General features: G+C 43.6%; 1 protein-coding gene and 1 long non-coding RNA gene across 4 annotated transcripts; one reads left to right on the forward strand and one right to left on the reverse strand.

Moving 5' to 3' along the window:
• Positions 1 to 57,932: 57,932 nt before the first annotated feature.
• LOC148538607 (uncharacterized) lies at positions 57,933 to 60,828 on the reverse strand. The gene is made up of 3 exons (XR_015871807.1): positions 60,780 to 60,828; positions 59,527 to 59,686; positions 57,933 to 58,115 (listed from the first exon to the last, which is right to left on the reverse strand). It is a non-coding gene; the product is annotated as an uncharacterized LOC148538607 (long non-coding RNA).
• LPAR4 (lysophosphatidic acid receptor 4) lies at positions 60,598 to 113,875 on the forward strand. Of its 3 annotated transcripts, none has more exons than XM_088452675.1 (2): positions 60,598 to 60,892; positions 112,381 to 113,875. In XM_088452675.1, exon 2 carries the CDS (start codon positions 112,532 to 112,534, stop codon positions 113,579 to 113,581), a length of 1,050 nt encoding a protein of 349 aa, XP_088308801.1. In that variant the 5' UTR covers positions 60,598 to 60,892; positions 112,381 to 112,531; the 3' UTR covers positions 113,582 to 113,875. The 3 variants fall into 3 exon arrangements, with proteins under 3 accessions (XP_088308801.1, XP_088308820.1, XP_088308811.1); XM_088452694.1 differs by having other exon boundaries at positions 60,598 to 60,763; XM_088452685.1 differs by lacking the exon at positions 60,598 to 60,892 and adding an exon at positions 62,737 to 62,999.
• Positions 113,876 to 144,179: the final 30,304 nt, after the last annotated feature.

A 144,179-nucleotide genomic window follows, 5' to 3' on the forward strand; every position in this document is an offset into this window, starting at 1 on the left:
GCATGTAATAGTGAGAAAACGTCTATGAAGCTCTGTCTTTAATACTTGGAAGAAAGTCACCGGTGAGCATGACTGCAGAATAAGAGGCCATTGCATTTAGTAGCGAGAAAACGTCTCTGAAGCTCTGTCTTTAATACTTGGAAGAAAGTCACTGGTGAGCATGCATATAAAACACAGGTGTAGCTGCAGAATAACAGGCCATTGCATTTAGTAGCAGGAAAACGTCTATGAAGCTCTGTCTTTAATACTTGGAAGAAAGTCACTGGTGAGCATGCATATAAAACACAGGAGTAGCTGCAGAATAACAGGCCATTGCATTTAATAGTGAGAAAACGTCTCTGAAGCTCTGTCTTTAATACTTGGAAGAAAGTCACCGGTGAGCATGACTGCAGAATAAGAGGCCATTGCATTTAGTAGCGAGAGAACGTCTATGAAGCTCTGTCTTTAATACTTGGAAGAAAGTGACTGGTGAGCATGCATATAAAATACAGTTGCAGCTGCAGAAAAAGAAGCCATTGCATTTAGTAGCGAAAAAACGTCTCTGAAGCTCTGTCTTTAATACTTGGAAGAAAGTCACCGGTGAGCATGCATATAAAACATAGGTGTAGCTGCAGAATAACAGGCCATTGCATTTAGTAGTGAGAAAACGTCTCTGAAGCTCTGTCTTTAATACTTGGAAGAAAGTGACTGGTGAGCATGCATATAAAACACAGGTGTAGCTGCAGAATAACAGGCCATTGCATTTAGTAGCGAGAAAACGTCTAGGAAGCTCTGTCTTTAATACTTGGAAGAAAGTGACTGGTGAGCATGTATATAAAACACAGGAGTAGCTGCAGAATAACAGGCCATTGCATTTAGTAGCGAGAAAATGTCTATGAAGCTCTGTCTTTAATACTTGGAAGAAAGTCACTGGTGAGCATGCATATAAAACACAGGAGTAGCTGCAGAATAACAGGCCATTGCATTTAGTAGCGAGAAAATGTCTATGAAGCTCTGTCTTTAATACTTGGAAGAAAGTCACCGGTGAGCATGCATATAAAACACAGGTCTAGATGCAGAATAACAGGCCATTGCATTTAGTAGTGAAAAAACGTCTATGAAACTCCGTCTTTAATACTTAGAAGAAAGTGACTGGTGAGCATGTATATAAAATACAGGTGTAGCTGCAGAATAACAGGCCATTGAATTTATAGCGAGAAAACGTCTATGAAGCTCTGTCTTTAATATTTGGAAGAAAGTCACTGGTGAGCATGTATATAAAACACAGGTAGAGCTGCAGAATAACAGGCCATTGAATTTATAGCGAGAAAACGTCTATGAAGCTCTGTCTTTAATACTTGTAAGAAAGTCACTGGTGAGCATGCATATAAAACACAGGTGTAGCTGCAGAATAACAGGCCATTGCATTTAGTAGCAAATAAACGTCTCTGAAGCTCTGTCTTTAATACTTGGAAGAAAGTCACCGGTGAGCATGCATATAAAACACAGGTGTAGTTGCAGAATAACAGGCCATTGCATTTAGTAGCGAGAAAATGTCTATGAAGCTCTGTCTTTAATACTTGGAAGAAAGTCACTGGTGAGCATGCCTATAAAATACAGGTGTAGCTGCAGAATAACAGGCCTTTGCATTTAGCAGTGAGAAAACGTCTATGAAGCTCTGTCTTTAATACTCGGAAGAAAGTGACTGGTGAGCATGCATATAGAACACAGGAGTAGCTGCAGAATAACAGGCCATTGCATTTAGTAGCGAGAAAACGTCTATGAAGCTCTGTCTTTGATACTTGGAAGAAAGTGACTGGTGAGCATGCATATAAAATACAGTTGTAGCTGCAGAAAAAGAAGCCATTGCATTTAGTAGCGAGAGAACGTCTATGAAACTCTGTCTTTAATACTTGGAAGAAAGTGACTGGTGAGCATGCATATAAAACACAGGAGTAGCTGCAGAATAACAGGCCATTGCATTTAGTAGCGAGAAAACGTCTATGAAGCTCTGTCTTTAATACTTGGAAGAAAGTCACTGGTGAGCATGCATATAAAACACAGGTGTAGCTGCAGAATAACAGGCCATTGCATTTAGTAGCGAGAAAACTTCTATGAAGCTCTGTCTTTGATACTTGGAAGAAAGTGACTGGTGAGCATGCATATAAAATACAGTTGTAGCTGCAGAAAAAGAAGCCATTGCATTTAGTAGCGAGAGAACGTCTATGAAGCTCTGTCTTTAATACTTGGAAGAAAGTGACTGGTGAGCATGCATATAAAACACAGGTGTAGCTGCAGAATAACAGGCCATTGCATTTAGTAGCGAGAAAACGTCTCTGAAGCTCTGTCTTTAATACTTGGAAGAAAGTCACTGGTGAGCATGCATATAAAACACAGGAGTAGCTGCAGAATAACAGGCCATTGCATTTAGTAGCGAGAAAATGTCTATGAAGCTCTGTCTTTAATACTTGGAAGAAAGTCACCAGTGAGCATGCATATAAAACACAGGTCTAGCTGCAGAATAACAGGCCATTGCATTTAGTAGTGAAAAAACGTCTATGAAACTCCGTCTTTAATACTTAGAAGAAAGTGACTGGTGAGCATGTATATAAAACACAGGTCTAGCTGCAGAATAACAGGCCATTGAATTTATAGCGAGAAAACGTCTATGAAGCTCTGCCTATAATACTTGGAAGAAAGTGACTGGTGAGCATGTATATAAAACACAGGTATAGCTGCAGAATAACAGGCCATTGCACTTAATAGTGAGAAAACGTCTATGAAGCTCTGTCTTTAATACTCGGAAGAAAGTCACTGGTGAGCATGCATATAAAACATAGGTGTAGCTGCAGAATAACAGGCCATTGCATTTAGTAGCGAGTAAATGTCTATGAAGCTCTGTCTTTAATACTTTGAAAAAAGTCACCAGTGAGCATGCATATAAAACACAGGTCTAGCTGCAGAATAACAGGCCATTGCATTTAGTAGTGAAAAAACGTCTATGAAGCTCTGTCTTTAATACTTGGAAGAAAGTCACTGGTGAGCATGCATATAAAACACAGGTGGAGCTGCAGAATAACAGGCCATTGCACTTAATAGTGAGAAAACGTCTATGAACCTCTGTCTTTAATACTTGGAAGAAAGTGACTGGTGAGCATGCATATAGAACACAGGTATAGCTGCAGAATAAGAGGCCATTGCATTTAGTAGCGAGAGAACGTCTATGAAGCTCTGTCTTTAATACTTGGAAGAAAGTCACTGGTGAGCATGTATATAAAACACAGGAGTAGCTGCAGAATAACAGGCCATTGCATTTAGTAGCGAGAAAATGTCTATGAAGCTCTGTCTTTAATACTTGGAAGAAAGTCACTGGTGAGCATGCATATAAAACACAGGTGTAGCTGCAGAATAACAGGCCATTGCATTTAGTAGCGAGAAAATGTCTATGAAGCTCTGTCTTTAATACTCGGAAGAAAGTCACTGGTGAGCATGCATATAAAACACAGGTGTAGCTGCAGAATAACAGGCCATTGCATTTAGTAGCGAGTAAATGTCTATGAAGCTCTGTCTTTAATACTTTGAAAAAAGTCACCAGTGAGCATGCATATAAAACACAGGTCTAGCTGCAGAATAACAGGCCATTGCACTTAATAGTGAGAAAACGTCTATGAACCTCTGTCTTTAATACTTGGAAGAAAGTGACTGGTGAGCATGCATATAGAACACAGGTATAGCTGCAGAATAACAGGCCATTGCATTTAGTAGCGAGTAAATGTCTATGAAGCTCTGTCTTTAATACTTTGAAAAAAGTCACCAGTGAGCATGCATATAAAACACAGGTAGAGCTGCAGAATAACAGGCCATTGCACTTAATAGTGAGAAAACGTCTATGAACCTCTGTCTTTAATACTTGGAAGAAAGTGACTGGTGAGCATGCATATAGAACACAGGTATAGCTGCAGAATAAGAGGCCATTGCATTTAGTAGCGAGAGAACGTCTATGAAGCTCTGTTTTTAATACTTGGAAGAAAGTGACTGGTGAGCATGCATATAGAACACAGGTATAGCTGCAGAATAATAGGCCATTGCACTTAATAGTGAGAAAACGTCTATTAAGCTCTGTCTTTAATACTTGGAAGAAAGTCACTGGGGAGCATGCATATAAAACACAGGTGTAGCTGCAGAATAACAGGCCATTGCATTTAGTAGTGAGAGAACGTCTATGAAGCTCTGTCTTTAATAGTTGGAAGAAAGTCAGTGGTGAGCATGCATATAAAACACAGGTGTAGCTGCAGAATAACAGGCCATTGCATTTAGTAGAGGGAAAACGTCTATGAAGCTCTGTCTTTAATACTTGGAAGAAAGTGACTGGTGAGCATGCATATAAAACACAGGAGTAGCTGCAGAATAACAGGCCATTGCATTTAGTAGCGAGAAAACGTCTATGAAGCTCTGTCTTTAATACTTGGAAGAAAGTCACTGGTGAGCATGCATATAAAACACAGGTGTAGCTGCAGAATAACAGGCCATTGCATTTAGTAGCAAGAAAACTTCTATGAAGCTCTGTCTTTGATACTTGGAAGAAAGTGACTGGTGAGCATGCATATAAAACACAGGTGTAGCTGCAGAATAACAGGCCATTGCATTTAGTAGCGAAAAAACGTCTCTGAAGCTCTGTCTTTAATACTTGGAAGAAAGTCACTGCTGAGCATGCATATAAAACACAGGAATAGCTGCCAAATAACAGGCCATTGCATTTAATAGTGAGAAAACATCTCTTAAGCTCTGTCTTTAATACTTGGAAGAAAGTCACCGGTGAGCATGACTGCAGAATAAGAGGCCATTGCATTTAGTAGCGAGAAAACGTCTATGAAGTTCTGTCTTTAATACTTGGAAGAAAGTCACTGGTGAGCATGCATATAAAACACAGGTGTAGCTGCAGAATAACAGGCTATTGCATTTAGTAGCGGGAAAACGTCTATGAAGCTCTGTCTTTAATACTTGGAAGAAAGTGACTGGTGAGCATGCATATAAAACACAGGAGTAGCTGCAGAATAACAGGCCATTGCATTTAGTAGCGAGAAAACGTCTCTGAAGCTCTGTCTTTAATACTTGGAAGAAAGTGACTGGTGAGCACGCATATAAAACACAGGTGTAGCTGCAGAATAACAGGCCATTGCATTTAGTAGCGAAAAAACGTCTCTGAAGCTCTGTCTTTAATATTTGGAAGAAAGTCACTGGTGAGCATGCATATAAAACACAGGTGTAGCTGCAGAATAACAGGCCATTGAATTTAGTAGCGAGAAAACGTCTCTGAAGCTCTGTCTTTAATACTTGGAAGAAAGTCACTGGTGAGCATGCATATAAAACACAGGTGTAGCTGCAGAATAACAGGCCATTGCATTTAGTAGCAGGAAAACGTCTATGAAGCTCTGTCTTTAATACTTGGAAGAAAGTCACTGGTGAGCATGCATATAAAACACAGGAGTAGCTGCAGAATAACAGGCCATTGCATTTAATAGTGAGAAAACGTCTCTGAAGCTCTGTCTTTAATACTTGGAAGAAAGTCACCGGTGAGCATGACTGCAGAATAAGAGGCCATTGCATTTAGTAGCGAGAGAACGTCTATGAAGCTCTGTCTTTAATACTTGGAAGAAAGTGACTGGTGAGCATGCATATAAAATACAGTTGCAGCTGCAGAAAAAGAAGCCATTGCATTTAGTAGCGAAAAAACGTCTCTGAAGCTCTGTCTTTAATACTTGGAAGAAAGTCACCGGTGAGCATGCATATAAAACATAGGTGTAGCTGCAGAATAACAGGCCATTGCATTTAGTAGTGAGAAAACGTCTCTGAAGCTCTGTCTTTAATACTTGGAAGAAAGTGACTGGTGAGCATGTATATAAAACACAGGAGTAGCTGCAGAATAACAGGCCATTGCATTTAGTAGCGAGAAAATGTCTATGAAGCTCTGTCTTTAATACTTGGAAGAAAGTCACTGGTGAGCATGCATATAAAACACAGGAGTAGCTGCAGAATAACAGGCCATTGCATTTAGTAGCGAGAAAATGTCTATGAAGCTCTGTCTTTAATACTTGGAAGAAAGTCACCGGTGAGCATGCATATAAAACACAGGTCTAGCTGCAGAATAACAGGCCATTGCATTTAGTAGTGAAAAAACGTCTATGAAACTCCGTCTTTAATACTTAGAAGAAAGTGACTGGTGAGCATGTATATAAAATACAGGTGTAGCTGCAGAATAACAGGCCATTGAATTTATAGCGAGAAAACGTCTATGAAGCTCTGCCTATAATACTTGGAAGAAAGTGACTGGTGAGCATGTATATAAAACACAGGTAGAGCTGCAGAATAACAGGCCATTGAATTTATAGCGAGAAAACGTCTATGAAGCTCTGTCTTTAATACTTGGAAGAAAGTCACTGCTGAGCATGCATATAAAACACAGGAATAGCTGCCAAATAACAGGCCATTGCATTTAATAGTGAGAAAACATCTCTTAAGCTCTGTCTTTAATACTTGGAAGAAAGTCACCGGTGAGCATGACTGCAGAATAAGAGGCCATTGCATTTAGTAGCGAGAAAACGTCTATGAAGTTCTGTCTTTAATACTTGGAAGAAAGTCACTGGTGAGCAAGCATATAAAACACAGGTGTAGCTGCAGAATAACAGGCCATTGCATTTAGTAGCGGGAAAACGTCTATGAAGCTCTGTCTTTAATACTTGGAAGAAAGTGACTGGTGAGCATGCATATAAAACACAGGAGTAGCTGCAGAATAACAGGCCATTGCATTTAGTAGCGAGAAAACGTCTCTGAAGCTCTGTCTTTAATACTTGGAAGAAAGTGACTGGTGAGCACGCATATAAAACACAGGTGTAGCTGCAGAATAACAGGCCATTGCATTTAGTAGCGAAAAAACGTCTCTGAAGCTCTGTCTTTAATATTTGGAAGAAAGTCACTGGTGAGCATGCATATAAAACACAGGTGTAGCTGCAGAATAACAGGCCATTGCATTTAGTAGCGAGAAAACGCCTCTGAAGCTCTGTCTTTAATACTTGGAAGAAAGTTACTGGTGAGCATGCATATAAAACACAGGTGTAGCTGCAGAATAACAGGCCATTGCATTTAGTAGCAGGAAAACGTCTATGAAGCTCTGTCTTTAATACTTGGAAGAAAGTCACTGGTGAGCATGCATATAAAACACAGGAGTAGCTGCAGAATAACAGGCCATTGCATTTAATAGTGAGAAAACGTCTCTGAAGCTCTGTCTTTAATACTTGGAAGAAAGTCACCGGTGAGCATGACTGCAGAATAAGAGGCCATTGCATTTAGTAGCGAGAGAACGTCTATGAAGCTCTGTCTTTAATACTTGGAAGAAAGTGACTGGTGAGCATGCATATAAAATACAGTTGCAGCTGCAGAAAAAGAAGCCATTGCATTTAGTAGCGAGAAAATGTCTATGAAGCTCTGTCTTTAATACTTGGAAGAAAGTCACTGGTGAGCATGCATATAAAACACAGGAGTAGCTGCAGAATAACAGGCCATTGCATTTAGTAGCGAGAAAATGTCTATGAAGCTCTGTCTTTAATACTTGGAAGAAAGTCACCGGTGAGCATGCATATAAAACACAGGTCTAGATGCAGAATAACAGGCCATTGCATTTAGTAGTGAAAAAACGTCTATGAAACTCCGTCTTTAATACTTAGAAGAAAGTGACTGGTGAGCATGTATATAAAATACAGGTGTAGCTGCAGAATAACAGGCCATTGAATTTATAGCGAGAAAACGTCTATGAAGCTCTGTCTTTAATATTTGGAAGAAAGTCACTGGTGAGCATGTATATAAAACACAGGTAGAGCTGCAGAATAACAGGCCATTGAATTTATAGCGAGAAAACGTCTATGAAGCTCTGTCTTTAATACTTGTAAGAAAGTCACTGGTGAGCATGCATATAAAACACAGGTGTAGCTGCAGAATAACAGGCCATTGCATTTAGTAGCAAATAAACGTCTCTGAAGCTCTGTCTTTAATACTTGGAAGAAAGTCACCGGTGAGCATGCATATAAAACACAGGTGTAGCTGCAGAATAACAGGCCATTGCATTTAGTAGCGAGAAAATGTCTATGAAGCTCTGTCTTTAATACTTGGAAGAAAGTCACTGGTGAGCATGCCTATAAAATACAGGTGTAGCTGCAGAATAACAGGCCTTTGCATTTAGCAGTGAGAAAACGTCTATGAAGCTCTGTCTTTAATACTCGGAAGAAAGTGACTGGTGAGCATGCATATAGAACACAGGAGTAGCTGCAGAATAACAGGCCATTGCATTTAGTAGCGAGAAAACGTCTATGAAGCTCTGTCTTTGATACTTGGAAGAAAGTGACTGGTGAGCATGCATATAAAATACAGTTGTAGCTGCAGAAAAAGAAGCCATTGCATTTAGTAGCGAGAGAACGTCTATGAAACTCTGTCTTTAATACTTGGAAGAAAGTGACTGGTGAGCATGCATATAAAACACAGGAGTAGCTGCAGAATAACAGGCCATTGCATTTAGTAGCGAGAAAACGTCTATGAAGCTCTGTCTTTAATACTTGGAAGAAAGTCACTGGTGAGCATGCATATAAAACACAGGTGTAGCTGCAGAATAACAGGCCATTGCATTTAGTAGCGAGAAAACTTCTATGAAGCTCTGTCTTTGATACTTGGAAGAAAGTGACTGGTGAGCATGCATATAAAATACAGTTGTAGCTGCAGAAAAAGAAGCCATTGCATTTAGTAGCGAGAGAACGTCTATGAAGCTCTGTCTTTAATACTTGGAAGAAAGTGACTGGTGAGCATGCATATAAAACACAGGTGTAGCTGCAGAATAACAGGCCATTGCATTTAGTAGCGAGAAAACGTCTCTGAAGCTCTGTCTTTAATACTTGGAAGAAAGTCACTGGTGAGCATGCATATAAAACACAGGAGTAGCTGCAGAATAACAGGCCATTGCATTTAGTAGCGAGAAAATGTCTATGAAGCTCTGTCTTTAATACTTGGAAGAAAGTCACCAGTGAGCATGCATATAAAACACAGGTCTAGCTGCAGAATAACAGGCCATTGCATTTAGTAGTGAAAAAACGTCTATGAAACTCCGTCTTTAATACTTAGAAGAAAGTGACTGGTGAGCATGTATATAAAACACAGGTCTAGCTGCAGAATAACAGGCCATTGAATTTATAGCGAGAAAACGTCTATGAAGCTCTGCCTATAATACTTGGAAGAAAGTGACTGGTGAGCATGTATATAAAACACAGGTATAGCTGCAGAATAACAGGCCATTGCATTTAATAGTGAGAAAACGTCTATGAAGCTCTGTCTTTAATACTCGGAAGAAAGTCACTGGTGAGCATGCATATAAAACATAGGTGTAGCTGCAGAATAACAGGCCATTGCATTTAGTAGCGAGTAAATGTCTATGAAGCTCTGTCTTTAATACTTTGAAAAAAGTCACCAGTGAGCATGCATATAAAACACAGGTCTAGCTGCAGAATAACAGGCCATTGCATTTAGTAGTGAAAAAACGTCTATGAAGCTCTGTCTTTAATACTTGGAAGAAAGTCACTGGTGAGCATGCATATAAAACACAGGTGGAGCTGCAGAATAACAGGCCATTGCACTTAATAGTGAGAAAACGTCTATGAACCTCTGTCTTTAATACTTGGAAGAAAGTGACTGGTGAGCATGCATATAGAACACAGGTATAGCTGCAGAATAAGAGGCCATTGCATTTAGTAGCGAGAGAACGTCTATGAAGCTCTGTCTTTAATACTTGGAAGAAAGTCACTGGTGAGCATGTATATAAAACACAGGAGTAGCTGCAGAATAACAGGCCATTGCATTTAGTAGCGAGAAAATGTCTATGAAGCTCTGTCTTTAATACTTGGAAGAAAGTCACTGGTGAGCATGCATATAAAACACAGGTGTAGCTGCAGAATAACAGGCCATTGCATTTAGTAGCGAGAAAATGTCTATGAAGCTCTGTCTTTAATACTTGGAAGAAAGTCACTGGTGAGCATGCATATAAAACACAGGAGTAGCTGCAGAATAACAGGCCATTGCATTTAGTAGCGAGAAAATGTCTATGAAGCTCTGTCTTTAATACTTGGAAGAAAGTCACCGGTGAGCATGCATATAAAACACAGGTCTAGCTGCAGAATAACAGGCCATTGCATTTAGTAGTGAAAAAACGTCTATGAAGCTCTGTCTTTAATACTTGGAAGAAAGTGACTGGTGAGCATGTATATAAAATACAGGTGTAGCTGCAGAATAACAGGCCATTGAATTTATAGCGAGAAAACGTCTATGAAGCTCTGTCTTTAATACTTGGAAGAAAGTGACGGTGGGCATGCATATAGAACACAGGTATAGCTGCAGAATAATAGGCCATTGCACTTAATAGTGAGAAAACGTCTATGAAGCTCTGTCTTTAATACTTGGAAGAAAGTCACTGGTGAGCATGCATATAAAACACAGGTATAGCTGCAGAATAACAGGCCTTTGCACTTAAAAGTGAGAAAACGTCTATGAAGCTCTGTCTTTAATACTTGGAAGAAAGTGACTGGTGAGCATGCATATAAAACACAGGAGTAGCTGCAGAATAACAGGCCATTGCATTTAGAAGTGAGAAAACGTCTATGAAGCTCTGTCTTTAATACTTGGAAGAAAGTCACTGGTGAGCATGCATATAAAACACAGGTGTAGCTGCAGAATAACAGGCCATTGCATTTAGTAGCGAGAAAACTTCTATGAAGCTCTGTCTTTGATACTTGGAAGAAAGTGACTGGTGAGCATGCATATAAAATACAGTTGTAGCTGCAGAATAACAGGCCATTGCATTTAGTAGCGAAAAAACGTCTCTCAAGCTCTGTCTTTAATACTTGGAAGAAAGTCACTGGTGAGCATGCATATAAAACACAGGAATAGCTGCCAAATAACAGGCCATTGCATTTAATAGTGAGAAAATATCTCTTAAGCTCTGTCTTTAATACTTGGAAGAAAGTCACCGGTGAGCATGACTGCAGAATAAGAGGCCATTGCATTTAGTAGCGAGAAAACGTCTATGAAGCTCTGTCTTTAATACTTGGAAGAAAGTCACTGGTGAGCATGCATATAAAACACAGGTGTAGCTGCAGAATAACAGGCCATTGCATTTAGTAGCGGGAAAACGTCTATGAAGCTCTGTCTTTAATACTTGGAAGAAAGTGACTGGTGAGCATGCATATAAAACACAGGTATAGCTGCAGAATAACAGGCCATTGCATGTAATAGTGAGAAAACGTCTCTGAAGCTCTGTCTTTAATACTTGGAAGAAAGTCACCGGTGAGCATGACTGCAGAATAAGAGGCCATTGCATTTAGTAGCGAGAAAACGTCTCTGAAGCTCTGTCTTTAATACTTGGAAGAAAGTCACTGGTGAGCATGCATATAAAACACAGGTGTAGCTGCAGAATAACAGGCCATTGCATTTAGTAGCAGGAAAACGTCTATGAAGCTCTGTCTTTAAGACTTGGAAGAAAGTCACTGGTGAGCATGCATATAAAACACAGGAGTAGCTGCAGAATAACAGGCCATTGCATTTAATAGTGAGAAAACGTCTCTGAAGCTCTGTCTTTAATACTTGGAAGAAAGTCAACGGTGAGCATGGCTGCAGAATAAGAGGCCATTGCATTTAGTAGCGAGAGAACGTCTATAAAGCTCTGTCTTTAATACTTGGAAGAAAGTGACTGGTGAGCATGCATATAAAATACAGTTGCAGCTGCAGAAAAAGAAGCCATTGCATTTAGTAGCGAAAAAACGTCTCTGAAGCTCTGTCTTTAATACGTGGAAGAAAGTCACCGGTGAGCATGCATATAAAACATAGGTGTAGCTGCAGAATAACAGGCCATTGCATTTAGTAGTGAGAAAACGTCTCTGAAGCTCTGTCTTTAATACTTGGAAGAAAGTGACTGGTGAGCATGCATATAAAACACAGGTGTAGCTGCAGAATAACAGGCCATTGCATTTAGTAGTGAGAAAACGTCTCTGAAGCTCTGTCATTAATACTTGGAAGAAAGTCACTGGTGAGCATGCATATAAAACACAGGTGTAGCTGCAGAATAACAGGCCATTGCATTTAATAGTGAAAAATCGTCTATGAAGCTCTGTCTTTAAAACTTGGAAGAAAGCGACAGGTGAGCATGTATGTAAAACACAGGAGTAGCTGCAGAATAACAGGCCATTGCATTTAGTAGCGAGAAAATGTCTATGAAGCTCTGTCTTTAATACTTGGAAGAAAGTCACCGGTGAGCATGCATATAAAACACAGGTCTAGCTGCAGAATAACAGGCCATTGCATTTAGTAGTGAAAAAACGTCTATGAAGCTCTGTCTTTAATACTTGGAAGAAAGTGACTGGTGAGCATGTATATAAAATACAGGTGTAGCTGCAGAATAACAGGCCATTGAATTTATAGCGAGAAAACGTCTATGAAGCTCTGTCTTTAATACTTGGAAGAAAGTGACGGTGGGCATGCATATAGAACACAGGTATAGCTGCAGAATAATAGGCCATTGCACTTAATAGTGAGAAAACGTCTATGAAGCTCTGTCTTTAATACTTGGAAGAAAGTCACTTGTGAGCATGCATATAAAACACAGGTATAGCTGCAGAATAACAGGCCTTTGCACTTAAAAGTGAGAAAACGTCTATGAAGCTCTGTCTTTAATACTTGGAAGAAAGTGACTGGTGAGCATGCATATAAAACACAGGAGTAGCTGCAGAATAACAGGCCATTGCATTTAGAAGTGAGAAAACGTCTATGAAGCTCTGTCTTTAATACTTGGAAGAAAGTCACTGGTGAGCATGCATATAAAACACAGGTGTAGCTGCAGAATAACAGGCCATTGCATTTAATAGCGAGAAAACTTCTATGAAGCTCTGTCTTTGATACTTGGAAGAAAGTGACTGGTGAGCATGCATATAAAATACAGTTGTAGCTGCAGAATAACAGGCCATTGCATTTAGTAGCGAAAAAACGTCTCTGAAGCTCTGTCTTTAATACTTGGAAGAAAGTCACTGGTGAGCATGCATATAAAACACAGGAATAGCTGCCAAATAACAGGCCATTGCATTTAATAGTGAGAAAATATCTCTTAAGCTCTGTCTTTAATACTTGGAAGAAAGTCACCGGTGAGCATGACTGCAGAATAAGAGGCCATTGCATTTAGTAGCGAGAAAACGTCTATGAAGCTCTGTCTTTAATACTTGGAAGAAAGTCACTGGTGAGCATGCATATAAAACACAGGTGTAGCTGCAGAATAACAGGCCATTGCATTTAGTAGCGGGAAAACGTCTATGAAGCTCTGTCTTTAATACTTGGAAGAAAGTGACTGGTGAGCATGCATATAAAACACAGGTATAGCTGCAGAATAACAGGCCATTGCATGTAATAGTGAGAAAACGTCTCTGAAGCTCTGTCTTTAATACTTGGAAGAAAGTCACCGGTGAGCATGACTGCAGAATAAGAGGCCATTGCATTTAGTAGCGAGAAAACGTCTCTGAAGCTCTGTCTTTAATACTTGGAAGAAAGTCACTGGTGAGCATGCATATAAAACACAGGTGTAGCTGCAGAATAACAGGCCATTGCATTTAGTAGCAGGAAAACGTCTATGAAGCTCTGTCTTTAAGACTTGGAAGAAAGTCACTGGTGAGCATGCATATAAAACACAGGAGTAGCTGCAGAATAACAGGCCATTGCAATTAATAGTGAGAAAACGTCTCTGAAGCTCTGTCTTTAATACTTGGAAGAAAGTCAACGGTGAGCATGGCTGCAGAATAAGAGGCCATTGCATTTAGTAGCGAGAGAACGTCTATGAAGCTCTGTCTTTAATACTTGGAAGAAAGTGACTGGTGAGCATGCATATAAAATACAGTTGCAGCTGCAGAAAAAGAAGCCATTGCATTTAGTAGCGAAAAAACGTCTCTGAAGCTCTGTCTTTAATACTTGGAAGAAAGTCACCGGTGAGCATGCATATAAAACATAGGTGTAGCTGCAGAATAACAGGCCATTGCATTTAGTAGTGAGAAAACGTCTCTGAAGCTCTGTCTTTAATACTTGGAAGAAAGTGACTGGTGAGCATGCATATAAAACACAGGTGTAGCTGCAGAATAACAGGCCATTGCATTTAGTAGTGAGAAAACGTCTCTGAAGCTCTGTCATTAATACTTGGAAGAAAGTCACTGGTGAGCATGCATATAAAACACAGGTGTAGCTGCAGAATAACAGGCCATTGCATTTAATAGTGAAAAATCGTCTATGAAGCTCTGTCTTTAAAACTTGGAAGAAAGCGACAGGTGAGCATGTATGTAAAACACAGGAGTAGCTGCAGAATAACAGGCCATTGCATTTAGTGGCGAGAAAACGTCTATGAAGCTCTGTCTTTAATACTTGGAAGAAAGTCACTGGTGAGCATGCATATAAAACACAGGTGTAGCTGCAGAATAACAGGCCATTGCATTTAGTGGCGAGAAAACGTCTATGAAGCTCTGTCTTTAATACTTGGAAGAAAGTCACTGGTGAGCATGCATATAAAACACAGGTGTAGCTGCAGAATAACAGGCCATTGCATTTAGTAGCGAGAAAACGTCTAGGAAGCTCTGTCTTTAATACTTGGAAGAAAGTCACTGGTGAGCATGCATATAAAACACAGGAGTAGCTGCAGAATAACAGGCCATTGCATTTAGTAGCGAGAAAATGTCTATGAAGCTCTGTCTTTAATACTTGGAAGAAAGTCACCAGTGAGCATGCATATAAAACACAGGTCTAGCTGCAGAATAACAGGCCATTGCATTTAGTAGTGAAAAAACGTCTATGAAACTCCGTCTTTAATACTTAGAAGAAAGTGACTGGTGAGCATGTATATAAAATACAGGTGTAGCTGCAGAATAACAGGCCATTGAATTTATAGCGAGAAAACGTCTATGAAGCTCTGTCTTTAATACTTGTAAGAAAGTCACTGGTGAGCATGCATATAAAACACAGGTGTAGCTGCAGAATAACAGGCCATTGCATTTAGTAGCAAATAAACGTCTCTGAAGCTCTGTCTTTAATACTTGGAAGAAAGTCACCGGTGAGCATGCATATAAAACACAGGTGTAGCTGCAGAATAACAGGCCATTGCATTTAGTAGCGAGAAAATGTCTATGAAGCTCTGTCTTTAATACTTGGAAGAAAGTCACTGGTGAGCATGCCTATAAAATACAGGTGTAGCTGCAGAATAACAGGCCTTTGCATTTAGCAGTGAGAAAACGTCTATGAAGCTCTGTCTTTAATACTCGGAAGAAAGTGACTGGTGAGCATGCATATAGAACACAGGTATAGCTGTAGAATAAGAGGCCATTGCATTTAGTAGCGAGAGAACGTCTATGAAGCTCTGTCTTTAATACTTGGAAGAAAGTGACTGGTGAGCATGCATATAGAACACAGGTATAGCTGCAGAATAATAGGCCATTGCACTTAATAGTGAGAAAACGTCTATGAAGCTCTGTCTTTAATACTTGGAAGAAAGTCACTGGTGAGCATGCATATAAAACACAGGTGTAGCTGCAGAATAACAGGCCATTGCATTTAGTAGCGAGAGAACGTCTATGAAGCTCTGTCTTTAATAGTTGGAAGAAAGTCAGTGGTGAGCATGCATATAAAACACAGGTGTAGCTGCAGAATAACAGGCCATTGCATTTAGTAGCGGGAAAACGTCTATGAAGCTCTGTCTTTAATACTTGGAAGAAAGTGACTGGTGAGCATGCATATAAAACACAGGTGTAGCTGCAGAATAACAGGCCATTGCATTTAGTAGCGAGAAAACGTCTCTGAAGCTCTGTCTTTAATACTTGGAAGAAAGTGACTGGTGAGCATGCATATAAAACACAGGTGTAGCTGCAGAATAACAGGCCATTGCATTTAGTAGTGAAAAAACGTCTATGAAACTCCGTCTTTAATACTTAGAAGAAAGTGACTGGTGAGCATGTATATAAAATACAGGTGTAGCTGCAGAATAACAGGCCATTGAATTTATAGCGAGAAAACGTCTATGAAGCTCTGCCTATAATACTTGGAAGAAAGTGACTGGTGAGCATGTATATAAAACACAGGTAGAGCTGCAGAATAACAGGCCATTGCACTTAATAGTGAGAAAACGTCTATGAAGCTCTGTCTTTAATACTCGGAAGAAAGTCACTGGTGAGCATGCATATAAAACACAGGTGTAGCTGCAGAATAACAGGCCATTGCATTTAGTAGCGAGTAAATGTCTATGAAGCTCTGTCTTTAATACTTTGAAAAAAGTCACCAGTGAGCATGCATATAAAACACAGGTCTAGCTGCAGAATAACAGGCCATTGCACTTAATAGTGAGAAAACGTCTATGAACCTCTGTCTTTAATACTTGGAAGAAAGTGACTGGTGAGCATGCATATAGAACACAGGTATAGCTGCAGAATAACAGGCCATTGCATTTAGTAGCGAGTAAATGTCTATGAAGCTCTGTCTTTAATACTTTGAAAAAAGTCACCAGTGAGCATGCATATAAAACACAGGTAGAGCTGCAGAATAACAGGCCATTGCACTTAATAGTGAGAAAACGTCTATGAACCTCTGTCTTTAATACTTGGAAGAAAGTGACTGGTGAGCATGCATATAGAACACAGGTATAGCTGCAGAATAAGAGGCCATTGCATTTAGTAGCGAGAGAACGTCTATGAAGCTCTGTCTTTAATACTTGGAAGAAAGTGACTGGTGAGCATGCATATAGAACACAGGTATAGCTGCAGAATAATAGGCCATTGCACTTAATAGTGAGAAAACGTCTATTAAGCTCTGTCTTTAATACTTGGAAGAAAGTCACTGGGGAGCATGCATATAAAACACAGGTGTAGCTGCAGAATAACAGGCCATTGCATTTAGTAGTGAGAGAACGTCTATGAAGCTCTGTCTTTAATAGTTGGAAGAAAGTCAGTGGTGAGCATGCATATAAAACACAGGTGTAGCTGCAGAATAACAGGCCATTGCATTTAGTAGAGGGAAAACGTCTATGAAGCTCTGTCTTTAATACTTGGAAGAAAGTGACTGGTGAGCATGCATATAAAACACAGGAGTAGCTGCAGAATAACAGGCCATTGCATTTAGTAGCGAGAAAACGTCTATGAAGCTCTGTCTTTAATACTTGGAAGAAAGTCACTGGTGAGCATGCATATAAAACACAGGTGTAGCTGCAGAATAACAGGCCATTGCATTTAGTAGCGGGAAAACGTCTATGAAGCTCTGTCTTTAATACTTGGAAGAAAGTGACTGGTGAGCATGCATATAAAACACAGGAGTAGCTGCAGAATAACAGGCCATTGCATTTAGTAGCGAGAAAACGTCTCTGAAGCTCTGTCTTTAATACTTGGAAGAAAGTGACTGGTGAGCATGCATATAAAACACAGGTGTAGCTGCAGAATAACAGGCCATTGCATTTAGTAGCGAAAAAACGTCTCTGAAGCTCTGTCTTTAATATTTGGAAGAAAGTCACTGGTGAGCATGCATATAAAACACAGGTGTAGCTGCAGAATAACAGGCCATTGCATTTAGTAGCGAGAAAACGTCTCTGAAGCTCTGTCTTTAATACTTGGAAGAAAGTCACTGGTGAGCATGCATATAAAACACAGGTATAGCTGCAGAATAACAGGCCATTGCATGTAATAGTGAGAAAACGTCTCTGAAGCTCTGTCTTTAATACTTGGAAGAAAGTCACCGGTGAGCATGACTGCAGAATAAGAGGCCAATGCATTTAGTAGCGAGAAAACGTCTCTGAAGCTCTGTCTTTAATACTTGGAAGAAAGTCACTGGTGAGCATGCATATAAAACACAGGTGTAGCTGCAGAATAACAGGCCATTGCATTTAGTAGCAGGAAAACGTCTATGAAGCTCTGTCTTTAATACTTGGAAGAAAGTCACTGGTGAGCATGCATATAAAACACAGGAGTAGCTGCAGAATAACAGGCAATTGCATTTAATAGTGAGAAAACGTCTCTGAAGCTCTGTCTTTAATACTTGGAAGAAAGTCACCGGTGAGCATGACTGCAGAATAGGAGGCCATTGCATTTAGTAGCGAGAGAACGTCTATGAAGCTCTGTCTTTAATACTTGGAAGAAAGTGACTGGTGAGCATGCATATAAAATACAGTTGCAGCTGCAGAAAAAGAAGCCATTGCATTTAGTAGCGAAAAAACGGCTCTGAAGCTCTGTCTTTAATACTTGGAAGAAAGTCACCGGTGAGCATGCATATAAAACATAGGTGTAGCTGCAGAATAACAGGCCATTGCATTTAGTAGTGAGAAAACGTCTCTGAAGCTCTGTCTTTAATACTTGGAAGAAAGTGACTGGTGAGCATGCATATAAAACACAGGTGTAGCTGCAGAATAACAGGCCATTGCATTTAGTAGTGAGAAAACGTCTCTGAAGCTCTGTCATTAATACTTGGAAGAAAGTCACTGGTGAGCATGCATATAAAACACAGGTGTAGCTGCAGAATAACAGGCCATTGCATTTAGTAGTGAGAAAACGTCTATGAAGCTTTGTCTTTAATACTTGGAAGAAAGTGACTGGTGAGCATGCATATAAAACACAGGTGTAGCTGCAGAATAACAGGCCATTGCATTTAATAGCGAGAAAACGTCTATGAAGCTCTGTCTTTAATACTTGGAAGAAAGTCACCGGTGAGCATGCATATAAAACACAGGTCTAGCTGCAGAATAACAGGCCATTGCATTTAGTAGTGAAAAAACGTCTATGAAGCTCTGTCTTTAATACTTGGAAGAAAGTGACTGGTGAGCATGTATATAAAATACAGGTGTAGCTGCAGAATAACAGGCCATTGAATTTATAGCGAGAAAACGTCTATGAAGCTCTGTCTTTAATACTTGGAAGAAAGTGACGGTGGGCATGCATATAGAACACAGGTATAGCTGCAGAATAATAGGCCATTGCACTTAATAGTGAGAAAACGTCTATGAAGCTCTGTCTTTAATACTTGGAAGAAAGTCACTTGTGAGCATGCATATAAAACACAGGTATAGCTGCAGAATAACAGGCCTTTGCACTTAAAAGTGAGAAAACGTCTATGAAGCTCTGTCTTTAATACTTGGAAGAAAGTGACTGGTGAGCATGCATATAAAACACAGGAGTAGCTGCAGAATAACAGGCCATTGCATTTAGAAGTGAGAAAACGTCTATGAAGCTCTGTCTTTAATACTTGGAAGAAAGTCACTGGTGAGCATGCATATAAAACACAGGTGTAGCTGCAGAATAACAGGCCATTGCATTTAGTAGCGAGAAAACTTCTATGAAGCTCTGTCTTTGATACTTGGAAGAAAGTGACTGGTGAGCATGCATATAAAATACAGTTGTAGCTGCAGAATAACAGGCCATTGCATTTAGTAGCGAAAAAACGTCTCTGAAGCTCTGTCTTTAATACTTGGAAGAAAGTCACTGGTGAGCATGCATATAAAACACAGGAATAGCTGCCAAATAACAGGCCATTGCATTTAATAGTGAGAAAATATCTCTTAAGCTCTGTCTTTAATACTTGGAAGAAAGTCACTGGTGAGCATGCATATAAAACACAGGTGTAGCTGCAGAATAACAGGCCATTGCATTTAGTAGCGGGAAAACGTCTATGAAGCTCTGTCTTTAATACTTGGAAGAAAGTGACTGGTGAGCATGCATATAAAACACAGGTATAGCTGCAGAATAACAGGCCATTGCATGTAATAGTGAGAAAACGTCTCTGAAGCTCTGTCTTTAATACTTGGAAGAAAGTCACCGGTGAGCATGACTGCAGAATAAGAGGCCATTGCATTTAGTAGCGAGAAAACGTCTCTGAAGCTCTGTCTTTAATACTTGGAAGAAAGTCACTGGTGAGCATGCATATAAAACACAGGTGTAGCTGCAGAATAACAGGCCATTGCATTTAGTAGCAGGAAAACGTCTATGAAGCTCTGTCTTTAAGACTTGGAAGAAAGTCACTGGTGAGCATGCATATAAAACACAGGAGTAGCTGCAGAATAACAGGCCATTGCATTTAATAGTGAGAAAACGTCTCTGAAGCTCTGTCTTTAATACTTGGAAGAAAGTCAACGGTGAGCATGGCTGCAGAATAAGAGGCCATTGCATTTAGTAGCGAGAGAACGTCTATGAAGCTCTGTCTTTAATACTTGGAAGAAAGTGACTGGTGAGCATGCATATAAAATACAGTTGCAGCTGCAGAAAAAGAAGCCATTGCATTTAGTAGCGAAAAAACGTCTATGAAGCTCTGTCTTTAATACTTGGAAGAAAGTGACTGGTGAGCATGCATATAAAACACAGGTGTAGCTGCAGAATAACAGGCCATTGCATTTAGTAGTGAGAAAACGTCTCTGAAGCTCTGTCATTAATACTTGGAAGAAAGTCACTGGTGAGCATGCATATAAAACACAGGTGTAGCTGCAGAATAACAGGCCATTGCATTTAATAGTGAAAAATCGTCTATGAAGCTCTGTCTTTAAAACTTGGAAGAAAGCGACAGGTGAGCATGTATGTAAAACACAGGAGTAGCTGCAGAATAACAGGCCATTGCATTTAGTGGCGAGAAAACGTCTATGAAGCTCTGTCTTTAATACTTGGAAGAAAGTCACTGGTGAGCATGCATATAAAACACAGGTGTAGCTGCAGAATAACAGGCCATTGCATTTAGTGGCGAGAAAACGTCTATGAAGCTCTGTCTTTAATACTCGGAAGAAAGTGACTGGTGAGCATGCATATAGAACACAGGTATAGCTGTAGAATAAGAGGCCATTGCATTTAGTAGCGAGAGAACGTCTATGAAGCTCTGTCTTTAATACTTGGAAGAAAGTGACTGGTGAGCATGCATATAGAACACAGGTATAGCTGCAGAATAATAGGCCATTGCACTTAATAGTGAGAAAACGTCTATGAAGCTCTGTCTTTAATACTTGGAAGAAAGTCACTGGTGAGCATGCATATAAAACACAGGTGTAGCTGCAGAATAACAGGCCATTGCATTTAGTAGCGAGAGAACGTCTATGAAGCTCTGTCTTTAATAGTTGGAAGAAAGTCAGTGGTGAGCATGCATATAAAACACAGGTGTAGCTGCAGAATAACAGGCCATTGCATTTAGTAGCGGGAAAACGTCTATGAAGCTCTGTCTTTAATACTTGGAAGAAAGTGACTGGTGAGCATGCATATAAAACACAGGTGTAGCTGCAGAATAACAGGCCATTGCATTTAGTAGCGAGAAAACGTCTATGAAGCTCTGTCTTTAATACTTGGAAGAAAGTCACTGGTGAGCATGCATATAAAACACAGGTGTAGCTGCAGAATAACAGGCCATTGCATTTAGTAGCGAGAAAACTTCTATGAAGCTCTGTCTTTGATACTTGGAAGAAAGTGACTGGTGAGCATGCATATAAAATACAGTTGTAGCTGCAGAAAAAGAAGCCATTGCATTTAGTAGCGAGAGAACGTCTATGAAGCTCTGTCTTTAATACTTGGAAGAAAGTGACTGGTGAGCATGCATATAAAACACAGGTGTAGCTGCAGAATAACAGGCCATTGCATTTAGTAGCGAGAAAACGTCTCTGAAGCTCTGTCTTTAATACTTGGAAGAAAGTGACTGGTGAGCATGCATATAAAACACAGGTGTAGCTGCAGAATAACAGGCCATTGCATTTAGTAGTGAAAAAACGTCTATGAAACTCCGTCTTTAATACTTAGAAGAAAGTGACTGGTGAGCATGTATATAAAATACAGGTGTAGCTGCAGAATAACAGGCCATTGAATTTATAGCGAGAAAACGTCTATGAAGCTCTGCCTATAATACTTGGAAGAAAGTGACTGGTGAGCATGTATATAAAACACAGGTAGAGCTGCAGAATAACAGGCCATTGCACTTAATAGTGAGAAAACGTCTATGAAGCTCTGTCTTTAATACTCGGAAGAAAGTCACTGGTGAGCATGCATATAAAACACAGGTGTAGCTGCAGAATAACAGGCCATTGCATTTAGTAGCGAGTAAATGTCTATGAAGCTCTGTCTTTAATACTTTGAAAAAAGTCACCAGTGAGCATGCATATAAAACACAGGTCTAGCTGCAGAATAACAGGCCATTGCACTTAATAGTGAGAAAACGTCTATGAACCTCTGTCTTTAATACTTGGAAGAAAGTGACTGGTGAGCATGCATATAGAACACAGGTATAGCTGCAGAATAACAGGCCATTGCATTTAGTAGCGAGTAAATGTCTATGAAGCTCTGTCTTTAATACTTTGAAAACAGTCACCAGTGAGCATGCATATAAAACACAGGTAGAGCTGCAGAATAACAGGCCATTGCACTTAATAGTGAGAAAACGTCTATGAACCTCTGTCTTTAATACTTGGAAGAAAGTGACTGGTGAGCATGCATATAGAACACAGGTATAGCTGCAGAATAAGAGGCCATTGCATTTAGTAGCGAGAGAACGTCTATGAAGCTCTGTCTTTAATACTTGGAAGAAAGTGACTGGTGAGCATGCATATAGAACACAGGTATAGCTGCAGAATAATAGGCCATTGCACTTAATAGTGAGAAAACGTCTATTAAGCTCTGTCTTTAATACTTGGAAGAAAGTCACTGGGGAGCATGCATATAAAACACAGGTGTAGCTGCAGAATAACAGGCCATTGCATTTAGTAGTGAGAGAACGTCTATGAAGCTCTGTCTTTAATAGTTGGAAGAAAGTCAGTGGTGAGCATGCATATAAAACACAGGTGTAGCTGCAGAATAACAGGCCATTGCATTTAGTAGAGGGAAAACGTCTATGAAGCTCTGTCTTTAATACTTGGAAGAAAGTGACTGGTGAGCATGCATATAAAACACAGGAGTAGCTGCAGAATAACAGGCCATTGCATTTAGTAGCGAGAAAACGTCTATGAAGCTCTGTCTTTAATACTTGGAAGAAAGTCACTGGTGAGCATGCATATAAAACACAGGTGTAGCTGCAGAATAACAGGCCATTGCATTTAGTAGCGGGAAAACGTCTATGAAGCTCTGTCTTTAATACTTGGAAGAAAGTGACTGGTGAGCATGCATATAAAACACAGGAGTAGCTGCAGAATAACAGGCCATTGCATTTAGTAGCGAGAAAACGTCTCTGAAGCTCTGTCTTTAATACTTGGAAGAAAGTGACTGGTGAGCATGCATATAAAACACAGGTGTAGCTGCAGAATAACAGGCCATTGCATTTAGTAGCGAAAAAACGTCTCTGAAGCTCTGTCTTTAATATTTGGAAGAAAGTCACTGGTAAGCATGCATATAAAACACAGGTGTAGCTGCAGAATAACAGGCCATTGCATTTAGTAGCGAGAAAACGTCTCTGAAGCTCTGTCTTTAATACTTGGAAGAAAGTCACTGGTGAGCATGCATATAAAACACAGGTATAGCTGCAGAATAACAGGCCATTGCATGTAATAGTGAGAAAACGTCTCTGAAGCTCTGTCTTTAATACTTGGAAGAAAGTCACCGGTGAGCATGACTGCAGAATAAGAGGCCAATGCATTTAGTAGCGAGAAAACGTCTCTGAAGCTCTGTCTTTAATACTTGGAAGAAAGTCACTGGTGAGCATGCATATAAAACACAGGTGTAGCTGCAGAATAACAGGCCATTGCATTTAGTAGCAGGAAAACGTCTATGAAGCTCTGTCTTTAATACTTGGAAGAAAGTCACTGGTGAGCATGCATATAAAACACAGGAGTAGCTGCAGAATAACAGGCCATTGCATTTAATAGTGAGAAAACGTCTCTGAAGCTCTGTCTTTAATACTTGGAAGAAAGTCACCGGTGAGCATGACTGCAGAATAGGAGGCCATTGCATTTAGTAGCGAGAGAACGTCTATGAAGCTCTGTCTTTAATACTTGGAAGAAAGTGACTGGTGAGCATGCATATAAAATACAGTTGCAGCTGCAGAAAAAGAAGCCATTGCATTTAGTAGCGAAAAAACGGCTCTGAAGCTCTGTCTTTAATACTTGGAAGAAAGTCACCGGTGAGCATGCATATAAAACATAGGTGTAGCTGCAGAATAACAGGCCATTGCATTTAGTAGTGAGAAAACGTCTCTGAAGCTCTGTCTTTAATACTTGGAAGAAAGTGACTGGTGAGCATGCATATAAAACACAGGTGTAGCTGCAGAATAACAGGCCATTGCATTTAGTAGTGAGAAAACGTCTATGAAGCTTTGTCTTTAATACTTGGAAGAAAGTGACTGGTGAGCATGCATATAAAACACAGGTGTAGCTGCAGAATAACAGGCCATTGCATTTAATAGCGAGAAAACGTCTATGAAGCTCTGTCTTTAATACTTGGAAGAAAGTCACCGGTGAGCATGTATATAAAACACAGGTGTAGCTGCAGAATAAGAGGCCATTGCACTTAATAGTGAGAAAATGTCTATGAAGGTCTGTCTTTAATACTTGGAAGAAAGTCACTGGTGAACATGCATATAAAATACAGGTGTAGCTGCAGAATAAGAGGCCATTACATTTAGTAGCGAGAAAACGTCTATGAAGCTCTGTCTTTAATACTTGGAAGAAAGTCACCGGTGAGCATGCATATAAAACACAGGTGTAGCTGCAGAATAACAGGCCATTGCATTTAGTAGCGAGAAAACGTCTATGAAGCTCTGTCTTTAATACTTGGAAGAAAGTCACCGGTGAGCATGCATATAAAACACAGGTGTAGCTGCAGAATAACAGGCCATTGCATTTAGTAGTGAGAAAACGTCTATGAAGCTTTGTCTTTAATACTTGGAAGAAAGTCACTGGTGAGCATGCATATAAAACACAGGTGTAGCTGCAGAATAACAGGCCATTGCATTTAGTAGCGAGAAAACGTCTATGAAGCTCTGTCTTTAATAATTGGAAGAAAATAACTGGTGAGCATGCAAATAAAATACAGGTGTAGCTGCAGAATAACAGGACATTGCATTTAGTAGCGACAAAACGTCTATGAAGCTCTGTCTTTAATACTTGGAAGAAAGTCACTGGTGAGCATGCATATAAAACACAGGTATAGCTGCAGAATAACAGGCCATTGCATTTAGTAGTGAGAAAACGTCAATGAAGCTCTGGGCCTGATTCAGACTCTGGGCCTAATTCAGCGCCGCTCGTAAGCGGCCACTCGTTCGCTCCGAGCGATGTTCGCACAACTGCACATGCGTATGGGTCATAATTAGGGATGTGCAGGCTCGGATAGGTTCGAGTTTGCACGTGGAGTTCGGATTTTTCCCTCCAAAAAAACGGAACGGAACGTCATCTTACATGGACGAACATCATCATTCCTGGACAAAAGTCCAGGAATGATGATGTTCGTCCATGTAAGATGACGTTTTGCCTCTTTCTGAGTTCCGTTTTTTTGGAGGGAAAAATCCGAACTCCACGTGCAAACTCGAACCCATCCGAGCCTGCACATCCCTAGTCATAATGCGCATGCGCCAACGTCATTGCGGTCGTAAATCGAGCGCTCGCAAAACAGCGAGTGCCTGCTAATTTGAGTGACAGGATGAGGCATTTGTGGGTGGTAACAGGGGAAGGTGCTTGAAAACGGGGAGTGGTGATCCAAATGCAGGCGTGCTAAACGTTCAAAACGGGCGTTTTAAGGGTGTGCATAATTAACAAAGCAGCTTCATCGACCACGACAGTTGGTTGTTTCGTAGCCTGAACTGTTCGCATGATTGCAGTAGGAAAATCCAACCACAAGCACTGCGAGCAGTTCAGACGCCTTTCGATGTACTCGATTAATCTAATAAATAGCAGAGATGACGTAGGATGCGAGCGGCCAGGGGGCGTCTTTACTAAATAGCGAACGCATGTTTCGTTCGTTCGGTCAGACATAGAGGCGTCAGCAGGCCGCAAAGAGCAAGCGCTCAATTTAAATATCCGGCCCCTTTTTCTGAACGAGCAAGCGCAAATAGCGTCCGGCTCTGAATCATGCCCTCTGTCGCAAGCGATGAGCGCTTGCAACCGGGTCGATGGTGGAGAGAGCATGCGTACGTCGGATCCGGCTCCGTTGTGCGCATGCGCGAGACCAGGATAGCGACGGGCAATCAGTCGCTCCGGGTCTCGCACCAAAGGGGGCGTGCTGTCGATGTTGAGTGACAGCACACCCCCTTTGGTGGGCGGGATGGGGGGTGGCTGCCCAGACGGAGGCGTTCCCATGGGAACGCCTACCATTTGGGGGCGGCCCCACAGACTTCACAAGTGATGTCAGTGGGAGAGCTTTCGACTCTGAGCCGAAAGCTGTCTGGGGCTTGCGGCCACGAGACCCTACCACAAGGGTCTCGTCGCAAGCCCGCTGGTCTTGACCATCGCGACCATCATCATGGCAGCTCGCATTAGCTGTGTGTGGCAACCCACAGCAATGCGAGCAGCCAGGAGGCCGCTCCATAAAAAAAGAAAGACGCCCTGATTCAGAGCGAGCGCTCTGTCAGAACGTCCGGCTCTGAATCAGGGCCTCTGTCTTTAATACTTGGAAGAAAGTGACTGGTGAGCATGCATATAAAATACAGCTGTAGCTCCAGAATAACAGGCCCTTGCATTTAGTAGCGAGAAAATGTCTATAAGGCACAGGTTTTAAGCAGCAGCAAGATATGGTTAACTATGTAAATCCAGCTAAGAAATACAGTAAGTGCACAAACCACTATCAGAGAAATTTGCCAGATGAGATCACGCAGGGGTGGGGTATCCTACTATAGAAATAATTAAACATTTAAGCAATCAGAACATGATGATGGCAGAAAATGGGTTGGGTATGAAATGCCAACAGTCGTCTGACTAAATCCTGATTCCGCAAGCCCGAACGCTGAAGATCCCGACTGACGCTGGTAAGTACACTAACCCTCCTCCCCCCCCCCCCAAACCCTCCCTTAGTGGTGCCTAACCCTTATCCTCCCCCTGGTGGTTCCTAAACCTAACCTTCCTCCAGGGGTGCATAAACCTAACCCCCCTTCCCGCATCCTAAACCTAACCCTCCCGGGGTGGTGCCTAACCCTAAGTACCCGCGGGGGTCCCTAAACCTAACCCTCACCCCCCCTCGCAGCTAAGTGCTATGCAGCCGATGTCTCGGCTCGGTGGTACCGTGATGTCCCGGCTTGGCAGACATTAGCATACCAGTCGCGATTGAAGACAGGATTACTGACGTGTTTCGCTTCTATTGGGAGGCTTTATTAAAGAGGCCTCTTTGATAAAGCCTCCAATAGAAGTAAAATGCATTCATATTTCGAATTCTAATCTTGTGTCGGCACAGACTTGGATCCATATCAGTATTTCTATTTTTATGAAAGATAGATGATAACAAAAACTTAATTTTTTATATATGCAAATATAATTCTTCTAATATGTGTGATTTTTTTTTATTAATATAAAGTTTTATAATATGTAAATGGTGTCTTAAGTTATTTTCTGCCTTCATAAGAGGTGATAAGCGCAACATCGTTTGTTCTGTTTAGTTTTGTTGCCTTCCTTCGAAAAGGCTTTAGTGAGTATGCACAACTGGCTTTATGGTTGCTGCTATTTAGTAATATATTTTTTAGCAATAGTGCCTAATACATGTTCTAGTGTACTGTTTTCAATTTAAGCAATCAGTACATGAACCAATAAATATTCATGCAATGCATTTAGAGGAAACACTGTCTAGCTATATACTGGCAAATGAACATGTAATGCTTTTGCAAGGCACAAGGCATGCAATTGTAGAATACAGTATAAAACAATTAACACAAGACATGAGCTTGTGTGATACAGCATTAAACATCAACATTGTGGGGTCTATTCAGCATTGATTTTTTTACATAAAAAATACGGAAACTATGATTTCCATATTTTTTATGTAAATGCCCTATTCAGCAATGGGATAATGGAGAAGATAACAAAATTATCTTCTCCGTTGATTCCCATCTCGCTGAATACCGCACTATAGGGATCAGGCCATTGATCTCTACAGTGCTTTAACACTTTTTGCTATTCAGCAAAGCAAAAAGTGTTAAATCACTCAATAAATATTTCCTTTATATAACACCATTTCAGAATGGCGTTACATGAAGAAAATACTTATATTTCCTGAAAACTGCAGGGACAGAGGGAAATTTTCCCATACGTCCCTGCTTCCCAGTGATCGGTGGCAGGTAAGTCACTCTAGAGGCTTTTAAACCCCCCGAAATTGATTTGATATGTGTATACAGGCTTTATACATGTATATTCATGTGCGATTATATTTAACAATTATATATAAATGTTAAATATAAAAGCACATAAATATACATGTATACAGGCTAGTATAAAGCCTGTATACACATATCAATCAATTTCGGGAGGCTGGAGCTGTACTTACCCCTCCGCAGTCACCGGGAATCCAGGACGGAGACTGTTCCCGAGCGCATGACTGAGCATGCGCAGGGAACAAACAGAAGGGATTGTTTTCGGGATCCCGATAACAATCCCTTCTGTGATATCGCAGGGACAGCGTGTTACTGCAACCGCTGTCCCTGAACAAAATAATGCTGAATAGCTTACATATTTATCATAGTTGATAAAATATTGTGACGATGTTGCTCGATAATATTCTGGGGAACATCGTCACTGGTGCTGAATAGACCCCTGTATAACATGACAGCTGAGTACAGGGGACATCAATTATCTAATCATAACAGGTAACCAACCCAGATCGCTAACTGTACTGCTGGGTGGCTCGGCAGACCTGCAGGGAATGAAAAAGAGGGGTAACCAACCCTAACTTCCACCTTGTATCAACACTTTGCACCCACAGGCGAAGGCGCCAGACAAGTCTATCTTTATACAGGTCACCTTAAGGCCCAATACATCAGCAATTGATTGCAGCAATCGTGCAATTTGCAATCAATTGTGTATAAAAAATCTTTCCCCTTTTCAATCGATTGCAGATTGCCACAATCCGTTGAAAAAGGGAAAGATTTTTATACACAATCGATTGCAAATTGCACGATTGCTGCAATCAATTGCTGATGTATGGGGGCCTTAAGACTAGAAGTCTCCTGGACAAAAGGTGGCCATACATCAGACACCGGATTATGCGATCCGGCGATGCAGTGGGAAGTGCCGGCGTTTCCGGGTGGAAATGCCGATCTCTCACCATTGCTGTTCTGCGATCCGTCGCCGGATCGCAGGCATTTTCCATGTTAAATATCGGCGATTTGACGATTGCAATCATTTTTTGATCGTGATCGTCAAATCGGGAAAATCCAACATGTTGGATGTCTGCGATCCCGCAATACCGGGTTGCTGCATCGCGGGATCGCGGCAATCCATCGCTGAGGGATGGGCCCCAAAACACCACTTCCCAGCGGCTGCATGGAGACAGCTTTTAACCCCTAATGTGACAACCCTGCTATAACACAACATAATTAGGTACCCACACAATTTCTCACCCTCAGCAGTGGCACTTGTGCCTCCTCCAAGCTCCAGCACCGCACCGGGCTGCGCTCACTCTCCTCCTCCCCGACCGGCTCCTGCATGCGGTTGGTGGCTTCTGCACAAATGGGGACCGGTCTGTGGGCAATCCTTCCCCAGCCCAGCCTCCTCTGCGGAGTCCTCTTCTCCCCAACGGCAAGTCCTCCTCAGCGGCTGTAAGAAGGCCCAAGGCAGCACAGCGGTCCCAGGCTCTCCTCTTCACCAGCTGCGCAGCTCTATTCCCGGGCAGCGCTCTTCTCCCAGCGGCAGCCAGCGGGGTCCTCAAGTGATTCACAGCTGCGGAGTCTTCTCCCCTTCAGCGACCGGCCCTTCTTCCATCTGGCTCCTGTCAGCAGGTGCAGAGTCCACTCAGCCTGCAGCAAGGTCCTCTTCCTCCTGTCTGGGTTCTGTCCTCTACGTCCCACGGAAATCTTAGCTGGGTCTCCCGTCTCTCTCCTCCCAGTGCTCAGCGGCAGAGCAGAAATAGTCAACCAGGTCCTCGGGTGCCGGCAACAGCAGGCAGGTGAGTAATCCTCCAGGAGCAGAGCAGTCAGCAGGTGGGCGCTTCTCATAAGGGCCGGGTTGTGACGTCACAGTTCTCCTGCAGCCCTCTATGCTAGACCTAAGGGGGAGATGTAATAACGGGGAAAATGCGGGGACACTTTTGGCCCCCGTTTTCAGCCTTGCTCCTCCCCCCTTTCAGCGCGGGTCACGTGTGTGAGACGCCACAGGACCCCTACAGTCCTCTATTCTTGACCTAAGGGGTAGATGTACTAATGGGGAAAATGTGGTAAAACCCCCGAAAATGCAGTTTTCAGGGGTTTTACCAGATTCCACGTATGTACTAAGCAGCTTCGCTTCGGTAGGTAACGCCACCTTCAGGTGGCATTACCCAATGGAAGCCTATGGGCTTCTTAGCACGACGCTCCTGGCTTGGAGGGATCCGAACGGACCCTCCCAGGAGCCCCCGCAGCCCACGTCCTTCTGTTGGGTGTTCATCCTGGAAGTCCCTCTGCCCGGCAGCATCGCAAAGGACAGCTCTTATCGGGAGAGCCGTCCTTTGCAAAATCCGTAGTACATACCACGGTAATGAACCGCGGTAAGGACGCAAAGTCAGGGGGGATGTACCGCATCGCGGAAGCGATGCTTAGTACATCTCCGGGTAGGGTAACCATGTACTAATATTGCGGTGGTGATCACGGTCTCTTCGTCATAGTTACGTCACGCTGTTACCGCGCCTCTCGCTATCGCACGTGGTATGTACTAAAATTAATTTTGTAAGCAGCCGCTGCGGCCATAGCTGCTGTTGGCGATCCCTCCACAGTGTTTATTTTAGGTTACTGCGTATGCATGCTCAGCCGGAGGCTGTCATGCACAGTAGGCTCTGCAAGACGTCGCCGTATACTTGTGTTGCCGCTATCTTGGCTTGAGAGGCACTCTCCTCTCCCTTGCTGCACCACTGTGTTGAGAGGAGCAGAGAAGTTGCAACTTAGCTGCCTTCCAGAGAGGATAAAAAATATATAAATATATATATATATGTGTATTTATGAAAAAAGTGTATGGAACAGCGCCAATCAATAATTGCCCAATAAGAAATTGGGGAATTTTCCCAGCACCACGCAGACAGAAAAAAGCAATGCCTTCTCAACCAGACGTCAGCTAAACACCACTATTCTATCCTCTTGCCACTTGAATTGAATTCTCCTGAATGAAAGCTAAGCTTTTTTATATATTTATTCTCTATTTTTGGTGCTTCAAAAATTTTTTTTTTTTTAATTTTTTAGATCTACTGTAGCACTTTATAGCTGCTGATTAACTATTAGGGTATCGTCTATATATATTTCTCATGTTTGTATATCACTTGCATATTGTTATTTTTAATAAATTGTACCCCCCCTTATTTAATTTATTACATATGGTTGTTTGCATAATTCTTTCCACTAGCACTTTATATGAATCTCCACATTAGCACTTTATTTGAGTAAACACGCAGGTCGCTATACCTATCAATTTTTGCATATATATATATATATATATATATATATAATGTGTATGTTTAAAAATTTTAGACACACACACACGCATATTTATTTATATATACAGTCAGGTGCATAAATATTGGGACATTGACAGAATTTTCATATTTTGGCCTCTATTCACCACCACAATGGCTTTGAAATGAAACAAACAAGATGTGCTTTAACTGCAGAGTTTCAGATTTAATTTGAGGGTAATTACATCCAAATCAGGTGAACGGTGTAGGAATTACAACAGTTTCTGTATGTGCCTCCCACTGTTTAAGGGGCCAAAAGTAATGGGACAAACTAAACAATCCTAAATCTAACTTTCACTTTTTAATACTTTGTTGCAAATCCTTTGCAGGCATTTACAGCCTGAAGTCTGGAACGCATAGACATCACCAGACGCTGGGTTTCATCCCTGGTGATGCTCTGCCAGGCCTCTACTGCAAATGTCTTCAGTTCCTGCTTGTTCTTGGGGCATTTTCCCTTCAGTTTTGTCTTCATCAAATGAAATACATGCTCAATCGGATTCAGGTCAGGGGATTGACTTGGCCATTGCATAACATTCCACTTTTTAGCCTTAAAAAACTCTTTGGTTGCTTTTGCAGTATGCTTTGGGTCATTGTCCATCTGCACTGTGAAGCGCCGTCCAATTAGTTCTGAAGCATTTGACTGAATATGAGCATATAATATTGCCCGAAACACTTCAGAATTCATTCTGCTGCTTTTGTCAGCAGTCACATCATCAATAAATACAAGGGAACCAGTTCCATTGGCAGCCATACATGCCCACGCCATGACACTACCACCACCATGCTTTACTGATGAGGTGGTATGTTTTGGATCATGAGCAGTTCCTTTCCTTCTCCATACTCTTCTCTTCCCATCACTCTGGTACAAGTTGATCTTTGTCTCATCTATCCATAGGATGTTGTTCCAGAACTGTAATGGCTTTTTTAGATGTTGTTTGGCAAACTCTAATCTGGTCTTCCTGTTTTTGAGGCTCACCAATGGTTTACATCTTGTGGTGAACCCTCTATATTCACTCTTGTGAAGTCTTCTCTTGATTGTTGACCTTGACACATGTACACCTACCTCCTGGAGAGTGTTCTTGATTTGGCCAAATGTTGTGAAAGGGTTTTTCTTCACCAGGGAAATAATTCTTCTGTCATCCACCACAGTTGTTTTCCGTGGTCTTCCGGGTCTTTTGGTGTTGCTGAGCTCTCCGATGCATTCTTTCTTTTTAAGAATGTTTGAAACAGTTGATTTGGCCACACCTAATGTTTTTGCTATCTCTCTGTTGGGTTTGTTTTGATTTTTCAGCCTAATGATGGCTTGCTTCACTGATAGTGACAGCTCTTTGGATCTCATATTGAGAGTCTACAGCAACTGTTTCCAAATGCAAATGTCACACCTAGAATCAACTCCAGACCTTTTACCTGCTTAATTGATAATGAAATAACGAGGGAATAGCCCACAACTGTCCATGAAATAGCTTTTGAGTTGATAGTCCCATTACTTTTGGTCCCTTAAAAAGTGGGAGGCACATATAGAAACCGTTGTAATTCCTACACCGTTCACCTGATTTGGATGTAATTACCCTCAAAGTAAATCTGAAAGGCTGACTGTATATATATATATATATTTATTTATTTTTTTTAAAACAAAATCTTTATTAGTACATATGCGATCGCGTGATCGCGGCGGTCAGAGGACACAGATCATTGCGGTAGGATTTAGTACATCCCGGCCAAGGTCTGGCAGCACTTTCCGATATCACTGGATAAAGAAATGATGTAGTGTTATCAGCAGCAACAGCTATGACAGCCATGGGGGAGGAAAGAGGGGGGGGGTGCGCCGGCTATCGCAGCTGGGATACTAATACACTGTGGCAGCTCCCCGTGCCCTCAGCCCCTTCTCCCCCATTTAGGGCCAAATGTAACAAGGTGAGAGTATAGAAAATTTGGGAGTTTTCTCACATATTTTTTAAACTCTGTCAATGTAATAGAGTCCAAGGGGCATATGTATCAAAGCTTGATGTGAGATTAAATTGTGAGATATATATCACCAACCAATCAGCTCCTAACTATCATTTTTTAAACACAGCCTGCAAAATGTAAGTTAGAAGCTGATTGGTTGGTCAGATATATCTCACATCAAGCTTTGATACATATGCCCCCAAGAACAGGCAAACTCGCATTTTTTTAGACTAAAAAAACTGTCACAATATAAACTCTCATCCAGATGTTTTCCCATTTTGAAGATATATAACGACCAATGTGAGAGATTACTGCTAAACTTTCCCATTTTCTAATCTCTCACCCTATTAAATTTGGCCCTTAGTCTCCCATGTGTGTGTGTGTGTGTTCCCTTTCTGTCTAAGCTGCCCTCCTTCTTGCTGGCTGTCTCGCCTTTGCTGCCAGGGAGCAAGTCGGGAGACTTGCCCACTTTTCCAGGTGGCCGGGACCGCCACCCAATTTTCGGGCCCCTCCTGGCCGCTCTGAGAGAGTAGGTAAGTATGACATACAGGAACTTCTAAATTTGCACTGTCCCTGAAGTTTGGAGGTGGACTGCATAGAAATCTATACTGTAGACCTGTTACCCACAACTACAGTGTAGATTGCTGCTCACTGCTGAGTCTGGGTAGCGGATAGATCCTTTTCCTGTGATCAGACAATGTGACCACTCTCATTACATTCAAAGTTTCCTCAGAATACTGCAGCTGCTGCACGGACTCAGGCTGCTTGTACATTGCATCACACACAGTGGACAGTTGAACACAGTAAAGTAAGAGGTAGTCCTAGTGTATGGTGTATGTCAGGGAGATGCTGGGGGCACACAGTGTGCATGCGGGGAAGCAGGCTGCTGGTGATGGTGTATATCAGGGAGGGAATTGGTATGATTTAACGCCGGAATCCCGACAGCGGCTGCCCGACATGGGTGAAAATTCTGATTGTCCCTAAGGTAAGTATTGACTAACCTAATTCCCTCCCCTAACCCTAACCCTCCCTTAGGGGTGCCTAACCCTAACCCCCCTTCCCCTAGCCTAAACCTCACCTCCCGGGGGGGTGCCTAACCCTAAGTCGTCGTCGCCCCCCCGGGAACCCTAAACCTAACCCTCCCCCTCCCCCCCGCGCAGCTATCCGCGCTCGGTCTCCCGGCGTCGGTAAAATGACAGGCGTCTAGATTTAGACGCCTATCGTTTAACCCTCACCGGGATTAAGCAGTCGGGAAGCCGGCTGTCGGGATTAGGTCCGCCGGCTTCCTGACTGCATACCATCAGGGAGACAGTGGGGGCACACAAGGCATGTGGGGGAGCAGGCTGCTGGTGATGGTGTATGTCATGGATACGGTGGGGGCACACAAGGCATGTGGGGGAGCAGGCTGCTGGTGATGGTGTATGTCATGGATACGGTGGGGGCACACAAGGCATGTGGGGGAGCAGGCTGCTGGTGATGGTGTATGTCAGGGAGATGGTGGAGGCACACAAGGCATGTGGGGGAGCAGGCTGCTGGTGATGGTGTATGGCAGGAAGATGCTGGGGGCACACAAGGCATGTGGGGGAGCAGGCTGCTGGTGATGGTGTATGTCAGGGAGATGGTGGAGGCACACAAGGCATGTGGGGGAGCAGGCTGCTGGTGATGGTGTATGTCAGGGAGACGGTGGGGGCACACAAGGCATGTGGGGGAGCAGGCTGCTGGTGATGGTGTACGTCAGGGAGATGGTGGGGGCACACAAGGCATGTGGGGGAGCAGGCTGCTGGTGATGGTGTTTGTCAGGAAGATGCTGGGGACATATTGGGAGAAATGTTGGTTAGCAGGCTGCCGGTGATGAAGTATGTCAGGAAGACGCTGGAGGTACACAGGGGCATGTGGGGAAGCAGGCTGCCAGTGATGTGACAGGGCTAAAAGTTTGGCAGGGTTCAAATGGTCAACACAAAAATTGTTGACTCGGAAATGTTGACACAAAATGGACGACATGTTTTTATTATTTTTTTTCAACATTTTTAGGGTTAGGGGTGAGTGTTAGGGTTAGGCACTTGGGGGATGGTTAGGGTTAGGCTGCTGGAGGGGATGGTTAATGTTAGGCTACGGTTGGTTTATACCTATTTTTCAACAAAATCCCAGGTCAAACCCGGTATTTTGAAGACTGGTCCAACCTGGGTCGGACCCAGCTTCAGACACTGTTTCCACTGCACTTTAATACGGGTTATTCCCGGCACTGCCTCATTTCCACTAAACCTTGGTCAGCCCTGTAAAACCCTATAGATGTAATTAAAAATTTACTTTTTTCAGGCACACAAATATGAGGTCACAAAGGGCCTCAGAAGCTCCAATCACCGTCTAGAAGTGTTAACCGGTTCGCCTAACTCGGGTATGGTGGTTCGTTTCCACTACAATGTAACCCGACAGGGAGCTGTTTCCACTGCATATGTGGAAAGGGGGCCCTAGACTGCACACCCTGAAAATATATATAATGGGAGGTACTACCTGTGGAGACTATTGTTGCAAACATACAAAAAAGAATTACATGCACAACTCCAACATTACTCATTATATATAATAATACATTTTGCAATAGAATTTAGCAAATAATAAAAGAGGTTTTGGCATAATCATGGCCATGGTTATGGGCCTACCCACCACGCCCAGGTAACCTCTGGGGGTAGGTCCCTAACATACTGGGGTTGAAATCCAGAGCTCAGGACACCCCCAAACCAGCACAGCTGTTTCCACTGCAGCCTGACCTGGGTAGACCAGGCAATAACAAAGGTTTTTTGGGCAGTGGAAAAGGGGGAGGGTTACAATTAGGCACCAGGGGGAGGGTTAGTGTTAGGCTCTAGGGGGAGGGTTACAATCAGTGGCGGTTACAGAGGTGAGGCTGCAGCGCAGTCCAAAATTCAAATAGGGGAGCCACACCAACTGTCACCCCAAACACAGCCTGGACTCACTGACGGTGTGGCTTTGCTATTTGAATTTTGGACTGCGCTGCAACCCCACCTCTGCAGCCGCCACTGCTTACAGTACAAAAAAATTGTATCAACCATTTTTGTGTCGACCATATGTGTGTCAACCATTGAACCTGTCGACCTTTTGTCAGTCTACATTTTGTTCCTGTCAACCTAATGCATGTCGACCATTTGGTGTTGACTTATTCATTGTTGACTTTCTTACTGTCGATCCTTTATACCAAACCCGGCACACAGGGGACATGTGGGGAAGCAGGGAGATGCTGCGGGCACACGGGGCATGTGGGAAGCAGGTTTATGATGATTGGGCATGTCAGGGAGACGCTGGGGGCACACGGGGACAGGTGGGAAGCAAGTTTATGGTGATTGGGCATGGCAGGGAGATGCTGGGGACACACCTGGAGGGGTGCATGTCAGGGAGACGCTGGGGGAACACGGGGACATGTGAGGAAGGAGGTTTATGGTGATGGGGCATGTCAGGGAGACACTGGGGGCAATTGGAGCACACACACTACGTACATCACACATAAAAAGCTAAGTAGCGGTGAGGCAGCTAAGAAAGGATCAGAGTGTAAGTGTGAGATGGGAAGCAGGGAGTGAGAGGTGCAGGGGTGAAAGAGGGAAGCAGGGGCTGAGAGGTGAAGAGCGTGATAGATGGAATTGGTGATCGGCACGGGGGGTAGAAAGGTAGCAGGGAGTGGGAGGTACAGGGGGTAAGTAAAGGAGAGGAGATGCAGGTGATCAGACACAGAGAGCATGTGTGGAGTGAGAGAGAGGGTTACATGGGATGAGAGATATTCTGTTGGAATATGTGAGACATTAAGAAAAGGTGAACACATGGCGACTAGCCTTACATCATATAATAATACATATTATAAAACAATATTGTGACAGTGTAAGTGGTAGCGCAGTGTAATATTCATAAAAAATATTGTGACACTAAATGGTAGCGCAGTGTAAACAATAAAAACACTTAAGCTGGCCACACATCTAAAGATTATCTGTCCAACCAGCCAACTAGTTGATTGGTTGGAATGAAAATCTGGTAACGTATGGGAGTAACTGATGATCAGCAATTTGCTCCTAAATGGCAGAAAACAGATGAAAATGGTCGTTCAGACAAGTTAGTTAAATGTTTGATCTAAATAATTCGTTCAAACAACAGTTTTTGTCCATTTTCCAGCGTTTGGGAGCAAATTGCTGATTGTCATTTGCTTTCAATCCTTCAATTCCTACCAATCAACTAGTTGGCTGGTTGGACAGATAATCTTTAGATGTGTGGCCAGCTTAACACTACCGTTCAATAGTTTATGGTCACTTCGAAATTTCCTTATTTTTAAAAGAAAAGCACTGTTTTTTACAATGAATATAACATTCAATTAATCAGAAATCCACTCTATACATTGTTAATGTGGCAAATGACTATACTAGCTGCAAATGTCTGTTTTTTAAAGGAATATCTACATAGGTGTATAGAGGTCCATTTCCAGCAACCATCACTCCAGTGTTCTAATGGTACATTATGTTTGCTAAGCGTGTTAGAAGACTAATGGATGATTAGAAAACCCTTAAAAACCCTTGTGCAATTATGTTAGCACAGCTGAAAACGTGTTTGCCCGTTAGAGAAGCTATAAAACTGGCCTTCCTTTAAGCTAGTTGAGTATCTGGAGCATCACATTTGTGGGTTCGATTATACTCTCCAAATGGCCAGAAAAAAAGAGAACTTTTATGTGAAACTCAACAGTCTATTCTTGTTGTTAGAAATGAAGGCTATTCCATGCGAGAAATTGCCAAGGAACTGAACATTTCCTACAACAGTGTGTACTACTCCCTTCAGAGAACTGCACAAACAGGCTCTAACCAGTGTAGAAAGTGAAGTGGGAGGCCCCGGTGCAGAACTGTGCAAGAAGACAAGTTCATTAGAGTCTCTAGTTTGAGAAATAGACGCCTCACAAGTCCACAACTGGCAGCTTCATTAAATGGTACCCGCAAAGCGCCAGTGTCAACGTCTATAGTGAAGAGGCGACTCCAGGATGCTGGCCTTCTAGACAGAGTGGCAAAGAAAAAGCCAAATCTGAGACTGGCCAATAAAAGAGAGGAAGATTGAAAAAAAGTGTTATGGACAGACGAATTGAAGTTTGAGGATCACACAGAAGAACATTTGTGAGACGCAGAACAAGTGAAAAGATGCTGGAAGAGTGCCTGACGCCATCTGTCAAGCATGGTGGAGGTAATGTCTGGGGCTGCTTTTGTGTTGGTAAAGTGGGAGATTTGTACAAGGTAAACGGGATTTTGAATAAGGAAGGCTATCACTCCATTTTGCAACGCCATGCCATACCCTGCGGACAGTGCTTGATTGGAGCCAATTTCCACCTCCAACAGGACAATGACCCAAAGCACACCTCCAAATTATGCAAGAACTATTTAGGGAAGAAGCAGGCAGCTGGTATTCTGTCTGTCTGGCCAGTGCAGTCACCAGATCTCAACCCCATTGAGCTGTTGTGGGAGCAGCTTGACCGTATGGTACGCAAGAAGTGCCCATCAAGCCAATCCAACTTGTGGGAGGTGCTTCAGGAAGCATGGGGTGAAATTTCTTCAGATTATCTCAACAAATTAACAGAATGCCAAAGGTCTGCAATGCTGCAATTGCTGCAAAAGGAGCATTCTTTGACGAAAGCAATGTTTGCAGGACAAAATTATTATTTCAAATAAAAATCATTATTTCTAACCTTGCCAATGTCTTGACTATATGTTCTATTAATTTTGCAACTCATTTGATAAATAAAAGTCAGTTTTCATGTAAAACACAAAATTGTCTGGGTGACCCCAAACTTTTGAACAGTAGTGTACTGTATGTGTGGAATTATTTATTCCCAAATCTAGACAACAATTGTCAAGCCATCTGTACCAATTGTCATGCCAGAGTAAGTAGCAGTAGGGACCTTATCCATCTAGGAACCTCCTCCCTTTTACATCATCTACAGCGCATCCATCAAAAGTGTTTGCTAAACTTAGAAACTTTGGCTAAAATAGTAAAAAGCAGTCCAGTGTCAGCTTCCTTCTAGATCCAAGCACCTGGCATCTTCACCACCAACACCTTCATCAACAATATCCTCATTCATGATCAGAACTAGTCATGCATCCAATTTGATAAGGCTAACTCAGTCCTCCCCTATCCTGGATTCCTCAAAAGAATCCTTGAATGCTACGTTTGCTGCTGTGAGTGGATCTTCATCCCAGAAGGGGACCAGGAAGACTACTAGTAGTAGTTCAAAAAAACAATTGACTGTCAAGCAATCCTTTACAAGGGGGAGCAAGAATGACAGCAGTCACCCAGTTGCACAGCGGATCACTGATGCCATAACATCTATGCTGATATTAGATGTGCCTTCGATCTCCGCCATTAGTGCAGTAGGTTTTAGACAGTTAATTGAGGTCCCAGCCACTTACCTGGGTGACACCCGATGCGGCTGGACTGAGTAATTTTGCGTGCCACGGCCCACAAAGCCATGCCCCTTCTGTGTGCCGATCTTGGGGGTGTTACCGCCTCCCGTTCTCGGCACACAATGGGCTTTCCCAGCTCTCCTGCAGCTGCTGGGGCAGCCCACAGTCTCTCCCCTGCTTCTCTCCGTGTCCTGGCTTCACGGTGACACCATCCGACAGGGTGACGCCAAAATAGCAGAGCTACTCTGCTATTTTGCTGTCACCCCCTCGGATGGTGTCTCCCGGCCCGCACCCCCCTAGTGACGCCAGTGGTCCCAGCTACCAAATCCCATCTAGATTCCACTTCACTAGAAAAGCCATTCCCAGCCTGTACAAGGACGTTAAAAAAAAAAACTTAATTAGTATCCTCCAAAATGTTGTTGTACCCAGTGTCCAATTAACCACAAATATGTGGACAAATGGAACAGGACAAATGCAAGATTACAGGACTGTAACAGCCCACTGGGTGGGTGTATTGCCTTCAGCGGCACCAATAGCAGCAACTTCTAAGAAAAAGCAGCTCATTCAAAGGAAGGCTACTCTGTGTATCTCTGGTTTCACTAAGATGCATACTGCAGACAACCTCTTAGAAAAACTCAGGAAAGTCATTGCAAAATTGCTTACTCCGCTTAGACTCTCCTCGGGACCTGTGATTTCTGACAACGCCACCAATATTGCGAGAGCATTACAGCTGGGTGGATTCCAACATGTCCCATGTTTTGCTTACACTACTGCAGTGTTTCCCAACCTCAGTCCTCAAAGCACACTAACAGTCCAGGTTTTAGTGATATCCATGCTTGTGCACAGATGGTTAAATTAAAATAACTGAGGCACTAATTAAGACACCTGTGCTCAAGTATGGCTATCCTTAAAGCCTGGACTGTTAGTGTGCCTTGAGGACCGTGGTTGGGAACCCCTGCACTACTGTATTAACTTGGTGGTGCAAATCTTTTTTTTTAAATGACAGGGCTGTGCAGGAGATGCTCTCTGTGGCCCGCAAATTTCTGGCCATTTTCGACATTCAGCAGGTGCATGTAGAAGATTGCAGCACCTGCAAGAAATGTTGAATTTGCACTGTCACCAGTTGAAGCAAGAGGTAGTTACGAGGTGGAACTCCACCGTTTATGTGCTTCAGCAGATGGAGGAACAGCCATCCAAAGCTACACAATGAAGTATGACATAGGAAGAGGAGGGGGAATGTACCTTACTCAAGCTCAGTGGAAAATACTTTCTGTGTTGTGCAAAGTGCTGAAACCCTTCAAAGTAGTCACATGTGAACTGAGTTCAGACACTGGCAGCTTGAGTCAGGTCATTCCCCTCATTAGACTGTTAGAAAAGCAGCTTGAGCAACTGAAGGAGGATCTGAAACGAAGTGATTCCGCTAAGTACGTTGGACTTGTAGATCAAGTTCTTTATTCGCTTCGCCAGCATCCAAGAGTTGAAAGGATCTTCCAATCGGAGCAATACATTTTGTCAGCCGTGCTGGATCCTAGGTTTAAGTCATACATCGTGTCTTTCTTCCAAACGGACACAGATCTGAAGAGATGCAAAGAGTTGTTGGTAAGCAAATTGTTATCACAAGCGTCACGTGATGCAGCGGTGGCACCTCCTTCAGTTTCTCCAGCAAGTGCGGCTGCCAGAAAAAAGAGAAACTTTCCCAAAAGACCCGCTGGTGATGATTGATGAGTCAACACAAATAAGTTTTGACATCTGATAGGGTCTAAAAGAATTTCCTAAAATTAACAAGACCTCAACTGTGACTCCATCTCATATGGTCACCAGTCAAAGAACGATTGAGGACTATTTTAATGATAGCGGCCAAATAGGCAAGTCAGACAGTCTGTTTCACTACTGGCAGGAAAAAAAACAATCTGAAGGCCCTTGCACAAACTGGCTTTACTTGAGCTGCCCACCCTCCAGTGTGTACTCCAAAAGAGTTTCAGAAAATGCGGAAACCTTGTCAGCGATCGGCGTAGCTTACTTCCTCAAAATGTGGAAAAGATGATGTTCATCAAAATGAACTACAAATTCTACGAGGGAGACCTTTGCCGTCAATTACGTCCAAAAATTACAGAGGCAGCTGAGGCTGTAATGGCGGATTCCAGCGGGAACGAATTAATATCGTGTGAAGATGATGTACACAATGATGAGGAATCGGCTGATGATGGCGACAACATCTTGCCTCTGTAAAGCCAGAGAGATGGTAGCTTGCTTTGTGGGGGCCCAAACAAACCAATCACTTCAGCCACAAATGACAGTCCTTGTCGCTGAAGTGATTGGTTTGTTAAACTGTGCATGTCCTATTTAATATATACAACATAAGGGTGAGTGGAAGGGCCCAAGGACAATTCCATCTTACAGTGTGGATTGTCGATTGTCCTCATAACGTTGAGACAGGACTGCTCCCACAGCTTCAGATGATGCGTCTACTTCCAACAAAAAAGGCCTGTCCAGATCTGGTTGTCGAAGAACAGGTGCTGAGATAAAGGCCTGTTTTAGAAGATGAAAAGCAGACTCTGCCACAGGTGACCATTGGGCAGGATTAGCACCTTTGCGGGTCAAGGCTGTAATGGGAGCCAACAATGTAGAAAATCCCTTAATGAAGCGTCTATAATAATTGGCGAAGCCCAACAATCTCTGGATGGCTTTCAGTGTCTGAGGTCGGGTCCAATCCAGAATTGCTTGTACCTTCTTGGGGTCCATTTCCAAACTGGAGCCAGAAATTACATAGCCGAGAAAAGGTACACTGGGCACTCCAAAGACACACTTCTCCAGTTTGCAGTAAAGGTGGTTCTCTCTCAAACGGGTCAAAACTTCTTTAACATGTTCATGATGTTTAGCTACAGAGGATGAAAAAATCAGTAGATCATCCAGATAAACAACAACTGAAACATATAACAGTTCCCGGAAAATCTCATTAATGAAACTCTGAAAGACAGCAGGGGCGTTGCACAATCCAAAAGGCATTACTAAATATTCGAAATTTCCATCTCTGGTATTAAAAGCGGTCTTCCATTCATCGCCAGCTCGAATACTAATGAGATTGTAAGCCCTTCTCAGATCTAATTTAGAAAAAATGACAGAACCCTTGACCCTATCAAACAACTCAATAATCAGGGGAAGAGGGTATCGATTCTTTACAGTAATGTCATTAAGGCCTCGATAATCGATACATGGTCTTAAACCACCGTCCTTCTTGCCAACGAAGAAAAACCCAGCTCCGGCATGTGAAGTAGAGGGGCGAATTAACCCCTTTTGCCAGGTTGTCCCGGATGTACTCGGTCATGGCTTGAGTCTCAGGTAAGGACAGCGGATAGGTACGACCACGAGGTGGTATCTTATCAGGTATCAAATCAATTGGACAGTCCCATTTCCTATGAGGAGGTAGGATATTTGCTTGCTGCTCAGAGAATACGTCGGCGACCATCTGATATTCCTTGGGAATGGCAGAAGAAACTAATGGAACTGTCGTTCTTACAGGTCGAATTTTTGGAAGACAGGATTTCTGACAGTCCATACCCCATGACAGAATCTGCATAGAACTCCAGTCTATCCTGGGATTATGTTGACGCAACCAGGGTAGACCAAGAACAATTTCTTGAGAGGCCTCTGATATCACCAGGAATTTTAAGGACTCAGAATGAAGTGCCCCAATTTGACCCAATACTGGTTGAGTCTCCTTGGTGACTAAACCGTTAGTTAGAGGGCGTCCTTCTATAGAGGTCAGAGAGATGGCATGGTTGAGAGACAAACAAGGAATCTGAAATTTATCTATGAAACTAGATGCTATGAAATTTCCGGCTGCTCCCGAGTCAAGTAGAGCAGTAGCAAAGACAGGTTTGGGTTTAAGACCCAAAGCTAGGGTAATCGTGAAATCTTAAATTTTTGGAGACGGGCTCATAACTCCTCACTTGATGTCTCCAGAGTCAGTTAGGATTTGGCATTTCCCGGTTTACGGGGGCAGGAGATCAGCAGGTGACCTGGCTCTCCGCACTACAGACAGAGGTTCTTTTGCATTCTTCTCTGACATTCTTCTTTGGAGAGGTGAGTATGATTCACCTGCATAGGCTCCTCTTCAGTAGGAGAAGGAATGGGATGGGTAGAAATGAAGGGGGCAAATTACCTTTGCCGGTCAGTTCTGTGTTTTTCAGCCTGACGTTCCCTGAAGCGTAGGTCAACTTTGATACACAACGAAATCATGTTGTTCAGATTAGTAGGAAGCTCTCGAGTGACTAGATCATCCTTTAGTCTGTCTGACAACCCATGCCAGAAGGCCGAGGTGAGGGCTTCCTCATTCCATTTGAGCTCTGATGCTAAAATTTTAAATTGCACGGCATATTGACTGACAGGACGGACCCCTTGTCTCAGTGTCATGATGTTTGATGATGCTGATACAGTACGCCCAGGTTCATCGAAAATCCTCCTGAAGGATGACACAAAGCCTGCGTAATTATCCAGCAGCGGATCTGAGCGCTCCCAGAGTGGGGAAGCCCATTTCAAGGCCTGGCCGGATAACAGAGAGACTATATAGGCCACTTTAGTTCTTGCAGTTAGAAAGTTGTCAGGCTGCAGGGTAAAATGTATGTCACACTGATTTAGGAATCCTCGGCAGAGTTTAGGGTTGCCATCAAATTTACTTGGTAAAGGAAGATGTAAGCGGGGAGATGATCTGCCTCCTGTATTCCCAGACGCTGATGTGGATGTAGTTGCTGGTACTCCAGGGGTAGAAAAGGAAGTTTGCAAACTATCCTGTCGCTTAGACATCTCTTGCAGGAATTGAGCCATCTGATGCTGCATGTTTTCCAGATTTTCTAAACGACCAGAAATGCACCGGAACAAATCCACTCCTGACTCCTGATCCGTGGCCGGCTCCATGGGGCCAGTGCAAACTGTTATGTTCTGGATTGTTTGTGGACCCAGGGTTGTAGCAGGAGCGATCACAGAAGCAGGTTTGAATATAAAACTAGGTTTTTTAATACGTGCTTGAGTAGAAATAAAATATGGCAGTAAATAAAAGTCCATGTATATATAAACGTGCACTAAAGTTCTGTGGTGGGAGTAGTGGGTTAATGTCCAAGTAGAAACAATTAGAACTGTCCAGGTGTGCAGGTAGTGAACTAAGGCAAATGAGCAGGATGTCAGCAGGCTCAGGCACTCAGGTATGGGTAAGGGTGGTGGAGGAAGCGGTGTAGTCCAGCGGAAGCTAGTAGCTGACTGGCAGACAGCGAATTTCACAGGATAAGCACAGAGAACTCCCTCTCAGCTAGGCTGACATACACGTTGCACTGGCAAAGAAGGAAGGCACTGAACCTTCCTAAATACCCCATGACGTGCTGTTACTGGCCGGAGGGAACATGTGACTCATCAGGATTGGCCAGCTGCATCCCATGGCCAGAAGGCAAAATGGCGGCGCCCATGCTAAACGGAACGGAGACGCCACCAGGCCTTACCAGCGCAGAGTGACAACAGGCCCGCACAACAACGCGCGCAGCCAAAGCCCCCCGCCAGACACCAGCTCCACAACCAGACAGCCCGCGCCACAACGACCTCACAGGTAACACCCGCCTAGTGCCATGCTGAAATACCCTGGCCGTGACATGCAGGCTGCTATGAGTCAATTACTTAGATATACTTTGGCTTTAAACAGTTTGTACTAACACACACTGTATGGCATCAACATGATTACACATTAATTTCAATTAGACAAATGTAATGAGATATATGCTGTATATTCTTTATTATGCATGAACCTTGTCTTCATACGACAAATGTGCTATATTGCCATTTGTTAGGGACTGTTCACAGGAGTATTTCCTTGCGTGGCTTTCTGCAAGGGAAGTAATGCAACATAAAGGTCCACTGATTTTGGTTCTGTGCTGCCGATGCTCCTGCCCACTGGATCTAGTCGGCACCCTGAACAGGTCGGGATCCTGGCACCTGTATCCCGATCGTCGTCCATCCCAAAGGTAAGTATCGAGGTGTTAGGGTTAGGTAGTGGGGTTAGGCATTAGGGGGAGGGTCAGGGTTAGGCATCGGGTAGCAGGGCCGGCTCTAGGGGTGTTCAACCAGTGCGGTCGCACTGGGGCGCCACCCGTAGAGGGCGGCACCCCTCCCCAGCATCCCGATTTCAGCGGAAGTGGCCCGCGGGTGGTCAAATCGGGAGGCTGGAGACCCCCACCGCCGCAGCTGTGCGGCGGTGCCAGACCGCCAGAGAGTGAATGGATGCCATGCGCATGTGCGCGGCAACCATTCCCTGACGGGAGAGGGCTGGGGGAAGCCCAACCAGTGACGGAGTGCTGGGCTTTACCCCCAACCTGACGTTATTTGGAGGCGTGCCATGCGGCACGCCTCCAAATAACGTCACACAGGGGTGTGGCCTATGGTAATTAGACCACGCCCCCAAATTCGGTCGCGCTGTATCAAGAGCCGGCACATTGTGCTCAGAACCCTGGAGCCGGCCCTGCCGGGTAGAGAGTGTTAGGATTGGAATGCGGGGAGGGGGAGGTTAGGTTTAGGCACTAAGGGGGAGCTTAGATTTAGGCACTAGGGGCGTGTTAGGTTTTGGGTGCGGGGAGGGGGAGTTTAGGTATAGGCAAAAGGGAGGGAAGTTAGGGTTAGGTACCGGGGAGGCGAGGGTTAGGGTAGGGGTTAGAAAAATACTTACCTGTCTTCCATATGGGTGTCGGGATTCTGGCTGTCGGGTTGCTGCTGTCGGTACTCTGACTAGCGGCATCCTGACAGCGGGGATTTCATACCCAACCCCCTGCCCACACGCACAGCAGTAATATATATGCAGGTGAATGACTATTTTTGTTGCCACTGGATACAACCATAAAAACTGCAGGTGGGTATGGACATGTTGTAGTTAATTTACCGGCGTCTGGAAGCCAGATGATTTTACACCCAACCCTGGACAAGCAGGGGCGTAGGGAGGGCGGTTCCAGCGGAGCGCAAGCTCCAGGCGCCGAAGGTGTCTGGAGGCGCCGTGCGCTGTGCCTGCTGGTTTGCAGGAGGGCGGGTTGGGACAGCGGGAGAGTCCCCGCTGGTCCGGCCCTCTCCTGGGCCGCCTTGAACTGGCTGGCCGACCGCGGATCTAACAGCTGCTACCACAATCAGAGCTCAGCTCCAATCGGGCAGCGTTCATGACTGAGCTTCTGCGAATGCGCAGAAGCTTGTTCAACAGTGAAATGGCCGCGGGAGGATGGCTGAGCATCCGTAGCAGCTCCTCCCATGGGCCATTGCGGAGCACATGAGTGACACCTCACTGCTCCACCCCCAGCAGCAGGACTCAGTCAGGAGCCGAAAAGGGGAGAAATTTCAGTGAAGGGACAGAGCAGCCACGGGAGTCGGGACTCAGGTAGGACCAACTGCTTCTGTCACCCACCCTCTGTACCTCACACTGCTTTTCTCACCCACCCCCTGTACCTCACACTTCCTACTACTACCTCTTATCCACCCCAGCACCTCACACTACCTACTACAACCTCTCACCCAGCACCTCACACTACCTACTACTACCTCTCTCACCCACCACAGCACCTCACACTACCTGCTTCTCTCACCCACCCCCTGCACCTCACACTACCTGCTTCTCTCACCCACCCCCTGCACCTCACACTACCTGCTTCTCTCACCCACCGACTGTACCTCACACTACCTGCTTCTCTCACCCACCCCCTGTACCTCATACTACCTGCTTCTCTCACCCACCCCCTGCTCCTCTCACTACCTGCTTCCCTCACCCACAACCATCATCTGCTTACCCACAAAACTCACCCACAAAACTATCTGCTTTCCTCTCTCCCACCCACACCCATCACCTCACACTATCTGCTTCTCTCACCCACCCTCTGTACCTCACACTACCTGCTTCTCTCACCCACCCCCTGCACCTCACACTACCTGCTTCCCTCACCCACCCCCTGTACCTCACACTACCTGCTTCTCCCACGCACCCCCTGCCCCTCTCACTACCTGCTTCTCTCACCCACACCCATCCCTACACACTACCTGCTTCCCTCTCTCCCATCCACACCCATCACCTCACACTACCTGCTTCTCTCACCCACCCTCTGTACCTCACACTACCTGCTTCTCTCACCCACACCCATCACCTCACACTACCTGCTTCTCTCTCCCACCCTCTGTACCTCACACTACCTGCTTCTCTCACCCACGCCCATCACCTCGCACTACCTGCTTCTCCCACCCCCCCTGCACCTCACACTATCTGCTTCTCTCACCCACCCACTGCACCTCACACTACCTGCTTCTCTCACCCACCCACTGCACCTCACACTACCTGCTTCCCTCACCCACTCCCTGTACCTCACACTAACTGCTTCTCTCACCCACGCCCATCACCTCACACTACCTGCTTCTCCCACCCCCTCTGTACCTCACACTACCTGCTTCTCTCACCCACACCCATCACCTCACACTACCTGCTTCTCTCCCCCACCCTCTGTACCTCACACTACCTGCTTCTCTCACCCACGCCCATCACCTCGCACTACCTGCTTCTCCCACCCCCCCTGCACCTCACACTACCTGCTTCCCTCACCCACTCCCTGTACCTCACACTAACTGCTTCACCCACCCCCCGTACCTCACACTACCTGCTTCTCCCACCCACCCCCTGCTCCTCTCACTACCTGCTTCTCTCACCCACACCCATCACCTCACACTACCTGCTTCTCTCACCCACCCTCTGTACCTCACACTACCTGCTTCTCTCACCCACACCCATCACCTCACACCACCTGCTTCTCTCACCCACCCTCTGTACCTCACACTACCTGCTTCTCTCACCCACACCCATCACCTCACACTACCTGCTTCTCCCACCCCCCCTGCACCTCACACTACCTGCTCCTCTCACCCACACCCATCACCTCACACTACCTGCTTCCCTCCCACCCCCTGCACCTTATACTACCTGCTTCCCTCTCTCACTCCCTGTACCTCACACTACATCCATGATGTGACATAGGACTATATATATATTTCAGAGACAAAAAACCTTACAGTTTCACATGTCCCATTAAGGCTACTTCAAAAAGCAATGAAATTACGATCACTAAGGCTGACGCCTTAATGGATGTGTTCCTTGCACAATACAGATATGGTATGCCATCACACCCTGTGGTTAACTGCAGATTCAGCACTCTCACAGAATGAGATTGCTGTCACTCACAAAATAGTGGAGCTGCTAATTCACAGCATCACCCCTGACCGCTAGTCACCCTAGGCCCAGGCTGATGGCCCGGGGCTATCCCCAGCACCCCTGGGTGGTGGGTGCTGGGTTGATTTGTGTTGTGTATGAATGTATAAATATTGTCTTTTTCAGTAGTACTACAGATCCCAGCAGGTATCCCCCGCATATTGGCACTTGGAGAACCACAAGTACCAGCAGGCGGGGCACTAAGGGCCTGCTGGTACCTATAGTACCCCTGCAAAAGAAATATTAAAATAAAACAGACACCATTTTTTAAAATATTTTATTTAGCCACACCTTCACCTGGGGGCGGCAGCCTTGAGCTCTTTTTACATGGCTGCCGCTCCCCCAGGACTTCTATGGCGTGTTCACCTGAAGGGCGACGGCCTTTAAGCTCTTTTTCCTGGCCGTCGCCCATCCAGGGCTTCCGCAGCGTCTTCTATCTTCTCTCTTTGGCAACTCTTCTCTGCTGCCTCCACCGCCGACTGAGTGCATGGCAACTCGCGCTGGCAGTATTTAAGGGAGCCGAGGAGGCACCTCCCTGCATGCTGGTACTTGGAAAACCACAAGTACCAGCATGCTGGGCATTAGGGCCCACTGCCACCTGTAAAAAAAAATATTAAAATAACACAACACACTTTAATATTGTAATATTTTATTTTACAGGTCTTCACCTGGGGGGCGGCGGCCTTTAAGCTCTTTTACATGGCCGCCACCACCCCAGGGCTTAGGCCTCTTCGCCTGGCGGGCGCCAACCCAACAGGTCTTCGGTGACTTTGCCTTGCGGGCACCAACCCGCCAGGTCTTCGATGTCGTCACCTAGTGGGTGGAAGCCTGTTTCAGCTCTTTTTCATGGCTGCCTCCCACTAGGTCTTCCGGCGTCGCCTGGCGGGCGCCAACCCGCCAGAGCTTCGGTGTTTTCACCTAGTGGGCGGCAGCCTGTGTTAGCTCTTTTTCGTGGCTGCCTCCAACTAGGACTTCTGGTGTCCTCGACTGGCGGGTGCCAACCTGCCAGGGCTTCAGCGTCTTCACCTGGCGGGCGCCAACCCGCCAGGGCTTCGACGTCTTCACCGTTTTAGGGGGCGACAGCCTGTGTCAGCTCTTTTTCATGGCTGCCGCCCACTAGGACTTATGGCGTCTTCGCCTGGCGGTTGCCAACCCACCAGGGCTTTGGCATCTTCACCTGGTAGGCACCAACCCGCTAGGGCTTCAGCGTCTTCGCCTGGCAGGCGCCAACCCACCAGGGCTTTGGCGTCTTCACCTAGTGGGCGGCAGCTTGTTAGCTCTTTTTCGTGGCTGCATCCCACTAGGACTTCTGGTGTCTTCGCCTGGCGGGCGCCAACCCGCCAGGGCTTCGACGTCTTCACCTAGTGAGCGCCCACCCGCCAGGGCTTCTGGTGTCTTCACCTGGTGGGTGGCTGCCACCTCCCCAGGGCTTCTGTGGTCCTCTTCAGGTGCCGCCGCCTCCAATGACGTCACGAGTTTTGATTGGCTCGCGGCGACCAATCACGGCTTGTGACATCATTGGCGGTGGCAGCTGTGGGACCAGCGCCTGTTCGGGTGTCGGCGGGACCCTCTGCCACTGCTGGTTCCCACCTACACCTGCGACTCACCGCCGACACCCGTGCTACTGCCGCTGATGTCCCCGCCGCTGCTACCATTGTTTTTTTCCAGCGCCGCTATCGCCCGCAAACGACGCCCATCTTGCTGCACCCTAGTGAAGCCACTATGACTACACCTGCTGGAGGCTCCTACTGAGGCTGCACAACAAGTTGAAAAGTCCTATCTCTACAATGGTGCATTCTTGAGGTAATAGTTTAAAAACTGTAACTTTCTAATTTACCTGAACCACAAAATCACGTACCCTGGCACAATAGCTACCTAATAAAACAAACCCCAAGTCTAAATTCCACCCCTACCCTGATTTATGCCTTCCCAAAAAAAAAACATAGACTATAGCAGAAAAGGGTTCCTAAATGAGAATGTCAGGAAAAAGTGACAGTTGGAGCTTTAGATTACTGCCATGTCCTCATTTTTTATATTTTGCCCTGAAATTTGGCATGCAGCACCATGCGACAGTTCTATCCACCCCTACCAAATTTGAACTCGATACCTCCTTCGGAATTCTCTATGGAGAAATCTTTTTTTTTAGATGCAGCCTTAATATAAGGGCACGACTGTGCCCTTATAATATATTTATATAATGGTGTCATTTTTGTTTGTGTTACATACATATATATCGGGCATGGCAAGCCGTTGTGAAGTATCTGTCCTGAGAAGCCTGGGGAATTGCCAGTAGTATTTCTGTATGAAATGGCATTTTTAATTGTTTTATGTCTGCAATAAATAGCTACTGGGGACATTGCATATGGGCACAACTACAGGGGGCAATGCATATGGGCACAACTACAGGGGGCAATGCATATTGGCACCACTACAGGGGGCACTGCATATGGGCACTACTACAGGGGTGATACGAAAGGAGGCTGGAAAGCTGGGGCAGGAGGATGGAGAGACGGGGAAGAAGGAGGAACATATTTATCCCTCCATGCCCCACTTTGATGCTGCCCCTAATATTTTTTTTTTTTAGTTCTCTTTACTTTAATCCCATATGGACCTGCCTCCTCCCTGGAACACTTGAGGGGGGGGCGCCATAGTACGTACGTGCTCCGGGCGCCCTGGCTACACGCTACTCCTCTGTGGTCGGGATGAAGTTAATTTACCGACAGCTGGGATGCCAGCCGTCAGAATCCCAACATTGAAAGTCCGGCTCAGGATTAAAGATAGGCATCAAAATCCTGACAGCCACCATCCCGAATGAAGGTAAGCGGGGCATGTTTGGTGTTATCTGCGGTGGGGGGGGTTAGGTTTAGGGAACCCTGGGGGGAGATTAGTGTTAGGTACCCCCAGGGGAGGGTTAGGTTTAGGCTACGGGAGGGGGGGGGTCAGGGTTAGGCACCACCGGGAGGAGGTTAGGCGCCCCCCCAGGAGACTTAGGTTCAGGGTGCGGGAAGGGGGGGTTAGGATTAGGCACCACAAGGTGGAGGTTAGGGTTAGGCACCACTAAAGGAGGGTTGGGGGGGAGGGGGAGGGTTAGACACCACTAAAGGAGGTTTGGGGGGGAGAGTGGGAGGGTTAGGGTACTCACCACCCATCAGGATCTTCATCCATCGGAATGCCGCTGTCAGGATTTGAACCGGCGACTATGGACAAATCTATACAGTTAGTCATGCAGAGGTGAAAAACAACAATATTATTTAAAATGAATTAGTTTAGGTATGTGGGAAGAGCCTGTTCTTTGGGTACAAATGGACATACAGAGGGACAATCCTATGTCAATTCAGTATTTATTGAACCAACAAATAACTTGTTAAACGGTACTGTTTCCTAAATTCTGTATAGGCCACTTTTAATCTATCTTTTCCTTATGCCTGTTACGGACCGTGACTGTCTGACCTGGCCATTCTGCAACTGAAAAGGCTTCTTCTCATCTCTTACACAGGCAGGAGAAAAGATGTGCAAAATCTATATTTTGTGCTAAAAAAGTGGGGACTTGGGACCTCATTCAGAGCAGCTCGCTCTGAATGAGGGCGGCCGCATTTTTTTTTTTCAGCCGGCCTCCTGGCTGCTCACTAAGCTGTGAGTGACCACCCACAGCTTTTGAGAGCGACCAAGTGATGGTTGCGACCATCGCAACCATCGGGCTTGCGACAAGACCCTTGTGTTAGGGTCTCGTCTGCTGCAAGCACCAGTGAGCTTCCTGCTCTAATAGAGCAAGAAGCTCATTATTGACATCACGAGTGATGTCAGTAGGGCCGCCCACAAACGGCAGGTGTTCCTGCCTCCGTTTGTCCAGCGACCCCCCCCTCCCCGCCTACAAAACAGAACGAGCTGTCGATCAACATCAACAGCCGCCCCGTTTGTAGCGAGCCCAGGAGCGAGTGAATTTCTCACTCGCTACGGGGCTTGCGCTGCACGCACGGCGCGTGCACAGTGCCCCACCATCGACCCACTTGCGAGCTAGTCTGAATGAGGGCCTTGGTTCAGAACCCTTTGGACACCCCCCTAATGACTATTAAAACAAAAAAAACTTTAAAAAATATCAGAATACTCCCTAAAAATGTAATGTAAATTTTGAGGCGAAAATGTAAAAAGTGATGTAAAATGTGTCTAAGGTACTGGGTCAGGTACTTTGGGGGGCCGTATGGGTGGGACAGGTGTTTTTAGGATTGCAGGGGGCTGCAGAAGGTGTATCTTTTAGTATTTCAAAATGCACTTTATCAACACAAAAATATACTAGTACCCATTTTAATGTACCCTTAATTTAACTCCAACATTTTTTTTTAACACCCAAAAAATTGCTTTCTCATTTCCACACTAAAGCAAAAATGCATTGACTCACTTTAGGTACACAAGATACTTTTATTAGAACTATTCATAATACACTTCTATATTGATTACCAGGGTCACTTTGGCTTTATTTGGGGTATAGACTGATTTCCCCCAAAAAAGCAGTCCTTTTCGTTAGGCTCGACATTCGCACATCTGCTTTTTCATCTGTTTTGCAGTTGAATAGGGCAAAAAGGCGAATGAGGCGAAAACTTGGCATCGACAAAACTTTTTTGCCGAACGCAGTTTTTCGCTGCGTTTTGAATACGGGCCATAGTCTAAATACCCAGACCATGGCCCTGATTCAGAGCCTCTCGCAAAGCGCTGTGCGCTCGCAAGCGGCCCAATGTTTCTGCACTGCGCATGCGCCGCATCCGGCGTGCGCGAGCCCCGCCGAGCAACTGAAATTCAGTCGCTACGGGGCTCGCAACAAAACGGGGCAGCTGTCGATGGTGAGTGACAGCTCGCCCCATTTTGTGGGCGGTAGGGGGGTGGTGGAACAAACGCAGGCGTTCCCTTAGGAACGCCTGGTGTTTGTTGGGAGGTCTTACTGACATCACTACTGATGTCAGTAGTGGGCTTCCTGCTCTATTAGAGCAGGGAGTCCACTAGGCCTTGCGGCAGCCTAGACCCTACCGTAGAGTCTTGTTGCAAGGCCGATGGTCACGATTATCGCGATGGTCTCCTGGCCGCTCGCACAAGCGCCCACAATCCCAGCGAGCGGGCAACTGCAGCGACCGGGTCTGAATCAGGCCCCATGTGTGAAAGGTGTCGACCCGGGTCGGAGTCTACATTCCACGACACTGCTACTTACCAGGGTCGGGCTGAGAGACCCGGAAATTTGCCGGATTGGTAGACCCGGCAATTTCATAGGTTGCATGTGTGAAAATTAAGAATTTGATTTAAGTGTGATAGCTAATAATAGCCATACAAGAAACGTACATCAAATATTTTTTGGTTATGTTCTGTTTCAGTCTGGCGATTAGTGAATGTTAATTGGCAAGTTGAGGTCATTTGTAACTGTCGCTCAGTAGTTACAGCAGTCATTAAGGGTTATGTTTGAATTAGTAACCAAACAGAGTTTTGCTTTGATCAGTTTGATGCATGTCAGGCTAAAACCCAAATTACAACATATGAGTTTTTCATTAGCCCCGGTAACACTGTGCAATAGTAATACAATGTCTGCAATCTGTCTATCACACAGTGGATGCAGAAACAGGACTGGATTCTAAAGACTTTTTATTCATCTTTTGCAATAGATGAGAATATATTAGTACTTCATTCAGCCATGACTGCAGAAGGCCAAAATCATTTACTACTAAAATAAATGAGCCTCTCATAGCTTTGTAGATCTATTTTTGACAAACCAATTATATATACCAGTGATTCCCAACCTCGGTCCTCAAGGCACACTAACAGTCCTGGTTTTAGGGATATCCATGATTGTGCACAGATGGATAAATCAAAATTACTGAGGTACTAATTAAGTCACTTGTGCTCAAGTATGGGTATCCTTAAAACCTGGACTGTTAGTGTGCCATGAGGACCATGGTTGTATGTATACAAATGTCCTGACTGACTCATCATCGCCCAGCCCAGCCCAAACCCATGGATCTAGACACGTGTAATTCGGAGAGTATATGCCTTCCATAACGTAGGCACCCGCTAAGCAGGGATTTTTCAAAATCAGACTCCTAAGGGGGTGAAAAGGGCTAAAAGGTTTCCCCCCCCTGTGCAATGTCCTGTCTGACTGACTCATCAATGCCCTTCCCAAACCCCTTGACCTAGAAACATGAAATTTGGGGAGAATATTCCTTCCATGACATGAGCACCCACTAAGCAGAGATTTTTCAAAATTCGACCCCTTAAGTGGATGATAAATGGTAAAATGTTTCCTCTCGACCAAGGCGATTGGGTGACAAATCAACAAGTCCCAAGGGCTATGGGAGTATAATCTCATTGTGTGGGTTGAGTGGTGGCTCCAGAGGTGGCGCTGCAGACACACCAACTGTCAGTGATGTTTGGCAGCAGTTGGGGTGACAGTTGGTGCAGCTCCCCTATATGAACATTGGACTGTGTTGCAGCCTCACCTCTGGAGCCACCACTACTAAGGACACTTTAACTAGTTTTTTTTCCCATTTGGATACTTCACTTGCTTTGTATTTGGATTTTTCATTTCTTGAATATGGCAATTGAGTTTTTGAATGTTAAAGGGGAGATGGTACCTCACACCATTATCCCCATTACAGGGGACACAGCCTGCGTATTCCAGTCCCTCTCCTATCTCACTCAGTTATTGGCTAGGGAGGTGAGTGAACTAATTGTGAGGCACGTGGTGGACAACTTGGAGGAGTTCTCCATAGTGTCCCAGGACAGCAAGGGGGACAACTACACCAGCTCTGCTGAGTGCCTCCTTGACATGTCCCAACCCTTTACTTATGGTGGCTTATGCAAACTGACTGTGGCTGGGCAACTGTTTCTGTTTGTCTTTTGAGGCTTACTACACTTACAGGGGTATTCAATATGGGAGCGACATTGAAGAAGTGATGCAGATGAGCACTTATGTTTTTTTTTTCGTTTTTTTAAGTGGTCCCATCAAATTTGGGGTACATGAAAATGGGTAGTATTTTTAAGTCACTAAAGTCTTTATTTAAAAATTCTGTAAATATGCATCTGCCGTTAATAACCTAATCTAGAAAACACCTGCCGCAAACTGAATAGCCCTGAACCTATTTCCCTATTTTTAAACACTTTTTTCCCATTTTTTTTTTTTTCACCCCAAATTTTAAATAATTTTTTGGGGTGTCCCTATTTTTTAAAAAAACTTTTTTTGACACAGTTTATTTTAAAATGACATTCCCAGGGATGCAGACTATTTTTTTAAGCCTGCACCCCTAAACCCCAATTCTGCACTTTTTTTCGCCACCTATTCAGTTGTGAAAAGTTATCCCCGTTTTTTTTTTTTTCGAACCTGCGACAAGTCTTTGAAATTGAATACGGTGTAAAAGTCAAACCGGCGAAAATGACGTCATCCGAGCGAAAACCTCACAGAAACTGAGTTTTCGCTCCATATTGTTAGGGGTTTATGTATCAAGCAGTGAAAAGCGTGGCGAAGTGTACCAATGGAGAAGTTGCCCATAGCAACCAATCAGCTTTCATCCCGTACAGTCTATAAACTAATAGGTAGAAGTTGAATGGTTGCCATAGGCAACTTCTCCACTGGTGCACTTCTCCACACTTTTCACTGCTTGATATATAAACCCCTTAATCTTGATACTATCGTTAGGGGCGGTCGTCCTGGGGCCCCCACACTGTTCCCAGACATGCCACTGCTACAAACATGGAGAACAGCATTTAGCTGTCTCCACTCTGGTCCTCTTCGGCGGCTTAGCTGTCCGCGGCCACCGACGAGCTTCACTAGTCAGAGTCACTGAAAATTTCTCTATGCTGAAGCCTCGGCAGCTGGGCTCTGACAGTCAAAGTCTTGCGAGATGATGATGTCAAGTCTATATAATATATAAGCTATATAATACATATTCATATATATATATATATATATATATATGTGTGTTTATATATATATATGTGTGTGTGTAAAAGAAATATAAGTCGAATCCTGGCGCAAGGAAAAATCTGTGTCAGCCCAATCCTGATCTCCAAATAACCTTCCCAATAAGGTAGCAATAATAAATAATACAAAATGGGTGATCAGATCAAAGGCGATACAGGAAAAACAGAAAAATAATGGTAAATGATGATAAATTCAAACCACCATGCTGTCAGTAAAATTCTTCCTCATATGGGATAAACTCCAAATGGACAGGATATGAAAAATAAACAAAAAGAAAAAAACAAATGTGAAGCACAATAACAATTATGGGTAAAAAACTAAAATAATTGTAAGTCCCGTGTAGAAATGGAGTTGTGTGTCAGCTGGAGATGATAAAACAAGGGATAGAACCTCGCCACCCATCTGTGGGAGACTGAACGTACCAAAGACTCACATAGAAAGTGGGTAGGAAAATTATATAAAGGTATATTTCACCCTAAACCAAATGGTATCACAAATACTGGATGGGCGTACCCCAACTCACGTGTTCAGGAGGTGGGGATCCACATGTAGCAGTAACTTTAAACTTCTTAGTTTTTTAATCCAAAAGATTTCCACAGGATAAATCAAATGAAGAATACTTTATTTAAATAAAATGGGGAAAATAGAGCAGGATCTTGAATGACCAAACAGAGTCCAAAAATTGTCCATGCAAGGTAGGACAGCAATTAGTCCAATCACAGGTAACAAGATCCGGACTTAATACAAGTGGAACTCACTGCATACCTCCAAGCATAGCAGTCGTGGTCTGTATAAATATTCTTAAAGCCCACTGGTCTCAGCACCAACGCCGTTTTGATCTCTAAAGGATCTTTGTCAAGGTGTGACCGCACGCCCTGCACCCATTATAGTTACGCCCCTGGTCCCATCTGTAATGCATAGAGAAGAAGACACGAGGTGCACAATGGTGAAGTACGTTTAAATGTTTAATTTTTACACTCGCATAGACAGTAGTGATATGTACAACTCAAGCTTTAAAACACAAGGCGCTCCATTCCATCAGCTCAAATGCCGGTAACCACGGAAGTCTGTAGTGCTCCTTCCTGAACCAATGACCTCACCGCATGGAAAGGTATATTTCCCCTTCAGTTTCTGTAGCTGGAAGTGACGTGGAGTGAGGGCGGAAGTGCTGTTCCCTGCCCATACAGTCCACCCAAAAAAATAAAGTCATTCGCTTGCCACGCTTCAGGCATGGTGGTTTGCTGCGCTCGCCACAAAATTATATTCCCACTCTGTGCCCACGTGGATGGTAGGGAATGACGTTGGACAGTAGCTGATGACATCAGGATACAAAAACTGAAGGGGATCTATCCACTTCCCTCACTGCATCTCCGCTAGTCCCGCCCAAAAGCTTTTGCAGTGTAAATGCAGTGACCCTCTGACAGCTACTGTGTGGCTATAATGAAGCCTTGCAAACAGAGAATCCACTCTAATCACCCTTTATATAGGAAAGGTAACAGAGGGAGGAAGACATGGGTGTGACACATGTCAATCAGGCTAGAGCTGTGGAGGGAGCTTAAAGTTTAGAAGGGTTGTGTTTCCATTGGGTGTGGCAATCAGTGCTTGCATACATTTTTTTTTTTGTGAAACATAAATATTGTACTATTGTTCAATTACATTCCTGTAGTTTTATTGGGTTTGTTTTTAAAATAAAATGTTAAAATCCTATACTATTACAGGCTGACATTTTATTCACTAAATTCTGATTTGTTTATTATTGCCAGTGTGCCCTTTGCATCTGATATTTGTAACATATGTATCTATAGCACAATGACTCATTTGCTACAGTAAATGTTTTCACAGTCTTCATTTGTGAATTAGGTTAATCTCCGTTGTATACATAGTTTGGAAGAAGTGACGAACAGCATGCGCTTCAAATAAATTACACTGCTGGCTCTCACCCTGTTTATTGAACTTTCCTCTCGTGGCAATTTTGAAGGGTTTTGTATAAGGATAACTGTACCTTATCACAGATCCGTAACTAGACTTTTTGGTGCCCTGTGCCAGAAAGAGCATTGGCGCCCCCCTCATTTTTCAAAGGGACATAATGCACCCAAAAAAGGGCCATGGCTTCATGGGGAAGGGTCAGGGAAGAGATAGGAGAGGCCAGGAGATGCTGGGGATGAAATAAGAGGAAGCTACAAGCAAGAATGATAATAAACAGAAATTTGACAGGCCAAACAGCGCCCCCTGACCTGTGGTGCCCTGTGCGATGGCACCAGCTGCACTACCCTAGCTACGACCCTGCCTTAACAAGGGAGACCCAAGCAATATACTCACAATATCGGCAACTTAGGACATAAAGATCTCTTTATCTGTGCTTGAAGGGTGTTAGGAAGGATATCAGAAAAGCTCTCAGGTGACATTCTTAGTCCAGCACTGCCCACGTGGTCTCATGTGCTTCAAGAGTCATATAGGGAGCTATATATTGTACATTAACCTAAAAGAACAATGATTCATATTACAGTATTTAATAATATTGTTTATATTTTTAAAATTTTCTTCATATTCAGTAAAACTGTTCACATTGAATTAATCAATTAACATGAAAGGGCGCTCACATATTGAAATAAAATTTATCCCATAGACATTAATGGAAGAGTGCTCTCTAGTGGCCAATATAGCATGAAAAATACTGAGACACCTTTTAGCATTGCCACTTGGCAACATTTAAACAACTCTGATACATGAACATACATGTCTGATGGTGCATGCACACGGTCAGATAAACTTGACAATTTAAACGATAATGATATCGTTATTATTCAAATCGTCCAGTTATGGCCCCCTCAAACGACAAAACAATGGTCGATGCGCGGGCACGAATGGTCGATATCGCCCATGCATGCAGGCCACCATGGTCGATATCGACCATGTTTGCCTGCTTACTATAGGGACTCGCGATTGCGGGTCGTTATAGTCGTTGGGGGGTTTGCTGCATGTGCTGGATGTTCGATCCAGCACGTGCAGGACGATCACATAACAATCGTTATTGTTATCTGACCGTCGAGCAGTCTGACCGTTTGCACCCTCCATTATTCCACAACACAAATCTTCACAAGGTTTTTTCTCCATTGCATATTGAAGATGGAGGGCTATACAACAGGAAACAAAGCCATATACTTCAGTAAAGCACTTAAAAAAGTTTGTGCATTCTAAACATGACGTATGAAGGTTCCACAATTATTATGTGTCACTTTTGTGGAAAGTGTGCATACTTCAACCAGAAAAGATTGCTAATACTTAAGTCCTCCTTTACCGCAGTGCTTTGAGGTCTAACTGGCACAACTACGGTTAACGAAACAGCTTGGAGTTCCTCACATATGCTGTGGTTCTAGAGGCGGGCCAGTGTTTGCTGTTACTCTGCAGACCATCAGTTAGGAAGGGGAACACTCTCTCTCTCTCTCTCTCTATATATATATATATATATATACACTGTATATATGAAAACTACTTTTCAGCTATAGTCTATAATTTTGTATTATTATTCACAGAAGAGAAACATGAAGACAGTAAAGTAAGTAAGGAAATACTTGGTTTCAGGATCAAATTGTTCAACCATTCAAGCTTTCAATAGTTTGGGCTAGCTCTGAAAGAGGGCAGCTGGCTAAAGACCAGATGAATTAATATTCCAGTCCAGACTAAGGTAAGGCAGACAATTAACCAGGCCTGCTTCAGCAATGCTACAATGCCTCTCATTATACTGTTTGGCACTGAATTTGTTTTGCAAGTTACAGGGGGGAAAAAAGGCATAATACTTACCGTAACTCTATTTTTATTCTATATAGTGCAGAGGTAGTCAGTCTGTGAGTCTCCTTGGCATGCTGAGACTTGTAGTTGTAAGACAGCTAATGAGCTAGAGATTGACTAAAACTATTATAACAGAATAGCAATCTAATGGGAACATAATTAGCAATCAAATTTTGTTGCAAATGTTTACATGTAGAACGAGATACTTAATGAAACTTGCCAAAACTGACTAAAATAATATTAATTTGTAGAGCCAAATAAAAAAACTGCAATAGTATCTGTCCAAGATTAAAAATGTTTTGATGTTCTTGCCTGCGAGTATTTTGAGATATGTGCCTAGTAATATTAAAATATATATATGTAGAAAAAGGCAGCACTTCCACAGATTAAAGACACCGGAGAACTAGCTTCACGTGCAATATTCCAGATGATTTATTTCATCTTTAGAATGTAAGCTCTCACAAGCAGGGACCTCTTCCCTCATGTGCTTCTCTTTACATTTTCTTCTACTCCTTACTTCCAATAAGGGCACCTAACACGTGACTGCCAACTCCCGGCTGCTTATTGTGAGTGCTTTAATCGCTATTGCAGCAATGTATATAATCCTGTCCTTGTCCTGCACTGTAATGTACTGTAAGTTACTTGTTTCTTGTTCACTTATTAGTTCTATGTACTATGTAAGGTGCTGCGGAACACTTGTGGCGCCATATAAATAAAGGATAATAATAATTTTTCATCAAGGCATAAACAGCATATCAACAATCTTACCTTTATTCCCCTGTGATAACTCACACCAAGCAGACAAACCTGCGCCGCCGGGAGACACGTGCCACGATGTCACGCGGCGACGTGCGTGATGTCGTCACACGTCAGCACACGTGACAGCACAACACACACCCACCCAGAAGCATCCAACCAATGGTAATGTATCCCCAGTTATGTCGTGGCGTGCGCCTCCCGGCGGTGCAGGTTTGTCTGCTTGGTGTGAGTTATCACAGGGGAATAAAGGTAAGATTGTTGTTATGCTGTTTATGCCTTGATGAAATACATCATGTGAAACGTTGCACGTGAAGCTAGTTCTCCCGTGTCTTTAATCCGTGGGAGTGCTGCCTTTCTACATTTTTTATGGAGTCTTGGCTGTACAGTAGGTCTGACTCTTTGGAATTTGCACCCCGATTGCTGGATTGATTATATGGAGTGCCAATCTCATGTGTGTGTGTGTGTATGTATGTATGTATATGTATACAGTATATGTATATGTATATATATATATATATATATATAGATAGATATTCTAGATATATATCAGCAACAGCATAAAGTGACACAAGAGACATGTTTTATATGTTCTTTTGTCTTTTCACAATACATCAGGCAGCACATTACTTAAGGTAAATTTATATATATATAAAATAAAATTGCTTGCACTTTGTATAACATCTAAAGTCTTTTTAGGATGATGCCCCATTTGCATACTCTTCCTGCAAACTAATTGTCCAGGAAACAGGGCTTTATTAATTAAAAAGCTGAACATATGATGGCAATTCCTTTGTGGGGGAGCTGTTTTCCCTGGCAGAATGTAAACCCTATACGGATTGTGATTGGCTTTTCAGAGAATGGTAAAACACAGGGAACTGGGAGGGATCGCCTGGTCTAATAATATTCCTCATCCAATGGAAAACATTTCCTATTGAGACCCCCCATGGGTCCCCTGGCTTTCAGATCCAGCCCAGACATTCAGCCTATTCTTCTCTCCAGATTTTTTTTCTTTCCTCTGAGGCATGCTGCTTGTAAGACTCAGCATTGGCCGTGCCTAACAAAGGAGTGGGGATAACAGCTGCTCACATTGGGAGGATTAACTAGATTCTGGAGAATGAGAAACTGGACAACTGTCCCATAGGTTCTGTCTATTTTATTTCCTCTAAGGATGGATGCGCACATGGGGTTATTATAATCATTGTCATCTGTGCCTCAGTTACTGGAAACCCTGCTTTCGGTCTGTGGTGAGTGTTGTGGGTTATTTAACTTATTCCCGTTACTTTAATAGAGCTGTTATACTCTTGCTGTTGGTTTTGTTTTAGTGGATCAGATCCAATAATCGCATATCAGTGTGTGTATATATAATTAGTAGTGAGGTAAGGTGACTTTAGTTACTGCACATGGCTGGTTAGTGTTACATTGTAGCAAATTGCTAAATAAAGTGCAGCTTTAAAAGTTGACATTGCTCGCTGTGAGCTTTGTGCATACATGTTGTGGATACTGTGTGCTGGCTGTTAGTGGCACACGTCCAGTACTGAGGGTCTTGTAATGTACTGCTTGTATGTAGATGAATTGTTTTGCTAGTTATTTATAAGCTTATGAGGATTGATAGTCTGTTCATGTGCTGCTAGTTCCCACGGGAAATAGGCAAAGGTCTTTAAAAGGATTTCTGTTATTTCTAGTGGTGAATGCATCTAATTATATGGTTAAGACCACGCACACAAATATATACTGACTGTACTATGTCTGTTGTCCTGAAAGGTGCAATGTATACATGAAAGGTGTAAAGTAGATGATCATGTCAGTGCATTAAATACACAATATATTAAGTTATTTATATAGTGCACACATCTGTTGGAGCACTTTACAGAAAACATTTGGGCATTCACACCAGTCCCTGCCTCAGTGGAGCTTACACTCTACATCCCCTACCTTTTGTACTTACCACCAGACTTATAGGAAAAGGCATGTTTTTAAGTTTCTTTTACAATGCAATAGTTTAGTAGAAAGCATTGTGCTTTCTGGTGTTAGTTTGGGTACAGCATTTGCAGATGTATAGGGTTGGGTGTGACCTTGGTGTTTTGAATTGAACTGTGAACTTTGATGCAGATGTTGGGTGGATGGAGCAGAGTGCTGTAGTGTAAACATCAGGAGGGATGAGAAATGTTGTGAGATGGGGGAAGGGGAGAAAGCAGAGGGGTGGGGGGGAGTGGAATTTACACATTTTAATGAGTGTGTCAGACATAATAGGAGTAGGGGGATTTTACTCAGTGCGGATAGAAGAAATTCTGTGGACATTTGTAAACTGAGATTTAAATATGCTAATATATCTGTGTGTGGGAGCATAGTGACTAAGGGATCATATTATTAATCTGGTGTTACTGTATGCAATGTGGTGGAGGTAAGGAGCTATCAGCCTGCTTTCTGGTTATTTAGCAATAGACATAGGAGGAGTTCAGTAGGTTCACCCAGTTCATCAAAATGATTGCGATGGGGGAATGTGATGTTCATTATTAAATATTTAATGAATCATTCTGAATAGGCTAGCACATTTTAATAAAATGCATTGATTGCAATGGACTGACTGTGACCAAGTCATTGATTTCTCCACTTGTCAGTCTGGTATTAAAGATAATATATGGAAGTGCTGTTAGTATAAATTCTATTGCTGGAATATCTACTGTATAAAAATCTAATGTTTTATTGTAAAATACCAATATCAGTAGGACTGATGAACCGCAAAACGTGTACTTACACTGTATTCGCAACTGGAAATGTAATTATTTTTTTTTAGAAATTGTGCTATACCATTTACTTTGCTTAAGACACGCTGGAGGATATTTATGAAAACTGGTACAAAGGAAAGGGTGTGCCATAGCAACCTATCCGATTATAATAATTATAATTTTTCTACAGTAGCTAGTGCCCAAAGATGTAACTACCATAGTAAAGGGTGCAGCTCTTATGGGTAGAAAAGGGAGGGGGGTTTATCCCCCTATTGTTCCTCAGCACACTGAATTATACTTGCAACAATATATGAACACTATATGGTAATAGAACTTCAGAGATATTGGTTGCATGTATTTGCAAATACATGGGAAGCTGCTAGGCCACATCACAGCTTCTCTGTCACTAGCAGTCCCTTGTACTAAGGGGTTCACGTCCGGGGCGCAGAGCACCCCAAAAAACGTCCAGCCCAGGACATCACAACTTATGGGGTCTGCATCTGGGGGCTTTCAGCATTGACCCATTACAATATGTGGCTATTGGACTCACAAATGTCTAGTTATGCCTCTGCTTCTATATGTTTGCTATAGGTGATGCCGCTGTCAACTTTGGGCCAGTTTTCATAAATGTCACCCAGTTGTACTAATATGATGTAGAGTACAAACCATTCAGGGTAACACATTTCTGATGATGTTATGCTTTTTGTACACTGCAAAATATACACGCAGGTCATTGACCGTAGTTGTTATTAGTTATGATTTGCAAACAAAAAGTAAATGAGCTCCCCTTTATTCAGGGGTCTAGTCAGCAACAGTGACGATGTTATCGGGCAACATCGTAATGAGATTTTATCAATTATGATAAAACATGGAAGCTATTCAGCAACATTTTCAGCAGGGACAGCGGTAATGGTAACGCACTGTCCCTGCGATGTCACAGAAGGTATTGTTTTCAGGTTTCCGAAAACAATCCCTTCTGTTTGTACCTCTGCGCATGCTCAGTCATGCGCTCGGGAACAGTCTCTGTCCCTGCTTGCTGTGACCGCCGACGGGGTAAGTACAGCTCCAGCCTCCCGAAATTGATTGATATGTGTATACAGGCTTTATACTAGCCTGTATACATGTATATTTATGTGCGATTTATATATAAATGTTAAATCTAATCGCACATAAATATACATGTATAAAGCCTGTATACACATATCAATCAATTTCGGGGGGTTTAAAAGCCTCTAGAGTGACTTACCTGCCGCCGATCACCTGGAAGGCAGGGACGCAGACTGGGCGGGCTTACAAGATGCTGCAGGGACTTATGGGAAAATTTCCCTCTGTCCCTGCAGTTTTCGGGAAATATAAGTATTTTCTTCATGTAACGCCATTCTGAAATAGCATTATATAAGGGAAATATTTATCAAGTGCTTTAACACTTTTTGCTCTGCTGAATAGCAAAAAGTGTTAAAGCACTGTAGAGATCAATGGCTGATCCCTATAGTGCGGTATTCAGTGAGATGTGAATCAATGGAGAAGATAATTGCGTTATCTTCTCCATTATCCCATTGCTGAATAGGGGAACTACATAAAAAATACGGAAATCATAGTTTCAGTATTTTTTATGTAAAAAAAAATCAATGCTGAATAGACCCCTCAGAGAGAAAAGGTAATTTTTAAACTCAGAGGCATGCTGGGTCACAGTGCTATTCGGGTACAATATGAATGGATGTTTGACTGGATGGTAATGTTTATAGAACACGGAGGTACGGCATATATTCTTTCACTCACCATTATACCTACTGTTGCAATGTGCGGACACATGTCCCACTCAGTTACATGTGGAGGCATATTTTGGTTAACTAATTAAGCTATCAACAGCCCCCTCTTTTGTAGTGTTTATCGACCATATGCATTCCTTTCATTGTTCCTAAAGCTGGGTACACACTACCCGATAATTGGCACTGATCTGATAAACGCTCCGATATGATGTAGTGATTATATGATTGGTGCGCACCCATACACACGGAACAATTTCTTGCTCAGTGTGTACTTTCTTTTGATCTCTACAACAGGATTGAACAGTCGGGAACAATATAGCTTGTGCAGCAGATGCTATAATGAAGTCCTGATCTGACCACTGCAGGAGCATTTGAAGCCGTTTATCGCCTTACACTTTTGCATACACACTATACAATTATCGACCGATCAGCCAATTATCGAGTTATTGGGTGATTGGCCCTTTAATTAGAAAGTATACCTGGCTTAACACATGTTTTCACAGTTTGAAACACAAACATTTGGCCACACTTGCCCAATCTCCTGGAACTTCTGGGAGACTGCCAGGTTTGTGTGAGAGGGTCCTGGAGAAGTGAAGTGGGCGGAGCAAGGAGAAATAATAATAATATTTTCTTATATAAGGCCGCATATTCCAATGTGCTTTGCAATTGGAAACAACAGTAATAGAACATAACTGGATAATAGCAGACAGACATAGAGGTAGAAAGGCCCTGCTCACAAGTTACAATCCTATAGGGAAATGGGCATTGATACACAAGGTTAGGTGCTACCTATTGCATATTGGTCCAGCCAGATTGCAAAGGTTCTTAATGGGCTGTATGAACACAAGAATGTTGGCCAAGGGTCAGGAGGATGTGAAAGTGAAGAAAGAGAAAATATGTGAGTTTGTGTGCACTGTAAGAGGGGATGTAGTTGGAAAGGGAAGGTTATATGCTTTTTTTCCTGAATCTGATAAGCTTGTCTGACTGAAGAGGTGATTTTTCAGGGAACGCTTGAAGGTTTGGAGACTAGAGGAGAGTCTTATTGTGCGCGGGAGGGCATTCCACAGTGTGGGCGCAGCCTGAAAAAAGTCTTGTAACCATGCATGGGAACAACTGATGCGTGTGGATGAGAGACGCAGATCTTGTGCAGAGCGGCGAGGAAGGATTGGGAGATTTTGAGATGAACGAAGAGATATATATGTTGGTGTGGTTTGGTTTAATAGCCTCATCTGTAAGTATTTTATATTGAATATGTTAGAAAACCAGTACCCAATGAAGGAACTTAGAGTGGATCAACGGATGATGAACGTTTGGCGGGGAAGATCAGCCTCGTAGCTACTTTAAAACTGTATTGTAGTGGTAAGAGTCTGTTTTTGGCAAGACCAGTAAGGAGACTATTGCAATAATCCAGACGGGAATTGAGTGCATGGAAACGTTTTTGCAGTGTCTTGTGTAAGATATGGTTGTATTCTGGGTAGGTTTTTTTTTTTTAGATGTAACATTATTTTGAGGCAGATTGAATGTGGGGACACGTTTCAGAGTCAAGGATGATACCTAGGCAGCGAGGTTGTGATGTAGTTTTGATCGTCGAGTTATCAACGGTTATAGAGATATCAGGTTGGTAACTACTATTGACCGGTGGAAATCGAATTAATTCTGTTTTGGAAATATTAAGTTTGAGGTGGTGATGAAATGGCAGAAAGACATTCAGTGACACGGACCAATTCAGATGGTGACAAATCTGGGGAGGATAGGTAGATTTGAGTATCATTCATGTACAGATAATACTGAAATCCAAAAGAGCTGATTAGTCTGCCAAGTGGTATAGGTAGAGAAAAGCAGAGGACGTGAGACTGAGCTTTGCGGTACTCTAACTGATAGAGATAGCGAAGAGGAGGTGGATTCAGAAAAACAAACAGTGAAAGAGCAACAAACAGTGAAAGAGAACCAAGAAGGGGGCGAAGTCCTGAAGACTGTAGTGTTTGTATTAGAAGACTGATTAAGAATTATGACGTCATTCGCTATCGCGGCCTTGACTCCAGATACGCAAAGACAGGAAATATGCCAAAATATCATAGGGGTGGGGTCTCCCTCTTCACACCGCTTGTGCTGAGTCTCATGTGAATGACTGTCTAATTTGGTCACATATATAAGTGGTCAAGCTACATGACATCTGGGTCACTGGTAGACAAGTGAAAAAGTAATTCATGCACAGTGAAGAAACAGTCACCAGAATCCAGGTTAAAAGATAACAGCCAATATTGTGATTATAAGATGGATCCTGCTGAAACATCAAGTCTCCAGTATTGATCTGAAAATCACAATGTATTAGGGATGGCCATTGACCATCGTTTGAAACCATCGACAATTGCACATTGATGACCGATTGGTTTTGTCATTGTTGGCGAAGATACCAATGGTTTCCTGCAATTGATGGTAACTGTGGGCCCCAATGGTTTTCTTTTTGATGCTTGCATGGCAGCATAGAGCTACTAGGCTGTCAGCCAGTAGCCCTGCACTGCGGCGCCAACACCAGCAGCTCTACAGTTTAATTCAACAGTAGAATGACAGTAAGTGAAAGTGTTTGCCGGGATGGGTGGGGCGGGCTGTGGACTGGCCTGCCTTGCTGACTGGACACTGGCTGAGATAATCTGTCAATTAACAGCCCCAACTGCGTACTCTATCTTGATAGGTGGGCAAGGCGGCTACTTGCGTCTTGCCTCTGTGGGCATGTGTGGTCAGTCTCAGGGAGGAGGAGATGCTGAGTCTGTCTCTCCTGACTCCTCCTCTGCTCCTCTCAGCTGCTCAGTCATGTCAGCTGTGGCTGCGCATGCACGAACCTTCAATGGTATAAACAGTATATGGTACGACATTACATAGTTTCATGCCATTGATGGTTCTTTCTGTTTTTACAATTGATGGCAACCATCGATGGAGGTGTCACCGATGGCATGAAATGATGGCATGATGACAATATATTTTCCATGCAAATGGATGTTTATGAAAGATCACATATCGATACCCTTCAGTAGTCATTGGCTTCTGTAGGTGAGGTTGGAAGGTGACAGAACAGTCAGGCTGATAGCTGCCACCTTCCAAAAACATTTAGCTGCATACCTGATCTACTTCAGTCTTTTGTAGGAGTTGCACTGTCTCTGTGTGTGACCAGCTTTAGATATATGGGATGTAGTTAAAATGCCGACCATCGGCATGCTGGCCTGGGTGGTGACGAAATCCCACTGCTGGAATCCCGAACCGGGGACAAGACACTGGCGCCAGAATCCCGACAAGAGGGGAGATGCTGACACCGGGACCTCAACACCCGGCATACTGATGGTAAGTACAGTGGGAGCCCTTAGGTCTTAGCCTCTGGGGGGAGGAGGGTATGGTTTAGGCACCCCAGGGGGTTTAGGTTTAGGCTACAGACAGGGGCGGTTAGGTTTAGGCACTAACTGAGAGGGTTAGGGTACTTGCCTCTAATGTGGGGATTCTCGGCATTGGGATGCCGCTGTTGGTCTTTTGACTACAGGGATCCCGAGTGCCGGGCTTTCATACGCAACCCAGATATACATGTCTCAAAATATTCTACTGTTGCTTTGTGCTTTCCCAATTTATTTCCCTACTTGCTGACTCTGGGTTGTCTGTGACATATTTGACATTTTGTGGTTTTCTTTATTCCTATTCATGTATTCCAAAGCTGCTAATTCACTTCCTGTGGTTTGTAAGAAATTACATTCACAAGCTTGGGCTTTGCTATACTTAAAAAACCTATTGTGTTTTTTCGTTTACTTCTGCTATCATGTTACATTTGTATTTATTATTTTACATAAATTCATTTTCAATAGCATGTACAATTACAATTCAATGTATACTGTAAATCCTCAAATATTATGCCTTCAAAATTGTCAGTAAAGTTGAGTTACATAAGGTATTGGTTTTAAGTATTTAAAGGGGTAACAGGTTTTTTGTTTTAAATGATTTATAAAATGCTGCATTGCCATGCTCATGGTGATACACAGTCGAGAACTGATTTAGGAGCCTAATTTTGCTGAAGCTGACAGTCAGGAGAAACTGCAGCTTCCACATGCTTTAAATATCCTGCCTCTTTAAGAAGAGCCTCATGCAGGAGATATCAGATCTCATATGTAATGGAGCGTACACACGGTCAGATTTGTCAGACTTGTCAGATTTGTCAGATGAACGATTAAACGATTTGGACGATTTGGACGATTTGACCAAAGTTTTGAACGATTTGAACGATTTGAACGATTGAACGATTTTTGACTGCATTAAAATGAATGGAATCGTCCAAGTCTGACTGCAAACCCATCAGATGTCAGATATCATTATCTGACAAACGGGAACGCGCATCGTTGATCGTCCATCGTTCAGGCATGTCAGATATGAACGATTTTCCATCAGATATGAACGACTGAACGATTTTTAAATCGTTATCGTCCATATCTGAAGAAAAAATCTGATCGTGTGTATGCACCATTAAGCTGGGTACACACTGATAGATATATCGGCCGCTTCATTGAGTGTCCGATATATCTATAGTACATCGGCGGGTTTGTACTCCCGACATGTTTGTGAACGTCGTCATTTAGACACATCAAATCGGCCCTGCAACACAGTAGATGACCGATATATCTGAAATATATAGACAGCCTTTATTCAAATATTACTATTGCAGTCATAATATACATTTTATTTAGATTATTCTTTCCATCTTACATTTTTTTCTTTGTGTTGTCCTCCTTTGATATGTCTGATTGTACCCCTCTAGGCCTGTATGTCCTGTAGTGTTTACTCCCTCCCCCCATAACTACTGTATGTGGTGCACTAAGCGTCAAACCTCATCTGTATGTTCTGTGTTGTTCTACCCCCCCTCATCTGTATGTTCTGTGTTGTTCTACCCCCCCTCATCTGTATGTTCTGTGTTGTTCTACCCCCCTCATCTGTATGTTCTGTGTTGTGCTCCCCCCCTCATCTGTATGTTCTGTGTTGTGCTACCCCCCTCATCTGTATGTTCTGTGTTGTGTTGTTCTACCCTCCCTGTATCCATTATGGTGTTCCTCCCCTTCCTCTCTCTGCACACCTCCCCCCTTCATGTATTTCACTTACCACCTTCTCTATTGTCTGTTCCTCTGCCTCTGCTACGGTCTTCGACCGACTGGTACTGACAGGAAGTTCAGGTCAGGTGCTGTCGGTGTCAGGTGCGTCTAAGTCCACCATTGTGTCAATGATGGCACCCACCCACGAGAGCCCAGCGTGGCGGCACCTATGTGATGTCACGCAGCTTGACCTCACAAAGTATAGAGGAGGAGCTGAGGCACTCTACGTGGCACAGGGAGGGTTTGTGAAGCGAAGTCTTCCACTGCGCCGCTCTTTAAATTAATGTAAGGCGGCCAGGACTTGGAGGAGGTTCTCCCGGGTGGGCGGGATTTGGTTTAGGTGTGGACTGGAGGTAGTGGTTGGAGGTGCAGTTTGAAAGGGCAGGACCTAGGACGGCCATTTGTTCTGACAGGAAAAATAATTGTTCCTGTCTCCAGTGGATCCTCCTTGGTGGTGTGGGCCTATTTCATGGAGGGCGTGGAGCTGCAGCTCCACCCGCCTCATTGTTAATCCAGCCCTGGCCAAGTGTTATAAATAAGATGATCAGGTGGTGGAAAGAAGCATCTAGAAAGCGGAAGATAAAGGACACTTGAAAAAATAAGCACATATACTGTAAGAAACAAAAACAGAAAAAATTCCTTCAGCACACTTCAATAGGCCGGAAATAGAGACTTACAGCTTACAGGATAATAGCAATTGCAGAGATCTCAGATACATTTGCAAACATATGGTAAGCCACCAGCCACAGCAAGGCGTCTCTGTTCTCGTGGTCCTACACTACATGATAATAGCACCACTTTGGGTCATACAAATATGTTATTTCTCAATTGAGAGCTTACTCACCTGGAGGCAACCCAAGAACCTCCAATATGGCACTACAAGGATCAGCAGACACTACAGCTACTGACCCCATACATGCCTATCCGAACATGCACCTGTGATGGGCTAAGAAATTGATTGCGTAACCATCATTCTGTTAAAATAAGCACGTATGACAGATTGTGAAATGTACGCTTAATACAATTTGTTTTGCCTATTGACCATACAGACACTGCATGCTCCTTCTTGGTGTTTTGTCTTGTATGTTAGTTATCCTAGGCGTGGAATAACAGAGACCTACTAAGAGGTGCAGCAAAATGTGGACTTGCTGAGTGGAGAATATTACAGTCATGTACAGTGCAGGATAAGGGTTTGTATATATACAGTGCATCCGGAAAGTATTCACAGCGCTTCACTTTTTCCACAGTTTGTTACAGCCTTATTCCAAAATGGAATAAATTCATTTTTGTTCTCAAAATTCTACACACAATACCCCATAATGACAATGTGTAAAAAGTTTTTTTGAGATTTTTGCTAATTTAATAAAAAAAAAAAAAACTTAAGAAATCGCATGTACATAAGTATTCACAGCCTTTGCCATCAAGCTCAAAATTTAGCTCAGGTGCATCCTGTTTCCACTGATCATCCTTGAGATGTTCCTTCAGTTGATTGGACATGATTTTGAAAGGCATACACCTGTCTATATAAGGTCCCAAACTTGGCAGTGCATGTCAGAGCACAAACCAAGCATGAAGTCCAAGGAATTGTCGGTAGACCTCCTAGACAGGATTGTCTCGAGGCACAAATCTAGGGAAAGGTACAGAAAAATATCTGCTGCTTTGAAGGGCACAGTGGCCTCCATCATCCGTAAATGGAAGAAGTTCGGAACCACCAGGACTCTTCCTAGACTTCCTAGAGTTGGCCGGCCGTCTAAACTGAGCGATCGTGGGAGAAGGGCCCTAGTCAGGGAGGTGACCAAGAACCCGATGGTCACTCTGTCAGCGCTAGAGCATTCCTCTGTGGGGAGAAGAGAACCTTCCAGAAGGACAACCATCTCTGCAGCAATCCACCAATCAGTCCTGTATGGTAGAGTAGCCAGACGGAAGCCAATCCTTAGTAAAAAGCACATGGCAGCCCACTTGGAGTTTGCCAAAATGCACCTGAAGGACACTCAGACCATGAGAGATAAACATTGAACTCTTTGGTGTGAATGCCAGGCGTTATTTTTGGAGGAAACCAGGCACCGCTCATCACCAGGCCAATACCATCCCTACAGTGAAGCATGGTGGTGGCAGCATCATGCTGTGGGGATGTTTTTCAGCGTCAGGAACTGGGAGACTAGTCGGGATAGAGGGAAAGATGAATGCAGCAATGTACAGAGACATCCTGGATGAAAACCTGCTCCAGAGCGCTCTTGACCTCAGACTGGGGCGACGGTTCATCTTTCAACAGGACAACGACCCTAAGCACACAGCCAAGATATCAAAGGAGTGGCTTCAGGACAACTCTGTGAATGTCCTTGAGTGGCCCAGACTTGAATCCAATTGAACATCTCTGGAGAGATCTGAAAATGTCTGTGCACAGATGCTTCCCATCCAATCTGATAGAGCTTGAGAGGTGATGCAAAGAGGAATGGGCAAAACTGCCCAAAGATAGGTGTGCCAAGCTTGTGGCATCATATTATAAAAGACTTGAGGCTGTAATTGCTGCCAAAGGTGCATCAACAAAGTATTGAGCAAAGGCTGTGAATACTTATATACATGTGATCTCTTAGTTTTTTTTCTTATGAAATTTGCAAAAATCTCAGAACTTTTTACACGTAATTATGGGGTATTGTGTGTAGAATTTTGAGGACAAAAATTAATTTATTCCATTTTGGAATAAGGCTGCAACATAACATGTCGAAAAAGTGAAACGCTGTGAATACTTTTCGGATGCACTGTGTGTGTGTGTGTATTATATATATATATATATATATATATATATATATATATATTATATAATGCACACTGTATATAGGGGATATAGTTAAGATGCCGGCGGTCAAAATAGTTGCAGTGGAATACTGACATCACTTGAGATGCTGACGCCGGAGTCCAGACAGCCAGCATCCTGAATTTAAGTATAGTGGGGCTGGTTAGGTTTACACTGCGGGGGGGGTGTTGGGTTTAGGCACCACTGGGGCGTGGGGTTAAGGTTAGGCAGCACTGCGGGGGAGGGGGGGTTGAGGTTAGGCACTAACGGGGAGGGTTATTGTTAGGCTGCAGGGGGGGAGGGTTAGGATGCAGGAAGGGAGGGTTAGTATACTTTAGGAGCCCCTGTCGGGATTCTGAGCATCAGAATGCCGCTGTCTGTCTTTTGACCGCCAGCATCCCGACTGCCGGTCTCGCGTATATATATTCCGTATATAGCACATTCTCTGGTAATATATAATGTGTGTTCTGTGTTTAGAGTTGATGCAACCATTAGAAAAAGAGAGTGATAATTCCCTAAAGCATTTTAAGAATCGTATTGAGGTACTTTTAGTTTTAAAATGAAAATGAACCCCCTTCAAGACAGATTCCTCCCCATATTTGCTCATATTCAAATTAACAAAAACAAAATAAGTAAAACCCTGAAAAGCAGCCATGTTATACAGACAAAAGCAAGTCAGAGATGTGTAACTAAAATGTGCTGCCTATGTCTTTGTGTATCACCTCTCCTCACCTTCTTTCATTCTCTGTGTGTCGTCCCAACGTGTTGTCACCCCTTCCTTGTCTGTACTCTGCATTACTTATCTTTCCCATGTCTCTTATATGCTTCCTCATGTTTGCTCCACATCTGATCTCACATCTGCCCCACATCATGCAGAAGTTTTACTTGCTTGTCTCCTGTGTATGCTTCCTATGTCTCCTGTGTGCTTTCCAAAGTCTGTTTCCTTATTTCCCTGTTTGATCCGTCATTCCTGTGTGTATGTTCCACATGTTATATTCGCCTGCTTGTCCATGCTGCCTGTCCTACCTTCTCCTCTTCTCCATTGGCTGGCTTTAACCACATGTTATATTCGCCTGCTTGTCCATGCTGCCTGTCCTACCTTCTCCTCTTCTCCATTGGCTGGCTTTAACCATTCTATTGGCAGCACAGCCTGCTCTGAGTATAGACTGTTTCAGATGGGAAATTATACAGGAGCTCTGTGAGTTGGTGACCCCATCATACAGCGTCCTATGCACAAATCCCCTCTGACCATTTCTGTATTCAGAGAGTAGGCTACTCTGCTATTTGAATGGGAGAAGAAAGTGCTTCGCAGGGAAACCAGGTCTTGAACACCATTGAAATTTAGATTTAGATGACATGTAGGTGGCACGTGAGCCATCTCCTCCACTTGCACCTTAAGCAGCAGTGCCACAAGATAAAACTAATATGGAGCTATAAAAAACTGTATTGCATGCCTATTGGTGCACTTGGTAAAAAAATTGTAGGTGAACAATAAATGATAAATATTAAAGGAAATCAGTGATCTAGATTGTTACCAGAGTTCAGACTGAAGTCTTGCAGGGCAATTCAATTTGGAGCGAAAAGTCAGTTTTTGCGATGTTTTCGCACCGATGATGTAATTTTCGCTGGTTTTGGTTTTACAATTTCAAAGACTTTTCGCAGGGTCGAAAAGTCTTTGAAAAAAAACGGGGATAACTTTTCACCACTGAATAGGTGGCGAAAAAAAGTGCAGAATTGGGGTTTAGGGGTGCAGGCTTAAAAAAAATAGCCTGCATCCCTGGGAATGTCATTTTAAAATAAACTGTGTAAAAAAAAAGTAAAAAAAAAAAAAAAATGGGGACACCCCAAAAAAATGATTGAAAATTTGGGGTGAAAAAAAAAAAAATGGGGAAAAAAAGTGTTTAAAAATAGGGAAATTGGTTCAGGGCTATTCTGCAAGTATGCGGCAGGTGTATTCTAGAATAGGCTATTAGCGGCAGGTGCATATTTGCAGAATATTTAAATAAAGACTTTAGGGACTTAAAAATATGCTAGTACCCATTTTCATGTACCCCAAATTTGATGGGACCACTTAAAAAAACAAGAAGAAAAACCTAAGTGCTCTTCTGCATAACTTCTTCAATGTCGGGAAAAAAACACCTGCAGCCGCTATTTAAATCCCCGACTTTCATTTGCAGGCTAAAACGGGGGTACCCATAGTGATCCCCCATATTTTTACAGTTTTAGGGGGGCCCTACAATTTATTCCAGGTAAATTTCGTTTTTTTTGCCGGGTCCCGTTTTCGTAGCTTTCAAATTTGAATACGGGGATAAAGCGGGCGCGCGCCCGATACTTTATCCCAGGAAAATCTCTGATGTGGAACGAAAAGTCCAGCACGGACTTTCCGCTCCCATATTGAATACCCCTGCTGGTTTGGTAATACATAAGGGCCAAACCAGTTCTATGGAAGAGAATTACTAGGCATAGGAATAACAGTTAGCAAGACGTGTAAAATAGAACAATTTATGTTTGTAAAAGCAGTAATTTATTTACATTTAGTATATAGAAATGTCCATCCTTTTGGCACAAGATTAATTTGAGGTTTAGAACCCAATACAAATGTGAAACTGTTCCCCAATGTTCTAGACAGAGGAAGGAGAATTGTATGCATCATTGATGTTACAGTAATATGGTAGATATTCTCTAGGAATGGTTGGAGTGCAGTCTGGGACACTGATGAGAGCTGGTTGGGGTTCGTACAAAGTGACCTGGTCTCTCTTGGGGGCCCCGTGGTGGTGATCATGGTGGCCGTGGATTATAGGCTTGGTAAAGTGACTGTGATAACCAATAACTTGCTATTGGTCCTTGTGGTTGCGCTCCTTCTAGGCCGCAATTCCCATTCATTTGTTGCTTTATTTTTTGTATCCTAAACCCGCAATTAAGTAACTAGTAGAGTTCTATCAAAAAATCTTAAGGTGCGTATCCACTAGGCGATAGAGGAACAACCGTACGATTACAACATTGTAATCATAGTCATTTCTCATCTGCGTAGTGCCTGCACCACTGAACGATATGTCGTTCAGTGCAGACACCCTCCCTCATCCCTGAACATGCACAATCTGTCGTTATCGGCAGATTAACTAGCATGTTCAGGCGATGATTGAGGTCGAAAACGACCAGCAGGAGCGCGCATCGCTGGTCGTTTTCAACATTTTCATGCCCGATTTGTGAATGATAACGGATGTAGTTTTCGTTCAATCGCTAATTTTAATCACCTAGTGGATACGCCTCTTTGCAGGGGATGCAGACAGGAAGCTGACGGTCGAAATGCCGACCGCCGGCTTCCCGACTGTCAAATTCTGTCAGGGTACTAATGACAGGCGTCGAAATCCTGACGCCTGTCGACATACCTATGCCAGGAGCCCGACGCCCCGCACATCGATCGAACGTAAGCCGGGCGGCGGGCACGGTCAGACGCGGGGGGGTGTTAGGGTTAGGCACCCCCCTGGGAGACTTAGGTTTAGGCTGCGGAGAAAGGGGGGTTAAGTTTAGGCACTTAGGGGAGGTTAGGGTTAGGCACCCCTAAGGGAGGGTTTATGGGAGGGGGGGTAGGTTTAGTTAGACTCCCCTAAATCCCCTGTCGGGATTTCCACTGCTGCCTTACAGCCGGCGGTCATTCATACTGATTCCCTTTGCAGTGATAATGAAAATAAAAAGTTGTAAGACATGAAACTAGTTCCCTTATTTGCTGCCTTATTAAACATCATCATTCTAATAGCATTGATGTTTCATGAAAGTCATTTGAACTTTCAGTACTGAACCTTTAATAATTGCTCTCTGTGGAGCAGAGAATTTTTTTTTTCCTATCTTGTGTATGCTCCCTCACCTGATCACACTAATTGACGTGAACTTGTACCAGAAACATATGATGTGTTGTCACATTGACAGGGCCGTAACGAGGGGTCATGTGTGGTGGGGACAGGAGGTGGCGACTCTGCGCCCTGCTACAGCACTGCATGTTGGAATCCTATTGTGCTGTGGTGTCTAGTTTCTTGATCAAATGATCCGATGCTGCGTCCTTGGACGCAGCTCAGATCAGTAATTGATACAGGTAGCATGACTCCTCTTGCTGCATTATCTTATTACAGCTATCTCAGCTGCAATAGCATACAGGGCCTGCTCAATGCACGTTCGACCAGTGTGGTCGAACAGGGGCGCCACCCCATAGAGGGCACGCCCCCAAGTACTGTCTTTTAGGGTGTGCGGCCTATGGTAATTGGGCCGTGTCCCCATTTTCGGTTGAGCACAGGTAACTGGTGCCTCAGTCCCGTTCTGCACAGGGCATGGCTCCCCCTGGAGACGGCCCTGATGGCATATCCGTCCGCAGCTGAATCACCCCCTCTGTTTTGCAGTGATTCCTGAAACTCGTGTGACTTTGGAACCTTTACTAATTTCTGGGCCTGATTCAGATTTGGAAATAGAGTAACGGTGCATACACACATAAAGATTTTCTGTTCAACCATCCAACTAGTTCATTGGTTGGAATGAAAATCTGGTAAGGTACGAAAGCAAATGACAATCAGCAATTTGCTCCCAATTGCCGGAAAATGGACAAAAACTGTTGTTTGAACAAATTTGTATAGAACAAACATTTAACAAACATGTCTGATGACCATTTTCATCTGTTTTCTGGCATTTAGAAGCAAATTGCTGATCATCAGTTACTCCCTTACGTTACCAGATTTTCATTCCAACCAATCAGCTAGTTGGATGGTTGGACAGAAAATCTTTACGTGTGTATGCAGCTTTAGATATAGCAAGTAACTGTTCATCTTGGTGAAACCATGCTGCACTGCAGGTGGGACAGATTTAAAATGTGGAGGGAGGTGTCCAAACTGACATCTAAATTGCAGTGTAAAAATAAAGCTGTGCAGTATTTGTGGGCTAGATGGAAAAGCAGCCGGTATTGACCCTGCTTGCACAAAAAATATATATGTATTTGCACCCCTTGCATTGCAACATGGTTTGTCCATATCCACAGTTACTTGCTCTATCTCACAGGTTCTCAAATTCTGTCCTCAGGACCCCACACAGTGCATGTTTTCCAGGTCTCTTTACAGAATCAAAAGTGAAATAATTATAACCACCTGTGGACCTTTTAAAATGTGTCAGTGAGTAATGATTACATCTGTGCACCTGCTGAGTGACCTGGAAAACGTGACCTGTGTGGGTTCCTGAGGACCGAGTTTGAGAACCTCTGCCCTATCTTAAGCTGGCCACACATCTAAAGATTATCTGTCCAACCAGCCAACTAGTAGACTGGTTGGAATGAAAATCTGGTAAGGAATGGGAGTAAATGATGATCAGTAATTTGCTCCTAAATGCCAGAAAACAGATGAAAATGGTCGTTCAGACAAGTTTGAACAAATTGTTTAAATCAAACATTAAACAAACAGTTTTTGTCCATTTTCTGGCATTTGGGAGCAAATTGCTGATTGTCATTTGCTTTCGTACCTTACCAGATTTTCATTCCAACCAATGAACTAGTTGGCTGGTTGGACAGATAATCTTTAGATGTGTGGCCAGCTTCACTCTATTGCCAAATCTGAATCAGGCCCTCTGTTCTGTAAATCAGTCTGCTCCTGATATACCCCATTCCAAACGGTATGAGATTACGCCTGTCTGCACTGTCATTTACTCCTAATTTGCATAGTTGTCCAGGTTATAGATGAGGACAATGTAAAAAAATAAAGGCTGCAGGTGTATTTCAGGGTTCAGTCTTCAAACTGGGCAACGCCGGGTATCCCAGCTAGTTCAAAATAATTGAATGTGTATTTGTTGATTGTAGTTTAAGATATAAATTGTGTAATTCTGGGTACACACTGGCCAATATATTGGCCGATCAATTGATCGGCCAATATATCGTGCCTCCGTCGGCCAGTGTGTACAAACGATATGTCTGTGAACAACGTCGTTCACAGACATATTGCATTGGCTGTGCCGCACAGCCAATGAACAGATGTGTGTGTGCAGACATATCTGTCCATCGGCACGTGTGTACGGGCGATCAGCTGATTGCCTGTACACAGGGGTGCAGAGAGGGGGGGGAGGCACGAGCTGCTGTGTCCTGGGCGGCACTGGGAGACTGTCCGGGGCTGCTAAAGCAGCAGCCCGAGCAGTCTCCTATGCCAAAGGGGGGGAGCGATCATGCTGATTGCGCCCCCCATTGGCTGTGCGCCGGGTTGAGGGGCACACAGAGCCCCCCTCCCCAGTGCAAACGCCGCGTCGTAGATGTGGGTCCCCCCCCGAAGGGGCGTGGTCACGCCTCCCGTGATTAGGCCACGCCCCCTACCTGCCCCCAGTCCGGCCCGAGCTGCTGCAGCATGCAGATGATGGTCGTTCAGTGTGTATTAACAACCATCATCTGCAGATATATCTGTCAGGTGTGTACCCACCTTAAGGCAGGGCTCGACAAATTTTTGTAAAATCTAGAAGCTATCTTAAAAGTTTAGGAGCCAGACCATCGTCCATTACCAAAATATATGAAAGCTTGTATAGACCACCACACATGCCCTTTCAGTGCCCCTCAACCTCCCCACATACAATCAAATCACCAAACATGCCTCTTTAATGGTCATCAGATTCTGCAACATGGCCGTAAAAGTGCCCCCCAGTAGTAAGCCCCCTGTAAATGTGCCCCCCAGTAGTAAGCCCCATGTAAATGTGCCCCCAGTGGTAAGCCCCTTGTAAAAGTGCCCCCAGTGGTAAGCTCTTTGGAACTATGGGAGAGACGTCATGACGTCTCTCCCATAGTGCCCGTGGGGGGAGCTGGATGACGGAGCTCAGGAGTGAGCTGCCACTGCGGGAAGTCGGGTGCCCGCTGGTAAAATTTCAGCGGGCGCCCGGCAAATGAAGCCTCCCTGCGGCGGGGGGGGACCCTTGGAAAACTCGGTTGCCGGGACTACAGTCTTCGTCGCCCCGGCGACCGGGATTTGTCGAGCCCTGGTGTAAGGGAGTATGAAGTATTGTAGACTATGCACAGTTAATTTCTCAATGCCCTTCATGAAATAAAGACTTATGGTGCATACACACGGTCAGACTTGTCAGGTGAACGATTTTACAAACTATTTGAACGATTTTAGACTGTAGTAAAATGAATGGAATCGCCCAAATCTGACTGCAAACACATCAGATGTCCGATAACAATATCTGACAAGCGGGAATGCGCATTGTTCACCAGAGCCGTAACTAGAATTTTTGGTGCCCTGTGCCAGAGAGAGCGTTGGTGCCCCCCTCCATTCCCAGTTTTTAAATAGGGACATAAGAGAGTGTGGGGGAGATGTATTAACGGCGACATCGCCGTTGCGGTACATCCCCCCCGACTTCGAGTACATACCGCGGTTCATTACCGCGGTATGTACCAAGGATTTCGCAAAGGACAGCTCTCTCGATGAGAGCTGTCCTTTGCGATGCTGCCGGGGAGAGGGACTTCCGGGTTGAACACCCAGAAGTCCTTCTGCGCATGCGCAGAAGGACGCGGGCCGCGGGGGCTCATGGGAGGGATCCGATCGGATCCCTCCCGGCCCCGAGCGTCGTGCTAAGAAGCCCATAGGCTTCTATTGGGTAACGCCTCCTGAAGGTGGCGTTACCTAGCGACGCGAAGCAGCAGAAATGCGGTAAAACCCCCGAAAACTGCATTTTCGGGGGTTTTACCACATTTTGCCGTTAATACATCTCCCCCTGTACCTGAAAAAGGGCCATGGCTCCATGGGGAAGGGTCAGGGAAGAGATAGGGGAGACCAGGAGATGCTGGGGATAAAAGAAGAGGAAGCTACAAGTGAAAATGATAATAAAAATTAACATTCCTGAACAGCGCCCAGTGCCCTGTGCCATGGCACAGGTCGCACTACCCAAGTTACGGCCATGCCGTTCATGGTTGCAGGCTCACATGTCAGATTTTCTTTCAGATATGAACAATTGAACGATTTTTAAAATGGTAATCGTTCAGATCTGACAGAAAATCTGACTGTGTGTATGCACCAATAATTTTAGAAACCTTATTCTCTACATAAGAGACTATGAAAAACAAAACATTTACTTCTAGAATTACCTGTCTATCCACTGAGACCCTGACAACTTAATTTTAGGACTTGAGAACAGAAGTAACTTTCCTTTGGTCCTCTCTTTGCTCTATTTTCCTGCAGAGAAGGAACATTTTTTTTTTTAGGTTTTTATAATTTTGTTCCTATTAAAAAAAACTAAAAAACCTGTCTGTGTATTTTGTATCCGTTTTGCCATTAGGATGAGGATGGACTGCAAAATCCTCAGCTCATTCTGCATATGGCCATTCTATTTTACATTTCACTGGCACAGTTTGACTCTGTGTTACCAGTCCTACCTCGGCCATACCACTTAGCCGAATGATTTAATTGCTGTCACCTCTTCTCTCTTCATAGAAATACAGTGCGTAATGGAAAAGCAAAAATGAAACCTTATCACATTAAAGCCAGACATGTTCCACTGCAACACTTAAATTGGCCAGTATTTCCCTACAGCTTTGCTAATTTATTGGTATTTATATAGCGCACGTGTATTCTGCAGTGCTGTACAGAAAATATGCAGCCATGTCATTCCCATATGTTCCTGTTCCAATGGAGCTTACAATCTATATTCCCTAACACATGTACAAACACACATACTGTCTACACTAGGGTATACTTGCCTACGCTCCTGGGACGACCAGGAGGCTCACAAAAATCGGGTAGTGCTCTCGACCACCTAGAGGAGTGGGCAAGTCTCCCGGCAGGCCGCCACTGCCTGCACCACCCCCTCCGCCATCCATGTGCTGTGTTTTACGCAAGAACAGTATGGAAAATACAGGGAATATGGTCACGGTGGCCATTTTCCCGGTGACCTACGCATGCGCTGTAGACTCTGGGCACACTCTACTACCCAGAGTCTATCAGTGCTGCGCTCAGTGCGCTGCTGGACTGAAAGGAGCGGGCCCCCTCCTCTCTTGAAACGCTACTTCTACCTGCCAAACATTCCCAATTGGAGCAAATAAAGCCATGCCCTTGAACTACTTAATTCAGAACATGAAGATTGCACTCGCTTTCTGTCCTTTGGCACACCTTTGAGGTGCCTACACACTTGGCAATATTTTACCCGATCTGGCCAATTCCGACGCATCGAAACGACAGATTGTGTAACATATGCTCCAATAGTGAGTCCCCACTCACGATCACGATGCAATGTGCGTCCCCGCTGGTCGCACATCGCATTGTCGGCAGATCTGACAATCTGGAACACGATGAACTGAAAAGAAAGAAAGGATGCACGATGTATTGATTGTACATACACCAAAGCATGTGCCAAATCGTGAGCAGGACTGCCGGGGAGCTGCCGGGGGAGTTTCAAGGGAAATCGTACACATCGTTGGATTGGCAGGACATTGCCAAGTGTGTAGGCACCATTAGGTTGTACTAAATCATATTTGCCTACGTTTCAAAAGGCATTTCAGGGAGATTGTGAGAGCAACATTTATGAGCGCACGTTAAAGTGGGTGTGTAATGCTACAACGGAGAGGAGTCTTTTTGCATCCAAAAGTAAACAAACCTAAAAGCAGTAAGATCTATTTATTCATGAAAACACATTAACACTTTTCAGAAAAGGCATGCAGCCATAGGGATCATGGTGCCTTATAAGCAATGCTGGGAAATTATACTAATGATCACATTAGAATGTGTGTGTATATGTATGTAATATATATACTCGTATATGTCAGCTTCATAATGGGGTAAGGTGCAATCAGGGAGACTGCTACTATTTCAGGGAGTCTGCCTGACAATGAGGGAGAATTAGCAAGTATGTACTAAATTCTGGTATGTTATACACAGAATCTGCACCAATGGCAGGTATGACCCACAGGCCCACTCTAGAGCCTAGGATATGCAGATCACACCAAGGAATAAAGAGGCCATGGTAATCTGGGGTGAGGAAAAAGGGGTGACCAATTCTGCTGGAGGTACAGCTATGTACCAAAGAGAGCAGGGCCTCTTTATAGCCACGTATCCACTGGCCGATTAAACAGAGCAATTGAACGATAACGACATTGTTATCGTTCAATCGCTCATTCATCGTTCACGAATCGGGCATTAAAATGTTGAGAATGACCAGCAATGCGTGCTCCCGCTGGTCGTTTTCTACATCAATCATCACCTGAACATGCTGGTCAATCTGCCGATAATGACAGATTGGGCTTGTTCAGGGATGAGGGAGGGTGTCTGCACTGAACGACATATCATTCAGTGTAGGCACTACAGCGATGAGGAACGACTGTACGATTACAACGTTGTAATCGTACAGTCTTGTTTTAATTACTGTTTGTTCCCAATTGTAAAGCACAACAGAATATGGGATTTAGTGGGTTGGTAGCACTATAGGGGAGAGAAGGGGGTCACAGAAAGAAAAAACACTATCAAGTACTAACCCATAACGCTATTTTATGAATTAAAATATGGCTAAGACACAAGGCTCTACTATGCTAGTAATATACTGTAGTAATCTTGTATACTGTGAGAGATTAGCAAAACTTTCAAACCTGTTTAGCAGAATATTTGCCACATTACACATTTGTTTGCAAAATTTTACACATTTCTTCTTTAGAATAAGCAATAAGTATTTGTGCAGAATAGATCGACTGTCGACTTTCATGTAAAGAATATAAATTCCGCAAAATATAATTTACAAACACTGTGTGGAATGGTGAAACAAAGCCGATTTCAAAGATTGTATCACTGGAACGCTGCACCTCTACAAAATGGCCCATTCTTCAGTGACGTTCTGTTTGCGTGAAATTGCACCACAACTTTCATTCCTCCCTATTAAAGTATATGAATGAGGTTTCAGGGATGGTTTTAAGGAAATAGGCATCAAAGGTCAATACTAGAGATATTCAGGGGTCTATTTACTAAGCAGTGTTAGGAGACAGCGTGAAAAGTGATAAGGTGCCAGCCAATCCGCTCCCATCACTTTTCACTCTGTCTCCTAACACTGCTTAGTAAATGGACCCCCATATTTTCTAATGCTCTGAAGAATATGTGCGTTTGGCTGTGGAATAATGCATGTTTCTCCAGTACAATTTGACCTTAAGTAATGTAGGTGGATTTTTTGTTCCACTCAGATTTTCCAGCCCTATCACAGCCAGCCTTGTTGCGCCAGTTACATTAATAGATTATTAGGTCTGTTTATGAAACTACAACTTTATGTTCACAGGACATGGGGCATTAGCCATAACTCTTTGTCCTTAGCACTTCTGCTCACCATTTAAGGATTGTAATAGCTCTCTGGGCGGAATTCAATTGATTTCGCGGCCCGCATCTCCCGTCTAAAGTGACAGGAGATCGCGGGCCGCTATTCAATTGTGCCAGAATTTCACACTGATCGCGCCCATAGAGGTCAGGTTTAGCCGCGTAAAGCAGCTAAACCCGACCAAAGTGCTGGGCGCGATCGCGAAAGGTGATGTTTGGGCACCCAAACATGTCACTTTTCGCACATTTCAGCTCTCATCCCCCAGGGGCTGCGAGCTGAAATGTAGCGCTTGGCAGCTGATCGCGCCCGACAGGAGCAAGAATAGAATAGCTCCGTCGGGCGCGATAGGGTCTGGAGAGAATTGAATTCCGCCCTCTAGGTGTAAAAAAATTATTTATTTAAATAAATAAAAATCCTAGTGCAAAATTGTGATTTTTTTTTTTTAAATAACTTTTGAATTCATTTTTGACAAAAGTGGAACTGAAAGCCCAAGTCTGGTATTCCATTTCTACTGCGCATGAGCAAGCCAGCCTGAGTCCCTTTACAGCTGCTAACCAGTATTGCCGGGAAGCTGAGCATAGCTTGGCTGCCCTGGTGATCATTTCTTGTTATCAATGCATAATGATAAAAAAGCATCTAATTTCCACGAAATGCAACTTTGTTCCTCACTGTATGCATTGCAGTCTGCTCTATAACAAAATTCAGTTGCAGTTTCACTTATTCTTAGTCGCAACCTGGAAAGATATAATTTGCAAGTATAGAAGAGGACGAAAAACTATCTGTATACCCATCTGCATTGTTCTCTAAATATTGGAGCGGTTCCTATTCATTTCAATGGGTTGTTCATATAAAGTTTCCAGTATTGTCACTATGAAATCCCATTGAAATGAATGGGAACATTTAAATTAATAGTCTACCAACAATTGCTTATTTCCCAAACCAATGAGGTATATTTACTAAAGTGCAGGTTTTTAGAAGTGGAGATGATGCCCATAGAAACCAATCGGATTCTAGCTATTATCTTCTAGAAGGTGCTAGAAAAGATTATCACCAAAAGAGATTCAATTAGTCTCTCAATGTGGGTCAAAACAGGGGCTCGCTACCCTGCCAATCACAAGTGGCCAGTGTGGGTTAGAGCTTGTGATTTTGGCTGTAGGAAAAAAATTTATTTCTGATTTTGGAAATCAGCAGGGACTGGTGTTTTGACTTAATAATAAAAAAAAAACATACAGTGGTGCTTGAAAGTTTGTGAACCCTTCAGAATTTTCTATATTTCTCCTGAAATTTGGCATAAAACTACATAAGATTTTCACACAAGTCCTAAAAGTAGATAAAGGAACCACATTAAATAAATGAGACAATAAAATTAGACTTGCTCTTTTTTGTGTATAGGAAAATGATCCAATATCACACATCTGTGAGTGGCAAAACTATGCGAACCTTTAGGCTTCGCAGATATTTTAACGGTGATCTTAAAATCAGGAATTTTCAATCTATGGGATGACAATCAGGTGTGAGTGGACAACCTGTCTTTTTAAAGAACAGAGATCTATAAAAGTCTGATGTTCACAACAGTTTGTGGAAGTGTATCATGCCACGAACAAAGATTTCTAATGACTTCAGAAGAAGAGTTGTTGATGCTCATCAGGCTGGATAAGGTTACAAAACCATCTCTAAATAATTTGGACTCCACCAATCAACAGTCAGACAGATTGTGTACAAATGGAGGAAATTCCAGACCATTATTACCCTGCCCAGGAGTGGTCGACCAACAAAGATCACGCCAAGCGCAAGGCGTCTAATAGTTTGCAAAGGAACCCAAGGTACCCTTTAAGCAACTGCTGCTCTCCAAAAAGCACATTGTTGCCAGTCTGCAGTTTGCTAAAGGTCACCTGGACAAGCCAGAAGACTTTTGGAACAATGTTTTGTGGACAGATGAGTCCAAAATAGAACTTTTTGGTTTACATGAGAAGTGTTATGTTTGGAGAAAGGAGAACACTGCATTCCAGCATAAAAATACCATCTTTGAAATACGGTGGTGGTGGTATCATGGTTTGGGCCTGTTTTGCTGCATTTAGCCCAGAATGACTTGCCATCATTGATGGGACAATGAAGTCTGAATTATACCAGAACATTCTAAAGGAAAGTGTCAGGACATCTGTCTATGAGCTGCATCTCAAGAGAACGTGGGTCATGCAGCAAGACAACGACCCACAGCACATAAGTCATTACACCAAAGAATGGTTAAAGAAGAATAAGTACTGACCTTAATCCAATCTAAATGTTGTGGAAGGAACTGAAGCGAGCAGTTCATGGGAGGAAACCCACCAACATAACAGAGTTGAAGCTGTTTTGTACGGAGGAATGGGGTAAAATTCCTCCAAGCCGATGTTCAAGACTAATCAACAATTACCGGGAAATGTTTAGAAGCAGTTATTGCTGCACAAGGGGGTCACACCAGATACTGAAAGCATACTTTTGCCATGCACAATATGTGATATTGGATCATTTTCCTCAATAAAAAAATGAGCACATCTAATTTTTTTTGTCTCATTTATTTGATTTTTGGTTTTCTTTATCTACTTTTAGGACTTGTGTGAAAATCTGAGGTAGTTTTAGTCCAAATTTCAGCAGAAATATAGAAAATTCTGTAGTGTTCACAAACTTTAAAGCACTACTGCAATTGAACTATAACAGATTAAAAAAATATATGGGGAAAATTTATAAGATCTTAATTTCCTAATGAACTATGGCTGATCAAGAAAGTTTGTTGTAGGACAGGGGCCATATGGGGGAGGTAAATAATACTGGGATCACTGGATTGACAAAGGGATCACAAAAAAGGGGGGTTTGGGAAGAGCACCAGCAATTTTCAGTACAATTTTTAATGTCCTAATTTATCCTGATATCTGAATTTACTTTAGCCAACTTTGTGTCTAGCAAATCGCTGTGTAAGCCATCAAGGGCTTAATATATTTTGATGAAACAAACATTCAGAGCCTAGTTCTGTAACCTTACCCTGATTATTTACTCATAAATATTCCACTAATGCAGAGGTACAGTGAATTATTTTTGTCTAATTAAGCGTTCCAAGGACCCTAAAAGTTTGGCTAAAATTCCTTCGGATAGAATTTGAGTGCTTCAGTTAATACAGCTGTATACACCTAACCTTTTTAAGCAAAAACAAACAAATCACACCAATGATCTGTACAGGCCCCATAAGGAACCTATAGGGATGACCTATCTCACCTAAAATATAACTAAATCATGTTCCTAGGAGCATGTGCGTAATATTTCACCATGATTAATGAAATTACTGCCATATCTCTTCTATGTTCCAGAATGGAGCTTTGGTAGGTTATTAAGGTCTGTTTTAAGTAGGCTAATTGTTAATCAACAAGAGAGCAAAAACTCAGATTAATGTACTGGAACTCCTTTCAGTGATACCACAAAGCTGGTGGGTTTGGCCACAGAAGAAAGTTCATTTTTAGAAATTGACAGTTTTATGGAAGAAATTGTCCAATCTCTAGAATTCCCCAAGATGGCAGCTTACGTGAAAAAAAGGGGATCAGTATGTGCGTCCGGCGGTTTGAATCCCGACGCTGGAAGACCGTCAGTGAAGATCTCGACAGGTGTGTATTTTAACTATTTACTACCCTAACCTCCCCCCCAAGTGCCTAAACCAAACATCCCTTCCCCGCAGCTGTCAGCGCCCGGCTTACCTTCGATCGGGATGACGGACATCTGGCTCCAAGCGTAGGTAAAATGACAGGTGTCGAGATTTTGGCGCCTTTAGACCATTGCCGGGATTAGACAGTCGGGATGCTGACGGTCGGCATTTAGACCGTCGGCATCCCAACCGCATACTAAAAAAAAGGGCATACAGTATCTACAGTATACCCTTCAGGTACAGAGGCTCTTCTCTTAATCCGCCCACGATGAAAAACTATATACTGTAATCAATGGTTGTGCGACAGGTGAATGATTATCAATGATTTTGTGATATCTGGTGATTTTATTCACCCATTACGATTTTTTTCCTACAAGGTTTGGAATAAAAAAAAGGCGATTACTCTCAATATAAATTGTGCTTTAACAAATAAGCCGCAAAGCTAGCAATGCAGTTTCCTTGGCATCTCCGTGACATGATGGAAATCATCAGTAATAAGTGTGTGTTGGTTCAGTGTAGCAATGAACATCGTGAGTAATGGGTCAGAAAGTCCCACCATTCATTTGTCGTGAATTTGACATCCATTCACGACGAAGCTAACATGATCATTCACTGCTAGCTGGGAGAATTGTGTTTGTGGAGTAAGAAGTTTCAATGCTGTCATTGTGTATCACGCTGGCTACAGTAAAGGAAAATGCTGGGGCCTGCCGGAGTGCAGTGACTGATCCAAGGCTAAAACATACTTGAAAACTTATAAGGGAGTACATTTTTTTTTTTTTAATGCTAAAACAATTCCAGCATATCTGCTTCCGTACAAGAGAGGAGGAGGCCCGTTTGCAGTGTCCGTCCGAGCCCCCTCCTCTCTAGCCATCAGGCACTAGGAGCACAGAGTCTCTATTGTGCATGCACAGATCTCCGGGGAAATGGTGCGGCGGCCATTTTCCTGGTGATTTACCTACTGCGCATGAACAGAACGTAGGGGAAATGGCCACCGTGATTTGTAGAGGGTTGCTGCCACCAATGGGGGACTCCGTAGAGGTGAGTACTGAAGAAATGGGTGCAGCGTGTACAGTGTTGGCCCCCCTAGACTCAGCTGCACCCATTTTAGATAAACCACTGGCTACAGACAAGGCTGACGCAGGATGTCCAAATCTGTATAAGAACGAAAGACGAAGGTATGCAGAGACTAATGACGTGTATCACTCATTAAATAATGGTTAACAAACACAATTTTACAAACTTTGAGCATGGAATGGTTATCGTTGGTGCTTTCAGCAGCGGTACCAGCATTTCCACTGGTTCAAGGATGGCAGTTGTCAAAGGGTATCCAGAGTGGACCAGCAGAGAGAAACTTGCGTCTGAGCACAAGGCCTGTGGTCGTAAACTGCTACTGAAATGGCCTAACAGGAACGCTAGATATATATCATCCCTCAGAAGGCAGGGCATCGTCTCCCTCTATCACATTGTTATGCAGCCATGCCCCTACAAATGCCCTCTACTGTAAACCTTGTTTATGGGCAAATCCGTGTCACTTTTAGTTTGTTTTTTTTGCAATTTTATTTCCTGTCAATCTAAAAATGTTGCAAAATTATGAAATTTTGAAATTTTTGTACTCCTTTTTAACAAACCGGTTTGAGAAACAATATGCAGCCTTTCTAGAAATAATAATTAAATAATGAATATCGTACATGCACACGGAAAGTTATAAATCTAGTGAGTACATATTTTGCAGCACTTTACAGAAAATATTTGCACATTCACATCAGTCCCTGCCTCCGTGGAGCTATGCATTATCACACCATCCATGCTGTCCGTCTTATTGGCTACACTAAAAACAGTGGGGTTGATGAATCCAGCAGTGAAAGACTGGAGAAGTGTACTAATGGAGAAGTTGCCCATAGCAACCATTCAGCATTTACCTATCATTTTATATAATATACTTGATAAATACTTCCCCAAAGCTGATTGGTTGCTAGGGGCAGCATCTCCACTGGTCCGCTTCACTCCTTTCACGGCTTGATAAATCAACCCCAGTATCCTTTCTTTAACTGCCCATCTGCTAGGTCCATGACTCACAAAATGTACCTCCACTAATACCAACCTCCTAACCTACACTTTGAATCGACAGCCCGACTAATGAATTCTGCAGCGACTGGTCAGCAAGGTTATCTTGATGGGATGATTGGGAGTAACATGAATGTTCAATAAGTGCCCTGTGCTTATATCAAATAAGTGTCTGCCTGCTCTGAGATGCACAAGATATGAGTCAGAATGGGGGAGGAGACCACAGCCAGCTGGCACTCCTGCTGGTTGCTTGATTAATATGCAAGATGGGTAGACTGGGAAAATGCAGGGAAAAAAAAAAACAGTTAAGTACAAAGTTCTGCAGAATTATGAATACACTTCAACACCTTTTGTAGAACTTCACAAACCTCCTAAAATCATCTTTAAAATACTGTCATAGTAGATTTTATTTGACCCAAATGACGACTTAGTTAATGTTAACATTAAATACATTCCAAGCATTATCCATTATTTATACAACCCTGGCACAAGTGACTGTTCTATGTGGAATAAGTCGGTCAGAATACTGTGGTATTTTATAGACTATAAAATGTTATAAAAATGCACCCGGCATACACTGCAGGAGAGAGAGTCAGAAATGGCAGAACATATGGCAGCAGATTTTCGGACCTTCCCCTTTTTTTGTTTGAATGCTGGAATACATGGTGGTGGGTTGGCTGATGTTATCTATAGTGAAGAGAACATGTGTCCCCAACCCCCAGGCAAGGATCTGGTTAATACATCTCTGTGAAGATAATTAGCTGAATCCAAAACAGATCCTTCAGCTCAGTCGGTGTACACTAAGCCAGGAAATGCTTTATGCCTCACAGGATATACAGTACATGGCTAAGGAACGTTGATTGGGCATTCACCCAATCAGCCAAAAAAGTAAATGAGTCAGAAAAGTATTTATCTATTTTTTTTACGTTAATGTTTGTGCAAGATGTACTGTGTGTGTTCACACAAGTGTGCTAGAAGTGTACTGGAAGTTATGAATAATAAGTGAGGATATATAATTTTGGGCCTGCTGCAGAGTTGACCCCAAGTCGTCCAGAAATGCTTCAGCATTGCGTGCACAGATCTAAGTCATACTTGCCTACCCTCCCGATTTGGTTGGGAGCCTCCCGAAAATCGGGTGCCACTCCCGACCTCCCGGGAAGGCAGGCAAGTCTCCCGGCAGCTGCCGACCCCTCCTGCCCCCCACCGCAATGACAGGGAAATCCTCGGCAGCGGGGGGCCTGTGACGCGATTCACGTCGAATCGCGTCATTTTGGCCCCGCCCCCTGCTTCATGTTGCCTGTAATATCGGCAGCGTGTAGCGGGGCCAAAATGATGCGATCGCGTGGCTCCGCCCCCCGCTCCACCCACAAACTTTTGTAGTCTGGCCCGTTTGTTGGCCACGCCCCCCCCCCCCCCCAGTCAAGCCGATCTGGCTGCTCCCTCCCGGAAGGAGCAGCCAGATAGTCGGCAAGCATGATCTAAGTGCATATATTCAATGGTATGCATCGTTGTACGTATCTCTGACAAGTTAAAAAGACCAGATTTGAGTAACTGCTTGTACAGACCTATACCGTACTGCCTATATTTTTGTTATTTTCTTGTCTAGATTAACTCCTCCCTTGCAAGCACTTGTGATGAGGCAATACACCGATTGACTGAGCAGCTTTCATTTTGTGTATTACTATTTTGAGAGGCAAGTATGGGATCAGTTGCTGGAGGGATTGCTTATCCTTGTAATGCCATATGGGAGAGTCTTTGGGGTAACTTGGCTTTCCATTTAGAAATGCATTAATGTATGACATATAGTGGGGATAATATTATGTAGGACCACCTGAGCAGAGACACCATCATGTGGCCGATGGCTTATCATGTAAATACATGATAGTTGTGTAACTGAGTCCTCTGTATTTTGTTATGTAGGATGCTGGCCCATTGCAGTGTGCTGGGGGAATTTTTGTCCTTTTTTATTGGTTTTTCTGGTCTAGATTTACCCCTCCCTTGCGAGCACCTGAGATGATCCATTACATTGATTGATCAGCTTCCATTCTGAGTGCCTGTCCTCTTTGCCACATGAATTGATACTTCTGCAGCGCTTGTATGAGCTCACCCCCATGTCATACAATAATGCTGATCTAAAGATGCCTAAATCCTGTAGTACCCGTATCATTCATGATGCTTATCAGTGCTCACTACGTGTACATGCAAATCTGTATAGCCCTCAATTCCGCCAACTCGCCCTGGCCTACGTACATACATACGCCCTGTTACCGCTCATTCAGCCACAAACGGAGATATCACAGAGTTGTGCGTGACTCTGCAGCACACCTAGTTGGGGACTCTTTGTTATGGAGCATGTGCCGTGAACAAATATGCAGGTTACATGCGCAAACAGACTTTCTTTCAGGTCTGCGTTGGACAGTTTGTGTGTTCTATGCCTTTAATTAGGGGGCCATTTGTTGAAATCAATGATAGAAAAATGGGGTTTATGATTCTCGTTTTGTTTTATCGGAGCAGCAGACTGTAAAATGTAGTTATTTGCGTCCTGTTTCAGTTTTCAAAATAGAAAATGAAGCCTCCAAAAATTGGTGTGTGTGTATATATGTGTGTATATATATTTTTTTTTTCACTTGTTATAATGCATTGATTATATTAGATGTGTTTTGGCTTTGCAGAAATCCGAAAATACCAGAACATGTTTCAGAGTAGAAGAGTGCCTGGCTCGGGTCTTCCCACCAAGTTCAGATCTTAAAGCGAGGCAATACGTAATTTTCCCAGAAATCTCGGATCTCGCGTGTTTTGGATTGCATATAAGAGTCCCTCCTTTGTGATCAGGTGCTAGGGATGTAACTAGGGGTGTGCGAGCGGTGACAGTGCACAGAGCCCTGTGGCTGGCACCACCACAGCCCTATGGTCCCTGCATCTGGCTAGCAGGGTGCATGAAACAGAAGCCTGCAGCCGATATCGTTACACCAGTGCTACCCAGAGCATCCATAGGACAAGCACACCGCTGCCCTTGAACATTCCCAGCAATGGTGGGCCGGCCACCCACCCCACACCTTGCATGACCTAATGCCCTCAGGTGGCATGTCCAGCACAGGCGCAATGTCACACAGGAGAGTGTATGTAGAGGGTGTGGGCTGCAGTTGTGCTTCAATAGACGCCATTAGAGAGTTGTAGGCATGATTACCTACTCTCTCGGTTATTGCAGGAGGCTCCCAAATTTTCGGTTAGACCCCCGGGAGAGTATCCGGATCTCCCACTTCCTAGGGAAGTGGGCAGGATGGGGAGATAATTGACGGAAATTGCAGCTCCATATGGAGGGGGCAAGGCTAAATGACTCAAAGGCATCATTTAGCCCCACCCTCTCATCCTGGTCCCGCGACTTGCCATGATGGGGCGGGTCCTAATGACATGGGAACCAGGCCCCGTCCATCGAAGTGTCCAGCTGTGTCACCTCTCCGTGCATCTCCTGGAGAGGAGATATTTAAAAGTCTAAGTATAGTTGTAGGTAGATGGAGTAGGGGGGAAGGGTGTTAAAGACACAAGGCATCTGTGTCACTGGTATGTGTTTGCTAGCTAGAAACTGCAATCCAGTGCAAAAAGAAAACGGGCTACTCACTGTATTTATTTGTAACACCTGCAATCCAGTGCAAACAGTCTCTTGTGCACACTTCCCAACCATCCTGATTTTGATGGGACAGTGACACTTTTTAGACACTGTCCTGCTGTCCCACCCATGTGCCCAGTGTTCTGCGGTGGGGGAGGAGGTTGGGAGGCCCCCTCTCACATGCTCTTCTGCTTAGCAGAGCAGCAGTGAATAGGTGCCGTGCGCATGTCTGGTGTCTATTCAGTGCAGAGGAGGACTGTGAGCATGTCCTGATTGGAGGTATTATTGTGTATTGTTTGTTAAAAGAAAACTTGAATTGTGCTGAACATACTGTACAATTGTTATTCACAAGGATATCTATCAACGCTGCAGTATATATGGTCACTTGTGTATGAGGGCAGATACAGCGTGATTTCAAGATTAGCTGTCCAAAAAATACTGTGCACCCCAAAGAAGATGATGTTTTCCTGTTGTTTTTTTTAAATCCTCAATTCTAATTTAATTTAAATCATATTTCAATAGTGTGTGTTTTGGAGAGGCAGCATATATTACTGTACTTACTTGGTGTAATTGTTGCAGCTTCATCAACTGCACCTCAAAATTATAAAGTTGAAAAAAGTTTTTTTTCTTCTTGGTTTAAAAAAATTCAGCCTGGTAAAGGTCCCTTATGTCCCTATCTCATTGGAAGTTCACTTGGTGTAGTGGCAGTTACAAGTTCAAGTACAGTAGCTTTACTCCTGACTAAGGAGATTTATGCCACACAGTAGAGACCCAGCCACTCACCAGGGGCTCAGGCTATTGGCTGCCTACCATAGGGCATATAAAGTGACCTGGACCTAATGCCCAGAGTCCCTTATACCAGTGGTACAAGCCCTCTGCTCACTTAACATGCCCCACAGGCCAGAGGCCTGATTGCACTCACGGGCCTAATGTCCAACACCTGGTCGTCTAGGGAGGGGGCAGGTACATTACCGGTGGCCAAGGCTGCCTACCCATAAGCTGGGAGAGGCTACAGTGGGGAGCTTCATTTAGTTCTTTCCTTCCCTCCACCTGCCACACTCTCCGGGCCTCATCTTCTTTCTTCTGCCACTGGGCAGAAGACTGGCAAGTCTTCCTTCTTCATTTGCCATTTTCTTTGCTTGACCATCACTGCAGAACTGAAGGTTTCGCTTGGTGCCATCTGACGTCAAACGCTGAGAGCGGGCGGAACTATGATGCAGCAAGTTGTGATTGGGTCGTCGCGTTGCTTCTCATTGGCTGCCCGCATGCGCCTGGTGCTTCATTTAAACTAATGCCACCGCTCGACACCCGCTTGCCTGCTGCCATCCGACCAGCTGCCCTCCTTGCGAAACAGGGACAACTGGGCATCCCAAAGAATGTCTTTGGTAAGCCAGGACACTGAGTTCAATTCCAGGACGTTCCCGGGAAAACTGGGAGGTATAGCAAGCCTTCCTAGAATGCCTATTGCGAAAGCCTGGGCCAGTCAGGCATCATCAGTAACCTCACACGCACTGACTATAGATGTGTCCCCTTCTAAAACAGGCAAATCAGTGCACAAAAAGAACACGAAGGCTGATGAACAAATTGTATGTTCACAAACTTCAGAGATTCCTAAGGAGAGTCTAAAGATGTCCACGAGTACTATGTGTGAGTCTCACATTTCTGATTATGACACTGTAATCCAAGATAAGCCTCCTTCCATCATTTCCAAACTCTCTGCAAATGTGGGGATGAGTATTCGTAAATCTAATGATTTTGATGGTTTAAACATAGAAATTGAGGATGCTACTTTGGAAGCGCAACAGGATGAGAGGTATAATTGTGTATCTGACACTAATAAGGATGATGATCAAACATCAGGAGGATGATGTTTGTGTCATTGTAAGTCTGCCACTGGTGGCAGCACTTCATGCCAGTGATAAGAAGTGCATTGTCATACCTGGGCAAAATACCAAAAAAGTCACACCTTTCATGTGGAAACTTTTTACTCAAATCCTGACATTTGCCAAGTCATCTGTATCAGTAGGGACGTTAACCATCTAAGCACCTCTTCCATATTATGTCATTTGCAGCAAGTTTTCAAAATCTGGAAAATCGTATCTAATAACAAGCAGTCCAGCATCTGCTATTAGCAGCATGGATAGATACCAGCACATGCAATCTCAATCGCCAACACCTTCATCATCAAGCACTTCATTAGTGATTAGAGGTAGTCCTGCATCCGATTTGCAAAGGAAAATAGACTCTCCTATCCACTGTTCTCAAGTAGAATACTAGTACGCAAGGGCTGCTACTGCTGGTAGGGTTGAATCTTCTTCACAGTAGTGGACCAAGAAGACTAGTAGTTTCAAACAACAATTGTCTGTGAAACAATCATTTGCAAGAGGAACAAAGTAGGACAGCCGCCTTTCTGTTGTACAGCAGATCATTGAAGCCATGATGGCTTTGTTAGCATTACATCTGCGTTCAATATCCGCCATCTCAGTATCTGGTTTTAGCCGATTAGTTGAGATCCTATGTCTATGCTACCAAAATCTATCTTGGTTCTGTATTACCAGAACAGCAATTCCTTACTTGTACGGGGATGTTAAACAAAAAGTTGTTTGCCTAGAAATTGTCATTGTTCCAACTATCCACTTAACTACAGATATGTGGACAAGCGGTCCTCATCAAACTAAAGATTTACATGACTGACAACCTCCTGGGTGGGTGTATCACATTCAGCAGCAGTATCTAACACACAACACCAACTAATTCACAGGTAGGCGACTCTCTGTATCACTGGCTTCAAATTATACTGTGTAAATCTGTTGGAAAAACTCAGGGATATGATCACAAAATGATCTGTGTAGGAGATGCTGGCTATGGCCTGTAAAATTTCTGGGCATTTTCAGCATTCAGCAACCTCATGTAGAATACTGCAGCAGTGTCATGAAAAGTAAAATTTGCCATGCCACCAACCAAAGGAATAGGCAGTTACCAGGAAGAATTCTGCTCTTCATATGCTTCAGCAACTGGAGGAACCGCAACAAGCGGTGTGTTTCAGTGTGTTTGGAAACTCCAATTTTGATGCTTGTATTTTAAATGTTTTTATCATGTTTCCAATTTACTTTTCCTTATATCAGTGTTTTACCTTCCAGTAATACTTAATACACTTCCAATCTTTAGTATGAGGCCTGTGATTTGCTGTTTGGAGGCGCAGGTTTTTACTTCTAAGCTAAATTAAAAATTCTAAATGTTCGAATGTTCGATAGGGTCATATAGTTTATTAAACTGCTGTCCTGTTTGCCACAGCTGTGCCACTATGTTTCATAGATGTGCTCTATTCTTTTTAACTGCCATGTGTTAGAGCACAATCGCTTAACATAGCTAGCCAGCTTGCAGCAGCTTTTGGCCAATAATGGTGTAAAACAATATTATGAGGTGGCCAAAATTGACTGGAAATCAATTTTATTAATGTTAGTAATACTTTACGAACAAAAAAATGTCCATATTACACATTTTAGCTGTTTTTATCAATTTTTAAAGAAATCCAGGTGTAAAACCAAAACACAATGACTAGAATCAAAACATGGGGGTCTGCGCACATCTTTAATTTATATAGTGCTAACCTATTACACCCTGCCGTATAAAGAATGTATTCATTCACAATCATCCCTGCCTCAGTGGAGCTTACAGTCTAAATTCCTTACCACACAAATGCACACCCCCACACAGAGAGGCCAAGTTCATATGAAGCCAATTAACCTTCAGCATGCATTTAGTAAACTGGAGCACTTGAAGAAGTCACACAGGAGTGGTGCTAACACATTTAATTACACACTTCATGCTGATGGTTCTCAGTGCAGTAAGGTAGCAATGAGAACTTTTAAAAAACAAAAGTTGAAATTTTGCATATTCCATAAAGTGACATTTTAATGTGGCTCTTAACTGTGACTGTTATGGATCACATGATATTAGGCAACATGTAAGCCTTTTGTGTTAAGGGTATTTCTTTTAAGTACCTGCATGGTGACCTACGAATGACCCTTGACGTGGATATCCACCTACAGGGGTATTATTTATCTGAGAAGACGCCATGTAAGGAGATGGCTGGCAGATTTATGTATAGTCCATTAGAACTGCCAGCAAATTATCCAACAGACATAACGGTAAAATTATGGGGTCTTATAAATTCCAGGCTTGCCCGTCTCACCAACATGAGGTTGGACTGGGGAGTTTCACCCCCCACCCCACCCCCCAGCAAAAGAATGTTGTGTTGACCAGCAGAATATTGGCTAATGTGCATTTACACAGAAAGCCAAGGAAAGGATAGGGATCCCACATGCAGAACTTTGTACAATTCTTGGGAGCCAATCTGATATTGAGAATTTCTCCCTCATTTTGCGTCTCCCTCAAACAGATTCATGTAAGTGAGACTGTTCTGTTAATTTTCTTATAAACAAAAAGGAAAAAAAATATTGCCTAAGACAATCTTTGTATGTCAGTTTTATTCATTGTTTTTGTATATGCTTTAAGTATTGTGTCTTTTTTATATTAACTTCATTTAATGGGATTGGTCACTGTGATTCTTACCGGATCCATTTTGCTTGTGGATTTGGCTTATCCATGCTACAGATCTGTACTACAGGTTATTATTTGAGGGATGATAACTGACACTTAATTGAGAAGAGAGATGAGAAACTTCTTGCTTCATGTTTGTTCCTCCTGAACCAACTTCTGTGGTGGAAGTATTGGGAAATTAATAGTTAGTGGGAGAGAGATTGGAGAATGTAATCATTTCTGTAGACAGGCCAGTATACCCAGTAATATATATTACAAACTGCATGTACAACCTAAAATATGTCACAGGAATCCATAGCGCACACATTCCTCTGATCCTCAAAACACAGTGACAGCCCATATAGTTATCCGTGCAGGACAGTGGCATATCTATAATGGGTGCAGTGTGTGCGGGGCACACGGGCCCCGCACCGCACACCCTGCACCCATTTTATTTTAAACGTACCTGTCCGTGGTCCCGCGCCTGGTGTCAGCACTGCTCAGAACACCGGAAAATGGCTGCCGCGGCCATTTTTCCAGTGTTCTGCGCATGCGCAGTAGACTCCGGGCACACTCTAGTGCCCAGAATTTACTGTGCATGCACAAAACACCAGAAAATGTCTGCTGCGGCCATCTTTCAGGCTTTCTGCACATGCGCAGTAGACTCCGGGCACACTCTAGTGCCCAGAGTCTACTAATGCTCCAGTGGCTGTCCAGCCGCATCAGTCAGCTGGCGGCCACCGGGGAGAGAGGAGGGGGCCCCCCACAGGGAGTGCACACTGGCCCCCTCCTCTCTTAAGACGCCCCTGGTGCAGGACATTGTATCATGTGAAGTATAGACATCACGCTCATTTCCTGCAAACGCAGCGTGTGCGCGCGCGTGTGTGTGTGTGTGTGTGTGTGTGTGTGTGTGTGTGTGTAATATATATATAATATACGCACACATGCAAAAAACTCCCACAAACAACAGTGATAGCATATTTTAAAATAGGAGCCACTGCCATTGGATCAGCTACTGGGTGGTCTTACCTGGTGGCGGAGGGTCCTCCCTCTTCTTCAAGTTCTAAGTGATCTGCATGTGTACCACTCTCTCCCAGTTCCAGCCAGGTCAGGATGTCACACTTTTTTAATCTCCCAATTCACATGCTGGGTTGCTCCCACGACGGCCATCTTTGTTAGGGGCGCAATGCCTTATGGGATTTATAGTTTATCTTTTACTGAGCAATAAAAAAAAACCTACATATCCCATGCCACTCCACTTCCTTCTTTGACTGGCCGGATGCCTGTACTGACAGCTGACTTGTCTTAGCCGCCCTCCCCTAACTGTATGTGGCCAGCGCGGCCAGGTCCCGGCTGGCACCTGCAGCTCACCTCAGTCTCTGCTGCTTGCAGGATCAGTAGGTGGGCTGGATTAGGGCTTCTTACGTGGGCGGGACTAGTGCCCTTATTACTCCCCCCTGGGATCCGCCACTGCCTCCACAGCGCAATGCCATGAATCATGGCATCACAAAGAGGGTGTGAGGTCAATGCAGTTTGCTGAAATTTGTGTCGTCAGTGCCCGCCTGTCCCATCCGTTTCATTAGAAAGTGATATGGATGGGTGACCTACTCTCCTGGGTGAGTAGGCAAGTATGTTTTCACTTAACCAATTCAGTAACCTATTGGATTGGAGTGTCAAAAAAATTATAATATATGTCTTGAGAAAGCTCTGAGAGAGGGCAAAACTAGTTGACTTTTGATCCCTTGACAGCTGCAAATTGAAAGGGCACACAACCCTTTAACCGCTGCTTGGAAGCTTTGTGTGGCTTCTCCTTACGAACGGGATGTATTTATGAGACTTGCGGCCATCTCAATCTCAACAGAGTCATCCCGGCAAGGGATTTAACATAGGCGTCGAAATACCGACACCTATGTTAATCCCGAACGCCAAAGGACGCCAGACCGATCGTCCTCCTGCCGGGTAAGTATGCACTTAGCCCGGGTATGGTGGGGTTAGGTTTAGGGAAACCCGGGGTGACTTAGGTTAGGCGCCCCCCCGGGAGACTTAATTCTGGGTGCGGGAAGGGGGGGGTTAGGTTTAGGCACCGCTGGGGGGAGGTTTGGGTTAGGCACTAGGGGGGGAGGTTAGGGTTAGGCACCCCTAAGGGAGGGTTAGAAGGGGAGAGGGGAGGGTTAGTATACTTACGGGCATCTGTCAGTCTCCCACTGTCAGGATTAGAACTGGCGGCTATTAAGCCATAGGTATTTCAAGCCCATTCCCTTACAAACAACCTTTTATCTTTATCCAGCTGCAGCCAAGAACCAACATTATGCTTTTGCAAAGTGAAGCAACAGCTGAGCTCTGACGGCACAGAAGCGGCATGCTCACCAGCTCAGTGGCCAAACTGCTATCCGCATATCAGGCCGCATCCCTTGTGTGCACTAGAGGCAAACAGACAAGCCACCGACAAGATTTATTACACCTTTATCCCAGGACACTTGTAACCAGCACTGATGGTGGAAACAACTATTTGGAGGATAGTTCACCCTAAACATCTCCTATATACTATACTGTGAACTGGGTAATTGTAGTAATTGATTCAATGCTCTAAAACCAGCTATACAATTGGACTATTGAAGCTATTATTCCAGGGGATCCGGTCAAAATACCGAATGTCGAGATGCCAGTGCTTAGAAGGCAGCTCCGGAATACCAACACCTGTCAGAATCCCGCCGCCGGCATCCCGACTTTAAGTACTGGGGTTAGGGGGAGGGTTAGGTTTAGGATGCGAGGAGGGTAATGTTAGGTTTAGGCACCAGGGGGGGAGGTTAGGTTGAAACTCTGGGGGAGTTAGGGTAGGAAGAGGGGGAGGGTTAGGATACTGACCAACAAGTGTCTGTGTCCTAACCCTGACTGGATGCCGGCATCAGGATTGTGACCGCCGGGTTCCCGAGCTTCGGCATCCAGTACCAAACCCTATTCCAGGTATATAACTGTGGAAATACATGTTTTTATGTTTATATATGAATACATTTATTTTTATTTAATATGAGAAGTCTGTTGTGGTTTCTCAACCAGGCAGATTAACTAAAATGTAATAATTTTATATATTTATTTATATACACTGATTTAATACTGTGATCAATTTGTGCGCAGTCTATGTTCTTTCTTTTTTTTTTTCTAATAATGAGTACATATGTGTTAACATCCTGGCTGTCCCCACCAGGAGATGGGGTTGGGCCACAATGCTGCAATTCAGTACAAATTGCTTCAAGGTGCCCAGACTGCCCACTTCACTTAGGATGTAGGCGTGGACGGCCCTTATTACAGGAAGCTTGTCTACTCTTTCCAGGGTCCAAGCAGGGCCGCTGCCACCATTAGGCAGCTTTAGGCAGCCGCCTAGGGGCGCCGGCCACTGGAGGGCGCCGCTGAGTCCACAAAAAATAATAATTGCATAATTCATGGCTGAGTGGCATATCATGAATTTGTGGCACAGCTGTGTGGTATACTATGAATTTGTGGCAGTGTTACATTATGATTTTGGTTCTCTGTTATGTGGTATATTCTATATAGTATATTATGAATTTGGGACACTGCTGTGTGGCATATTATAATATATACTGGGGAGACTGATGTGCAGCCTATTATGAATTGGCAGTAGCAGGGGCGGTTGGTGAAATATAGCCCAGGACACCCCAGGAAACCTTGCACCGGCACTGGGTCCAAGACAGCCACCCGAGATTCAGGAGTCGTGGGAGAATAGACAAGTATGTTGTGGTTGTGTCCTAATTTGTCTCCGTTTTACATGCTGGGATATTGGCACTTATTCACATAGTAAATACAACTGGAATATTTCATATATAATGGTCATCTGTTAGTATGCATCTTCTGTATTCACTGGGCAGTTGGACACATTGTGATATCTGCATACACCTATGGGCCCCATTTTATCAATGAGTTTTTTTAAATGCTATCTAGCGCTACTGCTTGCCGCAAGTTTTTTTATTTTACCGGAATTTATTACCGACCCGCTTGCCGGCAAGCGGTAGTGGTATTTAAGCAGCCAGCTTTGTGTTTCTGCCTCCCCGGCTGCCGGCGAGTGAAGATCAGTGTGGACGCCAGTAAATGGGAGGAAGGGGGCAAAGAGCTGGATGGAGGGAGTAGAGAGCGTGAGGGAAGGGGCAGACAAAGCTGAAGCAGTGCATTGTGGGCAGCAACTCAGATGCCGCAGCCTCCTAGCCGGAACCTTAGCACTAGTCAGCGCTAGATAACAGCTACTGCACCCTGGAGAGTTTCAGTTAAGACAACGAGTGGTAAGTGACACAATACCTCTCTTTGTTAAATAGTATCACACTGGTACTTCCTATGTAAATGTGAAATTAAAATAGCGCTGTTTTAAAGGCAGCGCTATCTGTCATGATAATATGATAATAGCTCCAGTTGTAATTAACGTACCCAACAAGTTTGTAATGGATCAAACTTGATAAATGGGGCCCTCAATTTGATAAATCCTGCGTTTCAGTAAGCACAGAACATGTATTATTCAAATTCCTTTTATAGCCGCATCCAGAGGAGGTAAAAAAAAAAAAGTGAAACAGAATTTGCTTAATCAGTTTATTGTAATTTGATTGGGAATTAGGCAGGAAGCACCACAGTAGAACAAGTACTGGAAGATACTGATGGAGGGGAGATTTAATAAGCCTTCTAGACTTTTATCCTGTGACCTGAGAGAGCAGAGGGGGGTTTGGAAAGAGACCAAGATGCTATGTAAGGCACAGCAGGTTTAATAGCCATGTGGCTCCGTGCCTGCTTGGTACACAATCTTTCAGTCCATGACTCCCAATAACTCCATATTCCGCCTTTGCATTACTTTAAAGTTTAGTTGTCCAAAGTCCATGTAATTGTACTGCATTCAGCGCTCCTTAAATGGGCATGTTCTCCTCTTGTATGAGTTAGAATTATTCTATCTTTGAATGTATATATAGATACTGGACATGTTTTATAGAAAAATAAACTTTGCCCCATCTTAGAGAGGATCATTTACAAGTGAGGCTTTTTCTAGTTTATAATATTACTCTAAGATTAAACAATAGAATTACATTGTCATTGCTCGTAACGTGTACAGTGCACAGCAGTGGCTGGGACTAAGGGAACTGACTTAAGCCTGCCATACACTGTGCGATTTGCACCTTGCGACGCAACGTGGGTTCCGATGGACTACCTATTGGGCGGACCCCAGACACTATGCGATCGGGAGGCCAACCACCCGATATGCCGGCTCCCCCCTCACCCACCCACATAGCGCTGCGCTGCACATCGCATCCCCAGATCGACTGACCCTGCTGTAAGATCTGGGGGTGCGATGTACGGCTACAGGGGTGCGCTCACTGGCCGATATTATGCCCATACACTGTACGATGTAGCAGTCAAATCTTACCAATCCGTTGGATCGGCTGCTTTATCGCACCGTGTACGGGTACCTTAACATCTGTATTAGGTGTAGATGTTCGTTTTTATTTTGTGTGCTGAAGTTCACATCAACATAAGGAAGATTCCTCTGCCCCATAGAGCTTACAGTCTATTTGGCTAGAACAGAAGTTAAGCAAATATAAGTACTGTAACTAAAAGTGATACTGAATCATTGTCTGCTGCTTTGCATGTGTGCTATTAAACTACACTTATTAAACAAGCTGGTCCATGGCCTTCAGGATCAGGGCAACTCCATAGTATCTAGAGGGATCTCCTTGGTACAGTATTTTAATCCAGTAGGAATGTAAAGGTAAATATGCTGTCCCATGGGATCTTCAATCACTCCATTTTTGAACCAATGAATAAATTATTATTATTATTATTATTATTAACAGTTTCTTATATAGCGCAGCATATTCCGTTGCGCTTTACAATTGTAAGCATTAATAGAACAAAACTGGGTAATAACATACAGATATATAGATAGGAAGGCCCTGCTCGCAACTTACAATCTATAGGGAAAATGCAAAAATGATACAGATAAACAGCTGGCTTCCCATGGTGATTAATTCTTTGTTAGTTTTCATGTCGGCTTATACTGTAGGTGGTGTTTGTTACTGTTGGTGTAGCCTATTTACATTGTACACTTAGATAATGGTATAGTTCTTGCACTGTACCTAGCCTTGCTGAAGTCCCGCTGGAATGTGATTTAATATTGATTGCCAAACAAATTAGTGACAACTGTGCATTTTAAAAATGGGCAGCTTAACAAGAATCTGTTTATTATTCAATTTGTTTTTGTATGTTTAAATCTGCAGATGTTATAATATCAATAACAAAATAGTAGTTTTATCATTCGGATTAGATTAATTCAATGCTAACATCATACCTGCCTAGACCCCCGGAAGTTGCATGAGGCTGCCGATTTTTCGGGTAGCTCCCCGCACCCCGGAAGTGTAGGCACTTTCTCCGCAATCCCACCCACTTCCTTGTGAAGTGGGAAGTGGGCAGAAACTTAACTGAAATCCGCGGTCCGTCATTAGGGGTTGGGGCTTAGTGATGCAATTCTATGTTAATCGCGTCATTTAACTCTGTCCCCTATTAAAATAGGCACGATTCACGGGGTTTCACCGTGAGGGGGTGGGGCCTAATGCCACAAATGGTCCTGTGCATCACTTCCCGACTGCTGCCTCTCCCCGGGAAGGCAGATTAAAAGTTGGCAAGTATGGCTAACATCACCCACAGTACATATGGAGTAAACCGTACATGTATACAAAACCATTATAATAATTACTTTATTTTCACATTGATGCAGACTTGTATACTCTCCCAGAATGGCCGGGAGGCTTCCAAATATCGGGTGGCGATCCCGGCCCACTGGAAAAGAAGCCAAGCCTCCCGGTACCAGCTGCTGCCGCCCGCATCCCGATTGAAGTGGGCAGTACAGATGGCTGATGACTATTTGCAGTGAATCGCGTCATCTTGGCCCTGTTCCCTGCTTTACAATGCTAGTAATCTCAGCATTGTCTAGTAAAGACCAGATGGCGCAAGTGCGTCACCACGCTCTTGGAACCGCCCACTTCAGCTGCTTAAAGCCCCCCCCCGAAGTGCCAGATTCAACAAACCTTCCAAATGGGGTAAGTGGTGGTGTGGCCCATACCAACCAATCAGATTATAGCTGTTATTTTATACACTGCACTAGATAAATGATCTATAGAGTCTGATTGGTTAGTATCAGCAATGCCTCCACTTTTCCTCTTTAGAATGTTTGATAAATCTCCCCCTCAGGCTGTGTCTTCACTGGCAGTTTGTACACTGAAATCTCATGTGACTATTTGCTTAATAGTGTTCCCGGTAGACTGCAGACAGGACAGGGCACTGAGGGAGCTGGCAGGGAGTCTCTGCGAGTGGCTTTGGCGCACATGCTCCTGAAAAAGGGGCATAGCCTGCTGGGGTGGGGTGTGTCCTTGTGACGCTTCTCCAATTTGTCACACTTGGGGGAGTGGTCCAGCACTTAGAGGTGCTGAGCTTCCCCAAGCTCTCACCTCACGGCGAATATATGTTGTTCGTAAGCTCACGACATCTATTCACCCAGCAGTCATCGTTCACTGCAACTTTTCCAACCCGCGGGACACTGCGGCCCGCGGGTGGGAAAGGTTCAGGGCAGGCTGTTTTTTGTTAAAACAGCTCAGCGGGAACACTACTGTTCGGGGCAGTCCGTATCTCTTAGACCCCTGGAGTGACAAAAATGGGGGTTCGGCCGCGAAGCTACAGCCTTTTTGCCAGCGCACGGATTTACCGCGCTCACACTACAAGCCCCCCGCCTCAACACTCAATGGATGTCACAAGAGATAGGGACACCACTGGAATCACAGAGCAATTAAGATGGACTACGAGTTCTATCATGAGATGTTCACTAAACACAGTTCTAAACTTCTAATACAATTTTTTCAGATTTTTAAATTTTCTTAAAAATTCTCACTTTTAAGGTCCAGATAATACCAGATTATGGCAATTCCATCTTCTTTATATATTAACTTTATAAGTGCACACACATTCCATAGCACATTTCATATTATATTTGACCTTTCACATAAGTCCCTGCTCCAGTGGAGCATCTAATATATTTACCTAATTTCCCAGATGTAGTGGGAGGGTCACAAATTTTTGGTTAGCCCCCTGTACCCCCGGAAGAGTGTCTGGATCTCTAGCATCCCACCCACTTCCTAGTTAAGTGGGCAGGATGTGGAAATAATTGCCGGGAATCGCAGCTCCATATGGAGGGGGCATTGCTAAATGATATGAATCCATTATATGATTCGCTGCAGTTTACCTTGATGGGGGTGGGCCTAATGACATAGGAGCCTAGCTCTGCCCCTGAAAAGGCCGGCTGTGTCTCCTCTCCAGAATTCTCCCGGAAAGGAGATCTAAAAAGTCAGTAAGTATGGCTTTTACATTCTATATTCCCTATCACATGCACACATATACACTAAGGTTAATTTTTTGTCAGGAGCCAATTAATCTATCAATATATTTTTCGATTGTGGGAGGAAACCAGAGCAACCGGAGGAAACCCACGCAAGCACGGGGAGTATATACAAACTTTACACAGCTAGGGCTGTGGTAGAATAAGCATTGTTCTGTACATTAGGGCAATAATGAACAATATGGACTTTTCCATGGGCCAGGGTCGGTGCCATTACGCAGGGCCATGGGGGGCCTCACTGTCTCTACCCTGCGGCACCTGCATTTGGCTTGCAGAGTGCCTGGAATGGTATCCTGGAGCCTGTACTGCTGTTGCAGAGCTGAACGCTTCGGGCAAGCACCCTACAGCCTTTACAGCCGTCCTAAACTGTGCTGTACCTCCAGGTGCCGCAGCCCCACCCCCACAGCTGATGGGATGGGGTCACATGTTTTGGGGCCAGCACGGCGCAAAATTGCGCTGTTCCAGCACTACTATGGACATAAAATGCTGCACAATAATGTCAAACCTGAGACTGTCTACATATGAGTTTAAATTTCATTGCTCTTTCCTGGAAGAAGAAAACTTATGTTGACGTTTTACTTTGTGAATTTATAGTATTGCAAATTGACATAAACATAGTTTTGATTAATTACGATGATACATAGCATAGATAGATAACAGCACATGTGGTATTTCAAGCATATAGTACAATTTACAACCTTTTGACTTAAGGTTTTTAAACTGTGCCAAACCATATGTTCCTCTATCCTCACATGCCTTAAGGTTTCTAAATTAAACCCCTACTTATATAATGCACATTCAACCACAAGAAACTTAGTTAAATCCCCTGTCATTATAGACTCTGGTTTACCATCATTTTTATTTATATCATGCATCTGCTTTCCTTGGGATCCAATGTACACGTGTATAGTCATTCCCTGACTACGCCATTATCTAGCGAAACTACTGGATATGTATGTACAATGAATTGTATCAAATTAAAACCTGTTATGTTCACACGCGGGTACATCTACCATAATTTATCCCTGATCGCATTCTCTCACGGTTTTGAATAAGCAGACAGACATGATGAATATGTTTGCCACTATCTACCACTTTTCTTTTTGTAACATGGTGATTTCCCATATAAGCAGGTCAACTATAAGCAAACGTCACAATCCCTTGATTAGTCCTGTAGCTTACATCCAACTCTGTAGCAACACGTAACCATGTTTTTTTTCCTGGGACTGTGAGTAGAACCAGGGACCTCTGGGAAAAATATCTGCATGGAGCAGGCCCTGTGGCTCCAGCTAGGAGAGTCACCAAGTTATGACATACTTGCTATCTTTTAGTTGCTCCTGTATGGGAGAAGCCCAAAGAAGAGACGCAGCCGACTATTTCAGGGGCCGGGCTTTTCGTGTAATTAGGCCCCGTCCCCACTGTGCCAAACTGCAGTTAATCATGAGTCCATGGGGCTAAAAGGAGGCGAATATGATTATTTTAGCCCGCCCCATTCATATGTACCTGCGATTCCCAGTATTCTCTCTCCATCCTACTCACTTCACTAGGAAGTAGGCGGAATGTGGGAGATCCACCCAGGGCTAGATTAACAATGGGGATGATGGAGCTACAGCCCCAGCCCATCACATACAAATAGGCCCATCACAATGACAGCATGATGATGACCATCCGCCCAGCTAGCTCTACGATCGGCCATAAATCATAAGTATTAAATTGTATTTATATTTTCCCCACAAAATTCTAAAATTCTACTTTTACATATTTAGAGAGACACTGGGACTGATATTGTAGTACACGCCCACATAGCACTGACCACACCCACACAGCTCTAGTCACACCTCCTCGGCATCTCATAATAGGCCCTTTAAACATTTTCATCCCCAGACCCATGTGGCTCTTAATCCAGCCCTGGAGCCACCCACTTTTCCGCGGGTAGTATACTAAGATGTAGCTCATCTTAAATTTTGTGCTTGGCAATAGGGCATGAGAATTTTCAGTTCCTGCTTGGAAATAAGATGAGCAGATATGAAGGAGCAGTTGAAGTAGAACCTCATGAATGCACAAAGCATTATGTCAAGAACTTCAATAAATAACCTAATACCAGGAATGAATACCATCCAAACGGGCAGTAGCACCAACTACCCCAGGCTATTCTGGTAGTGGGCAAGTATGCTCTATTGTGTGGAATGAGCAGTGCATGGCAAGGATCTCATGTAGTATTTCTATCCCCCCCCCCCCCCCATTTTGTGTCTTCAAGTATTGCCTAATCTAAAATGTCTGCCTCACCTGGATAGGATGAATAACCTGTATTTCATGCAAATCTAAACTTCTGTATAATGTTCATGGTTTCTGTATAATTTTTGAAAATCTAAACCTCTGTATTATGTTTATACTATGGGGGTAATTCGATAAGACCTGTTAAATTGACGGGTGCTAATTGAATGCCGGACCCTATTCAATTAGCCCCACTTATCTGGGCTTTTTTTTCCGTGTCTCCTGAGACCCAAAAAGCAAACCCTGATAAAAGTACTGAATCGGGTGATAACAGACACTTAACACCCAGAATCCGTGAAAACTTCACAGATTCGGATGTTAACGGCCGATAAGCCATGTTAACACCCGATAACACGTTCAGTTAACGAAGGTATTGGGTGAAAAAGGGAGGCTAATTGAATAGCCTCGGGTGATAAAGCCCAAGACTACCTCCCTTTTTCACCTGTGATAATTTATCACCTGTAAATTAATAACCCCCATCTGTTAAGTGCCTTGAGTCCTTTTACAGAATTGCGCTATATAAATAAAATTATTATAAACTTATATTAAGTTATTATTATACTGGAGCCATTAAGGTCCACTTTGGTTGTGAGTCAGAGCATTTCCCATGTATTAGCGTAAATCTGTTACGTGGAAGTTAGATGGTGTTGGCAGTCTGAAAGCGGCATGCACAAAATAGGATTACCAGGAGCAATCACTGACCTTCGCTTAACATAAAATACAGTGTGAATTTTACTATCTTAAATCCTTTGATCAACATTTTTTAGAGATTTATCACATGCTAGAACAGAATGTGCCTAAGGGTTGGTTATTGCTAATTACAATGACTAATGTGAATTTCTGCAATACATTATCACCAGCTGTTAAGTATATTATGTCACACCACTGCAGCAACAACTGAGACTTCCATGATTCCGTGAACAGTATTCTTTCCTCACGCAATTTAGTAGAATTTATTTGTGACTATTTTAGGACTGTTAAACGTGCACAAGAGACTATATATCCGTTAATAGCCGCTGTTGACTGATATTTATACTTGCCGACTTGGCTGCCTCGTCCTCCGGGAGGGGGCAGCCAGGTCGGCACAGAGGATGCGTGGCAACCGCAAAGGTGGGCTGTGCAGGGGGCGTGGAAGCACGACCGCGTCATCATGATCCCGCTCCCCGCTATACAGTGCTGAGAAAACAGACATTGTATAGCGGGGAGGAAAGGCTACATGACTCTGTTCAGCGCAAATCGTGTCATCACCCCCCTCCTGGACTGCCCTCGTATTCTGTAAGTGGGTGGCCGCGGGCGGGTTTGCTAGCGGCTGGAAGGGGGTGCAGGTGGCTATAAGGGGGTACTTGGAGACATGCCCGACTTGCCCACATTTCCAGGTGGTTGGGAGTGCCAACTGATTTTCGGGGGGTGTGGATTAACAGACAGTAAAAAGGTAGCCAACAGATGTTAGACAGTCAATAGGTCGACTGGGACAAAAGGTCAACACAAAAATGGAATGGTCGACACATGATTTAAAAACAAACTTTTTTAAGCCCTAATCTTTACCCTAACCCTCCCCTTGGTGCCTATCCCTAAGCCTCCCTCCTGGTGCCTAACTCTAACAGTCACGGTAAGTGCCTAACCCTAAAACACAATATCAAGTTGCAACCATTTGTGTCGACCATTTATGTCGACCTTTTGACTGTCTAACATCTGGTGTCTATCTAGATATTGTCAACCTTTTTGCTGTCTATCTGTAGTCCGGAACCCATTTTCTGGAACCTCCTGGCCGTTCCAGGAGAGTAGGCAACTGTGTAGTTTAGTTACTTTTCGCAAAAATTTTTCTTTGGAAACCTCCAAATTATTGTTACGTTTTGTAATATCGGACCTCATATTATTACTGTTAGGTTGTTTAGCTGCTAACAAAAATAAACACATAGTATAGGGTTAAGATTGTTCTCTTGGTTAGGCTGGAGTTTGAGTGCAACAAGAAGAGATAAAGGGGTAGATGTAATGGCTTGTGAGTTGCAGGCACCTGCAAGTTTATAGTGATTTATACTGGCAATATTTTAAAAGACAAAACCAGGTTGAATTGTTCTGTAGCTATAAGTTTACATTTTTGCATCTTACTCAAAACAAGTTGGGATGATTCTATATTGTATTGATGTCTTACATAACTTATCACTTGTATCTCATCTTTTTGTTTGGATACCTCACCATTTATTGTCCACTATGAAGACAATGTTTTTAGAGATAAATACATTTTCTAGTTATAGTGTGTGTGTTTATTTTATATGGTTTTCTATTTTGGTGGTCACAGTATTCCAATTAATTGTCAATTATTTTCTCTTTCTATTTAGGATACCAGTATGTATTCTAGAGACGAAGACTTACTTGAACGTGACCTCAGACTTCACGGCATAAACATGCAATGCCAGGATTGCTTCTAGAATATTCTATGGATGCTGTCAGAATCCACAGAGGATTCAGCAGAACTTTCTGGAGCTTGGGATGGGAAACTACAGCAATAATAACACCTGCCTCATTGATGACTCTTTTAAGTATAACCTCTATGGAGCAGTTTATAGTGTGGTATTTATCCTTGGGTTGATCACAAACTGTGCTTCCCTCTGTGTCTTCTGTTTTAAAATGAAGATGCACAACGAAACTGCCATTTACATGACCAACCTTGCCGTGTCTGACCTACTGTTTGTATTCACCCTTCCTTTCAAAATATTTTATAACTTTAACCGCCACTGGCCCTTTGGTGACACTTTATGTAAGATATCAGGCACGGCATTCCTGACAAACATCTACGGAAGCATGCTCTTCCTCACTTGCATCAGTGTGGATAGATTTCTGGCAATTGTCTACCCATTCCGTTCGCGTACTATCCGAACAAGGAGAAATTCTGCCATTGTCTGTGCTGGTGTTTGGATTTTAGTGCTCAGCGGAGGTATTTCAGCATCTCTCTTTTCCACCACTAATGTGTCCAGCACAAGCACCACTTGTTTTGAAGGTTTCTCCAAAAGCATCTGGAAAACCTATTTGTCGAAAATCACCATGTTTATTGAAGTTGTTGGATTTCTCATACCGTTACTTCTCAATCTTACCTGCTCCTCGTTGGTTTTGAGGACTCTGAGGAAGCCTGAAACCCTGTGCCAGATTGGAACGAACAAAGAGAAAGTCCTGAAGATGATCGTTGTCCATGTTGCCATTTTCGTGGTGTGTTTCGTGCCATACAACTCGATACTTTTTCTTTATGCTTTGGTCCGCTCGCAAGCAATAGCGAACTGTTCCGTTGAGAGATTTGCACGGACAATGTACCCCATTACCTTATGCTTGGCGACCTTGAACTGTTGTTTCGATCCATTTGTTTACTATTTTACTTCCAAATCATTTCAAAAGTCCTTTAACATTAATCCCCTAATAAAAATGGATCACCTCTTCAAGATTGACTCTGCAACAAAAATGGTGCCAGTAACACATGAGGATCTAACTGAACAAATTAACGTTAACAATGGGGGAGATCTAATGTCGGAGTCTAATTTTAAGGACTAGACTTACAATAGTATAACACGCAACAATATGTTTCTAAAGACTGGATCTATAATTTATGAGAGAGATGTTTTGAGCTCTATGGTCAGTATTATAGTCGAAGAAATATGTATTAAAATAGAATGATTAATTTAAGTAGAAATATAATGTCTGGTATATTGTAAAAAGCTTCTACTGTGTTTTGTCACAAAAAAATGTTTTTGTGTAAATATTCATTATAAAATATTGTAGATATATTTGCTCCATTGACCGTGTTTTAGCAATTACAGCATTTGAATGTGAAAAAGAAAAAATAACTAAAAAAATGTATTCTACACTGTTCTTATGGCTGGTGTCATTTATCATGTTCTTACAGTTGGAAAGTTCAGGAAAAAACAGTTGGCTTAGTTTGGGAACTCTATAGAGTGCATGGCTTGTTTCTCTTTAGATCAATCAATAGGCACAGGAACACGTACCTTTAGGGTGTACTAAAGCCAGTTGCCCACTGGTGTTAAAAATGAGCTTTTCAACATGCGGTAGTAACCAGCTCTTATGGTCAGGGGAAAAGGGGATGGAGGAACACAAAATTGGGCTGAAAGTATGTGAATAATGTGGTGGGTATGGGATCATTGGAACCGATGTTACACTTGCATATATAGCCTTTCAATAACCATTAAAATGTTAGTAATTGCATCATTTTCTGTTGCCAGTGGAAAGTCAACTTTTTACATATCAACTAAATAGTTCTCCAACTCTCAATGTGTAGCAGCAAGTTGGTGGCTGTGGTGGACATCTCCCTTCCCTGTTATACCATTTAAACATTTGACAGCACCTGTTATCCTCCATATTCAGTTGTAGCAGATAACATAACCTGACTGCTATATGGGGTAGAGGACATTCATTATATTGGTTGTGCAAAGGTGGACATCCCAATTTCCAAAGGGGCATTATTACAAAAAAATATTAGATTTGTCAAGACAAATAAAAATACATTAGTTAGGCAGGCTCTTGTTCCCACAATACTTTCTATTGTTTCCAATTCTGTCCTAACTTATCGCCAAATTAGGCCCTAAATTAGTCAACCGTGTATTTAAGTTTAGTTGCTATATGTTGTAAACATTTATGCATATTTAGCTACAGTAGCTGTTGTCTCTTATGAAGAAGAAGAAAATTCTATTTCCCAGGATATTGAAGGAAGGATGAGGGAATTATGAATAAATATATTTGGCCAAAACAAAGTGGTTAAAGTGATCTTCCATCACACAGAATGGAGGCAGCATTTTGTTAATCTGTAGTCTGTCAATTCACAAGAACTATAGTCTAATCAACCGAGATAATAGTGTTTGGACATGCAGGTACAGGTATTTTTTTTTCTTCTTTCACCACATTTCATATTCCACTTCTCCATGAATGTCACGAAGATAAAAACATAATTTATTTAATAACCTTCTCCTTCACTACAAGGTTTCTATTTTTGATACAAGTGCTAGTGCGTCCTTAACCCTAAACTAATGTTTATGTATTTTAAAACCAAGAGCGGTTCAGTTGTGCAGATTATCTGTCAGGCTGGATAATTTATAACATGTATTACTGCAGTATTTCTCCACACTATAGTGTAGATAAGTGTTTAATTGTGTGCAGATTGGCCTCTCATTGTTCTGTGTCAGCTTGGCTCCCAGGAAAGTCTCACAAAGGAGGTTTACATTACATTTAATAACAGCAGGGTACTGATCAAATTAGATATTTTTAATTGTCTGCCATGGACATCATACAAAAGTTTAGGTCTAAATAAATGACTTTTTTTTTTTTTTCTACAATATCTGCTTAGCCAAGTCTTACGCTGGGCATACACTCTACAGTTATCTGTCAGACATCTGTCCAATCTAGCTGGTTGGAAAGAAAATGTGGTAGTGTATGGGATCAAATGACAATCGACCATATGATCCAAAATCAGAGTTGCCTACCCTCCCGCATTTTGCAGGAGCCTCCTGAATTAAGGTGGGAGCTTGCGCTCCCCGCAAAGTAGCCTAAATCCCCCGCATTCCCACTGCCACGTATAAAAATCCAGACTGTGCTTGCGCGAGTTCGGAGGTGAAGGGGGCAGGGCCTGACTGCGTGAAGGCACGTATGTACTCCCTATGGGTCACGGGTGGAGGGAGGCAAGAGTGCAGTTGCTACTGGCCCGGAGGCCTTGCAGGCCTGCCTTCCCTTGCACACAGACTGTTGGGAGAGACTCATGCTCCCAGCATTCCCTGGCCAGAAAGTAAATGGAGGAATTAGGAGCAGATGCCGGAAGAGTGAAGAGCTGCATGAGACTAAGGGGTCTATTTACGAAGCTTTGGATGGAGATTAAGTGAACGGAGATAAAGTTCCAGCCAATCAGCTCCTAACTGCTATGTCACAGACTGTGTTTGAAAATGACAGTTAGGAGCTGGTTGGCTGGCTGGCACCTTATCTCCTTCGACTTTATCTCCATCCAAAGCTTCATAAATAGACCACTGTGAGTGTTTGAGCTCACTGTAACTCCTGCCAAATCTAATAATGTCAGTCCCGCTCGAGAGGAGAGGGGGAGATCTATTTGTGTGCAACAATGTGACTTTGGGCTCTATTTATTAACATTATTTTGACTAAAATAAAGTGAAAAAGGGTGTTTTCACACCCATTTCACATTATTTTAGTATCACCTATAGTTATTACAGGGCAATTGGAGTAGAATTAGTAAAATTCTACTCCAACCCCTAGTATCACTTATTTTTAGTAAAGCAGATCGCATTTCCCATAACTGTAATGGGAAATGTGATCCGACCACAGTTACTAAAAATAAATTGTAAAAAAATACCGGGGGAAGCCCTGTGATAATAATGCCACCTGGAGGTGGCGTTATCCAGGGTCTCCCCCGGTTACCGGGCTCCCACTCTGCTCTAACGGGGAGAGCAGAGTCGGGAGCCGGTACCAGTAATCAGCTGTGTGGTCTAAGCAGACCGCAAGCTGATTGCTGTAAAAAAAAGAAAAAAAAAATTAAACATTTTTTTTTTTTTACTTACCTGACTCCAGGGACCGGTGATCGGGCCTCCGGTGATGGCTCCTCTCCGGTCCGCTGGTCTCCCATAGTACACTGGGGCCCGGTCATCAGGTGATCGGGCCCCAGTGCAGTATGGGAGATCACCTGATCGGGAAGCCCGGAGAAGATCACCGGAGGCCAGGAGGATGCAGGTAAGTGTAATGAAGGGAGGGGGGGTCACGGGGGTCAGCGATTGTGGGGGCGGGGCTTAGCGTCGGTGGTGGAGGTAGTAGCGGTGGTCGGTCGGCGCATGCGCGGGCTCTTAGTCGCGGTATTTTTTCCGAAAATACCGCGACTAGATTGTGGATGGGATTCGCAGGGACAGAGCTTTATCGCAAGCTCTGTCCCTGCAAGGGATTTATAGTAAATCCCTGTGATATTGCCTGAATTCGCAATGCGAATTCACTCGGTAATATCACACTACAATCCGCATTCAATATGCGGATTGTAGTAAATAGAGCCCTAAGTGTGAATCTATTCATGTAAATGTGTGTGTGGAGAGGATCTGTTAATGTGAATGTGGGGGAAATCTATGTGTGTGCATGTGGAATCTATTCATGTAAATGTAGGGGGTGGATCTATTAATGAATGTGTGTGGAGGGGATCTATTAATGTCAATGTGGCAGGGCAGATGTATATTAATATCAGTGGGGGAAGCTAGGGTGTCAGCTTATAGGAATATAGATGACCATAGGTGGAGCTAGACACGCCGTTTGGGTGGAGCAGACCACGCTCCCTCAACTGTGCGCCGCGCTACAGCCATCTGCAATCTCCCTCAAAGTGGTTTTCAAAAGTAGTCCCAAACATTGGAAAACATCCAAATATTATCATTCAGGCGAATTGGTTAAATCAAATGCATTTAACCAATTTGAACAATCGTTTTTGTCCGTTTTCCAGTGTTTGGTATAAAATGGTTGAATGTCATTTGCTAACATACATTACTAGGTTTTCATTCCAGTCAGCCAGATTGGACAGATGTATAGTGTATGCTCAGCATAACTGAATATATTGTGGCCATCTGCAGAATTGGCCTTTTGAATAGCATTGGCTCATAAAATTGTCACTTAACCAAAATTATTGATGGTGTTTCTAGAATCTATTACACCTGGGTGATGTAATGCTGTGGTTTCAGCAGCTCATAATAAAACATTCTCTTTTGCTATTAAGCAGGGTGTTGGATGTGCACAGAATTGTTGATTCCTCCCTAATATAGAGTACATTGTTAAAGGACCAGGGAACTCCTTTATTTTTTTTATTTTTTTTTTTTAAATAGAATTATTTATTTTCCTGTCTGACCTACTGCAATTGTTTTTATGTATTTGAAAATTATTGAGAAGCTAGAACTGCCAGTCTGCAAATTTTGATGGTTAAAACCCATGACTGCTTATATGAGGTGTTTTGTAGATACACACGTATGTCGTTTTTTTCTGGACTTATTATATATACACTCAGTCTTTCAGCAATTTCAACAAGCAAATGTGTATTGGGCAACGGACGTTTCAAGGCCAGAGCCCCGTCTTCAGGACCACATCAAATACAAAAGGGCAAACAAGTGATGATAAAACACTTACCTCCGTAAGTACCTCACAGCCGACATGTCCGCCCATCTCCCACCACCATTAAGGTACTGCCCACCGAAGGCACATGACCGCCACACTTTCGGGAGCCGCAGTCACCGTTGTCATAGGAACCACAGGTGCGAGCAGGCTGAACTCCCCGGCAGCCGGACCTATAGACAAGGAGAGAGCTGCATAGAAGTGTGGGTACATAATCCCATAAAATACATAAAAAAATTACCCAAATACTATTACACATGTAAACACGTTTCGCAAATTTATCTTACATATATATATATATATATATATATATATATATATATATAGCCATCTAATTATAATGCATAAAACAAAGAAAGAAGGGGAGACTAAAACCGTGATGGAATAAACACCTCTTACAGAAGACTGTTCCAATTGATCTTTTTGTTTAATCCATTAGAATCAATGGTATTAAATCTCATAATACATCTAGATTCTTTAATAAGCAGCAATTTAGCCCTATGCAGTGACATTACTGGGGGGGGGGGGAGCAGCAGGGCTTGTTTCCTGGGCGCCTTCGGACCGGCAGCGCAGGGGGCGCCGCCGGCTGTGGTCCAGAACACCGTGGTCAGTGTAGTGCTGACCGGACGGAGTTCGGTCAGCACTACACCGTAAATAACAAACACACAGCCGCGTGCCGGTAGCTGTGTGTTTGTTTTAATTAGCAGCCAAAGAGAGTCAGACAGACTCTCATTGACTGCTTCGCCCCCTGCTGGAGCCGGGCAGGAGCTCACTCATGAGTGAGCTGGCCGGCGCAGGAGCGGGGATTCAGGTAAATGGGGGGACTTCTGCTGTGGGCACTGCATCGGGGGCTGGCTACTGGGGGGACTACTACTGGGGGCACTGCATCGGGGACCACTACTTGGGGGGCTTACTACTGGGGGCACTGCACAGGGGGGACCTCTACTGGGAGCACCATATAAGGGGGACACTAATGGGGGCCTGCATAAGGAGGACCACTACTGGGGGCACTGTATAAGGGGAACTAATGGGGGTTGCATAAGATGGACCGTTTTTGGGGGACTGCATTAAGGTGCAAATGGAATGGAAAGGACTCTTCCCAGAGTGACGAGAAAGGGGTGTGTGTCATGTTGACACGCCCCATTTTTCAGTGACCATGCCCCTTGTGACCACGCCCATTTTTTAGTGCGCCTTCGGCACACGCACATAGAGTGGGGGGGCTCCATTTTTCAATTTGCCCTGGGCTCCAAATACCTTAGTTACGCCACTGGCCCTATCCCCCCGTCTTAATGACACTGGCACATGGTCAATTATATAATACCACAATGATGCAAACTGTGTCCAAACACTTTAAAGTATTTGGCTACTGGCTCCCCGTCAGTGCCAGCCTAATCGCTGACCTATGTGCAGCCATTCTTTCTGAGAATTTACGGGTCATCTGACCCACATAGTGTAAATTACAGGGGCACACAATAATATACACAACGAATTCAGTCGAGCAAGTTAGCACATGTCTGATGTCAGAAATCTTACTCCCATGTGGATGTTTAAATGATTTTCACGTAATGAGATAGGAACACTTACAATTGCTACATTTATAGCAGGGTTTCCTGTAGACATTAGCTATAGGCTGAATGGCTCTGCCTGTAATATCAGCCCGTACTAGTCTGTCTCTGAGGTTTCTACCTTTTTTAAGTGCTGCTATAGGTCTGGTGTTTTTGAAGATGGAGAGATCCATATCTGTAGATACTAAAGGCCACAAAGCTTGTGTGGCTCTTCTAATAATAGGGCCAGCCGTAGTGTAGTCACTCGTCCAAAGAATCCATTTATTTGAATCCCTCTTAGGTGGGCACAACAGGTCTCTACAGGACATACCAAGCACTCTTGTTTTCTGCTCCTGTAGGGTTCTGAAATCGTAGCCCCTAACAGTGAATTTATCAATTAGAATATCTAATTCAGCTGGTACCTTGTCTGGATCACTGGTAATTCGGGCTATGAGAATTATTTGGGATAGAGGACCTCATTCAGAGTCGGTCGTTGCGGCCGCACGGTCGTACGCCACCGATGTTCGCTAAACTGCGCATGTGTAAATTCGCAATGCGCGTGCGCAAACTAGCTGTTACGATCGGAAATATCTCTCTCCTTCAACTTGGCCAGGTCGTTAGTTTGAGTGACAGGATGAGGCGTTTGTGGGTGGTAACAGGGGAAGGTGCTTGTGAACGGGGGAGTGGAGATCCGAATGCAGGTGTGCCTGACTATGCAAACGGCGTTTTATGGGAGTGCATAATTAACAAAGTAGTGTCATAGCACACGTGACATGGGAGGTTTTTACACTGCCTTGATCGTAGAGCTTAAGAGAGGGTATGGTCAACCTTAAGCTCTACGACCAGTTCCGATGGTCTCGATTAATCCTTCTATGCCCGGAGATGACGTGTAATGCGTACGAGAAGGGGGCGTATTTTTTGTCTTACGGCCGCATCCTCCCCTTGGTCGGCCAGCTAACGATCCGATCTTAAGGACGCAACTTGCGAGTGCATCATTTGCATATCCGGCCCCTTTTCTCTTACGACCGTGCGGCTGCAACGACCGACTCTGAATGACGTCCAGAGACCCTATTTAATGGGTTCCGGGTGATGGCTAGAAGCTGCTAGAAAGGTGTTTTCTACCAGTAGTTTTTTTAAAAATCTCTGTCTCAAAAGATTGGCCAGTCAATTTGACCGTAACATCTAGAAAATGGACTTCAGACAAATTGTATACGAAAGTAAACTTAATCGGAGATTCCGAGTTGTTAATCTCCTCCATCATTTCATTCAATTTATCGGAACCCCGGTCCATAGAAAAAAAATATCGCGTATACCGGGTATACCACAAGATGTGTTTTCTCACATTGATATCTTGAAAAAAACAGCTTACGATGGTGCTATGGATGACCCCATTGCACACCCTCGCAGCTGTAGGAGAAACTCCCCATCATAAAGAAAATAATTTCTACATAATGTTAATTCAAGCAGCCATAAGAACAGATCATGATCAAAGATAGAAATAGACAAATTTGCTTTCAAAAATGTCTTCATAGCTAACATGCCATCATGCGGTGGAATAGATGTATTTAAACTACCTATATCAAGACAGCACAATAACGTATTAGATGGAATATCTCTAAATACTACTAATTTCTGAAAGAAAGTTGTAGTGTCCTAATAAAATGTTTCCTGCTTGCAAACAAGCAGTTGTAATACACAGTCCAGGAGCTGGGATACTGGTTGGAAAAGAGAGTCTCTGGCCAAGATAATTGGCCGTCCCGGAGGTTTACTGCTATCTTTGTGCAGTTTAGACAGAGTATAAAGGACTGGAACCTTAGGATATTGGACAGATAGAGCCTTAAAGACATTCTTCTGTTGATCTTTAGCCGCTAACAAAATGCCCTCTAATTCACGTTGATATTCCATGGTAGGGTCTCTCCGCAATTTTTTTTATATACGACCACATCTGAAAGTTGTGATTTGATCTCAGCTCTATATGCATCAATGTCCTGAATGATAATGGCACCCCTTTGTCGGCAGGCCTAATCGCTATATCTTAAGATTCCAAGTACTGCAGTGCCTTCATCTCGGCTTTGGATAAATTAAAGTGTAGTTTTCCTGGCCCTGAAACAAATTTTGTGACTGCTTCATCTAGTACTCGACCAAATGTCTTCAGAGAAGTGTTATTAGAGACCAGGCCATAGTTAGAACGAGAAAACTGTGTCCTCTGTACTCTCAACACTTCAAGATTCCTATAATGTCCTCTGTACTCTCCACACTGCTGCCAGCCCAGTCTTTTTCTCAAACAGGTAGCGAGTTTGTTCACAAAGAGGGAGCAGGTTCAGTACCATGTGCCTGCAAGACATTGGGGAACCCCCTATCCTTGTCCGTGCTGGTGAGTAACCTATTGGGATTGGGTATAATCCATACTAACCAACATCTGAAGTCTGCTTCCCAGGAGAAGTGGGCAGTGATGGGGGCGGGGCCGGACTATCGCATCATTAGGCCATGTCCCCTCACGACGAATTGCCGGGAATCGCGTGTATTTTAATAGGGTGATTAGCATAGAATTGCATCATTAAGCCCTGCCCCCTCGCGGGAAACTGCAGAACCATGGTAAGATGCTGCCCAATTCACTAGGATTTAGGCAGGATGTATATGAATAAGCAATGTTGATTACTGTGGCACAGTGGTTAGCATTGTCCTATGTCTACAGAAATTATACATATAAGTGTGGGTGGGCTATCTTTTATTAAAAGCACAATATTAAGTGGAAAATAAGTCTAAACCTACTAAATTGTGTGTATATAGAATATGCACATGCATGTTGTACATATGTATGTATGTTATATAAACACACTACACATTTCTTTAGGGTGCTGTATGCTCTGGGCAGTTTTGCATAGTGCTGGGACTTGACTCCGACCATACTTGCGTACTTTAAAGTATACTTCTCCAGTAGACGCCCGGAGAGGAGATGCAGCTGACCGCTCTGGGGATGGGCTCAATTGTCATTCGCCCCATTTTAGCCCCCACCAACTCCATACGAAACAGCGTTTCCTGGTAATTATCTTCCGATCCTGCCCACTTCACAATGAACTGGGCAGGATGCAGTAGATCCACACACTCTTCCCGGGGTGCGGGGGATTACCTGAAAAATCAGAAGTCTCCTGCCTACTTCTTGCCTACTTCTGGGAAAGTAGGCAAGTATGACTTTAACAGTAGAAATTACTGGTTGTTGTAACTGTAAAAAAACCACATAGGGCGGGATGCAGTTCCACCTTTCGCATGCATGCCGGCGTTAGTAACCCCTCCCCCTGGGACTGCCTGTCTGGCTGTGATCAGCAGGGTATGCCTCCAATTAGAAGTCACTGCCAGTGCTAGGCAGTCCCTACGAGTAGCAGATTGTATGGGAGGGGGGTGGGGGTGCAGCACTTAAGTAAAATCCGCCACTGATCTTTACATTGGATGACCACATTTCTGGAAAGACTGTTTTGATTAACTTTTAAGAACCAGGCATTGGATTGGTTGATTTTCATTGGACGAAGTCCCAGGACGAAACGCGTTGGCGGGGACCATACCTTGCCTCTTGGACTTATGATACACTAACTTCTATCCATCTCATTCAGATAAGCTGCTATTTATTTTACTTTTTAAAGAGGAATGCTTCCTTTTTAAAGTGAATGATATATCCTGAGTCATAGATATTTCCTCTGATTTTATTCATATGTCTTAAAAGGTTTATTGCATATTATATATTTTTTATCTCATTTTTTTTTTTTATTCTTGTATTTTTTGTGTCTATTAAATTCATTATTAATTATTTATTTACAAGCACTAGCACTTTTATTCGTTTTTTAACCTCAGTATGGATCTAAATATTTGACCACTTCGCTGATTTATGTCACATTTACATGATTGATGCACTGTAGTAAACCAGTTGCTCTGTAGTCAACCTATTTTTTATATATATATATATATATATATATATATATATATATATATATATATATATATATATATATATATGAGATTGTTGAATGCACCTTACCCCAAATCTGTTGGCTTTCGTGTTTTGGCCTAAGGGCTACAGTATATTTAAGAATCGGCGAGTTGGAGCTGAAGATGTAAAGCTGCACTTGTATTCAGTGTAAAGCCGCCGCTTACTAATCATAGCCCCAACTATGAAATCTGCCCTGACACCACCAGTATGGAAAACTATGTTTCACTATTGCTTTTAATGTGCATTGGATTACTATGGGATTTCCCTTTTACTACTACTATTGTGAAATAATGTAAGGGGTTTTTTTTGTCCCCCATATACTACAATGTCACCAACCTTTTTTTTAAATTTAAGTAGTTATTTGTTATAAAAATGTCCCTTGATTTTAGATTCGTGTCTAGTCATTCATAGGAAATGTTAAAAGAGGTTGGATGCAGTTGGATTGAGTCCAGGGTACATATACACAGTCAAACAGTGTTGAGAGTATAATGGTTGTCTTTTACTTAGGCCCAGGCTTGCAGGCACATATTTGCACAGGAAGAAAACCCAGTGGTTCATATTCTCACATAAAATGAAACTTTACTGCCATGTGCCAGAAATGAACTGAAAGGATCCACTATTTGGTAATCAAACGCCTTTGGAAATTATATAGAGGTCATATGTTGACTGAGACTCAAATGTGTCTGGTTAGACAGCCATTTAATATTCTCCAAGACAGATAGATGGCTATGTAGCTTCTGGCCTGTATATTATAAATAGCTAATTAACTGATCAGAGATAGAGATTTATTATTTTTACACTAGTAGTTCAGTCTGGGTGACATCTTGGGTAGAAGCCGATGAAGTAAATAGTTTACGCATTATGTTAGTATAGTTCATTTTTGTCAAAATACTACAGATCTATCTTTCTTCATTTGAAAAATAAATAAAAAATTGTGTACTTTAAAAACTTATTTTGTTTAGTTTAAAGAACTGTGCGCCTGGTTCAGCAAGCAACGCAAAGAAGAGAACGCACGCACCCGTCCACAGCGAGAATATGCTAATCAATGCATACACATGGAGACAGCAGCACAAGGTGCAGACCCTCAGCCCTATATTAAGCCGCCCATCTCCCTTTACTCAAAGCCCGATGAGTACGCAAGATAGCGTAAACATCGGTAACAGCGAGAACCATCGACCAAATTTGCATAATAGTGGTTGACCAGACCTCGCGCAGAATCCCGGAACTTCCTGTGTGTATGGAGTCTCATCACTGCATCCGTTACCGCACTAACTTAATTATGGATGCCCCTAAAACAAACGGCACTTCCTGTCAATCAGTATTGGAAGGGGTCTGCGTACATGCTGTGTGCAGTCTGCGTAAGCTTACCCGATCGCACTGGCTAGTTTGCGCACGTGCAGTGCGATGCATACGGATGTGCTGTACAAAAATATCGGCCAAGTGCGTGCGTGCGTTGTTTGCTGGATCAGGCCCTGTATTAGCTTTTCATGTTAAATATCAGTGTTAACAATTTAAATGTATTTCCCATTTGTATGTTTGATTTAACAGTAACTAAAAATAGTCCCTATATATCTCATTGGGTTTAATTTTCTTTATGTGACATATTGTATGGGAGAAATTTATCAAGTGGAGGGTTCCACCGCATTGTAAAACCAATGGGCACTGCTATAGTTTAAAAGACCAAACAACCATTTTTAGGGGTATACCCGCAAAATATAAGTATCCCTAGGATTTAAGGAGGATGGACCACAGCAGATATTTCCTATTTTTGTCTTGTTCCCTCCATTTCGGACCATAAAAGCAGCTCCCATTCTATCACACTATCAAAGCATTCCGGAGCTTGGCCCCGGCAGCTATATTTGCCAATGGGCTACTGTAATGCATATTTTCTTGGCAAGGTGTTCTCCACATTCTTCTCTATCAGTCTCCACTAATGCAGGCACAGCCCAATGATTGGGCATTGCACATTAGGCTACCTGGGTCCAAACCTGGAAGCTCCAACTATAATAATGCATGACATTACTGCATTTTTAAATTGGGGCAAAACAAATTCTAGGTACAACCTAGTATAAATTTAGATTGCTCATTAGCCTACAATACTCACGCTCAGGGCCGGCGCTATCATTAGGCAGGCTGCCTAGAGCGCTGGCCACTGGAGGGCGCTGCTAGGTCCAGAAAAGAAACATGTCCATGGTCCCAGTCAGTGCACTCGTACTACCCGGCGGCAGCGTGTTTGTTTTAGCAGCCAATGAGAGTCAGACAGGCTCTCATTGGCTGCTGCACCCACTGCCGGAGCCGGGCTGGAGCTCACTCATGAGCTCTGCCTTCCGGCTCCCGCAGTGGGTGATGGGACGGAGGAGCGGACGGCGACAGACACAGGTCCGCGAATTCAGGTAAGTTTTGTGTTGGTTGTTGTTTTTTGTGTGTAAGGGGCACTGCATAGTGGAGACCACTACTGGCGGCACTGCATAGGGGAGACCACTACTGGCGGCAGTGCATAGGGAAGACCACTACTAGGAACACTGCATAGGGGAGATCACTACTGGGGGCACCGCATAGGGGAAACCACTACTGGGGGCACTGCATAGGGGGGGACCACTGTATAAGGGGCACTATTGGGGGCACTGCATAGGGGAACCACTACTGGGGTCACTGTATAAGGGGACCACTACTAGGGGTACTGCATAGAGGGGACCACAACTGGGGGCACTGTATAAGGGCTTGTGTAGCTATCCGAGGATAGGGGGGCCCCCAGGCTGAAGCTATGCCTAGCCTGCCAAGAAACCTTGCATCGGCCCTGCTCACTTCATACATCCCAAAATGATGTAGTCTTACCAAACTGGTGTATACCACTATTGTTCATCTCTACATACCATATACTGCATCTATTGGGTATTTATTAACCACTTAACTGACGATTTTTCCAGCAAAACCGGTCAGAAATTTCTGGGTCCTCAGAAGAGTCAGAGGAGATCTCCGTTCTGCACATGTGTAAAACAAATGTCCTCTTCAAAAACACAGCGGGACGGGGTGGTCACACCTTGTCAGCTGAAGCACAGCTCGCTGCATTCACATCCCATATGACCACGTCAGTTAAGTGGTTAAATAGGCTGTGCCATAACAAGTGTTGTCTGCAATATATATGAAAATCCCTGCATAATGTAGGACTCCACTAGGTTTATTAATAAGTCTCCACGCAATCCAGCTTCATCTAAGTAATCTCAGTCAGAAGGAGATCTGCAGCATACACCAAACCCAGTAATCATGCTAACCAGGCTACTGGGTGGTCTGCTACAATGCTACTGAGTAAAAATGCACAGTTGTAAGACCTCAGCTTTACAACTCCTCAATGGATTGTGTGGGCCTGGATAGATAGTGACACCCCAGAGGTGGCAATAGTGCCCCAATTACAAACCCTGATTATTAGGCTAGAATTAAAAATAAAATAAAATAGAAATATTATTAGATCAATTATACATGAATAATTAAAAAGGGACACTATATAAAAAAAAAAGTTTTATTAGAACTTAAGTAAACACATACATGGAGACGTATAAACAGTGGAGAAATTACCTATAGCAAACAATCAGATTCTAGCAATCATTCATCTTGTACATTCTATAAAATGATAGCTACAGTATAATCTGATTGGTTGCTATGGGCAACACCTTTACTTGTCATATTTAGCCAGTTTTATAAATATGGATGAAGATAATATAGAGGGAGATTTATCAACCTCTTTTTTTCTCTTACAGATAGCCCTCACACAGATGGAAGAACATTTGCACTGGTAGGTACTACATGAGACGGTGTAAAATAGTCTCACTAGACCAGGGGTTCCCAACCACGGTCCTCAAGGCACACTAAAGCTGGGCATACACATCCAGAAAAAATGCCTGCCAGACCGACAGACATTTTATCTGGCAGCCTGCCAGCCGCAGATGTCTGCGGGATACACTGTGAGATTTCTCTCACAATGTATTCGGCAGACATCCGCGCTCCGCCTCTGGGGGAGGAGACATTTCCCTGTTCCTTCCATGGGAAGGAACACAGGAAATGTCTGTCTGTCGGCCGCGACTGGGCATACACAGCCCGATGCGGCCAACAGTTTACCCTTAAATATCGCATCGGACTGGCATGCTGGTCAATCCGGCATGCCCGACTGAGCAATATTTAACTCTCGGTCGCACGCACACACGCTACAATTATCAGGGCAACCCGCGGATATTGGGTGGATCGCCCCGATAATTGAAGCGTGTATGGTCAGCTTACAGTCCAAGTTTTAAGGATAGCCATAGTTGAGCAAAGATGACTTAATTAGTACCTCAGTTATTTTGATTTAACCATCCGTGCTTAAGCATGGATATCACTAAAACCAGGACTGTTAGTGTGCCTTGAGAACTGAGGTTGGGAATCACTGCACTAGACCATGGCTTGTTCATAAGAGGTTTCTATAATTGTTTTATATAATTTGAGATATGTATTTTTTAATTTGCAGCAGATATGATTTTTCTTCTGGCAGGCCTGGTCAGATGATTTCATGCAACTAAATTGGCACAACTTTTTTATATATGGCTGGCCAAAATAACCCAAAAGACTTTGCTACTATACAATAACATTTTAAGAACAATAAACCAACATTGCAAATAAATTAGCTGAATGCACTGAAGTTACTAATATTAAAATGAAAAACTATAAAATGGAAGCCAATGCAGGTAAGTACTGTGGGCCTGATTCAGAGCCACTCGTAAGCGGCAGCTCGTTCGCTCCGAGCGATGTTTGTCCAACTGCGCATGCGTACGGATCATTATACGCATGCGCAAACCAGTCAGTGCGGCCGAAATTCATGTGCTTGCAAAATAGCGAATGCCTGCTATTTTGAGTGACAGAATGAGGCGTATGTGGGTGGTAACAGGGGAAGGTGCTTGAAAACGGGGAGTGGAGATCAGAACGCAGGCGTGCTTAAAGGTCAAAACGGGCGTTTTATGGGTGTGCATATTTAAAACAGCAGCGTAATTGACCACGTCACTGGGTTTTTTTTAAGCCAGAACTGCTCGCAAAATTGTGGTAGCAAAAACCAACCACAAGAATAGCGAGCAGTTCATACCCTGTTCGATGTACTCGATTAATCAAATAAATAGCGGACATGACGTAGGATGCGAGCGGCCAGGGGGCGTAGTTTCCCAAAAAACGACTGCAAGTTTTGTACGCTCGTTCAGACCTAGAGGCGTGAACAGACCGCAAACAGCGAACGGTTCATTTGAATAGCCACCCCTATTTTCTGGATGAGCGAGCGCTAATTGTGTCCGGCTCTGAATCAGGCCCTGTGTTGCCACCCTTCAACAATGCCATATTAACCTTCGGTGAACTAGGTGAGGTGTGATATACCCCAGCAAGATTTAATCCCCTATAACTTTTTAAAAAAATACTACGTGCAAATTGCCGTTTTGTGTAGCTGGAGTTGCGACGTTGCCAGTTTGCGTAGTGACAGTGGTTTACTGTAGCGAGCGCTAGCGCAGAGAGTACACATGCGTAAAGTTCGTGTGAGCATCTCGTACCCAACCTGGTTCGGCACCTGCCTTGATGTCAGCCAAGAGTGACTGAGTTGACTTAAGTTTTTTTAAACTATTTGTAATTGTTCATGAATTACATTTTTACTAACAATTGTAATTCAAATGTGTTCCAACGATCTTTTTCAAAAAAGTTGTAACTAGAAGACTTATATTTTTACTTTGTAGAAAAGTTTTATTTTTGCTTCCTTGTTTTGAAAAAAAAGTTTTATTTTTGTTTTCTTAAAGATTAAAGAATTTATTAACTTTTTGTTTGTTTTATTTTTATGCTGTACCTTAAGGGACAAGAATCAATGTTATGACAGTCGGAATGTGTACTAAATTAGTATACATATGGTGCAGTATGTCATGTTGATTTTTTCCATCTGGTTCACGGAAGGGTTAATGAAAGACAAGAAAAGAAAATAACTACTGATTTGCAATTATACACTCCACATACTGTACCAAGGGGCAGATTTTGGATCTTCAGGTAGTGAGGAGAGGCAGCCATATTTCACTGGGTCAAAAAAGTGTTGACCCCCTTGGCCTGGTGCCCTCAGTACGGGCCTGCCTATAATATCCTTGTGTTATACTGAGGTCTTTACTAAATGCAGATGACTAGGTCAAAGCAAAATATTGTCTTTTTTTATTTATTTTTAAACTGCCAATTTTCTCAAGAGCTGATATGTCTACAATAAATGTAATCTGTATTTAAATAAACCGTTTTTATGTTTATTGCTATCTGGAAACTTAAAAAAAATAAATTAAATAAATGTTTTAATTTCACAGTGCTAATTTTTAGTAGATAGCCTTAGCAATAACCTCCAAGAACACTAGAAGAAATCATACTTGCTTTAAATACTAATATTATGCAAATCAAATATTAACCGTTATGCTGTAGTACACTGGTGAGAACAGAGAACACAGTAGCTGGGTACTCACACTCGGGAGTGCCCGGCGACGCCTAGGTAAGGCACTGAGTCACAGCTGGTCTGTTTGGGCCCATCTGCTTGTGGTTGCTGCCTTTATAGTGTAAAATGTCTCATGACAGTGGCATATGCTGTAGAGCTATATGAGCTGGGGAAACTGGAAAGACCGTGAACAAAAAGTGTTTACCAGCATCCATGTCCTATTTCTTCAGCAGACTACTGAATGGCTCTCTCCACAAAACCTAAATCATGCACCTTTCCACCGGAAAAAAAATCTTCAACACCATATTGTGAATAAATGGATTAATAATGAGGCATGAGGTGCACGACAATTGCTTATGCCTAGTGGGTAACGTCACCAAATTCATCCCTGGTTTCACCCATGAGCAGCTAAATATGTTTCACCTAGATTTCCAACCAACTTTATCTATTTATGCCTATACTGACTGTAGCACTGGCTGACACGCCTCCCACTACCCAAACTCCAGCCACCAGATACTAAGATCCCCGGCAGCCGGTTATAACTAAACGCATAAGACATACACATACTTCTTTATAAAGGGATGCAGTCAATTGACCGACGGCTGGGATGCCGACTGCTTAAATTCCGGCGCCAGATCCCGATCAGTGTGGGAAGACCGGCGACGGAATCCCGACATGGCTGGAGATGTCGACAGACGGCATCCTGATCGTAAGTACTGTGAGGCCGGGCAGCTGTTAGCCACGTGGGGGGAGGGTTAGGTTTAGGTGCCCCGGGGGGACTTAGGCTCCAGACGGGGGGGGGGGGGGTTAGACACCACTGGGAAGAGGTTGGGGTTAGGCACTAAGAGGGTTAGGCACTAAGGGGGGAAGGCTAGGTTTAGCTATCGGGATGCCGTTGTCAGTGTATTTACAGTCGGCATTCTAAACATCAGTATATCATACTCGACCCCTTTATAACTGCTCTACAATGCATTCCAATGTATGTTGCATTTCTTTATTGTAACAGTATCAGACATACAGCATGCATCAGAATAACCAGGCCGGCTTGCACCATATATTTCATGTGCAGCTAACATGATTCTGCTGACCTGATAATACCTCTAGGTACCATCTGTACCAGGTAAGAGAAAAGCTATGCTATATATCCAGCCTCTTTAACTGACTAATTCCTGAGTCCTTCACATCATGCAGTATATTAATCCAGCAGTGACATAAGGTTAGAGCAGCGCCCAGTAAGATTTATTCTAAATGGCCCTAGGTGAGGGTTATTTTATTTATGGTTTTGTTGAAGAGCTCCCATAGCCCTTTGTGAGTTACCATTAAATCCTACAACATTGAATAATGGTTCTGGCATAGGAGGGGCCTAACACTGTGCTGTAAATGTATTCCATATATCAGTATCACTCCCATTACTCTGTCTCTCTCTAATTCCACATGACGCCTTGTGATGAGCTGTACCACGCTGTAATCATCATCATATTTATCAGGCGCCACAAAGCTCAGCAACACCAAATGGTCGGTATAGCAAATGATACAAAGAAACAAACATACAAGTCATACATGGAAACAGAACACTGATATAGGCAGCTACACAACGGTCTAGTAATGTTACTGAATGAAAATTGTAAGGGAATATATGGTATGTAGGTTACCATTTTGGAATAACAAATGAAGCAATATAACGTCCTAATAAAAGGGAGTTTCTTAGAAATGTAACAGAAAAGATTTGTCTTTATGACCTTTACCCCAATTCTGACTCATTTCTTTTTCTTTCTTAAAGAGAGAGGAAGAGCCAAACGCTTCCAGTCTAGTTAAGAATTAGGCCTGTGTTGTGGGAAGGCTTCATAATGGGCACATGAGCTGAATTACAGTAACTTGTGGTTGCATAATAAATCTAAGCTGTAATTCTCCTGCATCCATCATCCAGGGGAGTTTCTCGTGTGCGCTATAAGACAGAGAAGCATAAAAGTACATCAGCGATCTTGTTACACACAACTAGAACAAAACCCGTTAGTAATCTGCCATGAGTTACAGAGCACATTTTAATGACCTAACTGAATAGTTCACCTTTGTGGAATTTTTGCTTAATATGAATTTACATGTAATAAGGAATATATGGCCTGATCCACTATGGATCGCTGTTGCTATCATAACTGCGATTACACATGCAGACCGTCTGCGAAAATATGGTAATGTTTGCAATCGCAGCCCAACATAAAGATGCCCACTTCCCCTTACTCACATCCGTAATACCTTGCAAGTCTGCAAAACCATCGGTAACATCGAGTACCATCGGAGCCTCACGCACAATTACAACAGAGCTGACCTTACTCGGAATTTACTGACCTCATTGGACGCAGGGAGAGCTCAGGCTGTGTATATGCCATCGCAGTGGCTAATTTATGCATGCCCGTGTAACAGTATTCAAACACACTGACACGCCTGCATTTCCCCAACCACCCCCCCCCCCGTCAACACCCCTAATACAGTCACGTCCTGTCAATCACTCTGCGATGGGTCTGCGTGGACACTGCGATCGCGATCTGCTGTGTACTGGGCTGCAGTGGGATACTACTCGCTATGGGAGACTACTTGCAGCAGCAGTCTCCTCAGCCTGTGGGGGGGAGTGATCACACTGATCGTGTCCCCCCCACACTGATTTTCGCCGGGCTGAGGGGCTCACAGCGCCCCCCTCCCCAGCGCACAATTAGGATTTTTCTTTTTTATGAGGGAGCATGGCCACGCCTCCTGCGATCAGGCCACACCCTCTTCACCTGGGCCCGGGCTGGCTCTTAACAGTGTGCAGTAGTAGTAGTGGTAATAATTTCCAGTTACTGTATATGTACAGTACTAATTAGGATGCCAAGCAAGTTGCCCATCAGCAGTTTTAAACATAATTGCTCAATAGTATTGTCTATTCGCATACCAAGCAGTAGTAGGCATGCCTAATACAATGTACATTAAGATGACCCATAGTAGTAATATTCAGTTATATACACAACAACTTTGATGCCCAGTAAAATATCCAGTGCTAGTATTAACATCAGAGATGGCTCGGGCACGTTCTGTCAGTGCAGCCGCACAAGGGCGCCAGAACCGCATTCTAGCCGGCTTCAGAAGAACCCCGCCCTCAACCCATACACTAGGGTTATTGGTATAACTTCAGGGGGGAGGATAGCTGGGGAGAGAAAGTGCAATAGTGTAGCACAGGATGGTGCTGGGCAGAGCCGTAGCTAGACATTTTGGTGCCCTGTGCGAGAACGTTCATTGGTGCCCCCTCCGACTGCCTATATAAAACTAATTTGCAAAATACACACACATATATATATATATATATATATACTACACACACATACATTCATTTATATATATATATTTTATATGTATATATATATATATATATATATATATAAATAAAGGAGTCCCATGTCACGTGGATCTTTTTAATATAAGTGATGTACACACACTGGACATATCTGCTCACACTATGGAACCATCCCAACCTACCCCCTAGCCCCTCCCCCGACTCCTGCAATATATTATATAATAGACTTAAGACATATCTCTTTGTACTTATCAAACTTGCGACGTCACACACCTTAAGGCAGCCAGCCATGGCGCTCCTGGGCTCTGCAGAGACTGCAGGTGCTCGCTCCCTTCTTCCCGACTCGAGTCCCTGGCTCCTGCGCTCATGACTGCTGGAGGCGGAGCCGTGAGCAGTCTGTCACTCATGAGCTCCGCAATGGCCGACGGGAGAAGCTGCTGTGTCTGCGTATGCGCAACAGCCCCCCACGGCCATTTACATGTCCAGTATTACAGATGAGGGGCTCATGGCCACTCCGATCGCGGTAGCGGCCATTAGAGCCGGCGGTCAGGGTGTCAAGCGGCCAAGCAGGGGGGAGAAGGGACCGGCCCTGCAGGAAATGGCCCACTGTCCCGGTGGCCCAATCCGCCCTCCGTCTCACCTATCACAATAGGTTGCCGGGAGACGGGACGTCAGAAGGAGGCGGGGAGGCTACGGCTGTCTCCCTCCTCTGTGCTGGCCTCGCGGACACGCAGCAGCGGCCGCCCGGAGCTGGATTAAAGAACACAGAGGGGGAGAACATTATTGTATATGAGATGGTGGGCGGTCGGTGTTCCGCCCTCAGCAATGTTGCGCTCTGTGCGGAGGCACCGACCGTACCACCCTAGCTACGGCCCTGGTGCTGGGTGCCGAGAAACCTAGCACTGGCCCTGATTAGCATTCACTGTATATGTATTGCAGTTATAGGAATGCCCATCAGTGACAACAAAAATAACCTGCAAGATGCCCATTAACAGTTATATCTATTAAGTCAGTAGCTGTGATGCTCATCAGTATGCAAATGATATAACTTGTTCCACCAGTACACACCCACTCAGCTCTGCATCCTCCTAATGTGTCCCCAAGTCATCCAACTGCAGAACTGCTCGAGGAAGTGCACCACCAATATAATGCACTCTATGGCTTTAAGGCGTCCACCTCTAGGCAGTCCCTACTATTCAACTCTCAGATCCCACTAATTTGAAATATCACAATTGTTTCCAGTGCATGAGAAGGAAGCACCATTTTATTCAAAATAATACAAATAAACGCTGCTATACTATACTATAGTTGGGGGCTGCTCCGAAGCTTAACATCCCAGGCAATTGCGCTGTTTGCCATTATCTCCAACATATAGAACTTGGGATTGACTGTTAAATGCTTGGGAAAAAGGAAATAATTGTACTTATTTATTTAACTATAAAAATAAATAAAAATTCCATTAATTACCAACATTAAAATATTAATTGTAAACCGCTAAAATACTGTTACTCCACCCTCTTTATAATGATATCACATTACAATGCAGCACCAGAAAAGATAATATTTATCAACATAATTGTGTATGAATGGCGAGGAGAAACAAGAGGTACATGTGAACGAGCACTGTATATGTGTGTGAGCAACTTTGATATATAAATAAAAAAATATATAACACAAAATCCCCAGCAATCACAGTAATGATCAGTAAGTGTTGCGTCAACCACCAAGGTACCTGAGATAATGGCTGAATAATGTTTTGTATATTTTCTCAGAGCCTGTAATGAGTGAGGACAAATAATACATAATTAGCTGACAAGATTAAGGGGCCTATTCATCATCACTTAATTGTCACATAAGCAGGTGAAAAAGCACATTTTCACCTGCACTTGTGACAATTAAGTATTCGGGCCATTCATTAAGAAGGTGAAGCAGGAGATATCACTGATATCTCCTACTTACCTTCTGTTTGCGGAATGGCCCGCTGTCCCCATACACTAGTATGGGGACAGAATTCATCAAGCTCCGAAAATATTATATTTTCAGAGCTTGACTGCGGGGGCATTCGCCATCTTCAGATGGCGAATACCCCCGCTTGGGATTCGCAACTCGCTCTTCCCTATGGGAAGTAGGTCCGGGTTGCGAGAAGGGATCCTTTCGGATCCCTCCGCCCCTGTCCGGCTCCTTCCGCCAGACGTCGGGGCTCTTGTGCGTGACCTGACGCACTGCCATCACTGCTCTGACAGGAGCAGTGAAGAGATTCACTGCTCCGAAAAGGAGCAGTGAAGCCACTCGCGGGGGCAGCTGATTTCACATTTCCGGTGGCCGCGGCGAATTAGAATGTTAATTATCGGGGTCCGTTTGGACCCCGATAATTAACATCATGAATAGGCACCTATGGGGTCTATTTACTAAGCAATGTTAGGAGAAGTGAAAAGTGATTAGGTGCCAGCCAATCAGCTCCTAACTGCCATCTCACAGGCTGTTTGAAAAATGACAGTTGGGAGCTGATTGGCTGGTACCTTATGACTTTTCACTCTTCACTTTTCACTTCTCCTAACACTGCTTAGTAAATAGACCCCTTAATATGTTAATATTTTAAGTTCTTTATGGAAACCCTAAAGATGTTTCATCAGCGCACGGCATCCAAACAAATAGCCAAAATTACAATATCAAAGCCATCAGGCTGATGAAAGGTTCAGTTAATGATACTGTATGTTGCTGTGAAGGGAGAGCAGTCCGGGGTGGAAAAGGAAAATAATTTTCCATCTTGTCTCATTCAACAAGAGAAACAAACTTCAAAGTGAAAACAAATGAAATTGTAGGCTGTGACAGTTTACAAGAGACTGGAAATGATAACTTTACATGCAAGTAATAGCCGGCTCTGCCATGGGAAAGTACTGGGTTGCTGAGCAGTTAGCCGCTCGATCACAGATTTTTTTTTAAGCACAGCACTGTGGTGTCAGAAGTTGGACAAAAGCCTCTTTGACACTTTCTTCTTTAGGGGAAAATAATTTAAAAGCGAATCATTTGGCTGTGTCACTCAGTGCAATGCCCTGAAAAATGAGAAGCTTCATGTTGTGAATTATCTGCTTCCAGTTTACTCTTCATAGACATTGAAATATATGATGTCAGAGAAGCAGTGGTGCATTCAAAGCATGTTTTCCCATAGTCCTTTGTGATGAAACGATGCCTAAATTAGTCATTGTGTAGCCTAACATTGCAATACTGCGCTGTCCATCACCCCCTGCTTAGCTTTCCAAATCAACCAGCAAATTAAAGGACAAATGAAAAAAGAACATTAGCAGAGAGAGTCAGGGAGACGGTCAGTTATATTATAAAGCATGAGAAAAGGGCTAATACAGCTCCATTAAAAAGTTCCATTTGTATATATTTATTTGCATTTTATCCATTATAACATTTTATGACATAAAATATGCCAACAATTTTATAGTTTCTTCTTTCATTTATTTTGATCTCTTAAATTCGTTGGGAGGGTTCGAAGTTATCCATTTGCACAAATCTATGCACTTTGTATTAGAGCACCTTACTGCAGTACCGTACCTGGATATTTTGGCACTCTGGCAGGCACCTGCCACCACTTCTCCCAGTATCCTCCGCACCTAAAATCCCCACAGCCCCTCTCCGCACCCCTCCAATTCCCATTAGTTTTAGTGCTAAAATATAAAAAAAAAACGTGGACCTTTAAATATGTCTACATATTGATTGTTCAGCTAATGACCATGTAGAGTAGACATTTTCAGTCGACTTTCTGAATGTCGACAAGTCACACCACACCCATGTGGTCTGCAAAGAGGAAGCCTGCAGTGGGGAGCAGGATGCTGGGTGTGCAGTCGGGAAGCCGGCGGACCTAATCCCGACAGCCGGATTCCCGACTGCTTAATCCCAGCGAGGGTTAAATGACAGGCGTCACAGGCACACCGATCGCAGGGACGCCGGGCGCCGACAGCCGCGTTTTGGTTAGGTTTAGGGTTCCCGGGGGGGACTTAGGGTTAGGCACCCCCCCAGGAGGTTAGGTTTAGGCTAGGGGAGGGGGGGGGTTAGGCGGCAGGGAAGGGGGGTATAGGTTTAGGCACTTAGAGGGGGATTAGGGTTAGCCACTGGGGGGGAAGGATAGGAGGGTTAGGGCGTAGAATTAGGTTAGAGAATACTTACCTTGGACGCTCGGGATTTCCTCCTCTGCCGAGATGCTGCTGTCGGGATTCCAACCGCCGAGCATGGGTCTGGCGGTAAATCATACCGATTCGGATGCTGGATTATAGGCACTTCTATGTATACATTCATAGGGCACTGAGAATCTCTTCAGGCATCCTATAAGCTGGGCACAGGTACCACCGGTGTATTAGTCATGCCTTCCCCTCAGCCTTACACCCTTAAAGGGGCATCAGTCATCCCACCCTTGGTATTGCGCTGCCTTACTGTAGTACTTGACTTCATTCCCTTCCTCATTACACCGCCCTTGTTACATGCAGTGTTTTGACAAGAGGAAGAGAGAGTAAAACATTGTTGAAGCAGGACAAACCCCACAACTATCCCTGCAGTAAAGCTGCGTATCCACTTGCCGACTGAGGAACGTTTGAACGATTACGACATCGTAATCGCTCAGTCGCTCCTAATCCCCTGTAATGACTACACTGAACGATATGTCCTTCAGTGCAGGCACCCTCCCTCATCCCCGAACATGCACAATCTGTCGTTATTGGCAGATTGACCGGCATGTTTTGGCGAAGATTGATGTCGGAAAGGAGCAGCAGGAGCGCGCATCGCTGGTGGTTTTCAACAGTTTCATGCACGATTAATGAGCGACCGAGTGATAACGATGTCGTCATCATTCAATCGCTCATTTTAATCGTCAAGTTGATACGCGACTTTAGTACAAAGTCCTAACGGGGGGGGGGGGTGGAAAGTCAACCAACATCGTGACTGCCCCTGCCGAATCAGGACAGTTAGCAGACTGTCCTACCCACTCCTTCCTTTATTTGTAGTTTTCACTGCCTGATGCTGCTGCTGCTTATACCTTAGGCTTATTTGCTGTTTGTCTGGATCCTGGAATGTTGGGTCCATGTTTGGAAAAATGATTTGTACTTGAAATAGGGAAATCCTAGCAATGAGTGAATCCTCTAGGCCTCTCTTCCACTACACAGCCCAACATTAATATTAATAGCACACATTTAATAAGGTCTCCCTCTCTGAATTCAGCACTGGTTCACATTTAATAAATAGAACTTTTATCCCAAACAGTCCCAACTTTAAATTAATACCCCTTTTCCACCTAAATTCCGGGTCTGACCCGGAGTTGGAACAAAGTTCCTATCCGGATCAGACCCGGAATTTTGCCGGCGCCGGCTTGGGATATTCCCGAGTCAGCGCCGCTCACACCGCAGTCGGGTCTGCATAGACCCGGCTTTTGCGGAGTGAAAGTGGTCGCTTGGAGATGACGTCATCTCCAAGCGCCACTGAAGCCGGACCAATCGGCCGGCTAGCAGCGCACTCCAGGTCATCGTGACCCGGAGTGCGCTGTTCTCACAGCAGGGTTTCACGGGCTACGCCCGTGTTAAACCCTGCTAGTTACCTGGGTTGGATTGCCAGGTCACTCGACCCGGCGATCCAACTCTCTCCCCTTTTACACCAGGGAGCTGCCCGGGTTAAGCCTTCAAAAACCCGGGTTTTAGCTCCAGTGTAAAAGGGGTATTATAGTTCACACATTCAATAAATAGACCTTTTTCTATCCCAAATAACCCTGACATTAAATAATTATCCCTCCTTCTTCCCAAACTCAATACTACATTAAATTAATAGCCCCCAAATCACCCAGCATTAAATGTATAGTCCCGTCACCCCACCTTAAATTAATAGGCATCACCTAATCAATAAATTAATAGTTCCCATCATCAATAAATGAATGGTTCCCACCTACAGTTAAATGATTAACCCCAACAGACCAATAAGGGGTTCATTCCTCATGTATCCATATCGGCGCGGTGGATATTTATCACCAGAGCAATTCAGCATTGCTCCAGTGCGGGGACAGCTGCCCCAAGGAGGTTGTTGAATGATCTACACTTTCATGCCATGGTATCCATGAAAACAATGGGGGCTTGCTGTAACTGTAACCCCAGTTGATTTTTTATTTAGGTAATCAACACATTTATGTATTTTACAAAATAATCTCCTTTACATTTGACCAATGAATCATCTACTGCACAATTGTAAAGAATAAAGTTTACACCATATGGAACATTAAGGGTGAGATGTATCAAACCTTGGAGAGAGATAAAGGAGAGAGACATAAAGTACCAACCAATCAACTCCTGTCATTTTTTCAAACACAGCCTGTAACATGGCAGTTAGGAGCTGATTGATTGGTACTTTACCCCTCTCCAAGATTTGATACACTTATCTCTCTCCAAGGCTTAGCACATAGACCCCAAAGTGAAAACCAATTAGCTTCTAATTGCCATGTTACAGGCTGTGTTTGAAAAATGATAGGAGCTGAGTGGTTGGTACTTTATCTCTCTCCACATTATCCCTCTTCAAACTTTGATAAATCTGACCCACAGTAAGATATATTTTCTCTAGCAGAAATATTTTAAAAGGTTGATGAAGCTCAGGACAAGCATGATCCTATTGCAGTAACTTATACAATCGAATCCTGGATATAAACTGCTACTGTACTCCCTGGATCCAAAATAAGATGACATTTACAAAGAAGTCCCTCAGTTTTCCTTATGCTGGGTCATTGTAGTTCTAGCTCTGCAGCTGACCTTACATGTACATGTGTGTGACCCACTACTTATTTCATTCTCAACCCTGACTGCTCAGTTTTCCTTCTGGTTATATAACTACATTCCTGACCTTAAAACTTGAACCTGAATTTATGTCTACTGCTGACATCCTCCTGAACTCGCGGCATTGGAATTCTTTTCTACATTATCGTACCTCTGAGTTTCCTACAAGAGCTAGTACTTTCTGACAAGAATACAATAATCTGGCCATCATGGATTCTGCTGGATCCACACCAGCACCAACAAACTCAGTGCTATTGCAAATTAGTTGGGACATCCTGCCTTAGGGCCTGATTCAGAGATGGATGGAATTGTACAGCCGCACACAAGTGGCTGTGCAATTCTGTCCATTTAAAATGCAAATGCAGAAAAAAGTGTCAGCCTGGGATCACCATCGGAACAATTGGTCGCGATTGTTGTCCCTTCTGCCAGGCTGCGGTAGCTGAAACTTGCCGCAGCCTGACCGGGTCCTGGCTGCTTGAAAGGCCAGGAAATCTACATGCACCCACGCAGACCCTGGCCTTGTACCTCCCGGAAAACGCGTTCCCTCTCAGGAAACGCTGCCCAGGAACACTCCTGCTCCGCCTCCTAAACACCGCAGCCTGTCAATCAGACTCTGGCTTGGAGACACTGCGAGCGAACTTGCAGACAGAGGGCTGCACATGCACAGTACACCTCCTGCGCAGTCCTCCCACCATTACAGATGTGTGCTAACCATTGGGACAGGCCCTTAGTTGGAAGCAGTTCAGCTTTACCTGTACACCATAAAAGTCACAGGGCTCAAACCAATGGCAACTCCGCAACAGCTGCTAACTCCATTGGGAATTCATCTGCATTTCAAGCATGAACTATTAGTCACAATGATTAAGAATTTGGTCATGATGAAGGTCAATATCAGCAACTTATTGCTAATGTCACCTAAAACTTCAACCAAAGCTACTTAAAGTAGATGCTTTCATTTGGGTTGCTGGATACCTTTAGTGGGGCAATTCCATCCTATATGGGCTGCTGCTGTAGGTCTTTACTTCAACTTTTGATTAAATTCAAAGTTGTATTACAGCTGTGTGACCTTGTCCAGCCTTAATTAGGGTCAATGGTTGGTGATGGAGTACAGACAGGCAGCCTCAAAAATAGTTAACTTTTCCAGAGGACTCAGAGACAATTCAGATTGTGAGTGACCTGAAGACTGCTAACCATTCAGCAATAGAACCAAAGAAGGACTGTCAATCTAAACACTTATTGCACCAGTCTAAAACACTTAAAACAAGGGCGTCTCCTTTCAGAAAAGCTGAAAAAAACATCAGTAAACTCTCAAACATGGATATTATCAAGGGGCAATTTGCAGTTTCTTCCAATTCAACCTCTTTAATGCTTAACAATTTATGGACTCTCCCTCCCATTCCAAGTTGTTATGTTTATGGACTGCTCTAGATTAAACTCCGAGGGTGGGTACACATTAGAACGATGTTTCCCAGCCTACGAGGCTACCAACGGAATTATATCTAGAGAGTAAGCTCTTATGAGCAGGGCCCTCTATCCTCTTGTGATTCTCCCTACTTTACTTTCATCTTCTTCTTATTCACCACTAGGGCACCTAACACTTGGTTGCTTAAACTCTGCTGCTTATGTGGGTGTTATGGTCAGTAATGTAGCAATGTATATTATCCATGTCCTTGTCCTGCATTCTATTGTATTGTACTGTAAGTCTTTGGTAACATAATTGTTTATATATTTGGTAAGGTGCTGCGGGAATACTTGTGGCGCCATATAAATAAATAATAATAATATTGTAGTCACCCGAAAACATTGAAGGATATAGTGCGCAACTGTGCAATATATTGTTCAGTGGACGCATCCAGAAGCATGGGACCATACACAATATCGTCTAATCTGCCGCACAGCAAGGCAGATCAGATGTCGTATACAACCCGCGGGACCGCGCAATCAGGCATACACACTGTGCGATCTGCACGATATGTCATTCCAATTTGCATGGGTGCAGCATATTGTGCCGATATCACTCTAGTGTGTACCCAGCCTTAGACCAAGTTATACTGTTGGTTGCTTTTGATGATCATGGTTTCAAGGACTAATACATTGACACCAACTTTGACCACCAATTAAATTCTATGAAGTTCTGAATCAGCCAGCCAGCATAAATGGATCTCACAATCCTACCAGGCATGTACTCACATATAATAATTACCTCTGTAAGTTAAAAACTCCATAACTTCCCAAATATCCTGACCGGAGTTACATAACCCTAACATAAATTTGGTCACTAGAGATGTTTATTGCATTCTGTGCCATATGAATCTTTGTGTATGTAATGTCCCAGCAGCTCTATCTGGAAACACTGTAGACATCACTGTCATTGGCATTTACACCCATCTTATGCTAGGTGGCGATCCAGCATACACACTGCATATTCATAACTCAGAATGGTATCTTTGGCAAAAGCCCACGACATGTTGTGGTTCTCTTTTATGCATAAGTCCAGTTGCCACCCAGAAATGGCCATTTCCTGTACAGCAAGTATGGGCTGGAATCCACCTGACTCAGAATCACACATGCACACACAGAGATGCCTATGCGTGTGCAGTATGCAATAAATTATTTGATCCGTCCACATTCAGAGCTATATGTATCAAGCTCCATCATCCACAGACCAATGGGAAGACCAAGAACGGGGACCAAGTTACTGTATTTAATAATATATACTAACCTATACCAACTTAGGTTAATTGGCTGGATCCATTCGTTAGCATAAAATGTTGCCATCAACCATGTTTGTCAGCAAAGAGGCCGCACTTTGCATCATATGTGTCAGGAATCCATAGGGAGGTGATGGACTTGGTATGGTCAGTGCTGGTTCTGCTTAAATCGGAGGCACGGGGTCCAATAAGGTACACGGATCCCTGTACGTAGGTATGGGCTTAGCTGCTGACACCACACAGGTCATGACTCTCCAAGTAAACACCAGACATGACCGTCGGGAAAGGGTTTGACAAGGAGGAAGCACAAGTAATCGAGAAACAAGGTAAATATTTGTACCTGCAAAGACCCTCAGATAAACAAATAGACCCTCTCTAAATTCTGACACAGACCTTGCTGCTCTTACTGTATGCCGTCAAATCCTGGTGAACAAAGAGTCAGCTACAGGTTTCCCCTAGAATGGTTCTGGTGTTGTGGTGCCTGGTCTGCCTGAAGCATGCCAGTGTTATTGACCTGTATATTTGACCCTTGTTCCCGATACTGTTCCATTTATTCTTTCTACTGATTCCTGGCCTCACTGACCTTACCCTTGATCCTGACTATTTGGTTTTGCTCCTGGTTGTGACCCCTGGCACTGCAACTGTGTTGCTGACCTTCAATCGTGAAGTGAGTCTTTTATCTCTGCTGTTGACATCCTTTTGGACTTCAGTCATTGGAATTTTCTCCTGTATCTCTTCAAGAAGGGAAGTAATTTTGGTGCCTTCATAGGGAAGAAATGTTAGTGCCTCTGTGAATATTGTAAATAATGAATATTAAGTATATAATAATTAATATATTATAACATTTGTGATGACATTGCATTTAAAAGTAATAAACATTGGTGAAAATCTCTGGTAAGGTGTACCAGAGATTAGTCTACAGTCCCGCCAGGTGTGATGCTATGCACAAAATATTGGTAAAATAATTACAAACAGGAAACACATTTTCCATATAGTTCTATAAACTCTGCCTGTTAGTGACATGGGGCTCTATTTACTACAATCCGCATTGGTAATGCAGATTGTAGTGTGATATTACCGAGTGAATTCGCATTGCGAATTCAGGCAATACCACAGGGATTTACTACAAATCCCTTGCAGGGACAGAGCTTGCGATAAAGCTCTGTCCCTGCTAATC

Source organism: Taudactylus pleione, unplaced genomic scaffold (assembly GCF_031769625.1).
Source record: "Taudactylus pleione unplaced genomic scaffold, aTauple2 ptg000039l, whole genome shotgun sequence".
Taxonomy (NCBI): domain Eukaryota; kingdom Metazoa; phylum Chordata; class Amphibia; order Anura; family Myobatrachidae; genus Taudactylus; species Taudactylus pleione.

What these genes read in the sequence shown, in the direction of transcription:
- LPAR4 (XM_088452675.1), top strand. Translation starts at nt 112,532, where the DNA reads ATGGGAAACTACAGCAATAATAACACCTGCCTCATTGATGACTCTTTT.